This window comes from Ornithorhynchus anatinus, chromosome 6 (genome assembly GCF_004115215.2).
Source record: "Ornithorhynchus anatinus isolate Pmale09 chromosome 6, mOrnAna1.pri.v4, whole genome shotgun sequence".
Classification (NCBI taxonomy): Eukaryota; Metazoa; Chordata; class Mammalia; order Monotremata; family Ornithorhynchidae; genus Ornithorhynchus; species Ornithorhynchus anatinus.
Genome location: NC_041733.1, coordinates 44,479,815 through 44,622,153, shown reverse-complemented (window position 1 = coordinate 44,622,153; position 142,339 = coordinate 44,479,815). Strand labels below are relative to the sequence as shown.

General features: G+C 51.8%; 1 protein-coding gene across 3 annotated transcripts; it reads left to right on the top strand.

The window, feature by feature from the left end:
* The first annotated feature begins 64,111 nt into the window (after positions 1-64,111).
* ZC3H12B (zinc finger CCCH-type containing 12B) lies at positions 64,112-140,451 on the top strand. Of its 3 annotated transcripts, XM_029067837.2 has the most exons (8): positions 64,113-64,246; positions 93,606-93,778; positions 120,525-121,373; positions 133,477-133,616; positions 135,251-135,485; positions 135,583-135,689; positions 137,233-138,655; positions 138,966-140,451. In XM_029067837.2, the coding sequence occupies exons 3-8, from the start codon at positions 120,694-120,696 to the stop codon at positions 139,102-139,104; spliced, it is 2,724 nt and encodes a 907-aa protein (XP_028923670.1). In that variant the 5' UTR covers positions 64,113-64,246; positions 93,606-93,778; positions 120,525-120,693; the 3' UTR covers positions 139,105-140,451. The 3 variants fall into 3 exon arrangements, with proteins under 3 accessions (XP_028923673.1, XP_028923670.1, XP_028923672.1); XM_029067840.2 differs by lacking the exon at positions 138,966-140,451 and having other exon boundaries at positions 64,112-64,246; positions 137,233-138,744; XM_029067839.2 differs by lacking the exons at positions 64,113-64,246; positions 93,606-93,778 and adding an exon at positions 107,918-108,041.
* Positions 140,452-142,339: the final 1,888 nt, after the last annotated feature.

Genomic DNA, 142,339 nt, shown 5'->3' with positions numbered 1-142,339 from the left:
GTAGACTTCTCCCTTTCCTGCCCGATCCCGAAGCAGCGCGGCTCAGCGGAAAGAGCCCGGGCTTGGGAGTCAGAGGTCGTGGGTTCGAATCCCGGCTCTGCCGCTTGCCAGCTGTGTGACTTTGGGTAAGTCACTTCATTTGGGGATGAAATGGGGATGAAAACCGCGAGCCCCACGTGGGACAACCTGATCACCTCGTATCCCCCAGCGCTTAGAACGGTGCTTTGCTTAACAAATACCACCATTTATTTATTTTTATTTTACTGCCCCGTGTAGGTGGGCTGTTCTGTGTTAGCGACAGGGGGGATTTAGAGAAGCGGCTTGGCCCAGGGGATAGAGGAGGGGCCCGGGATTCAGAAGAACCTGGATCCGCCGCTTGTCTGCCGTGGGACCTTGGATAGGTCACTTACCTTCTCCGTGCCCCAGTTACCTCATCTGTAAAACGGGGATCGAGACCGTGAGCCCCACGTGGGACGGGGACTGTGTCCAAACTTGTATCTCCGTCATCACTTAGAACAGTGGCGCGTAAAGAAGCATTTAAGAAGTACCCCGGTTACCATTATCAAGTCCACGTTGCCTTCAGAGCCCTGTACTTCGGGCTTGGGAGAGCTGGCAGACAGGATCGCTGCTCTGGGTTCAAGATCACGACCCTTGACGCCCCAACGGCCTTCAGGGTGCGGGGGCTTTATCCCCCAAAGTAAAAAAGAAAAGTCCACTCGACACCCCGCTCTGTTTTTCCGGCGCAGAATACACGAAGACAGGGATGACGTCCCCTCGTCATCTCCTCGGAGTCCGAAGGACAGCTCTAATCGCCTCTCTGAATGGCCACTCTCACTCGGTGGCATTTATTGAGCGCTTACTGTGTGCAGAGCACCGCACTTCCCCTCGATTCTATTTATTGCTATTGTTTTTGTCCGTCTCTCTCCCCCGATTAGACTGTATGCCCGTCAATGGGCAGGGATCGTCTCTATCTGTTGCCAAATTGTACCTTCCAAACGCTTAGTACAGTGCTCTGCACATAGGAAGCGCTCAATAAATACTATTGAATGAATGAATGCTCAGGAGGGGATAAGAGAGCGGCGTGGGTAGATCCGCCCTCTGCCCCCGAGGAACTTCCACTCTACAGGGGGAGTTTGCCGTCTACGGTCTTTACCACTTAGAACCTCTTTTTTGGTCTTTCGTTCCCTCGAGGAACCGTTATTTCTCTGAATTCAGATTATCGCTGCAGCGCAGCTAGGAGCCCGATGGGTCGGATCGGTCCCATGCCGTTCCGGGTAATGAATCTATACTCCCCCGCTAACGGTTTTACGAGCCAACCCGGATCCGGATCCAGCCTTTCCGTTTCATCCGTCCGGCGCCTGGGGGTCGTTTCGCCGTGGGGAAACGAGGTCCACGCGTCGCCGTCGGCGGGGAGCCCCAGTTCGGAGCCGTTGACCCCGGAACCGGGACCGCCGGGAAACGTTTATTCTGGGCCGGGTGCAGGGGGTTGGCACCGAGCGGAGCGCCAATTTCATTTCGGCGGAACGGACAGGAATTATAGGGTGAAGCGCAGAGTCATGAAATGACTCCCAGAAATAATTTGGCTTGGAATGATGCCAGCCTCAATCGTAGGGATTCATTCGATAGTATTTATTGAGCGCTTACTTTGTGCAGAGCACTGTACTGAGCGCTTGGAATGGACAGTTCGGCAACCGATAGAGACGATCCCTGCCCGTCGACGGGCTCACGGTCTAATCGGGGGAGACAGACGGACGAAAACGATAGCAATAGATAGAATCGAGGGGATGTACATCTCTTTAACAAAATAAATAGGGGGATAGAGATGTATACAAATGAGCAGACGAGCACAATGCTGAGGGGAGGGGAAGGGAGAGGGGGAGGAGCAGGGGGCAAGGGGGCTTAGCAGAGGGGAGGTGAACGGGGGGGACGACTGTGGTATTTCTTCAGCACGAACTATGTCCCGGGTGCTGTGTTGAAACGCCGGGGTGGATGCAGTACGGTGGGACCAGGCGCAGTCGATTCTCTCACCCGACCCTGATTTTTCAAAGCGGGGAGAAGGACAGCTTTGGCCCCCTGGACTGGAAATTGGAATGACGACGCCGATGGCATTTGTTAAGGGCTTCCTACGTGCCAAGCACCGTTCCAAACTCTGGGCTAGATACGAGGCAACCGGGTTGTCCCCCGTGGGGCTCGCAGTCTCAATCCCCATTTTACAGATGAGGAAACAGGCCCGGAGAAGTCAGGTGGCTCGCCCGGCCGACGAGCGCCGGGGCGGGGATTGGAACCCACGACCCCTGACTCCCAAGCTCGCGCTCTTGCCACCGAGCCACGCTGCTTCCGACACGTTCTGCAACGTGTGATGAGGTCTGCGAGCGCGGCCCAACTGACCCACAGAGGGTTGGGGAAGCAGAGAACCGTATTCTTCTCAAATTTCCAGTTTGCCTTAGATTTTCAACTGGCTTTCCCTTCCGTCACGGGAACTCACCTAGCGCCGGTGGGATCGAGGAGTAGGCAGGATGCGGTGGCGGGGGTTTTGTGGCGGGGAGCCCCAGATGACAAGCCAGGGAACTGGCTCGCGCTGGAAAGGGAGCGGTTGCCGGCTTCCAGGCTCGTGGATGGCCGTCGGAGAGCCCCGGACCGGCCCTCCACCCCGGCATTTTGCCTCCGATTTTGCCTCCGACGGAGGAAAGAGCCCGGGCTTGGGAGTCCGAGATCGTGGGTTCTAATCCTGGCTCTGCCACTTGTCTGCTGTGGCACTGTGGGCAAGTCACTTCACTTCTCTGGGCCTCAGTTACCTCATCTGGAAAACGGGGATGAAGACTGGGAGCCTCACGTGGGACAACCTGATGACCCTGTATCTCCCCCAGCGCTTAGAACGGTGCTCTGCACACAGTAAGTGCTTAACAAACACCAACATTAAACGTCAGAGCTCATGGTTTCGAATCCCGGCTCTGCCACTTGGCAACTGGGTGACCGTGGGCAAGTCACGTCACTTCCCTTGGCCTCGGTTCCCTCATCTGGAAAATGGGGATGAAGACTGAGAGCCTCACGTGGGACAACGTTCTCCCTCCTACTTGGGCTGTGAGTCTCACGTGGGACCTGATGACCTTCTATCCACCTCAGTGCTTAGAACAACTTAAAAAATGCCATTGTTATCAATATTCATTTGTACCCTCACCGTGGGCTTCCGGGAAGATTTATGAGCTGAGAGGTCTGACACGCAACGCGACCCTCTGCCGTGCCCCACTGGAAATCCCAGGAGGGCCTTGCTGGATGTCGGAATAATTTTCAGTGTGCTTGACAAATGCTGATAGTAATAAGAATGTTGGTATTCTTCTGAGAAGTTATGACCTGCCCACAGTCACACAGCTGCCAAGTGGCCAACCCGGGATTCGAACCCATGACCTCTGACTCCCAAGCCCGGGCTCTTTCCACTGAGCCCCGCTGCTTACTCTAGCACTTGGGAGAGCAGACACATTCCTGTCCACGACGAGCCCGCGGTCTAAAGGGGAAGACAGACTTTTAAAAATACATTTACATTAAATATTAAATTATATTTTTATTTATTTACATTTATGCTTTATTTTTATTAAAATTAATAAAAAAAATAAGCCGGTCTACTGACTAAGCTCCGCGCCTCGTGACCAGAGACCACGACTGCTGGCTCTGTTGTATCGGACTCTCCCAAGCGCTTAGTACGGCGCCCTGTACAAAGCTGGCACTCAGTAAATACCACTGATGGATGGATGTGATGGCAGAGTGAACTATATTAGCAGAACGAGCTGGTAAGCGGCCGGGCCCAGTGGAAAGACACTGGGCTTGGGCGCCAGGAGACCTGGGTTCTAATCCTGCCTCCCTCCCTTGCCTGACGGGGGACCTGGGGCAAGCCACTTCACTTCTCGGCGCCTCGGTTTCCTCAGCTGCAAAATGGGGATTCGATGCCTGTTCTCCCTCCTACTTAGAAGCAGCGTGGCTCAGTGGAAAGAGCCCGGGCTTGGACGTCAGAGGTCATGGGTTCTAATCCCGGCTCCGCCGCTTGCCAGCTTTGGGCAAGTCACTTCACTTCTCTGGGCCTCAGTTCCCTCATCTGTAAAATGGGGATTTAAACTGTGAGCCCCACGTGGGACAACCTGTTCACCCTGTATTCCCCAGCGCTTCGAACAGCGCTCTGCACATAGTAAGCGCTTAACAGATACCAACAGCATTATTAATATTATTAGACGGGGAACCCCATGTGGGACCGGAGCTGTATCCAGCCGCAATCGCTTGTACCTGCCCCAGCACTGCGCGTAGCGTGGGCCACCCAGAAAGCACTTAAGAAATACCACAAAGAGCATGGCCTCCTGATAAGAACGGGAGCGTTGCCTTTCGGTTATTATTTTAGTTGTCATTGTGACCGGAAGGAAGCACCCCGTTTCCAGTGTCCCCCAGGCCCCGCTGGAGCGGAAAACTGGCGCAGGAGAAGGGTGCCTCTCCAAAGTGGAGAACACCAGGCTGATCCCGTCGGTCGGTCCTCTCGCCCGACGCCCAGAAGGGAAGGGAAGCACCACCGGGCTGCTCGAGCTGCGCCTTTAATAAATACCAACGTTATTATTTAATCGAAGCGGGAGCCGGGAGAGCAGGGCCACGGGGAGAAAATTCGGAGCGGAGAAGTAGACGCCGACGCGGCCCTGCCGAATCATCGATGCTCTCTTTTGGGTCGGCTTAGTGATCGCGCTATTTCTCTCCCCCGGGCTGTGACCTCGCTCCCGGTCGAGGGCAGTGGCGAATCCTTCCCCTCTTCCCTCTCCGTCCCCAAGCACCTGGCGTGGCATTTCCCACGTTGAAAGTGCTCAAGGAATGCTTTGAGTGGTGATGAGGGAGAGCAAGGTGCAGGTGATGGAGGCTTACGAACAAAAGCTCAAAAGCCTCCAGTTTTCCTGATCTTTTCAAAGCCGTTTTTCAAATCCGGCTTCAAGGACTCAGCTTCGGGATCCTCTCCGAAAATTCACCGCCCTGTGCTTGATCTCCTTCTTCCTCACTCGTCTCCTCTTGACGGCCGTGCAACGTTTCGTTAGCTCGCTCGATCTTTCCCGGGAGCGAATGGAAAAGTTTCTAATCTTAGGCGAAGGTCAGACCTGGGTCGCGGTGTTCTGACTTGGCAAAATCTGCCATTTGGCTTTCCCCGACGTGGTTCCAGCGGGACGCCGAGCTCAGCGATGAAGCTGGAGGTTCCCAAATGGCAGCCTTCGGCGTTAGAAGTGGGGTTTGTGGGTGTGCGAGGAGGCTGGCTTCTAAAATGAGCCAGTGCGAGCGCTCCGGAACCAAAGCAACCGAGGCAGAGCCGACTCGAATCTCCCCTGCCCCTTCTCCCTTCGCGCCCCCACCCCCCGGAGCTTCTGCCCCGTGTTCTCGCCGTTGGATCGGTGGGGAGACCCCATTCGGAGGGGTGTCTTCGAGGATGGGACGGCGTCTCTCGCGGGATCGCCGCAGGTGGAGCGGTGCCGGGAAGACCCGAGTCTCGGAAGCCGAGGGAGGGAGGAGCACCGTGGCCTAGCGGAGGGAAGCCCAGGCCGGGGCCGCAGAGGACCGGGGCTGTGATCCCGGCTCTGCCGCTTGTCCGCTGCGGGACCTTGGGCAAGTCACTTAGCTTCAGTGTGGCTGGGGAGCCAGAGGTCATGGGTTTGAATCCCCGCTCCTCCGCTTGTCAGCTGGGTGACTCTGGGCAAGTCTGGGCCCTTCTCTGGGCCTCAGTTCCCTCATCTGGAAAATGGGGATGAAGACCGGGAGCCCCACGGGGGACAACCTGATCACCTTGTATCCTCCCCAGTGCTCAGAACAGTGCTTGGCACAGAATAAGCGCTTAACAAATGCCACCATTATTATGATTATTATTCTCTGGCCTGGTGTTTCCTCATCTGTAAAATGGGGATTTGTTATCTGTTCTCCCTCCCACTTAGGCTGAGAGCCCTGGGTGGGGCAGGGAGTCTGGTTTTTAGTACCGTGCTGGGCACGGGGAAAGCACTTAGGTGCTGCTTTTTCTTATCGTGGTCATCATTAATAAAATAATAATTATAATAAAATAAACACAGATCCTACTGAATAAAATAAATGCAAATTCATTCATTCATTCAATAGTATTTATTGAGCGCTTACTATGTGCAGAGCACTGTACTAAGCGCTTGGAATGTACAAATCGCTAACAGATAGAGACAGTCCCTGCCGTTTGACGGGCTTACGGTCTAATCGGGGGAGACGGACAGACAAGAACAATAGCAATAAATAGAATCAGGGGGATGAACATCTCATTAAAACAATAGCAAATAAATCGAATCAAGGCGATGTACATTTCATTAACAAAATAAATAGGGTTCTAGTGTCAGAGTGTTACGGTCCCACGATCCTGGCCGCAGTGGCCTGGGATGCTGCCTTTAAGCTTCCTGGGGGTCCCGGGGCCTAACTTCCCCGGGCTGCAGGGTGGTCCCAGGTCCGCTCCTTTGCAATCACATCGACAGCGTAACCCCGCGAGACAGTGTATTTAGATCGATCTATTTCATAAACCTGGTCTTCCTTTTCTACAGGGATCATCAGTCAACTCGATTACGTTGTACCAAGCGCTTAGTGTAGTGCTCTGCACACGGTGAGCACTCAATGAGTATGATTGATTAATCTACCCTAGCACTTAGGACGGTGCTTGACACACAATAAGCAGTGAATGAAGAACAATGTGGCCTCGTGGCAAGAACCCGGGTCCGGGAGTCAGAACACCTGGGTCCTGGACCAGGCTCTGCCACTTGCTTGCTCTGTGACCCTGGGCAGGTCACTTCACTTCTCTGGGCCTCGGTTTCCTCACCTGTGAAATGGGGATTCAAGCCTGTTGTCCCTCTGACTTAAATGGCAACCCCATGAGGGGCAGGGACTGTGTTCGACCCGATTATCTAATAATAATAATAATAATGTTGGTATTTGTTAAGCGCTTAACACCGAGCACCGTTCTGAGCGCTGGGGTAGATACAGGGTCATCGGGTTGTCCCACGTGAGGCTCAGAATCTTAATCCCCATTTGACAGATGAGGTAACCGAGGCACCGAGAAGTTAACTGATTTGCCCAAGGTCACACAGCCGACGGGTGGCGGAGCCGGGATTCGAACCCATGACCCCTGACTCCTGAGCCTGGGTTCTTTCCACCGAGCCACGCCGCTTCTCTTACATCTGCCCCAATGTTTAGTCCAGTGCCCTGCACACAGAAAGCACTCACCAAAAGCCTCAATGATCATTATCGTTGAACCTCAACATCTCCCCGTCGGCAGAGGAAATTAGCATCGCGTTCGCGCTCAAGGTGGTTGAGATGCTTATTAGGGCGCGATGTGCTCTGAATTGCAGCTGGGCCCCAGAGGTTTCGACTTCACATTTCTTAATTTAAGCCGGCGTGTGTCATCGTAATCCCCCCGCCACCGCCCCCCACACCCACTTCCCAAGTTAAATAGCCAGGTGCACTGGCTCTTCGGTTGAGATATTTTCCCCTCTGCTCCCTCTCTGCCCCCCCTTCACCTCCCCTCAGCTAAGCCTCCTTTCCCCCCCTTTCCCTCTGCTCCTCCCCCCCTTCCTTCCCCTCAGCACTGGGTTCATTTGTCTAGATTTTTATTACCCTATTTATTTTGTTAATAAGGTGTCCATCCCCTTGATTCTATTTATCGCGATTAGGTTATCTTGTTTTTGTCCGTCCGTCTCCCCCGATTAGGCCGCGAGCCCGTCAGTGGGCGGGGATGGTCTCTATCCATTGCCGAATTGTCCATTCCAAGCGCTTAGTACAGTGCTCTGCACCTAGTCGGTCCTCAGTAAATACTGTGGAACGAATGGATATTTCTGGTGAGGCCGCGAGGCTGAAGTTCCGGCATCAGAATTCCATTTAATGGACCAGGCCAACGGGGACAACGGGACAACGTTCCCGGCAGAATCCGCTGATTCAAACCGAATCTGAGAGCCTCGGCCTCAATCACTGGTATTTACTGAGCGCTCACTGTGTGCGGCGCACTAAGTGCTTGGGAGAGGACAATCCTTTCCCCTAACGAGTTCGGTGAGGGTCTCGAGCAGCTGTTTGTCTGAGACTCTGTCTTCGTAAATGGAGTTCAGTCCGCCCAATAGATCGTCTGGAACGCTAGCTGGGTTTTGTCAAATCCTGCCTAGAGATGGAAGCGGTAGCCCCAGAGTCTTTGAGTGGCCATATTTCTGGGTGTGTGGGTTGGATTACTGCCGCTTCACTGGTTGCCATGGCACCGGGCCCACAGCCCCGGCCTTCCCTTCGGTAACGGCTTCGATTTGGCCGTGGCCGGTTTGTAAATGAATCCGGCGGAGCGGGGAGGAGAAAATGAGGCCGTGGTCGTCTAATCCCGTTCCCCTTTCTCCTTCCCCGCTTTCTCGGGTGACTTTTGAAAAAAGTTCCATTTCCTACGGGTGACACCGCATTCGGCACATGTCAGACTTTTCCCTGATTTTTTTCCAGCCCCCTTTGCGTATTATATTTGTGCTAATGTTCTGGCCAGGTAGCCAAAGGCAGATAAATCCCTTCTTGGGGAAAATAGCCTAAAGGCGAACCGCCTTCATCCTTAATTGCCGGTACAGAAAATATGGGTGGAATGGGGTCTTTTTTTTCCACATGCTGTTTTTCCAAGTGGGTTTCTCCTGGATCAGTATCGCTGGAGATATTCCCCCCGCGGGACGGGGACGGTTGGACAGAAACCAAGAACATTTGTTCAAGCTGCCATTCTGATTATGCCTTCACATCTGTCTCCCCCATTAAATTCCAGACTCCTGGAGGGCAGTCAATTTGTATCTTGCGGTTCCCTTCCAAGCATCTAGCCGGGAGGGTCCGACCTGACGATCGTATGTCTCCTTCGGCGTTTACCGCCATCGCCGTCATCGGTTCTTAGCTGACTCGGGCTCTTGGATACCTTGGATCGATCGACTGATGGTCTGAGCCTCCGGTGGTTGTCGGGGCTCTGGGGTCTGGGGCCCGGGTCCCCCCACAAGCCCTCCCCCCGACTCGGGGAGTCGTGGAAGTGGTGCTTATTTAGCTCCCACTGGGCTCAGCACGCGGAAGAAGTGCAGAACAGAGCGGCGACCCGTCCCATACCCACACAGTCACTCTAATGGGCGAGACGCACGTCGCGCCACCAGCGGCCGGGGGAATCCAGATACGTACTCATTCGTTCGTTCCGTCGTATTTATTGATCGCTCACTGCGTGCAGAGCACTGTCCTCAGTGCTTGGAAAACGGTGACATTCCCTGCCCACAACAAGCTCACAATCTAGAGTGGGGGAGACAGGCATCAGTACCCATAAATCAAATTACAGATATATCACGCGTGTGCTCTGGGGCTGGGAGCTGGGGAACGAGTGAAGGGACATAAGGACTCAGGTGGGCAACTGAGTAAACACGCCGGTCAGTCGATCTGTGGTATTTATTGAGCGCTTACTGGGGACAGGGCACTGTCCTAAGCACTTGGGAGAGTTCAATATAGCAGATTTCGCAGCTGCTCTCCTCCAGGAGGCCTTCCAAGACTAAGCCCCCCCTTTTCCTCAGTTCCCCTTCCTCCCCGCCTCGCCCCAACCCGCTCCCTTTGCTCTACCCGCCCCACGGTACATATGTACATATCCATAATTCTATTCATATTAATGCCTGTTTTACTTCTGATGTGTGTGTGTGTGTATATATATATATATATCTAGTTCTCTATATTTATACTGATGCTATTTATTGATGCCTGTTTATTTACTTTGATGTCTGTCTCCCCCGTTCTAGACTGTGAGCCGGTTGTGAGCAGGGATCGGCTCTCTTTGTTGCTGAATTGTACTTTCCAAATGCTTAGCCCAGTTCCCCTTATGCTCTGCACAGAGTAAGCGCTCAATAAATGCGATGCAATAAAGGAAGGAAGGCGCTTCCAGGCTGGAGGGACTTTACGTAAGGGACGAGGAGAGGGCCCAGATTGCAGCCGCCCCGTGATGCGTCCAGTCTGGCGGCCGAGTTCACTGGGGTTCGACACCTCGCCGCAACGTTCCAGGTGCCCTAACTTTTTTTGTTGCGGATGGAGTTTGGTAAGCACTTACTATGTGCTAGGCACTGTTCAAAGCGCTGGGGCAGATACAAACCAGTCAGGTTGAACACAGTCCCTGTCCCACATGGGGCTCACAGTCTCAATCCCCATTTTAAAGATGAGGAAACCGAGGCCCAGAGAAGCGACGAGCCCAAGTAACGCAGCGGACAAGTGGCGGAACCAGGATTACAACCTGGGTCATTCGTTCACTCAGTTGTATGTATTGAGTGCTCACTGTGTGCAGGGCACTGTATTAAGTGATTGGAAAGTACAGTTCAGCAATAAATAATAACGTTGGTATTCGTTAAGCGCTTACTATGTGCAGAGCACTGTTCCAAGCGCTGGGGGAGATACAGGGTCATCGGGTCGTCCCACGGGAGGCTCCCAGTTAATCCCCATTTTACAGATGAGGTCACGGAGGCCCAGAGAAGTTAAGGAACTTGAGTCTGTCTCCTTTATTCACCTCTCCATTAGCACCTCTGGATAGAGCCAGAACTTATAATAATTCATAAACATAACATATAATATATAATTATAGGTAATATATTATATATTACACCTATAATGTTACATATATATTATATGACTATATACTATATTATATGATTATACATATTACATATTATATGGTTTTATATAATGTATATAATTTATTATATAATAATTTATAATTCACATCCACCTCTAGACTCTGAGCAGGGAACGGATAGGTAGGGAACGGCCACCAACTCTGTCATATCGGTGATTTAGAAGAGTGCTCCGCCTGAGGTGAGCACTCAGTAAATTCCCCTCGACCGATTGATCGATCGACAGAACCGTCACCAAAAGCTGAAACCCCCCCCCCTCCTTCCCCTACCCGCCGAAAAGGCCTCTCATTTCGGCCGCTTCCCGCGGAGATCCCTGGTTGTCGTTGAACATCGCACTTAATGCTGTGATTTTATCCTCTGAGTTGCTTTAATAAAGGTTGAACGAGAAGCAGGCCGTTTTTCAGCCTAAGCAGGGCAACACTCAATCCCCTTGCCCCCTTCCTGCCTCACCTACAACAGCCCAGCCCGCACACGTCAGTCCTCCGCCCACCTTCTCACCCTCCCTCCATCTCGTCTACTGCACCGCTCACCCCTCGCCCACGTCCTCCTCGATGTGTTTGTGAAAACACGGGCCCGCGAGTCAGAAGGACTTGGATTCTAAGCCCGTCTCTTCCGCTCGTCCACCGCGTGACCCTGAGCGAGTCGCTTCACTTCTCCGTGCCTCGGTTTCCTCATCTACAAGTGAATCGGGTTGGACCCGGTCCCCGTCCCGCGTGGCGCTCACCCGCTCAATCCCCGTTTTACAGAGGAGGTAACTGAGGCACGGAGAAGCGAAGCGACTGGCTCAGGGTCACCCGGTGGACGAGTGGAAGAGTGTGAGCCCATGCGGGACGGGGACCTGATTCATTTGTTTCCACATTAGCACTTGAACCAGTGCTTGGCACATAGTAAACGCTTAATTACCATTATCAAGAGTACGTGGGGAGGAATTAGACCCGGATCCTGTCGCTCGAGGGGCTCCCCATCTCTGACCAGAGATGGTGGTGAGCTTGTTGTGGGAAAGGATTGTGTCTATTATCAGGCGGGACTCTCCCAAGCGCTTAGTACGGTGCTTTGCACACAGTAAGAGCTCAATAAATGCGGTCGGATGAATGAACGGTGGGCGAAGGGGTCGACCGGACCAATGAAGCACAGAAGCCTAGGGGAGAAAATAGAAACAACAGTCATCAGGGGCTGGGATCGGGGGAGCAGAATTCCTCCTCCCAGAGCAGGGTCCACAGCAAAAGCTATCGGAGCCACTAGCTTTCCCCAAGTTGCACGAGGCTTCGTGCCGCGGGCGCTGTCTTCACTCCGGTGCTTTGCCCACAGTAAGTGCTCGATAAATGTGATCGACTGAATGAATGGATATTCCCAACGGGGCGGCGGAAAGCAGGATGGGATGGGGTGGCCTCTGCTCGCTCATTCACTCGGTCGTACTTCTTGAGTGCTTACTGTGTGCAGAGCACTCTACTACGTGGCTCAGTGGAAAGAGCCCGGACTTGGGAGCCGGAGGTCATGGGTTCGAATGCCGGCTCTGCCACTTGGCAGCTGGGTGACCGTGGGCAAGTCGCTTCACTTCTCTGGGCCTCAGTTCCCTCACCTGTAAAATGGGGATGATGACTGGGAGCCTCACGAGGGACAACCTGATTACCCTATATCTACCCCGGCGCTCAGAACAGTGCTCGGCACATAGTACGCACTTAACAAATGCCAACATTATTATTACTAGGTGCTTGGGAGAGTACAATATCACATTCAACAGACACATTCCCTGCCCACAGTGAACTCATAGTCTCGATATTATTTATTACCCTATTTATTTTGTTAATGAGGCCTAAGTCCCCTTATTCTATTTATCATGATGATGTTGTCCTGTTTTTGTTTCGTTCTGTTTTGCTCCGCCGTCCGTGTCCCCCGATTAGACCGCGAGCCCGTCATCGGGCAGGGGTGGTCTCTATCCGTTGCCGAATTGTCCATTCGAAGCGCTTAGTCCAGTGCTCTGCACATAGTAAGCGCTCAATAAATCCTATTGAATGAATAGAAGGGAGCCCGGGCCAGCCCTTAGGGCGCAATCAGTCTATCGGCGGCGTTTATAGAGCTCAGTGTGTGAAGAGTACTGTGCTGAGTGCTTGGATGAGTCCAGGACAAGAGAATCGGTAGACACGTTCCCTGCCCACAGTGACCTCCCAGTCTGAGGGGGAAAGGGAAGGAAGGCGGCGGGCTTAGCTGTGTCCAGGAGGGCCGAGAGCGTGCGGGGAGGCGAGGCCGTGGACGCTGGATGTTTCGCTGGGCTCTGGAGGTGAGAAGCAGCGTGGGCCTGGGAGTCAGAAGGTCACGGGTTCTAATCCCGGCTCCGCCGCTTGTCTGCTGTGTGACCTTGGGGAAGTCACTTCACCTCTCTGTGCCTCAGGTACCTCATCTGTAAAATGGGGATTGAGACTTGGAGCCCCACATGGGACAGGGTGCAACCCGATTTTCTTGAATTCACCCCAGCGCTTAGTACAGCGCACTTAATACATACCGTCATTATTATTATTATTATCGAGCAGCTGAGAAGGCAGAGCAGCGGCTCTCGTCGCCTCCCCGGATCAATATGCACAGAGCGGGCCCGGGGTGGGCCGTCGATCCCTCGGCCGTGGTGGCTACGGCGGTCAGCCATTTGGCTTGAGGTGTTGGGGACTGAAAGGGAAAGTCTTGTTGGATGAGGTTGGGTTTTCGGGAGGCTTTGAAAATGTGGAGGGCTACGGTCCGACTGATTGGTGGCAGGGAACGGGGAGTGAGGGGACAGAGATGAGAGCGGGGGCGGGGCAAGGGGCATTTAGAAAGTGAGCTCAAGGAGGAGCAGGAGGTGGGTGGCTGGCTTCTGTTCCGTTTTCCCTAGACCCGGCTTGACTTCTCTGAGCCTCAGTCCCCTCATCTGAAAAATGGGGATTAATAATAATAATGTCAGTGTTTAAGCACTTACTATGGGCAGAGCACTGTTCTAAGCGCTGTGGGAGATACAGGGTCATCGGGCCGTCCCCGGTGAGGCTCACGGTCTTCATCCCCATTTTCCAGATGAGGGAACTGAGGCCCAGAGAAGTGAAGTGACTCCCCCACCGTCACCCAGCTGACAAGCGGCAGAGACGGGATTCAAACCCATGACCTCTGACTCCCAAGCCCGGGCTCTTGCCCCTGAGCCACGCTGCTTCTCTAAGTGGCAGCTTAGGAGTGTGAGCCCCAAGTGGGACGGGGACTTTGTCCAACTTATATCTACCCCGGTGCTTAGAACAGTGCTTGGCACCTAGTAAGTCCCATTATTATTATGAATAATATTATTATTATTACAGGCCCCAGCGGGAGCTCAATAAGTGGCTTAGTGGAAAGAGCCTGGGCCTCGGAGTCAGAGGACCTGGGTTCTAATCCCTGCTCCGCCACTTGCGTGCAAGTCATTTCACTTCTCCGGGCCTCAGTCTCTTCGACTGTAAAATGGGAATTCAGTACCTGTCTTCCCTCGTATTGAAACTGGGGGACGGGGGCCGTGTCCGATCTCATTAACTCGTATCTACCCCAGCCCTTAACGTGTTGCTCGTCACGTAGTCGGTGCTTAAATGCCACGATAGTAATAATAATATTAATAATTATTATTACGAACTAAGTGGTTCTCACCGCGATTGATTGATCGATGATCCGTCTCCCTCGTCGATGGATATGCGTCCAGGGGAAGGAGTCACTGAGACTCGTGTCGTCAGGAGACGCTTAAATGAGCCCCGACAGATTTGGATTGAGTCTACAGCACAAGGTGAAGTATTCGGTAACCTACTGACCTCTTTCACATTCTTGTAGTAGTGTCTAGAATTTAATAATGTTGGTATTATTATTATTAACATTATTTGTTAAGCGCTTACTATGTGAAGAGCACTGTTCTAACCGCTGGGGTAGATCCAGGGTCATCAGGTTGTCCCACGTGAGGCTCACGGTTAATCCCCATTTTACAGACGAGGTAACTGAGGCCCAGAGAAGTGAAGTGACTCACCCACAGTCACACAGCTGACAAGTGGCAGAGCTGGGATTCGAACCCATGACCTCTGACTCCCAAGCCCGGGCTCTTTCCACTGAGCCTAGAATTTGCCTGGGTACAGTCATTAGTTCCATTTCCAGAAATGGGATGTGAATTATTTCTCACTGAGGTGATTGATGAGCGTCTTTGGATCCCACAAGTGCAACAGGAATGAAGATCACAGCGTAATTACGGTGCCTTCCTTTGTGCCTGGAACGGGTATTCGGGACAACCGGAATTACTACGGGAAGAAAGTCAGCTTTGATCCCTGCTTGCCAGTGCCAAATCGCTTTCGTCCCTTCCCTGGTTTTGGCTAAGGGCGATGCGGTACGGGCCAGAGTTTTTGAAACAAAACCCTGCGAGGCCGGAGTTGAATCCGACTCCTTGAAGGAAAGCCAGAAGAAAGATCTGTCCGGGGTCCAGGTACTGCGGAAGGCGGATATCACTGGGAACAATCAGGCCGTGATTTGGGGCCTGTTCCGACTTTAGGCTCTTGGCATTGTGGTCGTGCCTACTCCCTCATCCCCCACTCTTTCTCAAACTCCAGTGAGGCGTCAGAACTGTGCGCCCCACTTCCAGCGATGATGATGAATTCTTGAGACAAAAATCCTAGTCTTTAGTTTTTGTATAATTAAGAATCATATTTACCACTTATCTCCCTATTAAAATATTTAATTTTTATTTATATTGGCTACTAAGTGGTCATGTTTTTGTCTGTCTCCCCCGATTAGACTGTAAGCCCGTCAGTGGGCAGGGATTGTCTCTATCTGTTGCCGAATTGTACATTCCAAGCGCTTAGTACAGTGCTCTGCACATAGTAAGCGCTCGATAAATACTATTGAATGAATGAATGAATGAATGAATGAATGAAAACTGGTTTGCACTGGTGGTAAAGGAGAACCAGAAAAGCTTTACTTGAAGGCATCCCACTCTCTCTCCCTCCCTCCAGACAGTCTCCCCCGTTCCGTGCCCGCACCCTGAGAGGAAACCAAATCTTTAAGATGTGGGGAAAAAAAGCCGGTTCGTCGTCTTGTAAGTTCTGCCCCGTTAAAGACCCGCATCTCGGAAGTCTCCACTGTGGAGTTTTAAGCTCGTTATTGGCAGGGAATGTACCTGTTTGTTGTGGTATTGTGCTCCCCCAAGCGCTTAGTACAGTTCTGTGCCTGCAGTAGACACTCAGTAAATATAATTGAATCAGCATCAACTAGGGTCTTACCTGGAAGAGTTGGCCTGCTAGGGAAGCACAAAAAGGTGAACATAGAATTTGATCAGAAGAAACAAGGGCGTAGAACTGTGGAACATTAGCCACAGAAATCCCCATATCAAGATGGGTCAATTAGTGGTATTTATGGAGCGCTGCCTGTGTGCGGAGCATTGCGCTAAGCACCGGGGAAAGGAAAGTGCCGTGAGTTGGGCGACGCGGTCCCTGTCCGTGAGGAATTTTTATGACATGCGGGTAGATTGACACAATGAGAGAAGCAGCGTGGCCCGGGGAGTAAAGTACGAGCCTGGGAGTCAGAAGGACCTGGGTTCTAATTCCGTCTCCACCATCTGTCTGCTGCGTGACCTTGGGCAAGTCACTTCGCTTCTCTGGGCCTCAGTTACCTCATCCGTAAAATGGGGATTAAGACTGTGAGTCCCATGTGGGACAGGGACTGTGCACAACCCGATTAGCTTGACTCTATCCCAGCGCCTAGTACGGTGCCTGAGGTAGAGTAAGCGCTTAACGACTACCATTAAAAAAAAAATACCGGGAGAGTTTGAGTTTGTGATCGGATGAATCTGGGGAAAAAAAGGTGGGTTTGAAGGAGGGAAAACCTGAGGTTGCGGTGAAGCCGGTTGCCGAGGGCATCGGAGGTGAGGGAACGTGGCCTGTGGCGGGGACGACAAGGAGGGGAGGGACACGCGGGGCAGGTTGGCTTGGGCCTGGTAGAGAACGTGAGCTGAGGGGAAACAGGAAAAGAGGGAAGGAACCAATAAGGGAAGATCCTGGAATCTCTGAGGCGGGAGCTGTCATTTCATTCCCTATAATAGTAGTAATCGGGAGCCACTTTTGAGGCTTTTGAGGACAGAAAGGACACACCACCCTCAGTAGTCCCGGGCACCTGCTGTAAGTGCTCGGGAAGAACAACTAGCGCCTGCCTTCGTGGAGTTTATAGTCAAATGGGTGATGCTGGCAGACAGTCGAAGATAATGTAATCGTCAGGGGAATAAGAGGTAAGGGCAGAAATCGCTGGTAACAAGAGTAAAATAACCTCATCAATGAGGCGTCGTGCAAAGGGCGTCCAGGGTCGGGAGTCCGGAAGCCTGGCTTCGAATCCCGGCTCTGCCACTGGCCCGTGCTGTGGGACCTTGAGCAAGTCATTTCACTCTTCTGGGCCTTAATAATAATAATAATGATGTTGGTATATGTTAAGCGCTTACTACATGCAGGGCACCGTTCTAAGCCCTGGGGGAGATACAGGGTCATCAGGTTGTCCCACGTGGGGCTCACAGTCTTCATCCCCGTTTTTCAGATGAGGGAACTGAGGCCCAGAGAAATGAAGTGACTCGCCCACAGCTGCCAATTGGCCGAGCCGGGATTCACATTCATGACCTCGGACTCCCAAGCCCGGGCTCTTTCCACTGAGCTACGCTGCTTCTCTAGTTTCCTCATTTATCAAATGAGCATTGCATTTTCTGGGCCTCAGTTCCCCCGTCTGGAAAACGGATCATTCTTCCTCCCTCGGACCGTGAGCCCCATGTGGAAGAGGGTGAGTCTGCATTGCCTCTGCCCGGCCTTAGCACGGTGGTCGACACATAGGGAGTGCTTAGGAAACACCATAATTATCACTGGTGTTATTAGTAGGATTATTAGGGAGGTTTAGACTTCGGAGAAAAGGTTGAGTATAGGAGATACTACCCAAGCACCTGCTATGAGTTTCATACAGACAGGGAGCAGGATTATGGCTCGCGGCTGTTTTTTGGGAACGCGAAAGTGATCTACTTGAAATTTCCCTCTCGATTTCCTCCGGGAGGAGATCCCATGGGGAAAATCACCAAGGAACGGCGTTCACTTTACAGAATAACGTTGGAGACTACATAGCCGGGTCCCTGTCAGAGAGCTCCCCAAAAGGCACCAGCGCCCCGTCCCCAGCATCCCAGGCCAGGTCCCCAAAGAACGAGCCTGCGGCCCCCTCAGCCCGCAGAGTGGGCTCGGGAGGTCCCGCACTGTTCCCCGAGCCCCCACTCTGCTCCCCACCACATCTCGGGCTCCTCCCCGGAGCCACCCTGGCGGTGGGTCTCTCCCATTTCTCGTCTTCTGCTGTCACGTCATCTCAGACCCGTAGCGACGCCACGGACACGTCTCTCCTGGAATGCCCCGCCTCCATCTGCAGCCGTTCCAGTAGTGGATCCGTAGAGTTTTCTTGGCCAAAATACAGAAGTGGTTTTCCACTGCCTCCTTCCGGCCCGTAAATTTGAGTCTCTGCCCTTGACTCTCTCCCCAGCCGCCGCTGCCCGGCCCAGGTGACTTTTGACTTACGGCAGATCGCCTTCCACACACTAGCCGCTGCCCAAGCTGGGGATGGAATGGATAGGCCTCTGCTTGATTCTCCCTCCCCAAGTCGAGATCGGTAAAACTCTGGCAACTCTCCAGGTGAGACCCTGAGAGGAGTTCCCCCATTTCACCCATCCCCTTCTGAGCGGCCCAGAGCATCTCCGAAGGGTGCCCAAATCCTTTGGGGTTTTCTCCGGCTGGGTTCCGATGCAGTTCTTACCCGAGTTCACCGAGAGTTGAGCGTCTGGGTCGACTGCCCGTCGCGGGAGGGGATGGGCTTTCCTTCATCCTCTTGGTGGTGGTGATTAGGATAAAAGTGATAATAATGAAAATAATGGTGCTAATCGCTAAGCGCTTCTATATGCCAAGCACTGTACTGAGCACTGGGGTAGACACAAGATCATCAGGTCGGACATGGTCCCTGTCCCATTTGGGGGCCCGCAGTCTAAGCAGGAGGGAGAACAGCTACTGAATCCTTGTTTTCCAGATGAGGAAACTGAGGCCCAGAGAATCGAAGGTCACACAGCAGGCAAGGGGCAGGGCTGGGATGAGGACCCAGGTCCTCTGACTCCCGGGCCCATCCTCTCTCCCCTAGGCCTCGTGTCTGTTCCTCACACCCCTGTCGGCTCTTTTGAGGTTGTGATCACAACCTTCTTCTTGAAGACGTTCGGATCATTTTGGCCTCATCCGGTTTGTTTGTCTGTAAAGATCACCCCCTCTTGTTTCTCTGCTGCTGCCAGCCGCCGCCATGACTCCCTCCCCCTCCTCTGCACGTTTCAGGTAATCCTCTCCCGGGAATTCCTCTGCTTGGCACGCAGTGAGCGCTCAATAAATTTGATTGATTGGGAGCCATCCCATCCCATCCTTCTGCTCCTTTCATTTCCTTGCCAACAGTCGGCATATCCCAGATCTCATCCATCAGCCACCGACATTCCCCGAACCTCATACATCAGCCGCCCCGGCGATCCGTCTCCTTTCCGACCCAATCTCCGCCGCAGGCGAGGGGACCCTCTGAAACTTGGAATTCCCCCCCAACCCCAGCGCACACAGACAACTTTGTTCACCTTGGCTCTCTAAACAACTCTGGGCTGAAAAGAACCCAAATAGGGGGGCTTCCTGGACTGCCGGCTCTCGGAAACCCGGGCCTTCCAGTTCCCCGTCCCTCCTAAAGTCCCCAACTCCTCTTCGCCCCAGCTCTCAAAGTGACAGGTTGAAATGTTGTCGATTTCGATGTGAGGCAGAGGACAAGATAGGCTTTACACCATGTTCCTCTCCGCCTAGTTAGGGGACAGATACGGAACTTTGGAAGAACAAGCAGGTTTGTGCGGGTTTTGTCAGCAGCTGAGAAGCAGCGCAGAGCACGGGCCTGGGAGTCAGAAGGACCCGGCTTCTGTTCCCGACTCTGCCGCTGGTCTGCTGGGAGATCTTGGGCAAGTCACTTAACTCTTCTGGGCCTCCGTTTCCTCAACTGCAAAATGGGGATTAATGTCGGGAGTCCCGTTAGGAATATAGATTGTATCCAGTCTGATTAGTCTGTATCGAACCCAGAGCTCAGAACGGTGCCTGGCCTGCGGTGCCTGACCAAGCCCGTATAAAACAAAACCAAAGCCAAAAAAAATCAGCCCTGAGCCCCTGCTCCGGCAGGGCACTCTGGCGGGAGGGCATTTCCAGACAGGTCCAAAAGGCAGCCTTGACCTTCAAGGTATTTACAGTCTAATCTCCAGGACACCCCAGTGTACACTCAACTCACAGCCAGTGGGATCCCATTTAACCCCCGGATAAAGCCCGGGCCTGGAGCTAGACGGCCTGGGTTCCAATCTCAGCCCCGGCCTTGCCTGCTGTGTGGCCTTGGCCAGCCACCTCACTTCTCTGTGCCTCAGCTGCAAAATGGGTGCCTCAGTTCCCTCATCTGTAAAATGGGGATGAAAACTGTGAGCCTCACGTGGGACAACCTGATGACCCTGTATCTCCCCCAGCGCGTAGAACGGTGCCCTGCACATAGTAAGCGCTTAACAAATACCAACATTATTTAGAGAAGCAGCGTGGCTCAGTGGAAAGAGCACAGGCTCGGGACTCAGAGGTCGTGGGTTCTAATCCCAGCTCTGCTGTTTATCAGCTGTGTGACTTTGGGCAAGTCACTTCACTTCTCTGTGCCTCAGTTCCCTCATCTGTAAAAGGGGGATTAAGACTGTGAGCACCATGTGGGACAACCTGATCACCTTGTATCCTCTCCAGCGCTTAGAACAGTGCTTTGCACATAGTAAGCGCTTAACAAATGCCATCATCATCATCTGTAAAATGGGGCTGAAGACTGTGAGCCCCATGTGGGACAACCTGATGACCCTGTATCTCCCCCAGCGCTTAGAACAGTGCCCTGCACATAGTAAGCGCTTAACGAATACCAACATTATTTAGAGAGGCAGTGTGGCTCAGTGGCAAGGGCCCGGGCTTGGGAGTCAGAGGTCATGGGTTCGAATCCCGGCGCTGCCACTTTCTGCTGTGGGACTGTGGGAGAGTCACTTCACTTCTCTGGGCCTCAGTTACCTCATCTGGAAAATGGGGATGAAGACTGTGAGCCTCACGTGGGACAACCCGATGACCCTGTATCTCCCCCCCGCACTTAGAACAGTGCTCTGCACACAGTAAGCACTTAACAAATGCCAACATTATCATTATTATTATTCTTGTGTCTGGCCTTATTACCTTGAATCTACCCCAGCGCTTAGAACAGTGCTTGACACATAGTGAGCGCTTTCAAATACGACTAGAAAACAAATGCGCAGAACCACAACCCGCTCCCTCCAAACCAGTGTTGGCTTTGGATTTGCTGGTTAAATTCAACAGTTTACTTCTGTTTGCATAAACAGACTCATCTCCCCTCGAGCCTTCTGTCGCAATTTATTTTGGGCTACTCTTAATACAATTATGTGTTGTGTGAAAGAAACTGTTCGCTGCACATCTGTCTGATGAACCCCATGCAGCAAGAGACCCAAGTCAAACTTAACCGTGAAGTTTGCTCTATAACCAAAGCCCGACCGTCGGCATGAAACGCTTTGTCTGAGAGATCGAAATATTTTTGTGCAGCGCACAGCGGGCCCTAAGGACTTGGGAATGTGCGAAGAAACGAGGTTGCGGAATCCCCATTTGGGTGAGTTTCTGTGCTGCAGGGTCTCATTAAGGGACACTCTTCGATTCTGCTGGTTTCTCGCTGTTTTGGATGTAAGTAATATGCTTTTGAAAGTCAGAGCTTCCATGTTGGCATTTGAGCAACGGAGAAGATTTTCTCACTCAACGGTAACTGCTTTTGGGGGGTTTCTCTTTGAGAGTGTACAGCTTTCAGTGATCTCTAACGAGGGTGGGCCTACCGGACTAATGCACCACCCAACCTTAGTCCAAACTGGACGAGCTCCGGGTTTCTTCTGTCTTGTTGGCCGTGGGAGAGACGACAAGGCGGACGCCGACCCGATAAAAAGCCGACCAACCAAACCGGCGTATTGAAATGACAGTGAGTTTGGTTCAGTTTCTACAGGAGGAAGGAAACTTCTTCCCCAGAGCCGTAACGGATCTGTGAACGTGGCCGGATATTTTGGTTTTCGTTCATCTTTGTACTGAACGAAGTCCTCCGACTTGTAGTTCTGAAACCTTGAGGGGCAAGAGCATCTCTCTTGTTTTGGGATGTGGTGCCCTCTTCTCCGGGGAATGGTGATGATTAATCTCAATGAATCTCAGTAAGTCCATTTAATAATTGTGGGATTTGTTAAGCGCTTACTGAGCACGCCCTGTACTAGACACTGCGGCATGGTTTAGTAGGTAGAGCATGGGGCCTAGGAGTTAGAAGGACCTGGGTCCTAGTTCTGGCTCCGCCACGTGTCCGCTGTGGGACCTCGGGCAAGTCACGTAACTTCTCTGGGCCTCAGTCACCTCATCTGTAAAATGGGGATCGGAGCGTGAGCCCCATTTGGGACTGGGATTGCGTCCGACTGGATTAACTGATCTGAGCACAGGGATAGATTCGAAACAGGTCCAAAAGGCAGCCTTGACCCTCAAGGAATTTACAGTCTAATCTCTAATCTGTGTACACTAAATTGACAGCCAGCCTCAGTTGGATCCCATTTAACCCCTGAATAAATTAGTATCTATCCCAGGGCTTAGAACAGTGTTTGGCACATAGTAAGTGCTTAACAAGTACCATAGTAATAATTATTATTCCAGTGTAATCAGATCAGATAAACCTTATCCCACATGGGGCTCCCAGTCTAACGGGGAGAGGAAGCAGGAGTTGAATCCCCACTTTGCAGATGAGGAAAGGGGACCCAGAAGAATCAAGCGACTTGCCCGAGGTCATACGGCAAGCAAACGGTGGAACGGGGATTAGAGGCCGGGATTTCCGGCTCCCACCTGTGCTCTTTCCACTAGGCCCCTCAGGTTCTCCCTTCGCTAGATTGTCACTTTCTTGAGGGGAAGGATCGTGTCTACTGACTCTAGTGTATTCTGTCAAGCTCACAGTTCAGCGCTCTGCACGGAGCACACGCTCAGTAAATACCGTCAATTGATTCTTAACAGGATACTGTAGTAGTTGATCCAGCAGAAGTCAAACATTTCTATGCAGCTCCGTTCCAAGATTGTCTAACAAACCGTCGCCAGAACAATTACTGTCTTCAATAATACAGTAATGGGTGGAGAACTGTCTCTTTTGCCCAGTCAGACAAGGGGCTATAACACTGCAAGGTTTTGAAATTTTTAAAATGTACTGGAAGATATGGGCGGGAGTCTTTAGTCCCAAACTGAGATGTAACTTTGGTGCATATGGGGCAGCAGCCACCTCCCTGAGAGGTCCAAGATGAGACGATGGGATTTTCCACAAGGTCAGCGAGGGGTAGAGGCCCTCTCCTACCCCCCAACCCTGCCAACTTGGCATGTCCCCAGTCCGCAGTCCCTTTAAGTGAGCCGTCCCATCAGCTGCCTTCGCCCCGCCTTCAGCGGGGGTTGGTTTTCGGGGGATTTCCCAGGGGTCCGGGTATTTGCTCCGAGTGTCTCTGCTTTGCACGCAACTCCGGTTTTAGACCCGGCAGCTTACTGACTTGGATCCCTCTGTGAGAAGGGGATGAACAAGCCAATTTTTTCCCACTGGGGTGGCGGGGAAAGAGTGCTCTCTACCGTAAACCTTCTAGAGCTGGACTCTGCACGTCTGGGACCTAGTTATGGACTTCGGGGCCAATGTCCGAGCAACGGCAGCCTTCGTTAAATCCCAGAACGGGTCTTCGGTGAGGGCTGACCTCTAGTGGCATCAGGGATCCCGTACTGACCCATCCTTTCATTTATTCATTCATTTAAATGGATTTATTGAGCACTTACTGTGCGCGAGGCACTGTACTGAGCACCTGGGAGAGCAAAGTACAACAATAAACAGGCACGTTCTCGGCCCGCAACGAGTTCCTAGTCTAGCGGGGGAGACAGACCTTAATCTACAGAAGTAAGTAAATAAATTAAAGACATGCAACCTAAGAGCCGTGGGGCTGGGAGGAGTGATTAACGAAGGGAACGAATCAGGGTGATGCGGAAGGGAGTGGGAGAAGAGGAGAGGAGGACTTAGGGAAGGCTTTTTGGAGGAGATGTGCCTTCGATAAGGCTTTGAAAGTGTCTGATATGAGGAGGGCAGGGGCCGAATGTGGGTGAGAAGTTGGCGGCGAGATACAAAAGATGGAGGTACACGGAGAAGGTTAACATTAGAGGAGCGAAGTGTGCGGGCTGGGTAGGAGAGTATCGAGATGAGGTAGGAGGGGGCAAGGCGGCGGAGTGCTTGAAAGCCAACGGCGAGAAGTTTCTGTTTGATGTGGATATGCAACCACTGGAGTTTCTTGAGGAGTGGGGTAACATGGGCTGAACATTTCTCTAGGAAAATGACCCAGGCAGCAGAGCGAAGCACGGACTGGAGTGGGGAGAGAGAGGAGGCAGGGAGGTCAGCAAAGAGGCTGATAGAATAATGAAGGCGGGATAAGTGCGTGTATTAACGTGATAGCAGTTGGGTTGGAGAGGAAGGGTGGGTGTTAGCGATGTTGTGAAGGTGGAACCGACAGGACTTAGTGACAGATTGAATCTGTGTGTTGAATGAGAGAGAGGAGTCAAGGTTAACACCAAGGTTACGGCCTTGTGAGCCGAGAAGGATGGTGGTGCCTTCTACGGTGATGGGATGGGAAAGTTAATGGAAGGACAGGGTTTGGGTGGGAAGATAAGAAGTTCAATTTTAGCCATATTAAGTTTGACTGAGCTTCCCCTTTTCCCTCTGCTTCCTCTGCTCCCTTCACCCCCCTTCACCTCCCCTCGGCTAAGTTCCCTTTCCCCCCTTTTCCTCTGCTCCTCCCCCTTCCCCTCCCCTCAGCACTGTGTTCATTTGTATAGATTTGTATTACCCTATTTATTTTGTTAATGAGGTGTCCATCCCCTTGATTCTATTTATCGTGATTAAGTTGTCTTGTTTTTGTCCGTCTGTCTCCCCCGATTAGACTGTGAGCCCGTCAGTGGGCAGGGATTGTCTCTATCTGTGGCCGAATTGTCCACTCCAAGCGCTTAGTACAGTGCTCTGCACATAGTAAGCACTCAATAAATACTATCGAATGAATGAATGAGGTGTTGGGAAGTCATCCAAGTAGAGATTTCTTGAGGGCAGGAGGAAATGCGAGACTGCGGAGGGAGAGAGATCTGGGCTGGAGATGTAGTTTTGGTGCTTCCTCATAGCCTGAGGAGAAGTTGAACTGAATGAAGCCACTGTCCCGATGCCATGGTCACCCACAGGCTTCCCCCCCCCCCCCCCCCCCCCCCCCCCCGTAGCCCCTCAGACCTCTCCAAGACCAGGTTTAGCCTGAGTGTATTAAATCCATTGTCAGGAGTAGCCAAGTGTGTCACCCGGTTTTGATCTTAATGTTCTGGAAAACCGAATTTTTTGGTTAAGTGGTACTTGTTAGGTGCTTACTGTGTGCCAAGCATTGTACCGTGCACTACACGATAATCAGGTCGGACACAGTCCCTGTCCCACTTGTAGCTCAGAATTTTCACTTTAGTTGTTCACAAAATCTCCCGGCACCAGAATCAAGAGCCGTCCCCTCCCCTCCTCTCTCCTTCCCCTCCTTCCTCTCCCTTCCCCTCCCTTCTCTCCCTTTCTCTCCTTTCCCTTTCCCTCCCACCTCCTCTCCTTCCCTTCCCTCCCTTCCTCTCCCCTTCATTCATTGTCATATTTATTGAGCGCTTATTGTGTGCACAGCACTGTACTAAGCGCTTGGAAGATACATTTTGGCCAGAGACAATCCCTACCCGTCAGCGGGCTCACAGTCTAGAAGGGAGAGACGGACGACGAAACAGAACAAGTAGACAGGCATCAAGAGCATCAGAATAGATAAATAGAATTATAGATATGTACACGTCATTAATAAAGTAAATAGAACAATAAATACCTCCAAATATACACAAGTGCTGTGGGGCAGGGAAGGGGGTAGAGCAGAGGGAGGGAGACGGGGCGACGGGGAGGGGAGGAGGAGCAGAGGGAGCTGTTTCGGTGGCTCGTGTGGGGGCCCCGACTCTCTCATCCCTTATGTTTTCTCTGGGTGTGTGTGGCCTCCCACCTCCATCCCTCCGTAGAGTGTGACTGTGACTCGCCCATCAGACTGGCCGTCTCTCTGAGGAGAGGAAGCGGGACTCCGACTCCTCCCTCCCCTGTCCCTCCCCTAGTGCCTAGTACAGAGTGTGTCTGTGTCGAGAAGCAGCGTGGCTCAGTGGAAAGTGAGCGTGTCAGCTGGGTGACTGTGGGCAAGTCACTTAACTTCTCTGTGCCTCAGTTCCCTCACCTGGAAAATGGGGATGAAGATTGTGAGCCTCACATGGAACAACCTGATTACTCTGTATCTCCCCCAGCGCTTGGAACAGTGCTCTGCACATTGTAGGCGCTTAACAAATACCAACATTATTATTATTATGTGTCGTCTTCCCCATCAGATTGGAAGGGGCTATGCCTTCTCTTCTGACTGTCCCCAGCACCCAATACGGTGGTGTCTGTGCGTGTCTGTGCGTGTGTGTGCGTGTGCCTGGAACCCACTGGCTCACTAGGGACCCCGGCTAGATGGCGGCCCGCTTTCCCTCCCCTTCCCTTTCTTTCCTTCTCAGGTGACTTGAGTTCTAAACACGGCCCCATCATTTGTCTGCTGTGTAATCTTTGGTGACTCCCCTTCTCTGTGCCTCAGTTTCCTCATCTAAAAAATGGGTACCAAATAATAATGTCGGTATTTGTTAAGCACTTACTATGTGCAGAGCACTGTTCTGAGCGCTGGGGTAGATACAGGGCCATCAGGTTGTCCCACGTGAGGCTCACAGTTAATCCCCATTTTACAGATGAGGTAACCGAGGCACAGAGAAGTTAAGTGACTTGCCCACAGTCACACAGCTGACAAGTGGCAAATACCTGCACCCCCTCCCCTTCGACTGTGAGCCTCATGGGGGACAGGAACTGTGTCGCATCTGATTGTATTGTATTTGCCCCAGTGCTTTGTACGGTGGTTGGCACATAGTAAGTGCTTGACAAATATCTTATTATTATTATTATCATCATATCCTGAAGCTACATAGCTTATATTGCAATGTGTTACTTTAGGTAGGATTAATTATGGGGTATTTATTTAGTGCTTCCTGCGTGCTAAAGTAGAAGTGAAAAGCTCCAAAGCTCCAAAGCTCCAAAGCTACATAGCTTATATTGCAATGTGTTACTTTAGGTAGGATTAATTATGGGGTATTTATTTAGTGCTTCCTGCGTGCTAAAGTAGAAGTGAAAAGCTCCAAAGCACGGGCTTTGGAGTCAGAGGTCATGGGTTCGAACCCCGGCTCTACCACTTGTCAGCTGTGTGACTTTGGGCAAGTCACTTAACTTCTCGGTGCCTCAGTTACCTCATCTGTAAAATGGGGATTAAGACTGTGAGCCCCACGTGGGACAACCTGATTCCCCTGTGTCTACCCCAGCGCTTAGAACAGTGCTCGGCACATAGTAAGCGCTTAACAAATACCAACATTATTATTATTATTAAAAGCTCACTTGGAACGAGATGTTATTTCTAGTAGTCCTCTGCTCTCTGGTTCTAAATTTCTGGGTAGAGATCGGGGAGTTTATTTAGTATTTTAGAACCTGGGTGGGAAATTGAGTCACATATTCGTGTCTGTGATCTAACTGTGATGTAGCGATTTCTTTGATCATTCAGTGAAGTGATACTCTGTGAAGGAACCTAATTTCAAAAATGACAGTTTCTGCTTTCACAGTGACAGTGTTGAAACTTCAGACTAGTGGGTCGAGGCTGACATCACGTTACCTTCAGAAATTCCACCAAATGGAATCAAAATGGTCTCATTTTGTGGTAATGTGTAGGGGTTGGAATTCCTGCTTAGGGCACAAAAACCTCCTCACAGAGACCGGTTTGGTCTGTGTGTGTGTGTCCCTGCGAGGATGCTGACAGATCGCTGGCCCTGTTTTTCTTGTCCTTTCATTTAAAACATCTGATCCTTTAGGCCTGGGAAATAAACCGTTTTCCTTCGGCGCAAACCTCTCCTTTTTCTCCAACTCATGGGTGAGAGAGAGTGGATTCCTTTCTCAAACTCACCTAAAGCAGTGCTTCATAAGGGGCCTTTTGTCTAGATCATCCAGAGATGCCCTAGAGAATTCTCACACTGTGCATCTGAGATCGGGATCCTCCTTCGGATGAATGAAGAAACTACACACTGTAAAAATCTGAAGGAAAATACGTAAAGCTTCAAGGGAAGTCAGGGGCTGAGTTGGGATTAGGATGCGGTGTTACCAAAGCCTGTGTTCAAGCCTGTAGGTCAGGCAGGCTTCTTTGAAAACACACCCCATGTGGCTTGGTTGGAACGAGCCCAGGCCTGGGAATCAGCAGACCTGGGTTCTAATTCCAGCTCCATCACTTGCCTGCCATGAGACTGTGGGCAAGGCACCGAAATTCTCTGAGTTTCGGTTTCTTCGTCTCTAAAATGGGGGTGAAATCCTCCTCCTCCCTCCTTCGAAGACTCTGAGCCCCATGTGCCGACGAGGACTGTGTCCACCCTGCTTATCGTGTGCCTATCCCGGTGCTTCGTAAGGCGCTTGGCAGACAGTAAGCACCAAAGAAATACCATAATGATGGTGACTGTTATAACCACCCAGGGAGAGGGGCGGTAGGAGAGTCTCCCACCGACTGAGGGTATTTTGGCAGTTTCCAGAGCACACCTACAGCCGGTGCTAGCCACCATCAGTTAGAAGGGAGAGAAATGGGGTCACCTAGCAGTATACCTATGGGTTTTGGGGTGCAAATGTAACTTCTGCTACATTTGGGGGGGATTTGCAGCCTGTACTCAAGAAACCCAGCCCCGTCTGGTCTCAGGCAGAAACTCGGTTGGGTCAGAAGCAGCTTAAAAGTCTCTGTTTCCCGAGTAGAAGTCACCAAACTGTGTTTTGCCGGGAAGAAACAGGTTTTTTTTTTATGGTGTGTTAGACAATTGGCCTCTCAGAGCTGCGGGAAAACTAAAACCACTTTTTTTTCCAGCTTTGTTTTCAACGGAGTCAGTTCGGTAGTGGTGGTTATTAGGGGATTCTACGTAAGAATAAAATTTGTTCAGGCCGACAAGAAATCGGACAGCTTGTTGGGGTAAGACACGGATCCTTTCTGCCGTCTCTGTAAATTTACCAAGGCATGCCAGAAGTTAGTAATTTTCGAGCAGAGGGTTCCCGAGCATTGGCTTCAAGGCGATCAGCCCTCTCCCCTTCGCTCCTCTCCCCTGCCCTCCAGCTCACTCTCTTCGCTCCTTTATTGCCCACCTCCTCCCTGCACCTTGCTCTTGTCTCTTGCCTTTGACCTTTTGCTCACCCCCTCCTTCCTGCTGGAGCGCCCACTCCCTACACATCCAGCAGACCACTGCTCTCCCCATCCTCAAAGCCCTTCTGAAATCCCAGCTCCTCTAGGAGGCCTCCCCTGATTAATTTCTCTTCTCTTCTCCCAGGCTCCCCGCAACCCGTAGCCACTGGCACTTCTCCCTTGGAGAAGTTATTTGTTCCCACAGCTTCGGCTCCGAGGGCCATTCCCAAATCTACCTCTTAAGCCCTAAATTCACTCAGTAGTATTTATTGAGCGCTTACTATGTGCAGAGCACCGTACTAAAGCGCTTGGAATGGACAGTTCGGGCTCTCAGCCCAGATCTCTCTCCTCTGCGGTCTTGCGCTCCTTCAGGATATCTCTCCTTGGATGTCCCGCCGACACCGCAGTCTTAACAGGTCCAAAACAGAATTTCTCATCTTCCCACCCAAACTCTGTCCCCACCTGGCATAGACAACACCTCCATCCCCCCATCTCAGACGCCCATAACCTTAGCATTGTCCTCGACTCATCTCTCTCCTTCAACCCACGTATTCAGTCTGTCATCAAGTCCTGTCACTACTGCCTTAGCAACTTTAGAATCTGCCCCTTCTTCTCCACCCAAAATGCCACCACGCTGATCTCAGCACTTCTCATATCCTGCCTTGTCTACTGCCTCAGCCTCTTCGCGGAGCTCCCTGCCTCCTGTCTATCCCCTCTCCAGATCATACTCCCCTCTGCTGCCGGGATCATTTTCGTCAACCGCTGCTCAGTCTCAATCCCCGCACTCCTCAAGAACTTCCGGTGGTTGCCCATCCACCTCTGCGTCAAACCAAACCTCCCCACCATCAGCTTTACAGCACTCATTCGGCTCTCCCCTCGTCATCCTCATCATCATCGAAGGCATTTATTGAGTGCTTACTGTGTGCACAGCACAGCGCTAAGCATTTGGGAGAATACAGTGTAACGGAGTTGACGGACACATTCCCTGCCCACGCCCTCCTACCTCACCTCACCAATCTCCTATGACGACCCAACCTGCACACTTCACTCCTTCTCTCTCTGTACCTCGATCTCGTCCATCCTGCCGCTCTCCCCTTGCCCGCGTTCTCCCTCTGGCTCGTAAATCGCTTCATAGCCCTTGCGTAACTGACAGACCACCCCTCTCTCCATCCTCAAAACCCTCCTATAATCACATCTCCTTCACCAGGCCTTCCCCAGCTAAGCAAAAAAAAAAAAACCCTCTAAACCCTCCCTTTTGTGTCACTTTTTGCACTTGATTCTTCAGCATTTGATCCTCTCCACAGTACATGTCCATCTGTAATTTATCTGAATCTCCATCTCCCTTTCTAGTTTCTAAGCCCCTTGTTGGGAAGGGATCTTGTCTGCCAGCTCTGATGTATTGTATTCTCCCAAGTGCTTAGTCCATGCCCTGCACGCACTCAGTATTTTTATGGTATTTGTTAAACAATTACTATGGGCCAGGCACTCTTCTACGCGCTGGGGTAGATACACGGTAATCAGGTTGGACAGAGTCCGTGTCCCACATGGGGCTCACAGTCTCAGTCCCCATTTTCCAGATGAGGTAACTGAGGCCCAGAGAAGTGAAGCGACTTGCCCAAGGTCACGCAGCAGACGAGTGGCAAAGCTGGGACTAGAACCCAGATCCTTCCGACTCCCGGGCCTGTGGTCTATCCACTGGGCCACGCCCCATTTAGACTGTGAGCCCGTCATCGGGCAGGGACGGTCTCTCTCTGTTGCCGAATTGTCCATTCCAAGCGCTTAGTACAGTGCTCCATACATAGTAAGCGCTCAATAAATACTCTTGAATGAATGAATGAGTATCAGTTGCCGAATTGTACTTTCCAAGCGCTTAGTACAGTGCTCTGCGCACAGTAAGCACTCAATAGATGCGATTGAATGGATAAATATCGTTGATTGATTCAGGACTTTGGTGTCACCTAAATACCTAAAAAAGATTCATGCCTCCCACCCCTCCAGTAGCGCTCACTTAGGTTCCCGTCAACTCTGTTGCTTCCCCTGCCCATAGTTCAGTGTAGTGTCTATCTCCCCCGGCTAGATTGCGAGCTCCTTGACGGCAGGGATCACGTCTAGTTTACTGTTCTCCCCCGGGTGCTCTACCGGGTTGTGCCGCAAGGTAATAAATACTCAATAAATACCCTTGATTGATTATTTCCGACATCAGAGACGCCAGAACTGTAGGCTGGTCATCTCGTTCGCCGCCCTTCACCCAGCCCCTCCCACACGGGCAGATCCGCCAGTGGTATTTATTGAGTGTTCACTGTGTACAGAGCACTGGACCGAGTGCTTGGCAGAGCACTCTGCCGGCCAGCTCTCCCTGCCCACAGGGAGCCCGCGTGCAAATGGTGTCTGATTCTCTGTGCCTCACCTTACCCCAGGTGGAGTGTGGACCTGCAGAGAAGAGCAGTTCCTGATCAGTGCTTCCCAGATGGTTGCTCTTTGGGGGCGTAATTCATATTTATTTGTTTATATTCATGTCTGTCTCCCCACCAAGACTGTAAACTCCTTGCGGGCAGGGATAGCGTCTGCCATATCTGTTCTGCTGCACTCTCCCAAGCGCTTAGTGATGGCAGTGACGCCCGTCTACTTGTTTTGTTGTCTGGCTCCCCCTTCTAGACCGCGAGCTAGTTGTTGGGCAGGGATTGTCTCTATCTGTTGCTGAATTGTACTCTCCAAGCGCTTAGTACAGTGCTCTGCACACAATAAGTGCTCAATAAATACGATTGAATGAATGAATGAATGAATACACTGCTCTACGCGTAGTAAGAACTCAATACATGCCATCGACCGATTGGTTGAATGGTAACCGAGTGCAACAGATTGTCATTTGTCTCCAGTTCTGTGACACACTCTGTGGGTTACGCTGGAGCAGAGAGATTTGAAGAGTTGGGATGTGGGAGCCTGCCTTTCCATTCCAAATGCGAATATGAATATAAAAATACACACATACTCATTCAGGCACACACACTAGATAGCTTTCAGGCAGCGAGGGGTGACTCATGAATGAGCAAAAACCTGCTAATAAAGTAGATGGTTTCTTTTTTTTCTAGAAAGATATCGTGGGGTTTTTTTTTCCCCTCTTTTTCCCAACAGGCGGTTAATGACGGCTGAGGACAGCGTTAGGGTAAAGCTAATGGTACATTCTGTCTCCGTCCTGGGATGGCGAAGACAGCTAATTGTTCTCAGTGCAGGTGAGTCAGCCGAAAGTCTCCCAACGAGGAGATTTCTGGGCAGTGGCAGTTTTTCATCTTGGGTTGAGCCTCTGCCGAGATCACGTAGGGGTTCAGAATTTGCTGACTGGATTTCAGCTCGTCTGGGTTTCCCCGTTTTCAGGAATATAGAGGTTCCTAAGTAACGAGCCCCACTCCCCCAGTGCCGAAGTTGGCTTCCCGGCAGGAAAAAGGATGGGTCCTCTGAAGGCATTTTGATTCCTCCAGAAGTACCCGATTTGCTCCCGGGGAGCGGCCGTTGGCCCCGAGAAAACTGGAGGGAGCTGGGAACTGTTGTTTCGTACCCTCCCAAGCGCTTAGTACAGTGCTCTACTCACAGTAAGTGCTCAATAAATATGGTTGACTGATTGACTGGGCCTAGGCAGCAGAGCCCCGGGTTGAGAGTCAACAGACTGATTCTGGTCCCCAGCTCTGCCGTGCTTCTGCTGGGTCATCCTGGGCAAGCCACTTTACCTCTCTGGGCCTCAGTCCCTCGTCTGTAAAACGGGGACCGAGCTACTTTACTCCCCCTACGTCACCGGGATGCCGTGGGGACCGAATACCGAGCCAGCCCTGTGCGAAAAACACCTGCAGTCCCAACTCAAGAGATGGCAGTCATCAGAATCTCGGAGGAGAAGGCAGGTGGAGGAACTTTATTTAATCTCCTACTTCAAGACGGGTTGAGACTGTTCAGAGAGAACTCGAGAAAAGTACCCAGCGCGTGAGCGGGTTTGAGAGTAACGGTGAGATGGTTTGGAGGACGTAGACGTGACGGAAGGTGGGCGGCACCTCGTTTGCATGACCCAGGTCCTTCCGGGGGAAGCAGCTGGTCCTCCCGCTTCAGTCAGTCAGTCAATCGTATCTGTTGAGGGCTTTCTGTATGCAGAGCACTGTACTAAGCGCTTAGGAGAGGACGGTGCAACGATAAACGGACACATTCCCCTCCTACAGCGAGCGTACAGTCAGGTTCATGTCGGGCCCGGGTCCGGCCGAGGAAGGAGCCCCTTGGTGATGGTGGGTGCTTGCGGCTGAGGTCGGGGAATGCGCCCCAGGGTCGGTGCACGCGGGCAAGCACAGCGCCCCGCACGTTACCCTCGTCACCTCACTCGTCCCTGGTCACTCGGCAGACAGACGGAGGAACCCAGGTCTTCCGACTCCCAGTCCCCAGTGACTCGATTAAGGGTTATTTATTGAGCATTGAGGGCGTGCTGTAAATACCCTTGCCGATGACTGGGGCAGAGCTCTGGACTAAGCGCTTGGGAGAGGACCGTAGAAAAGAGTAGGTATAGGTGACCTCCGCCCACAGGATCTTATAGACGGGGTGGGGAGACGGACATGAAAATAAACTCTATTGCTAATTCCGCTGCGTTGGACTCTCCCGAGTTCGTAGTGCGGTGCTCTGCGCGTAAGCGTTCAAGAAATACCGTTGATTGATCATTGATTGAAGTGCTGTGGGGCCACGGGAAGGGTGAATAGCCAAGCCGGGGGCTGGAGGTCCAGCTAAGTGTGGATCTGCACAGGCACACATCCGCTTGAATTCATCTTCCTGCACTGGTATTTCCAGGGGCGGAGCCGGGGGAAAAACACTCTCGAGGTCGAGGAGGGGGAGATGCAGACACTGCCGAGGTTTAAGAAGGTCAGGGCTGGGTATGGCGTCCGTCTGCTGGGTGCCGGGGCCAGCGGTGGGAAAGTCCTCTAATTCCACCCCCCCCCCCCCCCAGCAGTGAGCCGTGAGGCGGGCTGGCCGTGCCAAGAAAGGGTTGGTGGGGCTGGGTGGGTAGGGATCTCAGTTCCAGGAGGGTGATGGATCGATCACGCGGCCATGCTGTGTGCGGAGCGCTATGCTAAGCGCCGGGGAGAAGACGGTGCGACAGAGCTGGCGGACACGGTCCCCACCCACAAGACAGGTACAAACTAGCCGGGGAGGCAGATGGGAAGATGGGTTACGGCCGTGGCCGTCGGGGCTGCGTGGCCGAATGCGGGCTGACTGCCGAGGACTTAAAGGTCTAGATCCGCGGGCACGGGTGACTTCGGGGCCCCCGACAGGTGGGCTGTGCCGTTCTGGAGAGGCGGCGTGGCTCAGTGGAAAGAGCACGGGCTTGGGAGTCAGAGGTCGTGGGTTCAAATTGTCAGCTGAGTGACTGTGGGCAAGTCACTTCACTTCTCTGTGCCTCAATTACCTCATCTGTAAAATGGGGATTAAGACTGTGAGCCTCACGAGGGACGACCTCATTAACCTGTATCTACCCCAGCGCTAAGAACAGTGCTCTGCACATAGTATGAGCAAATACAAACAATATTATTATTATTAACAAAACAAATACCAACATTATTTTTATTATTCAATTCTTGTCTTCTGCTGGCTCTTTCTCGCCCGTAGCTTCTACTGGTGATTCCCAAATCGACGTCTCTAGCCCTCATCTCTCTCTCTGTCTCCTTCTCGGCATGTCCTCCTGCCTTCACGACAGCTCCCCGTGGATGTCCCACTGGCACCTCAACCGTCTGAAAGAAAACTCCTATCTTCCCATCCAAACCCTGCCCGCCTCCTGACTTGCCCATCACTGTAGACAGCACCACCACCCTCCCTGTCTCACAAGCTTGTAACCTTGGTGTTATCCTCGACTCCTCTAGTTAGAGGACCTGGATTCTAATCCCACCTATGCCTTCTCTGTGCCTCAGTTAACTCATCTGTAAAATGGGGATTAAGACGGTGACTGTGTGGGACGGGGGCTCTATCCAACCTGATTATCTTGTATATAGTCCTGGCCCGTAGTAAGTGCTTAACAAATATGGAATTATTGTTATCATTATCATTCAACCCACCTATTCAACCTGTCACCAAATCCTATTAATTCTCCCTTCATCCTTTGGCCCTTTCCTCGCCATCCAAAATGCTCCCACATTAATCCAAGCATTCATCCTCTTCCGCCTTGATGACTGCATCAGCCTCTGACCTCCCTGCCTCCCGTCCCTTGCCTCTCCAGTCCACACTTCCCTCTGCCCCCCGGATCTTTTTTCTGCAAAACCGCTCAGTCCGTTTTTCTCCGCTCCTCAAATGCAGAAGCAGTGTGGCCTGGTGGATAGAGCCCGGGTCTGGGAGACCTGGTCTGCTGTGGGACTTTAGGCCAGTCACTCGGGTTGTGTCCCTCAGTTACCTCGTCTGTAAAATGGGAATAAGACTGCGAGCTCCGTGGGCTGTGTTCAACCTGATTAACTCGTAGCTACCCCAGTGCTTAGTGCAGTGCCTGGCAGATTGCCATAAGACCCCACCTCCTTCCCATCAGCTTTGAAGTACTCAATGATTTTGCCCCCTCCTTGCTGCTTTCCTGCTACAACCCAGCCCACACACGTTGCTCCTCTACGCCAGCCTACTCACTCTTTCTCCATCTCGTCTGCCTCGCCCCCGATCTCTCGCCCGAATCCTTCCTCTGGCCTGGAACGTCCGCCCTCCTCATAGCCGACAGATGATCACTCTCTTCAAAGCCGTATGGAAATCACATCTCTTCCAAGAGGCCTTCCCCGGCCGAGCCCTCGTTTCCTCTTCTCCCTCTCCCTTCCGCGTCACCCTTGCCTCGGATTTGCGTCCTTCATTCACCCCTCCGGTGGCCCCGCGGCGCTGACGTGCGTATCCGTAATCTATCGATCTATAGTAATGTCTATCTCCCCCTCTAGATTGCTAAGCTCCTTGTGGGCGGGGGACGCGTCTACCAATGCTGTTATATTGTATTCTCCCAAGTGCTCAGTACGGTGCTCGGCACACAGTAAATGCTCAGTCAATGCGATTGAGGGACTGATTGACCAGTGCGCCCACTTCTCCAGATCGGTTAGCTCGCGTAGGGGGCTCGGTCCCCCCCGACCCATCCAGGGGGAGCAACTGTGAGCCGTCCGCCTTCAGGCCACCAGTCCCAGCAGCCCGGGGCATTGCCATGCGCGTACGCCCAGCAGAGCGGTCACTTAGGCCCTGGCCATGCTCCACGCACCCCTAAGCTCGCAAGTGAGCTGACCCGATGGCTTGGTTTTGGGGTGGGGATGGGAGAGGGGCACTCGTGGTCTTCTGCCTTGCCCTCTATGCAGCGCTGGGCAGGACCTGGTAAGGATGTTGTTTTTCTCTCTCTCGACTGAACGCTCGGTACGGGCAGGGAACGAGCCTGCAAATTCTCTTGTATCGTGTCCTCCCAAGCGGTTGGTAAAGTGCTCTCCACACAGTAAGCTCTCAGTAAACGCCATCTAAAGGTTTGGGCTGTGGGAGCCCCGGGCCTCTCCGGCAGGTTCCCCGCCCCTGCCCGGGGTTTAGCGGCGTGGAGGTCGAGGTGAGGAGGCAATTTCGGGGCTGTGGACACGACTCCCTCTTTTGCCCCCGGGCCGGACCGGGCCTTGGGCACGGTGCGTGAACAGAGATTTCCTAGATTAGCCCTGCCGAGGACACCATTGAGGGGCTGAGGGGGTGTGCTGGGAGGAAGGGAGCCCACGGGACTGTGTTTATGGGGGAGGAAAACTTACTTACTGCTGCCCCCTGAGCTTCATTCATTCATTCATTCAATAGTATTTATTGAGCGCTTACTATGTGCAGAGCACCGTACTGAGCACTTGGAATGGACAATTCGGCAACAGATAGAGACGGTCCCTGCCCACTGACTGCTCACAGTCTAATCGGGGGACACAGACGGACAAGAACAAGACAAATTCATCACGATAAATAGAATCAAGGGGATGGACACCTCATTAACGAAATAAATAGGGTAATAAAAATATATACAAATGAGCACAGTCCTCAGGGCCCCTTCCCTGCAGAGCCCGGTGACTTCAGGGCTCCTGCCGACGTGTCCTGTTGTCAACGAGGTTGCCGGAGGAACCTGGAGAGGCACTTCCATGGCGGAGGGGCGGCACCAGAAATCCTCAGGTCATTCCCGGTGTGGGCGCAGGGAGACGGGACAGAAGAAGTGATGCCTCTGCTCCCCTGTTACTGCTTCAGCTCCACAGCCCCTTGCCTCCGGGCCTGAGCAGCGCTGACGTAGGGTGGAGATGAGCCCTTAGGGTTCATTTTGTTTCTCTCTTTGAACTTTCAGTTTTTTATCCAGCAATGTCCTCCTGCTACATTTGCTCACCTTTTCACGAAATTGGGGTTCTCCTTCCTGCTCCCGCCATCTGCAGATCACCTGTGTCTTTTCTGTGCCAGATTATTAAGCTCCACGAGATCACGGGACTCCTCGCGAACTGTGAGCGAGGAGCGGCGTGGCCCAGTGGAAAGAAGACGGGCCCGGGAGGCGGAGGCCCTGGGTTCTCCTTCCAGCTCTGCCACTTGCCCGCTATGTGACCGTGGGCAAGTCACTTTGCTTCTCTGGACCTCAGTTTCCTCATCAGGAATATGAGCATTTAGTCCCAGATCTCCTCCTACTTAGAAGGTGAGCCCCATGCGGGGGCAAGAGAGCGTCCAGACTGATTAACTTGAATCTACCCCAGGCTTAACAAATATCATAAGTGCTTAACAGATATCATCATCATAATAATAATAGCATGTATTTGCTTCTTTTGTTCTCTCCCAACTCCCTCCCCCACCATATACGCCAGACCACCGCTCTCTCCATCTTCAAAGCATTACTAAGGTCACATCTCGTTCCCAGAGGCCTTCCCCGATTAAGCCCTCTTTTTCCCGACTTGCTCTCCCTTCTGCATTGTCTGTGTGCTTCGATCTAATTCCTTTGGATATTTGCCCAACCCACAGCACTTATGTACATATCTTTAAATTTTATTTTATGAATTATTTATCCCTAGTACTATCTGTCTCCACCACTAGGCTGTAAGCTCGTTGTGGGCAGGGAGCATGTCAGTTCTGTTGCAGTGCACTCTCCCAAGCACTTAGTACAGCGCTCCACACATAGTAAGCGCTCAATAAATGCCATTGATCGATCCCAAGACGTATGGTGCTCAGTAAGTGCTATCGACTGACTCCTGCCGGAGGTGTTTTGGGTCGTGGCAGCCCAGAAACCCAAAGTTTGTGATTGTAAAGTAAGGGCATCGCCACCCAATTGAAATCTGCCCTGGATGAATGAATTCCATCCCGTAGCTTAAGGGTGGGATGAAGTAGAATTGCTACAAGTGTCAGAGAAAGTGGCGCTCGAAAGCGTTAAAAAATAGAAATGGTTCGCCGCAATTTTCCTGTGTAATCCTGAGTGAACCGAAGATTAAAGCAGAGCTTTATTTTGGGGTTTCGAGACAACGTGAGGCAGTTTCCTAGTAACCTCATTTTACGGAGTGAAAATGCTCGGTTTTAGAAGAGCTGTGTTTATTTTCGACACTGCCTTATTCGATATTAGTTTTAGGTGGTGTAATAGTCTCGCATTGGTTCGGATCGCAGGCTGGAAGAAGTAGAAGGTCTGATGGGAGAAGTGAATCAGGGTGGATCGTCGGCTTTATCTCCACAGTTGCCCCACATTTTTGCAGAATTTCTGTAACCCTTCAGAACAGGGGAGGGGTTATTATGTAGGTTATTATGTAGGGAATAAAGTCTAGATGTAAAGGGAGGAAGCAAAGAAAGAGAAAGATAAGTGGGGATTTGAAACTGAGTCTTTCACTTCTGTTCCCCTCTCCCAAGTGCAGCCTAATAATAAGAACTTTGGTATTTGTTAAGTGCTTACTATGTGCCAGTCACTGTACTAAGTAAGCGCTGGGATAAATACAGTATATGTCGATGGGACACAGTCCCTGTTCCACGTGGGGCTCCTAGGGCCCAGGTAGGAGAGAGAACCGGTGTTTGATCCCCATTTTACAGGTGACAGATTTGCCAGTGAAGCGATTTGCCCGAGGTCACCCAGCGGGTGAATGGCGGAGCCAGGATTAGAACCCAGAGCCTCTGACTCCATGCCTGTCCTCTGTCCACTAGGCCACACTGGGCCCTCCCTTGCCCCTTGTCAGCTGTGTGACTGTGGGCAAGTCACTTCATTTCTCTGTGCCTTAGTTCCCTCATCTGGAAAATGGGGATGAAGACTGAGCCTCACGTGGGACAACCTGATGACCCTGTATCTACCCCAGCGCTTAGAACGGTGCTCTGCACACAATAAGCGCTTAACAAATACCAACATTATTATTATTATTGAGCTGGCTCTGCTGAATTCTGGGATTCCCTCTCTCCCTCCCCGTAGACTTGCGTTTCCTCCCACCTTCAAGACACCTGGATGTCCGCTGTCCTCTCAAACTTAACATATCCAAAACGGAATTCCTTATTGAGAAGCAGCGTGGCTCAGTGGAAAGAGCCCGGGCTTGGGTGTCAGAAGTCCTGGGTTCTAATCCCGGCTCTGCCGCTCCTCAGATGTGCGACTTTGGGCAAGTCACTGAACTTCTCTGGGCCTCAGTGACCTCATCTGGAAAATAGGGATTAAGACTGTGAGCCCCACGTGGGACAACTTACCTTGTATCCTCCCAGCGCTTAGAACAGTTCTTGGCACATAGTAAGTGCTTAACAAATACCAAAATTATTATTATTATTATTCTGTCCCAAACCGTGTCCTCCCCTTGATTTTCCCATCGCTGTAGGCGACGCCACCATCCTTCCTTTCTCACAAACCCATAACCTCGGTGTTATCCTTGAGGCCTCTCTCTCTTTCAACCCATATATTGACACCATCACTAATCCTTTCGGCTCCACCTTCACAACATCGCTAAAATCTGTCCTTTCCTCTCCATTCAAAGTGCTACCACGTTAGTCCAGTCACTTCTTTTATCCTACGAAGTCAGCCTCCTTGTTGACTTCCCTGCCTCCTGTCTCTCCCCCACTCCGCGGCACTACTCTGCCTGTATCATTTTTCTACAAAAATGTTCAGGCCATGTTTCCCACTCCTCAAGAACCTCCTGTGGTTGCCCACCCACCTCCGCATCAAACAGAAACTCCTCACCGTTGGCTTCGAAGCACTCAGTCCCCCTGCCCCCTCATACCTCTCCTTGCTACTTTGGGTTCTGCCCCTTGTCTACTGTGTGACCTCGGTCAAGCCACTTGACTTCTCTGTGCCTCAGTTACCTCATCTTTAAAATGAGGATTTTCCTACTGAGAACTCACCTCCTCCAAGAGGCTTTCCCAGACTGAGCCCCCCCCTTTCCCTCTGCTCCTCCTCTGCTCCCCTTCCCCGCCTCTCCCACCCTCTGCTCTTCCCCCTTCCCCTCCCCTCAAGACTGTGCTCGTTTGTTTATAGTATTTATTACCCCATTTATTTTGTTGATGAGGTGTATATTTCCATGATTCTATTTATCTTGATGATATTGTCTTGTTTTGTCCTGTTTTGCTTTGCTGTCTGTCTCCCCCATTTAGACTGTGAGCCCGTCACTGGGCAGGGATGGTCTCTATCTGTTGCCGAATTGTCCATTCCAAGCGCTTAGTACAGTGCTCTGCACATAGTAAGCGCTCAATAAATACTACTGAATGAATGAATGATTAAGATGGTGAGCCCCACATAGGACAACCTGTTGACCTCATATCCACCCCAGGGCTTAGAACAGTGCTTAGCACGTAGTAAGTGCTTAACCAATGCCATTATTATGATTATGATTAGTACAACCCAGCCTAACCTAATCCTAACCTCTAATGTTAATCTTCTCACTGTGCCTTGATCTCATCTATCTCACCAATGACCTCTTGCCCACGTCCTACCTGTGGCCTTGAACGCCCTCCCTCCTCAAATGTGACAGACAATTCCTCTCCCCACTTCAAAGCCTTATTGGAGGCACGTCTCCTCCGAGAAGCCTTCCGTGACTAAGCCCCCCCTTTCCTCTTGCGCGTCGCCCTGACTTGCTCCCTTTCTCATTCCCCCTCCCAGCCCCACGGCACTTATATACATATCTCTAATTTGTTTATATTAATGTCTCCCCCTCTAGACTGTAAGCTCACTGGGAGCAGGGAATGTGTCTGTTTCTTGTCGTGTTATACTCTCCCGAGTGTTTAGTACAGTGCTCTGTACTCATTAAGCACTCAATAAATACAGTTGAATGAATGAATGAGTACATTGCCAAGGTTACGGGTTTGTGACCTAGGGAGGATGGTGGTGCTTTCTATGGTGATGGGAAATTCATAGGGAGGAGAGGGTTTGGGTGGGAAGATGACAAGTTCTGGTTTGGGATATGTTAAGTTTGAGGTGTCAGTGGGATAGCCAAGAAGAGATATATTAAAGGCAGGAAAAAATGTGAGAGAAGGGCAGAGGTCATGGCTGGAAATGGAGATTCGGGACCCTACAAGATGATCCTTGAAGGTATTAGAGCAAATGAGTTCTCCAAGGGAGTGGGTGTATATGGAGCCTAGAAGGGGACCCAAAAACTGAGCCCTGAGGGACTCCTACAGTTATGGGGTGGGAGGTAGGGGGCCGACCTGTGAAAAAGACCGAAATTGAGAGTCCAGAGGGAGATAGGAGGAGAACCGGGAGAGGACAGTGTCAGCGAAGCCTGGGTTGAATAATGTCTCCAGGAGAAGGGGGTGGTTGGTAGTGTCAGAGGCAGTTGGGGAGTCAAGGAGGATTAAGATGGAATAAAGCCAGTTGGGTTTGTCAAGGGTGTCATTTGTTACCTTTGGGAGGGCAGTTTCGGTGGCGTTAAGGGTGTGCAAGCCAGACTGGAGGGAGTCAAGGAAACAACTGCACGAGAGGAAGTGGAAGCAGCGGGTGTAGACGACTAGTTTAAGGAGTTTGGAGAGAAATGGTGGGAGGGAGATGAGGTGCTAGGTGGAGGGAGCTGTGGAGTCAAGGAAGTTTTTGTTTTTAGATTAGGGGAGACACGGACGTGTAGGAAAGCAGTAGGGAAGAAGCCATAAGGAGGGAATAATTGAAGGGAGGGAAGGAGGGAAGTGGCATGTGGAGGGATTGGATTTTGAGAAGAGGCAGGAGATCTCTGGAGGTACTGCTGGGAAATAGGGACGCTTCAAAGAAGGGGCAGGAGGAAGGAGGGACTGAGGAGGAGCAGGGGAGATTTTAGTGGCTTCAATTTTATCAATTAATTATGTGGCCCGGATAACTGGGGCAAGAGATGGGCAGGCCGGGGAGAATGTTTGAGGAGGGAGTTAAATGTCTAAAACAACGAGGGACAGGAGGTTCGAGGAGGGAGTTAAACGGCTGCTCGGAAACTATGCTTCCCGCCTTCCCCCCCTGGTAGGTCAGGAGTTACAAGAATGTATCTATTTGTGCAATAAGAATGTATCTATTTGTGCAATTTCCCTCTGAATTTTATCCTGATGCTTGCTGAACATGGCTGAAAGTAAACTTTGAAAATGGGTACAAGGACTTAGAAGACAATCTCATGATTTCAGTTTGCACAATCCACAGTAGTGGGCTTTGTGAAGGCTTCTTTTCTTTGTTTTGTTTGTTTTATGGTATTCGGTGTTAAGCCCTTAGTTCATGTCAAACGTTGTTCTAAGCACTGAGGTAGATACGAGTTAGGTCAGGTCCCGTCCTTGTCCAGCATAGGGCACACGGTCTAAGTAGGAGGGAGAACAGGTATTTAATCCACATTTTACAGTTGATGAGAATGAGGCCCAAAGAAGTGACTTGTCCAAGGTCACACAGCGAGCAGTTGGCAGAGCAAGGATTAGAACCCAGGTCATCTGGCTCCCAAGCCCATGCTCTTTCCACTAGACCATGTCGCTTCTCATCTGCCATGGTTATTGCTTGCTTTTATCACCCTCGGGGTTCGTTGGCTTTCTCGGCCCGTGACGCTTCTAGTGCCTGTGGAAATTGGGAAGAAAAGATTATCAACAGCAACTCTGTATAGTTTTGTCTTGTCTTACGCTGTCGAGTCGTTTCCGACCCAAAGCGCCGCCATGGACGCATCCCTCCCAGAACGCACCGCTTGTCGTCTGCAATCGTTCCGGTAGTGTTTCCGTAGAGTTTTCTTGGTAAAAATATGGACGTGCTTTCCCATTGCCTCCTCTGGGCAGTAAACTCGAGTCTCCGCCCTCTACTCTGTGCCGTGCCACTGCTGCGCAGCGTGGCTGAGTTTTGACTTGTCGCAGATGACCTGCCACTCGCTAGCCACTGCCCGAGCTAGGAGTGGAATGGGTAGGCCGCTGCTTGACTCTCCCTCCCGCAGCCGAGACTGGTAGAGGACTGGAAACTCTCCAGGGGCGACCCTCAGAGGGGCATATAGTTTTGCACCCCTAAATGTTACTTCTTGGTCAGTTACCAGTTCTTTGATGTGAAGGAGGAAAAAAAGTGTGAGCAAATTTATCTTTTGTTTAATTTAAGGGGCCTCCGATGAAGTCTAAGTGCCTGTTCCAGGAAATTCCTTCGTATTTTAAGCTTTCCGTAAAATTGTATTTTGGGAAGCCTTTTGGGAGTTTTTGCTCTCTTGCATGCGGGAGGTTTTGTTTCGTGGGCGCGGGGGTGCTTTAACCCACCCCGTTTCCTGCCAGTTCTCCCCACCGGCCACACCCGCCCGGAGGTGGGGGATCAGAGGGGGCGGGGGTGTTGACGCGGTCAGCTCCCTTTCCTGTGGCTGGGGCCAAGGGCCCCGGGGAAATATCCCGCTCAGCTCTCGAACTCCGCTCTCTGGGGAGAGGGAACAAGGCCCCTGAGCCCTCAGCCGGAGGCCTCAGCTCTGCCTCCCTCCCTTCACCCCAACGCCCCCGGCCTGAGAGGTCCCCAGCTGAAGGTAGCTAGGCCATTGATGTTCTCCTGGTTGTCTAGCTCCTCTTGCGATGAACTCTTCACCACTGGCTCGAAAGTAGTCCATCACCTTGCTCCCTCCTACCTCACCTCGCTTCCCTCCTTCTACAACCCACCCCGCACACTTCTCTCCTCTGGTGCTAACCTTCTCACTGTGCCTCCATCTCACCTGTCTCACCGCCGACCCCTGGTCCACGTCCTGCCTTCTCAAATCCTCCAGACAATTACTCTCCCCCCCTTTCAAAGTCTTACTGAAGGCCCGTCTCCTCCAAGAGGCCTTCCCAGACTAAGCTCCACTTCTCCTCATCTCCCACTCCATCCTCTTGACGTGCTCCCTTTACTCTTCCCCCCTCTCCCTGCCCCACAGCCCTTACGTATATAATTTTTATTTATTTGCACTGATGTGTTTATTTGTACTGGTGTCTGTTTCCCCCTCTCGAAACTGTGAGCTCATTGTGAGCAGGGATTCTCTCTTTTGCTGTATTGTACTTTCCCAAGTGCTTAGTACAGTGCTCTGCACGCAGTAAGCACTCAGGAAATACGCGAATGAACGGATGAACTGTTCCCCCAGGGAATCGGCTTAAGGCGGGCTTGTAAATCATTTTGAAATCATTCCTGGCCGGCCTGGCTACCTCCTGAGGAGCTTTCAGGGAGTAAAAGCAAATGAAACAGGGCTTCCTGGGCAGACCTCTGGAGCTTACTTGGGCCAGCTGCCCTGAGACCATTGGGCAACTTGGGTGGAGAACCCAAAGGGACATTGCTGGGGGCAAGAAGGAGGGAGAGAAATGCAGGGAAGGGGTGATCTGGGTTCCGGGCAGCCCGCAGAGCAACTCTGGCCCTGATTGCAGAGAAGCAGCGTGGCTCAGTGGAAAGAGCCCGGGCTTGGGAGTCCGAGGTCATGGGTTCGAATCCCAGCTCTGCCACTTGTCAGCCGTATGACTGTGGGCAAGTCACTTCACTTCTCCGTGCCTCAGTTACCTCATCTGTAAAATGGGGATGAAGACTGTGAGCCTCACGTGGGACAACCTGATTACCCTGTATCTCCCCCAGCACTTAGAACAGTGCTCTGCACATAGTAAGCGCTTAACAAATACCAACATTATTATTATTGTTATTAACCTGGCGGTCCCTCCCTTGCAGCTCCTGGCGGTCTGACCCGCACCCACCCGGACCGTGACCCGCTGCTCGGGCCCAGTGCCCACGAGGTGGGGCACAGCAGGTTGGGGTCAGCAGCTCCCTCGGCCCCATCTTTGCCCACTCCGCAGGCTCTGCCCATCCCACCCTCCCCAGGTGGTGGGAGAACGCAGGGGATAAAGCTAGGCCTGGTTTGCCACTCTCATTCCTGAGCAGGAGTCCCTTAGAGGGGCTTAATTTAATTCATTCAATCATATTTATTAAGCACTTACTGTGTGCAGAGTACCGTACTAAACCCTTGGGAAAGTACAACAGCAAACGGTGACATTCCCTGCCCGCAGCGAGCTCACAGTCTAGACGGGGGGAGACAGACATCAATACAGACAAAATCACAGATAAATACGTAAGTTCCGTGGGGCTGGTCGGGGCGGGGGAGAGCAAAGGGAGCAAGTCACGGCGACACAGGAGAGGGAGATGAGGAAAAGTGGGGCTTAGTCTGGGAAGGTCTAATAATAATAATAATAATAACTATGGGCAGGGAATACATCTGTTTATTGTTGTAGTTTAGGCCTAACAATAATAATAATAACTGTGGGCAGAGAATACGTCTGTTTATTATTGTTGCTTCTGCTCATTCATTCATTCAGTCCTATTTATCGAGCACTTACTGTGGGCAGAGCACGCTTGGGAGAGTGCAGTACAACAGAAAACAGACATTTTCTGCCCACAACGAGCTTACAGTCAAGCACTTAGTAAAGTGCTCTGCACACAGTAAGCGCTCATTAAGTACGATTGACCGACTGCCCAAGCGCTGGGGGTGACACAGTCTGATCGAGTTGGACACAGTCCCCGTGTCACATGGAGCTCACAGTCTAAGTAGGAGGGAGTAGGGTTTAATCCCCATCGTGCAGGTGAGGAAACTGAGGCACAGAGAAGAGATAGTGGGTTGCCCTTTGAAAATGCTGCCAAATGCCAAGGAATTATCTGAAAAATCATTAGTGACCCGGTCCCTTGTTATGAAACAGCAGCAAAGGATATGACAGTGGGGACGAGTGTTCTCTTTTTTAATTTCTTGCAGGTAGAATGATAGTGGGAGAGGTTTCCATGGGGATGGGGTCAGTGGACCAGCAGACACGGAAGAAGGAAGGCAGGAGAAGGGGACAGAGATGGAGGGGGAGGGGAAGGAAGAGGAGGCAGAGAGAGATGGGGAGGACAAGGAGGTGGTAGAGGGGGAACTGGAGGGGGAAACGAGAGGGGAGAGCTCTGGGGAAGTGTGGAGAGAAAAGGAGGAAAGAAGGAAAGGTGGAGGTAAAGGAATGGGAGAGAGAAAGAAGGACACCTCCCTCTCTCACTCACTCACCCACTCACTCTTCCCCTCACAGAGCACCCAAAGAGAAGAGAGCCAAGTCCCAACTTTCCCCGATCCTCAGCACAGACCAACTCCCCAAATTTAGCTCCTGGCTCCCTTTACAGACTGTCGACTGGGCGCCTCCCAAGTACAGAACCCCTTCCTGGGTATTCCCTGTGATCCGAACTCTGAACTGGCTCCCTCCCTTGGGCTCAGCCACAGCATCCGTTCCACGGCGCGGCCGCTTTGGTCGGCGACGGGTTTGCGCGTCCCAGTCGTGCATGCCTTTTGCGGAAGTGCCGTACCCACCCGCTCGTTGCCATCGGTATTCCGTCAGAGGCTCGTCTGGCGTGGGCGAAGCGTGCGTCGGTCAAGGTGCAAAACACTAGCACGATAATCAATTCCTTCACCTCAGTTCTCGGTCTCGTCTCGCCTTCCCTCCTTCCCTTCCTTTGAAACCCAAATCATCCGCCTCTACCAACCACTCATTCATTCATTCAATAGTATTTATTGAACGCTTACTATGTGCAGAGCACTGTACTAAGCGCTTGGAATGGACAACTCGGCAACAGAGACAATCCAGTTACTAGTCCTGGTCTCGACCGCCCCCCAGGACCCACCTCCAACTTTCTGAACCAGGTCGCTCCCTTTCTCAGTTCCTTTTCTCCATCTCTGCATCGATCCGTGATCACCGTCCGTGATCACTCTCCATTGATAACCGTCCACGTGGATTTTCCCGACGACCCTTCCGCTGCCCATTTTGTATCACCCCTCCGTTCTCCTGACCTCCTGCTCCACCCCACCTTGCCCACTCATCAACTTGGACACACGCTAGATCGCATCATCTCTAGTCACTGAACAATCTCTACCCTCACCAACTCTGAAATCCCTTTATCCGACCACAACTTCCTCCTCTCAAATCTGTATTTTTCTCCCATGGAGACCGCTGATCTTTGGACCCCGCATTAATTTTCTCAAATCATCGTGCCCCATCTAATCTCCATCCCCCAACTACCTTCCTTTGGTGCAGTAATCGATGCCCTCAACACCCCCTTCTGTACGGAACTCAACCCCCTCACTAACCCGCAGCCTTGATCATCTTAAATTCATCCTCGTCTTCTTGAACCCTGCCCTCTCCTCCACCCAGCCACATTATTACTCCATTCTTAGCGATCTCCCCTGCTCCTCTCTAGTCCCTCCCTTCCCCTGTTCCTTTCTGGACTCTCCCATCTTTCCCAGCATTGCCTCAAGAGGAGATCTTATCTCATCATGTCTTCTGCTGTTGAGTTCTCTCCCAGAATGCCCCACTGTCCATCTGCAATCATTCTGGCAACGAGTCTTCTTGGTTAAAAAATCCGGAAGTGGTTTCCCTTTGCCTTCTTCCACGCAGTAAACTTGAGTCCCTGCCCTCGACTCTCTGCCACGCTGCTGCTCCTTCCCAGCACAGGAGAGTTTTGACTTGCAGCAGACTGCCTTCCGCTCGTTAGCCACTGCCCAGGCTAGGCGTGCAATGGCTATGCCCCAGGTTGGCTCTCCCCCCCATAGCCGAGCTCCACACCTTATCCAAACATTTGCCCCTTTCCTTCTCCCTTCTCTGGCTGCCATTTTCAACTATTTCATCTCCAATGGCTTCTCTCCCACAATTTTCAAATGTGCTCGTGTCTCCCCTGCTTGAAAAGAAGCCCTTCCCGTGACCTCCCTCCGGATATCGCCCCATCTCCCTCCTACCTTTCCCCTCCCAACTCCTTGAACGAGTTGTCTACACCCGCTTCCTCTACTTCTTCTCCTCCGCTTCTCTCCTGGATCCCCTCCAATCCAGCCCCCTGCACTCCACTGAACTATCCTTTCAAAGGTCACCAATCACCCGATGACCTCCTTCTTGCCACACCCGACAGCCTCCGCTCAATCCTCCATCCTCCTTGATTGCTCAGATGCCTTTGTTTCCGTAAATCACCCCCTTCTCCTGGAAACATCGTCTAATCGTAGGTTCACTGACACTCTCCACTATCTCTCCAGCTGCTCATTCTCAATCTCATCTGTGGGCTCCTCCTCTGCCTCTCACCCCATAACTCTGAGTCCCTCAGGGCCCAGTTCTGGGTCACCTGCTATTGTCCATCTATACCCACTCCCTTTGAGAACTCATTCTGTCTCCTGGCTTCAGCTCCCATCTCTATGTGGATGATTCCCAAATCTCCAGCCCCGCTCTTTCTCCGTCTCTGCAGTTTCACATTTCCTCTTCCCTACAGGACTTCTCTACTTGGGTGGCCCACTCGGATCTCACCTGTCCAAAACAGAACTCCTCATCTTCTCCCATCCAAACCCTGTCCTCCCCGTGAGTTTGCCGCCTCTGCAGACAAAACCGCCGTCCTCCCTGTCTCACAAACCGGTAACCTTGGCATTAACCTAGATTCATCTCTAATGCAACCCACAGATTCAGTCTGTCACCAGATCCTGTCAGTTCTACCTTCACAACGTCACTAAAATCCTCCCTTCTTCTCCATCCATACTGCGACCATTTTGATGCAAGTACTTAGCCTATCCCACCTTGATTACTGTATCACCCTTCTTGCTGACCTCCCTGCCTCCTGTCTCTCCCCGCTCCAGTCCATATCTCACTCTGCTGCCCAGATAATTTGTCTCCAAAAACATTCAGTTCAGGTTTCCCACTCTTCAGGAGCCTTCAGCAGTTGCCTATCCACCTCCACGTTAAACAGAAACTCCTCACCCTTGGCTCTAAAGCATTCAATCACTTTGCCTCCCCCCCTCTGCCATTGTATCTCCTGTTACAACCCAGCCCGCACACTTTGCTCCTCTAATTCCAATCTACTCACTCTACCTTGATCTTGCCTATCTGGCCACCGACGCCTCGCCCGCGACCCGCCTCTGGCCTGAAACTTCCTTCCCCACCTTTCAAAAAGTCTCATTAAAAAATCACGTCTCATTCATTCACTCAATAGTATTTATTGAGTGCTTACTATGTGCAGAGCACTGTACTAAGTGCTTGGAATGTACAAATTGGTAACAGAAAGTCTCCTCCAAGAGGCCTTCCCCAACCAAGCCCTCGTTTCCCCTACTCCCTCGCATTCATTCCCAATATTTATTGGGTGCTTCCTGCGTGCAGAGCACTGTACTAAGTGCTTGGAAAACACAATTCAGCAACAGATAGAGACACTCCCTACAACGGGCTCACCGTCTAGACAAGTCACTTCACTTCTCCGTGCCTCAGTTGCCTCATCTGTATAATGGGGATGGAGACTGTGAGCCCCACGGGGGACAACCTGATTACCTTGTATCTACCCCAGCGCTTAGAACAGTGCTTGGCACATAGTAAGCGCTTAACAAATACCAACGTAATTATTATTATTATTATTAGAAGAGGGGAGACAGACAACAAAACTAAAGAAAGTAGACAGGCATCAATAGCATCAGAATGAAAAGGATTATAGATATGTACACATCATTAATAAAATAAATAGAATAATAAATATGTACAAATGTATACAAGTGCTGTGGGGCAGGAAGGGGGTAGAGCAGAGGGATGGGGTAGGGGCGATGAGGGGGAGCACAGGAAAGGAGAGCACAGTCTGGGAAGGCCTCCTGGAAGAGGTGAGCCTCCAGGTAGGGCTTTGAAGGCCCTTCTGCATCATCCTTGCACTTTGGTTATGTGCCCTTTATTCTCCCACCCTCAGCCCCACACCACTTATGTACCTATCTATAATTTATTTTAATGTCTGTCTCCGCGTAATAATAATAATAATGTTGGTATCTGTTAAGCACTTACTCTGTGCAGAGCACTGCTCTAAGCGCCGGGGTAGATGCAGGGTCATCAGGTTGTCTCACGTGGAGCTCCCAGTCTTCATCCCCATTTTCCAGATGAGGTCCCTGAGGCCCAGAGAAGCTAAGTGACTTGCCCACAGTCACCCAGCTGACGAGTGGCCGGGCTGGGATTCGAACCCATGACCTCTGACTCCCAAGCCCGGGCTCATTCCACTGAGCCACATTGCTTCACATCTAAACTGTAAACCTTCTATAGGCGGGGACTATGCCTACCTAGTCTGCTATTTTGTATTCGCTCAAGTACTTATCTGTGTGTGCCTGTCGAGTGCTTAGTACGCAGGTCTGCGCACAGTAAGCGCTCAGAAAGTACATTGGATCGATTCGTGACCACTCTGAGACTTGTCCTGTCATTTACGACAGGAGTTGCCATCCCTGGGCATCTGCTGTATGCAGAGTGCTGTAAAGGGGGCCTCCTGTGTACAGGACACGGTACCGGGCATCTAGTGCCCACTGTACTGGGCACCTGCTGTGGGCAGAGCCTTGTTCTAGGCCTCTAACGGTTAACAGTTCCTAATGGTGTCGAAGACGGTGAGTTTGTTGTGGGCAGGAATGCGTCTGTTGTTATATTGTAAAAAAAAGAAATAAGTAAAAAATAAAGTGTTGGTATTTCTTAAGCGCTTACTATGTGCCAAGCACTCTTCTAAGCGCTGGGGTAGATACAAGGTAATCAGGTTGTCCCACGTAGCTCTCACCGTCTTCAGCCCCATTTTACGGAGGAGGGAACAGAGAAGTGAAGTGACTTGCCCAAGTTCACACAGCTAAGTGGCGGAGCCGGGATTCGAACCCGTGACCTCTGACTCCCTAGCCCATGCTCTTTCCACTGAGCCACGAGAAGGATTCCCTGTCTGGATCCTAAATGTTTCCCTCAGCCATGGCCGGGAGAAGGACTTCATTAGGCTGGACTCTCCCAAGCGCTTAGCGCCGTGCCGTGCCTGCAGCAGGAGGTGCCCAGTAAATACCGCTGATGGACGGATTGAGAAAGAACAGCGGTCAGGGATCGGGAGAGGGGGAGGGATTCCCATTCTCTGTCCCGAGCCCTCCGCTAACCGGTCCGGTCCCCTTTCCCACTCTCCTTTGCCCAGACCAAAGCGGTCAGAAGAAAGAGTTTAGGAGACGGCCACTAATGATAACAATAATGTCGATATTTGTTAAGCGCTTACTATGTGCCGAGCACTGTTTTAAGCGCTGGGGGAGATGCAGGGTCATCAGGTTGTCCCTTGTGGGGCTCATGGTCTTCACCCCATTTTGCAGGGGACTGAGGCATCGAGAAGTGAAGTGACTTGCCCAAGGTCCTCCAGCTGACAAGCAGCCGATCCGGGATTCGAACCCATGACCTCTGACTCCCAAGCCCGGGCTCTTTCCACTGCTCCAGGAGAATTTAGACTTTTTTTCCCTTGGTAATGGTATCTGTCAAGTCCTAACTGTGTGCCGAGGGTTGTCCTAAAGCGCCGGGGTCGGAAGCAGTCCCTGCCCCACGTGGGGATGCCGATTTTACCCCCGTTTTACAAGTGACCTCTGCGGAGCGCTCAGCTTGCGCTAACGTTCCGCTTTCCCTCGGAGCCCCGGTTCGGATGTCCAAGTCCGTCGGATCTCCGGGTCTATAAACGGCCTTCTGGCTTCCCGGTTTCCTAATCACTTCTTAGAAAACATCAGGTCGCCGCGATTTGGAAAATCAAATACCTTGCTAGTTAAATAGCTTAGAGAAGCAGCGTGAGCGCAGTGGAAAGAGGCTTGGGAGTCAGAAGGTCATGAGTTCCAATCCCGGCTCCGCCACTTGCCTGCTGTGTCGCAGTGGGAAAGTCACTTAAGTTCTGTGTGCCTCGGTTATCTCATCTGGAAAATGGGGTTTGAGGCTGTGAGTCCCAGGTGGGCCCAACCTGATTTCGTTGTATCCGCCCCAACGCTTAATACAGTGCCTGGCGTATCCTAAGTGCTTAACCGATACTGCGATTATTATCTTGTCAGCTGTGTGACTGTGGGCAAGTCACTTCACTTCTCTGTGCCTCAGTTTCCTCATCTGGAAAATGGGGATTAACTGTGAGCCTCACGTGGGACAACCTGATGACCCTGTATCTCCCCCAGCGCTTAGAATAGTGCTCTGCACCTAGTAAGCGCTTAACAAATACCAACATTATCATTATTATTATTATTATTAAACAATAAAACCAGTAGGCAGGAAACATGTTTTCCATCTCTGTTGTGTTGAAGCTGAGTGGCTTAGTGGATAGAGCATCGGTCACGGGTTCCGATCCTGGCTTTTCCACTTGTCTGCCGTGTGACCTTGGGCGAGTCTCTTAACTTCTCTGTGCCTGTTACCTCATCTGTAAAATGGTGAGCGAGACCGTAAGCCCCAAGCGGGATGGGGTCCGTGTCCAACCCGATTGGCTTGGAGCCACCCCAGCACTTAGTACAGCACCCGGCACATAGTAAGCACTTATCAAAAACCGTAATTATTATCACTCTCCCAGACGCTTAGTACAGCACACGATAAGCTTTCAGTAAAAACTGAAAGATCGGTCGATTATGCCCTCAGTTCCACTGTAGTGCGTGTTTTTCCTCCGCCTTTTGGCCAGATCGTCGTCAGGGAATTAGAACGCGAATAATGAGTTTGAGAGGGAGCCGGCCTTTCCTCTGAAGAGACCAAAAAGTGTCTGTTAAGGGCTTACTCGGTGCTAGGCACTCTACTACGCGCTGGGGTAGATGCAATACGATCTGGTCGGACATAGCCCAGGTCCCACTTGGGGCTCACAACCTTAATCCTCATTTTACAGACGAGGTAACTATGGCACAGAGAAGTGAAATGATTTGCCCAAGTCACACAGCAGACAAGTGCCAGGGTTGGGTTTAGAACCCAGGTCCTCGGACTCCCAGACCTGTGCTCCGCTAGGCCACGCTGCTTCTTTTTCCTCCTGACATCCCCGGGAAGTAGATGGGGAGCCCAGCTGGAATAACCGGAGTCCCGAGTAATTAAGGGCCATATTTAAAGTCCAACGATTCCAGTGTCCACAGCTCATTCTTCAGTAGCATTTATTGAGCGCTTACTGTGTGCAGAGCACTGTACTAAGCGCTTGGAATGTACAACCCGGCAACAGATAGAGATAATCCCTGCCCATTGATGGGCTCGCGGTCTAATCGAGGGAGACAGACGGACAAAAACAAGACAACTTAATCCCGATAAATAGAATCAAGGGGATGGACCCCTCGAGTTATGCTTTCAATAATGCAACCCAACAATTCAGTGATGTATTTTGATTTTCGCCTTCGTCAATATATTTATGCCCACCTTTCCCATTAGAGTGTAAGCTTCTTGTGGATAGGGGAGATGTCACTTCTTTGATTTGTACTTCCCAAATGCTCAGTACAGCGTTTTGGGTATTCAATAGAAGGTCATCGGATTGGACACAGTCACCCAGGGTCCACAGTTGGAGAGGGAGAGAGATGGGAGATTTTATCCCCGTTTTCCAAATGTGGAAACCGAGGCCTGGAGCAGTGAAGGCCCTACAGGGGGGAGCAGCAGAGCCAGGCCTAGAACTCGGGTCCCTGGGCTACCAGCCCCGAGTTTTTTCTGTCATAGACATAGACGTTGTCCCTACGAGCCTCGGCTTGACCTTCGCGAGGGAATGAGAGGGTGTTCGCGTGGTGACAGGTGCCCTTTTGGATGCGCCGCAGGGTTTGAAAAGAAGTCTGGAGGTTGGGAAGCATGCCCTCAGACACAGTGCCTCTTTCGGCGAGGGATTTCCTCAGTGCCGGGTTCTGCGGGAATGCCGCTATAACCCCTCTGTTATAGGAGAACCGCGTAGAGTCGGCATCATCGTCAAGCAACATCTTCAGACATAATAGACCATTTGAACATGAATCATTACCGTGACTCTTTCAAAGAAAGCAAATTTTTTTTTTTTTTGAAGTGGTATTGCTAGAAGTACGGTGTGTGAAAGAAATGAGGTCACGGCTCTTTGCTCTGCACTTGTTAGATTCCTTTTCGAGTCACGGGACGCTGTTCAGCATCGTATCTGGAGAGCATTCGGCCAAGGAAGAGTGAATAATTGTTTACAACGGATGGACCCGCACGGAGAAGGTGGCGAGAACTGGACGTGTTCTACTTAGCGAAGAGACAACAGATGGGAAAGACGTGCTTACCGAAGCCCGATGCGGGGCGGGGGGAAGGAATCAGCCATTCGCAATCAGTTTGAAGAGCATTTGGCAAGGAATGCCAGAGCTAATAAGAAAAGATTATTTAACCACCACAACGGCAGGTAGCTGGCTAGCGTGTCAGCGGGGGCTTCTTGGATGGGTCGGGGTGGAAGGTGTTCTCGGACGAAAAGCATCAGTGGGTTCTTTTCCTTTTTAACGGTATCTGTCAGGTCCTAATTGTGTGCCGGTATCTGTCGGAAACAGTCCCTGCCCCGTGTGGGGATCCCTTTCTTAACCCTCATTTTACAGGTGACTTCTGCGAAGCGCTCAGCTTGCGCTAACGTTCCGCTTTCTCTCGGAGCCCGTGTTGGATCTCCGAGTCCGTCGGATCTCCGGGTCTATAACCGGCCTTCTGGCTTCCCGGTGTTCTCATCACTTCTTAGAAAACGTCAAGTCGCCGCCATTTGGAAAGCCAAAGCCTTTGCGGCGGAAGGCTCTCCCACACCCGAATCGTTTTTTAAGAACGGATCAGAGGAGGTGAATCAGATCGCAGTGATGTTTTCAACCGAATTGATTTAGTAGGGGTGAAGAAGTTTCCAGGAAGAGTTCCGAAGGAACTCAGAAGGCGGAGTTGCAGAACTTGGGCTGAGGATGTGTTACCGACCTTGACAAATGGCCACCGGACCAGTGAATGGGTGGATCGTTTCTCCAACTCCCATTTCTGAAAATGGCTCCAAAGGTGTTCCTGGAAATTTCGGTCTCACTTCTATACCTGGAAAAGCCACACTTTTAAAATAAAAGTTGATTAAATTGTTCATTCAAAGATCAGAGAAGACCACCTGGGAGGGAGAAAGCAGCGTGGCCTAGTGGAAAGAGCACGGGCCTGGGGAGCAGAGGACCCGGTTCTAATCCCGGCTCTGCCACTTGTCTGCTCTGTGGCCTTGGGCAAGTCACTTAACTTCTCTGGATCTCAGTTTCCTCATCTGTACAATGGGGATTAAGTACTTCCCCCTCTTACTTAGACGCTGTGCCCCATGTGGGACTGTCTCCAAATTGATAATCTTGCATCAGCACTTAGAACAGTGCTTTACACCTAGTAAGCACTTAACGAAAACCACAAAAATACAAAAAAACAGACAGTACGCATTGAGGAGGAGGATTTCCTGCCTCACTGTGTGTGCTGCAGTTCTTCGAGTGGCTCAGTGGGCATGTGGATAGAGGGGCCCGAGTGGCATAATTTACTCCAAAAGATTCCACACCAAAGCCTCTTTTCAAATTAAAAAAACCCTCCAAAAGCCGAATAATCTTGGGACTGTAGAATTTTCCTTCATTGGGAAGACGATGCTAATGACAGTGAGATTACATCCGTGAGTGGAGGTGTCCTTGAGAGAGAATCTCCTATGCGCTTTCACGTTTTGTCCATAAAAATCTAGGCGTAACCCTTTCCTGACCCCTTACCGTGGGGGTGAGCTTGGCTCAATCCATCAACCAGCGGTATTTATGGAGCGTTTGCTGTGCGCAGGGCACTGGGCAAAGCGCTCAGGACAGCACGATCCAATAGCATAGGTAGATTCGATCCCTGCCCACAAGGAGCTTAAAGTCTCCAGACAGAGACACGTATCATCAAGAGGTGAACGGTATATAATGTTGGTATTTGTTAAGCGCTTACTATGTGCAGAGCACTGTTGTAAGCACTGGGGTAGATTTTCAGGGTGATCAGGTTGTCCCTCGTGAGGCTCACAGTCTTCATCCCCGTTTTACAGCTGAGGTCACTGAGGCTCAGAGAGTGAAGTGACCCGCCCACGGTCACATAGCTGACAAGTGGCAGAGCCGGGATTCAAACCCATGACCTCTGACTCCCAAACCCGGACTCTTTCCACTGAGCCGCGCTGCTTTCCAGAAGCCCTTGGATACGTGGGGAGATAGGTTCCGCAAGTCACCCCCAAGGATATTTTCAATCAATCAATCCTATTCGCGTACCGTGTGCCGAGCAATGTCCGAAACACCTGGGAGAATACGATATAACAGAGTCGGTAGACACATTTCCTGCCCACAACACGCTTACCATCAAGAGGGAGAGACAGACGTTAATATCAATAAGTAAATTATGGATCTGTTCTTAAGTGCTGAGGGAAATAAAGAGGCAAATCCAAGTGCAAGAATGACGCAGAAGGAAGTGGGGAGGAAAGGAAATGAGGGCTGAGTCAGGGAAGGCCTCTCAGAGGAGATGTGCTTTTAATAAGGTTTGGAAGGTAGGGAGAGTAATCATCTGTTGAATATGGCGAGGGAGGTTGTTCCAGGATACGGGCAAGAGGTCAGTGGCAAGGTAGATGAGGTCAAGGTGGAGTCAGTAGATTGGCGTTAGGGGAGCGAAGAGTGGGGCCTGGGTTGTAGTAGGAAAGCAGTGAGGTAAGATAGGGGACAAGGTGATTGAGCGCTTTAATGCCAACAGTGAGGAGTTTCTGTTTAATGGGAATGTGGATGGACAACCAAATATATATCTTATCAAATATGATAATAATAATAACAGAAAGGCCTGTCAGTTCCCTGCCGTGAGACCCACGGTGGATCGGAGAAGGGTCTGTTTCCTTACCCCCTGTGTCCTTTGGAGAGATTTTATATTGATCCCAAGCGTTAAATGATCCGAACCGTAATTAGCGGTAAGCCCGAACTCCATCCTGAAGACTAAGGGGAGGGGTAGGGGAGGGAAAGGCTTTGATGAGGGATTGAATTTCTCTACCCACATGAATACCTGCTGTGGGCCCGGCCTGTCCCATTGTAAGACCACTGGAGGTTCTTGAGGAGTGGGGAAAAATGGACCCAAAGTTTTAGTAGGACAATAATCCGGGCCGCAGAGTGAAATACGGACTTGAGTGGGGAGAGGCAGGAGGCAGGGAGGTCAGTAGGAGGCTGATGCAGTAATCAAAACGGGATAAGAGAATTGCTTGGATTAACATAGCAGTTTGGATAGAGAGGAAAGGTGGATTTTAAGGATGTCATGAAGGTTTAAGCTACAGGATTTGGTGCCTCTAGACTGTAAGCTCGCTGTGGGTGGGAAACGTGTCTACTACCTCCATTATATTGTACTCTCCCGAGCGTTGAGTGCAGTGCTCTGCACACAGCAAGTGCTCAATAAATACGACTGATTGAGTACGTGGGTTGAATGAGATGAATCGAGCATAATGCCGAGGTTTTGGGCTTGTGAGATAGGGAGAATGACGGTGCTGTCTTTTGTGATGGGAAACTCAGCAGGGAGGACAGCGTTTGGGTGGGAAGATAAGGAGTGCTGTTTTGGACCTGTTCCGTTTTAAGGTTAGGTGGGGCAGCCAAGTCGAAATGTCCTGAAGGCAGGAGAAAAGGTGAGGCTGCACAAAAGGACAGAAAGCGGGGCTGGAGATGTAGACTTGGGAATCATCAGCGTGGTTCAATGGCAAGAGCCCGGGCTTGGGAGTCAGAGGTGATGGGTTCGCATCCCGGCTCTGCCACTTGGCAGCTGTGTGTCTGTGGGCGAGTCACTTCGCTTCTCTGGGCCTCAGTTACCTCACCGGGAAAATGGGGATGAAAACTGCGAGCCTCACGTGGGACGACCTGATGACCCTGTATCTACTCCAGCGCTTAGAACAGTGCTCGGCACATAGTAAGCGCTTAACAAATACCAACATGATTATTGTTATCTGCATGAAGGTGGTTGTTGAAGCCATGGGAGTGAATGAGTACTTGAAGAGAATGGGGGTAGATGGAGAATAGAAGAGCACACAGAATGGCCTAATGGATAGACCATGGGCCTGGGAGTCAGAAAGGCTTGGGTTCTAATCCCGGTTCCTCCACATGTCCGCCGTGAACCTTGGGCAAGTCACTTAAATTCTCTGGGCCTCAGTTAGCTCATCTGTAAAATGGGGATTAATACAGTGAACCCCCTGTGGGACATGGACTGTATCCAATCCGATTGGCTTGTAGCTACCCTAGCGCTTAACACAATGTCTGGCTTAACAAATACACAATTATTATTATTATTATCATTATGATTACTATTATTAGAACTGAACTTGGAGGAACTCCCGCAGTTAGGGGGTGGGAGGCAGAGGAGCCCGAGAAGGAGTAGCCAGAGAGGGAGGAAGAGCATCAGGAGAGGACGCTGTTCGCGAAGCTGAGGTTGGATAATGTTCCCAGAAGAAGGGGGTGATTAGACTGTAAGCCCGTCAATGGGCAGGGATTGTCTCTGTTGCCGAATTGTCCATTCCAAGTGCTTAGTACAGTGCTCTGCACATAGTAGGCGCTCAATAAAAACTATTGAATGAATTGGCATTGTCAAAGGCAGCTGAGGGGGGCTCCCACCTCTTCAAGGTAACTGTTCCCCCTCCTACTTAAAACTGTGAGCCTCATACGGGACAGGAACTGTGCCCTATCTGCTTAACTCGTATCTACGTCATTGCTAAGAATAATGCTTGACATATAGTAAGCACTTATCAAATATAATAATAATAATAACAAGAAAAAGACCTGTCAGTTCCCTGCCGTGAGACCCAAAGTGGATTGGAAGAGGGTCTGTTTCCTTACACCCTGTGTGCTTTGGAGAGATTTTATTTTGATCCCAAGCGTTAAATGGATGAATGATCCGAACCATAATTAGCGCTAAGCCAGAACTCCATCCTGAAGACTAAGGTTTCCCGGAGGGGCAGGGTAGGGAAAGGCTTTGATGAGGGATTGAATTTCTCTACCCACATGAATGCCTACTGCAGGCCCGGCCTGTCCTATTGTAAGACTATAAGGGCTGCCCTTAATGGATCGGATCAGTGGTCCACCAGGCTTAGGGCTTTGCAACTGATGGGGGCAACGGGGTTGAGCGGGATACCTGCCCTCCTGGACTCTCCGTGCAGTGGCACCACCTGCCATCTTAGCTTTCCTCTAGAAATCCATTAGGGACCAGTCATCGGCATGGCCGAGTGGATAAAGCCCGGGTCTGGGAGTCGGAGGGACCTGGGTTCTAATCGCGGCTCCGTCACCTGTCTGCTGTGTGACCTTGAGCAGATCGCTTCACTCCTCTGGGCCTCAGTTACCTCATCTGGAAAATGGGGATTGAGACTGTGAGCCCCATATGGGACAAGGACTGTGTCCAATCTGATTAGCTCGTATTTACCCCAGGCTTAGTATCGTGCCTGGCACATAGTAAGCGATCAATAAATACCATTAAAAACAACCACCTTAAATCTTTAGTACAGACCACCCCCTTTCTTAGATCCAGACCTCCCTGAAATTCCCACTCCATCCCAACCTTTTCTCTCTGACCATTGGTCACCACACCCATTCCCTTGCATCGTATTAGCCTTCCTAGCCTCCCCTTCCTTCTCCGTCCATTTTCCAGAATCCCCCACCCCACCCCATGCCTCTCCTTTACTGTTTTCTCTTCTTTTACTCACATTGCATCTGTTCTTCATTTTGTCACCTCTCCCCCCATGCTTCTCAATCCCTGGCACAGGACTGAGATTCCTGCAAGTCACCCTGCCCGTAGAGATCTCACTTATGCCCACCCTCTTCATTAGAGTCAACCAGTCAATCAGTGGTGTTAATCGAGCACTTATGTGGGCAGAGAGAGGGAGAGAGTTCGTAGGCTCTATCCCTGCCCCACGTCATAAGTAAATGGTCCTAAGTGCTGTAGGGCTGGGGCTGGGGTGAGTATCAAAGTGCTTAAGAGGTACAGACGTAAGGGCGTAGATGACGCAAAAGGGAGAGGTGAATAAGGTGGGGAAATGAGAAGTTAGGAAGGGAAGGCCTGTAGAAGGTGATATGAAGGTGGAGAAAACGGTGGTCTGTCGGATATGAAGGATGAAAGAGTTCGAGGCCGGAGAGGGGATGTGGGTCAGGAGTCAGTGGCCAAACAGATGAGATTGAAGTACAGCAAATACCTTGCTGTATTTGTAGAGAAGCAAAGCGTATGGGCTCGGTTGTAGTAGGAGAGCGGTTTGGGGAGGTGAGCGATTAATCAGGAAAGGGTTCTTGGAGGAAATAGGATTTAATCGACCTTGGAATATGGGGAGAACAAGAGTCTGCCATCTCTGAAGCGGGGAGGAGTTCCAGCCCAGAGGGAGGGTGAGAGCAAGGGTCAACAGTGAGAAAGAGAAGATGGAGACAGAGTGAAGTGAGTAAGTTGGGGTTAGAGGAGTGGAGCGTGTAGGTGGGGCCGTAGCGGGAGAGGAGCAAGGAGGGAGAGAGAGCCGAACGAGTGCTCGAAAGCCGATGTTGAGGACTTTCTGGTTTATGTGGAGAGGGATGGGCAGCTGCTGGAGGTTTCTGAGGAGTGGGGACGATCTTTCAGAAAAGCGATCCGGACAGCTAGAGTACGGAGGCAGGGAGGTCAGCAAGGAAGCCAGTGCATTAGTCAAGGTGGGATATGACGCATTCTTGGCCCAGGGTGATGACAGGTTGGTTGGAGAGGAAGGGGCGAATTCACAAGATGTCGTGAAGGTAGAACTGACAGGATTTGGTGACTGACTGAATATGTGGGTTGAATGAGAGAGGACTTGAGGATAACGCCCAGGTTATGGGCTCGTGAGACAGGGAGGATGGTGGTGCCGTGTACGGTGGTGGGGGAAAGTCGGGGCGAAGGCAGGGTTTGGATGGGAGAATGAATCCTGTTTTAGGCATGTTAAATTTGAGGTTTCGGCAGGTGTCTGAGTAGAGATGTCCTGATGGCAGAGACTGTAGAAAAGGAGAGAGGTCAGGGCTGGAGAGAAAAATTTGGGAATTATCCAGGTAGGGATGATAGTTGTCACCGTGGGAGCAGTTGAGTTCTCCAAGAGAGTGGGTGTAGATGGAGAATAGAAGGGAGCAAAGCCGCTCTGAAGTCTCCTTCAGAAAGAGGATTATGCTTTGCGTTATTTGGGGATTTTTTTTTGTTTGTTTGTCAGTTGTCAAATTTTGCGGTAAGATACCTTGCCAATTTACACCCGAAAACATTTTAGCTCGTACGGAATCACAGGCGGAAATAGTCTCTCGTTGGGCCTCATCCATGAACGCAGACCACAAAGTCAAACGGCGAACAGGAACCTCGGCGACTTCAAGAGATTTTCATCTTCTTTCTGGTTTAAAGGGATCTTCAGCATCTGGCTGGCCGCCTGCCCGGTCCTCCAGGGACTTTGCCTTCAGCTGGTCGAATATAATCCCCACAGAGTCATCCTGGGAGGCTTCTCTGTCCTGGAAATGGCTGTTACCACACTGTGATCAACAACCGCAACCCTCCCCTCTGCAGGGCCTGTCCGTATTTCCCTGAAGGCTGAAGAGGACTGCGGCTTGAATTCTTACAAGATTTAAGAATGTAGATTGCAGATTGCAATTACAGAATGCAGATTGACCTGCATATATGTATGTGTGTGTATATATATATATATATATACGATATGATGTATAGAGAGAGAAGCAGCGTGGCTCAGTGGAAAGAGCCCGGGCTTGGGAGTCAGAGGTCATGGGTTCGAATTCTGGCTCTGCCACTTGACAGCTCTGTGACTGTGGGCAAGTCGCTTCACTTCTCCGTGCCTCGGTTACCTCATCTGTAAAATGGGGACTGACCGTGAGCCTCATGTGGGACAACCTGATGACCCTGTATCTCCCCCAGTGCTTAGAACAGTGCTCTGCACATAGTAAGGGCTTAACAAATACCAACATCATCATCATGTGTGGGTGTGTGTATGTGTGTGTATATATATGTATGTGTATATGTATACACACACACACACATACATATATATGCATATATATATGTAAATCATTACCATCATCAGTGTTTATGGAATTATCGTTATGTCCCGAGCACTTTACTGGATTTTTGAGAGCAAATGGTGAAAGTAGGAGGCCCCAGTCCTGCCCTTGGGGAATTTATAACCTAATGTGGGAGACTCCACATTCCATAGGAAGAAGAGGGAAAAGCCAAAGATGTAATTCGTACCCGGAGCAGTCAAAAAAAGGAATACGTTGTTGGAATTGCAAATGCAGGAGCCCGCTGAAGGTGGCCGGCGGGGGTGACCCTGAGCGGGTTATTGGGGGATGACTTCCAGGAGGGGAGAGGTTTTTAAGGAGACTTCCCCAAGGTGGGGAGAGTCCAAGCGCTTTGACTGGGAGCCCCTTGTGGGATAGGGAATGTGTCCAAGCTGATTAAATTGTGTCTACCCTAGCATTTAGATGAGTGCTTGGCACGTGTTAATTGCTCAACAAATACCATTTTAAAGCCTGCTTAATCTGCTGCTCTGTACACAGTAGGCGTTCAATAAGTATCATTGATTGATTGGTTGATGCGGGGTTGGGGGAATAAAGAGGAGGGAGTTCCCTGCAGCGGAAAGGGCCTGAGTGGTATCTCAGCCTAGTGGAAGGAACCAGGGCCTGGGAGTCAAAGGGCCTGGCTTCTAGTCCCAGCTCTGCCCCTGGCCTGCTGTGGGACCTTGGGTGAGTCATTTTGCATCCCCGGGCCTCAGTTTCCTCATCTGACAAATAGGGAGTCAGTACCCGTTCTTCCTACTTGAACCGCAGCCCCACGAAGGACCTGGATTTTGTCCAATCTGATTATCTTGTATCCACCCCAGGCTTGATTCAGTGCATGGCACATAGTAAGCGCTTAACAGATACCACAATGGGTTGAAGACAGGAAAGCTGGCAGGGAAGGACAGAGAGTTCAATCGTCTCCGTTTGCTTTGAGTCACTTTTGTTTAATTTCAGGAAAGAACACAGAAAGTGCCCTGTTTGGAGGGTCGATGAAAATCCATTCCTCCCTTGCGCTTGTGAGACTGGTTGAGGAGAGGAAGGAGTCTTGGGATTATTCCGGGAACAGGGCGTAGCGGGGTCCAGTGAACGTAACAGGAAGTAGGGACACAGAATCCCCAGGAAAAGATTAAGAGATTGTTATAGTCATGCCGTTTTAATTGCAACAGGTATTCCACCGATGAGGTCGGGGAAAACAGGAAGAGAAGTTAAAAAAATACAGCGCCCACGGTCTTCGGAGATAAGGAAATAAAAGGCTTTTTCACAGCTTCTGGTAAATTATTACCTTTGGAGGTAGGAGCAGTTCTTGTAAGCTTCTCTGCTTTGGGACTGTTCATGGAGCAGTGATTTAGGGTTCTTTCGGAAACTGAATCGCCGCCTGGAATACTGGTTTTGGAAGAAGGTGGGGGGTGCCGACTTGTTCATTCCAAGCGCTTAGTACAGTGCTCTGCACATAGTAAGCGCTCAATAAATACTATTGAATGAATGAATGAATGATTCATCGTGATGATGTTGTCTTGGTTTGGTCCGTCTGTCTCCCCCAATTAGACCATGAGCCCGTCACTGGGCAGGAATTGTCCCTCTCTGTTGCCAAATTGTCCATTCCAAGTGCTCAGTACAGTGCTCCGCACATAGTAAGCGCTCAATGAATACTATTGAATGAATGAATAATATTAATGAGGTGAATATTCTCATCCTGAGCCAATTGTGGGACCAAATAGTTGACAAATTGCTTTTTTTTAAATGAACCAGCCACAAGACGAAAGACTTGCAGCATGAAATACCTGAATTGAGGGGGAATTTTAGACAGGCTTGGGTCTCAGTGTAAGGTAAACTGAACTATAATTAGAAGTTCATAGCGAATGAACAGAATACAGCTACTTTCGAGCACTCGCTGGTTTCTGAATCATATTATCTGTCCCCTCATCCAGTCGTGACTCTCCTGAAAAGAGGTGTTTCAGCAGAGGGCCCAGGTTGCTAAGCAGTGAGCCGCAGAGATCGAGCCTCTTAAAGCTGCAGGGGTTGGTTTTCGTTACTGGAGTTATGATAGTGACCTGACACAGACAGGATTGAGAATGGTAAGCGAGAAGCGTTTTTTGGTGGGTGGGTGGAGGCGGGTGGGGGCTATGGTACTTTCAAACTGTAGCATCTCTGATGAAAGAAAAGATCGCTGGCCTAGAAATTAAAAGCTGCATTTAATCAAAGGCTCGGTCGGGCCGCAGTCTGGCTGCGTGAGTCTTTTTGAACCCGGCCACTGGCCGGTGGAAAGAACCCTGCTGTGGGAGTCAGGAAACCGGGGTTCTCATCGCGAATCTGCCTGTGGCCGGCGAATATAGGTGAAGGCCTCGCGTCCGCTCGATTGTCAAGCTTCTCGAGGGCAGGGATCACGTCTGCTCACTCCACTGTCCCCTCCCAGGCGCTTAGTACGGTGCTCTAGGCTGTGGCTTTGGTCCGTAAGCGCCCTGTGGGCAGGAGACGTGCCTATCATCTGTGTTGAATCACCTCTCCCAAGTACTTAGCTCAGCGTTCTGCACCCAGTAAGCGCTCGATAAATGCCGTCGGTCAACTGAGTGCTCTGAACGCAGCCGTTAGATTTCTGGTTATTCGACGCACTTTGCCAGGTTGTGCCCCCCTGCCTGCCTACTCGCCCTCTCCCGGGGATGTGACCGGCAAGGACCAGAGAGGGTGAGCAGTGCTGTGCAAGACACTAGTGCTATAATCAATTGCTCTGAGCAATAAAGATATTATATATTGTGTGGCTCAGTGGAAAGAGCCCGGGCTTGGGAGTCAGAGGTCATGGGTTCGAATCCCGGCTCTGCCACCTGGCAGCTGTGTGACTATGGGCAAGTCACTTCACTTCTCTGGGCCTCAGTGACCTCATCTGTAAAATGGGGATGAAGACTGTGACCCTCACGTGGGACAACCCGATTACCCTGTATCTCTCCCAGCACTTAGAACAGTGCTGTGCACATAGTAAGCGCTTAACAAATACCAATATTATTATTATTACTCTGTGCGGGTCTTGGTGCCTGAGGCTCAGCTCTTACTCGTCTCCGTTTTAACCAGAACCTCCTGATCACTGCCTGTAAGGCACTCCATCTGCTCTCTCTCCATCCTTCTTTAGCCACTCCCTTCTCCCACTCCACCCCAGCTCACTCTCTTCATTGCTTTTAGGCAAACTGACTCACCGTGCTTCGTTCTTGTCTTCCTCACTTCTGACCTCTCTGGCTCATGCCTTTCCCTTGGCTCAGAACTCCCTCCCACTGCAAATTCTCCTTACCCCAGCTCTCCCCTTCTTCAAAGCCCTTTGGAAATCACAGATCATCCAGAAAGCCTCCCCTGATGAGTTTTTCTCCCCCCAACCCCCCATTTAGATCCCACCAACCACCACCTCTGCACCAGCTCCGCTCTGGTGTTCTTACAAACCACCCGGAGCAGTTCTGTCCATGCAGACTAACTTAGGCTACTGTTTTAGTGCTCTTGTCACTACATGTTTCTCAGCACTGTCCCAGAACCCTCGCTCCCAGCCTCCCCCACTGGATTATAAGTTCCTTGATGACAGGGAATGTGTCTGCTAATCGGAAGTCAAACACACACACAATTTCTGACGGAAATATCCACGGCGTGGCACACGTTATACGTGACAACTCCCAGGGCTGGATTGCCGCCCCCTCCCCCCCCCCCGGCCTTGGCTTCCACTTCTTTGAGCAGGGGACAGAAAATATCCAGGGAAAATCCCTTATCCCTCCGTTGTCCCCCTCCCCTCCTCCCCCTCCCCCTCATTCATTCAGTAGTATTTATTGAGCGCTATGTGCACAGCACTGTACCAAGCACTTGGAATGTACAGTTTGGCAACAGATAGAGACAATCCCTGCCCATTGACGGGCTTACAGTCTAATCCTTCTGCTCTTGCTTATCCTCCCCTCCCCTTCCTCCTCCCGGTCCCCCTCCCCGAGGAACACCTCCCAGCTTCTGCCATCCCACTGATGGGAGGATGGAGAGAGGGAAGACTGGCGAGAGGGAGGAGGAACGAGTGAGTGGGTGGCCCTTAGTACGGTGGTCTGCACGTAACAGGTGCTTAATAAAGGCCACTACAGAGTTATTTCATTTTAGGGGTCATTCATTGACTCCCCAAGTGTCTCTGACATTTTCTTCAGCTACCACCTTCAGCCTGACTCGATAACTCACTGGACGAAGGTACTCCATAGATTTCCCCTTTAGGTAACCCCCGTAATTCATTCGGCGCACGTAGGGAGTTTAAAAGGATCGTGTCCCTTCTGCTCATCGTGTCGCCTAGAGTAACTGCGGACTTCAGAGGACAGTGGTGTCCACAGCTCTGTCTTCAAGCCCAGAATTCAGGGGTGGAAAGCAGTGTAGTCTACTGGATAGAGCCTGGTCTGGGAGTCAGCAGGACCCGGGTTCTAATCCCAGGTCCACCACTTGTCTGCAGCATGACCTCGGGCAAGTCGCTTCACTTCTCTATGCCTCAGTTACCTCATCTGCAAAATGGGGAGTGAAACGGTGAGCCCCATGGGGGACATGGACCGTATCCAACTTGATTAGACTGTATCTTCCCCAGGGCTTGGTACGGAGCTTGGCTTGCACTAAGCGCTAAACAAGTAGCATAAAAAATCCCAGACACCTGCATTTTACAAGAAGTGGCTAAATATTAGGGCTGGCAGCCCCTTCAGTGCATTTTTAAGATGTGCTTTTTGGAGCACGAGATCAATGTAACAGGGGAGAGTAGAAGCAATACTTATGAGATTGCAGCTGCTCTTTTAAAAGGAAATCTATTTTTGAGTCTTTAAAATAAGAGGCTTGAGAAGAAGTTCTTGGAAATGCTACAACAAAAGCTAAGCTGTCTCTTAGCCTTTTTTTTCCTTCAGGTTTTCCGTGTCCGGTTTAGGAAAAATGAAAAGTAAATTCAGTGATCTGGTATTCCAGGCCCAAGCTCCTAGTGAAGTCCATGGCACCCAGTAGACGCTCAAGAAGTACCACTGCTATTTTTCATATTTACATTTTGAATATTTTATACTTTAAATTTAAATTAGCTGTATTGTACTCTCACAAGCGCCTAGTTCAACGCTTGGCACACAGAAAGCACTCAGTAGATAGCACTGGTGGATGGATGGATCTCCAGTATTTTTAGAGACTGGAAAAGGCTGGGGTTGATGCTCTATAGTTGAGATTGTAATTCTAACGAGGAAAGGATTGTACAGCGTCTGTAAAGTCCCATCCAGTTCAAATGAATTTGCATAGGAGACCAATTTGGCCCTGGCATTTTCCTCTGTTTAGTCCCAGCCGGTTTCTCCCCGGCCCAATGGCTCTTCTTAATGTTGGATTTCTGAAGGAGGATCCTCTGGAAAGTGCCTGCATCCAGGCATCACCCCTCCTCTCCCATTAGCTCCTTCCCGTCCTCTCCCCGACAACCCCCCCCGCCCCACCCCGAACCTGACTGCAGGCTTGCCTCTCGGGTCTGAGCGGGAGAGGCCCATCCTGGAGTGTTGGAAAAAGTTTGGGTTTCCCTCAGAGCTGGCTTTTTCCCATGGGTGCCTCCGTGGCTCGTCCAGATGTCCAGCCAGCCCATCCGGTGGGGCCGGAATGGACTCTTCTTCGGGCCCATCGGAGATATCCCCAGTTTTATACGGGAGCGGGCCGGGGTGGTGGAGGGAGAATGTGATGGCCTTCCAGAACCAGGCATCCCCCTGCCTCCTTTCCTCGATGGCCGGGACCCAAACCACCACCACCACCACCCCCCCCCCCCCCCCCCCCCGCCCCGGCTTCTATCACCTACAGTTTTGAGAACGATTCTCCCCACCTTCTCTCTCTCCTATATAGGGAACCAAAACTTGGCTGTAAAGAAATTCATTTTCAACTGGGCTTGAAGTGAGAGGAACCTAGATGATTCAGACGCCTTTCCAGTTGGGGAAGCAAACAAGTGGGACAGTCCCTCAGGCCTTTTAATCCTTTTAAGGAAGTGGGATAGTTTTATGGTTTGGTGTTTTTTTTAAAGCTGACCCCTCTGCAGGTCAGCTTCCCAGCCCTTCCTTATGGCTCTTGCTCAGCCACCTGCATCAGGAAGGAAGCTGGTAAGACACTGGGACCAGACTAGCTCCGTGTATCATCTGGTGCCCAGAAATCAATCAAAGTGGTATTTTTTGAGCACTTTACTGCGTGTGGAGCACCGTTCTCTGGCGTTGTACTTGGGAGAGTAAAATACAGCAGAGGTGGTAGACAGGATCCCTGACCCAAAGGAGCTTACCCACCTACAACTTCTAACAGTGGTAACACTTCACGTTAGCTGAAATGGCATCTGTGATAGCTGGAGCGGTGTCCTTGTTCGCCGGAGTAGCCTCGATCATAACTTGGGTGACATTTATGATAGCTCGGAAGGGATTTGTGATGGGCGTCTGCGATAGCTGGAGTGGCATCTATGACGCTAAGGGAGTATCCGTGACCGCTGAAGCGACGGCCTTAGCAGATATAGTTTTATCTGCCGTTACCCCCACTTCTTTCTTTATGAGATCATTTGCCCCCTGGTCCTCTTATCCTCCAAGTCTGTGTCTGTCTTCCCTCCCCCTGGAAATTCCACTGGACTCACTGAAGATTTGTTTCTCTCCCTGGATTTATTGATAGGGCGGTGCAGTTTACCTTTGAATTTAGATGTGCTCTTCATTGTCATTTCTGGGCAGTCCTGTATTACTCTTCTCATGGACCTTTTCCAGCCTGCAGAAGGGTGACTCAGATCCGTGAAAGAAATGTTTTTTCTCAGCAGGGGTGATTCTAAACTGGGCAGGAAATATCACTGGGCCCTATTTCTCTCACCCAGGCAAAACTCTGTACTGTTGTCCTTTCCTCCAGTTATGTAATTAGGCTTAAGTTTCTGGCATTTACTTCCTTCTTGAGAACAAAACAAAACAAATTAAAAAGAAAAACACCCAACACTTTCGTATTGGAGTGTTTGATCTTACCTGAGAGAGAGAGTTCTTAGGAAAAATAACGGATAGTAGAATTGGCCCGTCAAGCTGAGTGCCTGCCCACCCGTCCTCTCATGCGCTCCCAGGACCACCCACGTTCGTCCCATGTACTTTCAGCTGCCCGCTCATGTCTGTCATCCCCCCGCATTAGACCGTAAGCCCCTTGGGGGCGGGGGTCCCTATCTACCGATTCTATTGTATTGTCCCAAGCGTAGTACGGGGCTTTGCAAACAGTAAGCGCTCAATAAATGGGATTGAAAAAGAAATCAGGATTCCTGGGTTACTTTTCCACATTCGGGGTTCAGCCTCAGCCTGGTCCCCGGGGCCAGTCTTTCACACCGCTAACATCCCCGAGGATGCCGCTCTTCACAGACGGGAACGGCCAGCCCCGAACCGCTTTCAGGACACTCATCGCAGCCCGATATCGGACGGTGTTTCGGTTTCAGCGATTGTGGTTGGATCTGGCGCCTCTGAATTTGTGATCTCTGGCCCCTCGGGCCACGAGTTTGTCTTCTCTTGAAAGATGAGCCAGTTCACTTCCTCGTGCAAGAAAAAGTACCCCCTTTTTTAGACTCTTTCATCCGTGGGATCTCACGGCACCTAGTATATGCCGTAGCATGTGGGCGCAAGTTCAAACCGCAGAGCTCCTTTTGATCAGAAGCTCGGGAAGAATGAAATCATTCCCACGTAATGCCAAGCACAGGTGGGGGTTCGGAAAGAACAGCCAGCTGTCCCCCAAATTAAAGCTGCTCTTCCCGCCTTGACTACGGCATCCTCCTCCTCTCTGACCTCCGTACCTCCTGCCCCGTTCCAGTCCTTACTTCACTCTGCTGCCCTGATCATTTTTCTGCAAGGCTGTTCAGTCTGCACCTCCCCACTCCTCAAAAAACTTCCAGTGGTTGCCCATCCACCTCCACATCAAACACGCACTTCTTACCGCTGGCTTAAAAGCACTCAGCTCACCCGCTCCACATCACCTAGCTGATCTCCTACTCCAAACCATCCCTCAGGCTTCGCTCCTCCGACTCTATCTCATTCACTGTACTCCAGTCCTACTTCAATCGTATTTGTTGAGCGCTCACTGTGTGCAGAACCTTGTACCAAGTGGTTGGGAGAGTACAATACAACAATAAACAGATATAGTCCCTGCCCACAACAAACGTACAGTCTAGTGGGGGGAGAGAAGCATCAAAATAAATAAATTACAGTTACGTACCTAAGTGCAGTGGGACTGGGAGAGGGGAAGAACAAAGTGAGAGAGTCGTGACTACGCGGACGGGAGTGGAAAGAGAGGAAAGGGGCTTAGTTTAGGAAGACCTCTTGATGGAGATGTGCCTTCAGTAAGGATTTGAAGCAGTGGAGAGTAATTGTTGGATTTCCACGCCAGAGACAGGATGTGGGTGAGGGGTCGGCGGAGAGACAGGTGAGACCGAGAGACGGTGACGGGGTTAGCACTAGAATGAGGTTTACGGGCCGTGTTGTAGGAGAGTAGCGAGGTGCTGTAGGAGGGGGCGAGAAGGTTGTAAAGCCAATGGTGAGGAGTTTTTCTTTGATGCGGAGGTGGATGGGCAACTGCAGGAGCTTTATCTTGCTGCCGACCTCTTGCCTACGTCCTCCCCCTGGACTGGAATTCCCTCCCCCTCTACATACTACAGACCATCGCTCTCCCCACCTTCAAAGCCGTAGTAAAATCACATCTCCTCCAAGAGGTCTTCCGTGACTAAGCCCTCATCTCCCCTACTCCCTCTCCTTTCGGCGTCACCTGTGCACTTTGATCTCTGTACCCTTCAGGCACTTGATGTCCACCCCACCCTCAGCCCCACAGCACTTGTGTCCAAAGCTGTAATTTATTTTAATGTCTGTCTCCCCGTCTGGACCATGAGCTCCAATTGGGGAGGGAACGTGTCTACCAACTGCTGTTGTAGTGTACTCTTCCAAGTGCTTGTAAAGTGCTCAGCACACGTCAGGTGCTCCGTAAATGTCACTGAGCAATTGATTGTTTGAGGGGAAGGTTGAGTTCTGCCATTCAGACTATTTCCTTGGCTCCCCGGGAAGTGTGGTCGCCACTGGGAAGCAGCGTGGCTCAGTGAAAAGAGCATGGGCTTGGGAGTCAGGGATCATAGGTTCGAATCCTGGCTCTGCCACTTGGCAGCTGTGTGACTGTGGGCAAGTCGCTTCACTTCTCTGGGCCTCAGTGACCTCATCTGTAAAATGGGGATGAAGACTGTGAGCCTCATGTGGGGCAACCTGATGACTCTGTATCTACCTCAGCGCTTAGAACAGTGCTCTTCACAGAGTAAGCACTTAACAAATACCAACATTATTATTGTTATTATACTTGAGACATCGACCCCTTGAATGAAGGACCCAAAATTAGATTTCGTTGAAGAAGAATGAAATGAGGTGGTTGTTGAGGGAAGTTGGAGATGTGGAGTCAGTTTATTGACTGTAGTGACAGAATAGTAATAATAATTAATAGTAATAATTATGCTGCTTGTTAAGCCCCTACTGTGTGCCAGGCACTGTTTTCGGGTAGATACAAGTTAATCAGATTGGAAACATTCCCTGTCCCACATGGAGCTCCCACTCTTAATCCCTATTTTACAGATGGGGTAGCTTAGGCCCCGAGAAGTTAAATGACTAGCCCAAGGTCGCACAGCAGACACAAAGCGGAGCCGGGGTTAGAACCCGGGTCCTTCCGACTCCCAGGCTCGTGCTCTATTCACTAAGCTTAAAGTCAAAGGGAATCTCTAAAACAGAGAAGGGCCTCATTTGAAAGAAGAACTGATTCCAGCCTCCTGAGTGCATAGCGAAACTTCTGGAATTCCTCAGGGTTTTGAAACCCACGTTGGATCAAAAACCCACTTTCACCCTGGAGATTTGTTAAACTCTGGTGCTGGTTGACTGTCTTCCCAGTTCAGCAAGCGGGAGCTTGAGAATGAGCCAAGTGATTGATTCAGAGGGGCGACAAGAGTAACCTGGTAGCCAAACTCGCACCTACGCCAGGTGCTTCCAGTTTGTGGCTGAGCGGGAGGAAATAGGTCACAACTTCCGAGGTCCTGACGTAGGAAACTCGGTGCCCTCCCTCCTCCTCGTACCCCAGACTCCACCAGGGACCGTGGCCTGGGTGAATCGGTCACCCACGGTCTGGTTTGGAGTCCAGTTTCAGGGGCTCGCTTTATTTTGGACGGTCTAAAAGAACGTAGTTGGTCCATTCAACTCGCTGGCCCTGGGGCTCAGTTGTACGCCGATCATCAGTAGGGGTGAAGGTGGAAAGGATAGACTCGGGGCCTTGACTCGGAGCCTCGCAGTGGAATGATTTGTGGATATCAGGGTCAGTGTTTCTCCTGGTGCAGAAAGTTACCCATTAGTCCATCTGTAATATTTATCGAACTCTTACTTTGGTCAGAGCCCTGTGTGAAGTGTAAACCAAATCTGTTGGGTAGTCATCTCCCAGGCACTTAGTACAGTGCTCTGCACACAATAAGCACTCCATAAATATCATTGATAGATTAATCCCTGCCACCCACTCCCTAGGAGAACTCGTTTGCTGTCGTGGCTTCAAATACCCTCTCTGTGCAAATGATTCCCAAATCTACATTTCCAGCCCTGACCTTTCTCCTCCTCTACAATCTCGCATTTCCTCCTGTCTTCGGGTCATCTGATGATGATAAGGGTATGTGTTAAGTGTTTACTCTATGCCAAGCACTGTTGGAAGCACTGGAGTAGATACAGGGAAATTAGGTTGTCCCACATGGGGCTCACAGTCTTAATCCCCATTTTACAGATGAGGGAACTGAGGCACAGAGAAGTTAAGCGACCTGCCCAAAGTCACACAGCTGACAAGTGGCGGAGCCGGGATTAGGACCCATTACCTCTAATTCCAGCACCTCAAACTAAACATGTCCGAAGCACAGCTCCTTCTCTTCCTACCCAAACATTGTCTTCGCGCTATCTTTTCCATCACCGGAGACAGTATCATTATCCTTTCCGTCTCACAAGGCCATAACCTTGGCATCATCCTCAATTCATCTCTCTCGTTCAACCCATATATTCATTATCACTAAATCCTCTAGGTTCAGCCTTAACAAAAGTGCTAAGATATGCTCTTTCCTCTCCATCCAAACTGCTATGACAATCCAAGAACTCATCCTAGCCCACCTTGACTTCTGCATCGGCCTCCTTGCCGCCCTCCTCACCTCCCATCTCTCCCTACTCCAGTCCATACTTAACTCTGCTGCACAGGTCATTTTTCTAAAAAAAAGTTCAGTCTAGGTTTCTCCTCTCCTCAAGCACCTCCAGGGGTTGCTCATCAACTGCTGGATAATAATAATAATCATAATAATAGTGGTATGTTTGAAGCGCTTACTAGATGCCAGGCACCGTTCTAAGCGCTGGGGTGAATATGAGCAAATTGGGTTGGACGCAATCCTTGTCCCGTATGGGGCTCACAGCCTCAATCCCCATTTTACAGATGAGGTTACTGAGGCCCAGAGAAGTGAAGCCACTTGCCCAGGGTCTCACAGCTGACAAGGGATTCAGGATTAGAACCCATGACCTTCTGATTCCCAGGCACATGCCGGATCCACTTCCCCAAGCTGCATCAAACAGGAACTCCTTAACTGTCGGCTTTAAAACACTCAGTCAGCTCACCCCCTCTTACCTCATGATCTCCTGCTATGAACCAGCCCACACACTTCGCTCTTCTAGTTCCAGCTTACTTTCTGTGCCCTGGTCTCATCTATCTCACTGCTGACCCTTTCCCTATGTCCTCCCCTTATCCTGGAACTCCCTCTCCCTTCATATACGCCAGACCACCACTCTCCCCTCGCTTCAAAGCCTTATTAAGGTCACTTCTCCTCTCAGAGGCCTTCACTGATTCAATCTTCCTTTCCCCAGCTCCCTCTCCCATCTGCCTCATCTGTGCACTTGGATCTGTGAGCTTCGGGCATTTGATATGTGCCCCGCCCTCAACCCCACAGCACTCATGTTCATATTTATAAAATAGATTATAAATTATTTATATTCACATCTGTTTCTCCCTCTAGATTGTAAGCTTATTACAGGCAGGGAACCTTTCTGCCGACTCTGTTACATTGTACTCTCCCGAGCCCTCAGTACAGTGCCCTGCAGAGAGTAAGCGTTCAATAAATATCATCGATGACGATGACGAGCTTCCACTAGCATTTGATGGTCCTTCCCTCATCACTGTTCGGAGAGTCTGGCCCACTATCAAGTAAAGCGTCGATGGGCCCATCCTGAACCTTCTCCCGAGAGGCGCATTCAGTTCCTGGGCCCCGACTTTATTGTGTGTTTTGGGTATGTCTGCTTGGGCAGGCTTCTCGTTTAATTCTGTCATGATTTCCTTACGTCCGGTCCTTCCCTGTTCGCATCTTCCTCCCTCACTAAGCAGAACTGATCTCGAGCTCCTGGCGGAGAAGGGTTGCCCACCTAGAGCCAAGAAATGGTGAAGGCCACCAGAAAACTTGCCAGGCCACTGATGGTCCTTGGGCCACAGGATGGAAAAGAGCCTTGTGGTTTACATATAAGCCTGAAGCCATGTCTTTGTTATGCAGGCTACATTTTCTTGTGACCTTTCTGTCCTTTTTGTTCCTTTATGTTTCCCAGCCAATTTCTTAGGCAGCTAATGTTTTAAGGGGTCCAGTCTGCTCCCTTAGGGGAAATTAATACTAATAATAATATTCACTCAATCATAAGTGCTTTCTGTGTACAGTATTTATTAAGCACTTACTATGTGCCAAACACGGTACTACTAGCTTGGATGAACACAAGATGATCAGGGCCCACCTGGGGCTTGCAGTCTTAAGTAGAAGGGAGAACAGGTATTGAAAGTCCATTTTACAGTTGAGGGAACTGAGGTCCAGAGAAACGAAGGACAGGGAATGTGTCTGCTTATTGTCATATTGCATTGTCCCAAGCGCTTAGGAGAGTGCTCTGCATACAGTAGCACTTAGTAAATACGATTGAATGAACTTGCCCATAGAGCAGACAAGTGGCAGAGTCGGGATTAGAACCCAGGCCCTCTGACTCCCAGGCCCGGGCTCTTTCCAATAGGCCACACTGCTCCTCACTGTGAGCTAGTGGATGGGGGTAAGGGGAAAGAGAAAGGGAAGCAGCTGGAGGGAAAGGGAAAGGGAATTGAAAGGACAAGGAGAAGGGCAGTGGGGAAGGTGGCTGTGAAGGAGAAACGTTTTGGGGGGAAGGAGAGCAAAAGAAGGGAGAAGGAGCCAGTGGTGACAGGGCCTCTTCCCTCAGCCAGAGCATCTCGAGAACATTAGGAAAGTATGTGAAAGCCATCTGAAAATTTTGCCGACTGCTTAAAAAGGTTTGTGGCTCTTAGGCACGTGACAGGCAACCCGCTCCGACACTATTTCCTGCTCTGGATCTCAAGTTGGTTACGAAATGCTTCGGTGTTGGATGTTACTCAAATGATCAGTTACACCCCACGTAAGGACTCTGCATTTCCCAGAAGCACATGATACCGGGCATGTGGAAAACTTTAGGGTGTTTACTTTTAGTTTTACTATAAATGCTGCCCAGCTGTTAAACTGCACTCACACACTTAGGGCAATTAAGAGGAAATTCGGTAGCGAAAGCTCTCCGCGGGAAATGATAATGAAAGGTGATTTTATTAGTGGGGGTTTCCCCCCAGCTTTGTATTTCTAACTAGCACAGTGAAGGAGAGAAAGGGACGAAAGGGCATTTTGCTAGAAAATTCCACATGGAGAAAGAAGTACGTAAGGGAAAATTGACCCAGATGCCGAAGTTGGATCCCACTCCCGATTTTCAAGGGAATCTAAAGAGCCAACGGGCTTCTCAGTTACCCTCACTATTAGCGTGTCCTGGGTCGGCACAGAGCAGGCTGATTTTTTCCTGTCTTCTCCTATAGTGATTTTCTTATTTTACACTTCTGCTTGTGGTGGTTTTGTGAGTTGGCTGACCCTTGACTTCCCTCGACTTTCAGAGAGAAACTCCTTAGTACCCCCTGTGAGTAGAGTCGTTGGCTTGAAAGATGAGGTGGGGAGAGAAGGTTAAAGAAGGTTCATTGGCCATTGATCCAGTCAGGTGTCAGACCCTGCCTCGACGACTTCCCCAGCCTCCTCGCTGACCTCCCCGCCTCCTGTCTCTCCCCTCTCCAGTCCATATTTCACTCCGCCGCCCCCATCATTTTTCTACAAAAACGTTCAGGCCACATTTCCCTCAAAACCCCCCAGGAGCTCAGCCACATCCACATAAAAGCAGAAACTCCTCACCCGTGGCTTTGAGGTTCTCTACGAGCCCGGCTCAGCCACCGCCATGTAAAAACAGAAACTCCTTACCTTTGGCTTTGAGGTTCTCTAATAATAATAATAATGATGGTACTTGTTAAGGGCTTACTACGTGCAGAGCACTGTTCTGAGCTCTGGGGGAGATACAGGGTCATCAGGTTGTCCCACGTGAAGCTCACAGTCTTCATCCCCATTTTACAGATGAGGTCACCGAGGCACAGAGAAGCTAAGTGACTCGACCACAGTCACACAGCTGACAAGTGGCAGAGCCGGGATTCGATCTCCCAAGCTCAGGCTCTTTCCATTGAGGCATGCTGCTTCTCTACGAGCCCGTTCCCTCTTATCTTACCTCACTGATCCAACTACAACCCAGCCCTTACATTTCACTCCTCTAACACCGATTTACTTACCCAGCTCTCAATCTCCTCTCTCAGGCCTGGAACACCCTCCACCTTTGAAGCCAATAGACCACCACTCTCCCTTCCTTCAACTAAAATTGTATCTCCTTCAAGGGGCCGTGGATGACTACCTCCTCATCTCCTTATGTGTGGCTCCCTTAATCCAACAGCCTCTGCTCTATCGTAATCCTCCTGGACCTCTCAGCTGCCTTCCACCTTGTCAACCACCCCGGAAACATCCGACCTTGGCTTCACCGGTGCTGTTCTCTCCTCATTCTCCTCTCATTTCTCTGGCTGTTCCTTCTCAGTCTCTTTCACGGGCTCCTCCTCTGCCTCCCACCCGCTAAGTGTGGAAGAGAAGCAGCGTGGCTTAATGGAAAGAGCCCGGGCTTGGGAGTCAGAGGTTGTGGGTTCTAATCCCGGCTCCGCCACCTGTCAGCTGTGTGACTTTGGGCAGGTCTCTCAACTTCTCGGTGCCTTGGTTACCTCATCTGGAAAATGGGGATTAAGACTGTGCGCCCCCACGTGGGACAGCCTGATAACCTTGTATCTATCTCAGTGCTTAGAACAGTGCTTGGCACATAGTAAGCGCTTAACAAATACCATCATCATCATCAAGGCCCTCCAGGCTCGGGTCAGAGTCCCTTCTATTTTCCATCTACACCCTCTCCCTTGGAGAGCCCATCCACCCCCATGGCTTCACCTACCATCGCTCTGCAGATGATTCCCAAATCTACATCTCCAGCCCTCTTTACTGTCCTTTCATTCCGGTTCACATTCCCTACTGCCTTCAGGACAGTTTGACTTGGATGTCCCACCTAAACCTCAAACTGAACATATCCGAAACAGAACTCCTTGTCTTCCCACCCGAACCCTGCCCACCCCGACTTTCCCTTAACTCTAGACGACACCACGATCCTCCCTATCTCACAAGCCCTTAATCGTGGCGTTATCTTTGACCCATCTTTGTCATTCAACCCGCGTGTTCAATCTGTCGAGAGATCACGCCGCTTCAACCTTCACAACATCGCTAACATCTTCCCTCTCCTTTCCTTCCACTTTGCCACGACGTTAATTCAAGCGTTTATCCTATCGCACACTGATTATTACATCAGCCCCCTCTCTGACCTCCCTCCCTCCAGTCTCTCCCCACTCCGGCCATACTTCACGCTGTTGCCCGAATCATTTTTCTATAAAAATGTCTCACGTGTGTTTCTACAGTAGTTGCCCATCTTCCTCCACTTCAAACAGACACTCCTCGACATTGGCTTCAAAACATTCAATCACCTTTCCCCCGCCTATGTTGGTATTTGTTAAGCGCTTACTATGTGCAGAGCACTGTTCTAAGCGCTGGGGTAGACATAGGGGAATCAGGTTGACCCACGTGGGGCTCACAGTCTTAATCCCCATTTTTCAGATGAGGTAACTGAGGCACAGAGAAGTTAAGTGACTTGCCCACAGTCACACAGCTGACAAGTGGCAGAGCTGGGATTCGAACTCATGACCTCTGACTCCAAAGCCTGTGCTCTTTCCACTGAGCCACGCTGCTTCTCGCCTAGCTTACCTTCCAGATTTCTCACTATGATCCAGCCAGCATACTCCACTCCTTTATTGTCAACCTATTGACTGTGCCTCAGTCTTCTCTGTCTTGCCTCCAACTTCTCACCCAAGTCCCGACTCTGGGCTGGAATATCCCACAGACATTCTTTCGCCCCACCATCAAAGACATATTTAAGGCACGTCTCCTCCAAGAGGCGTCCCCCGACTAAGCCCTCATTTCTTCTTCTCTCCCTCCGTCCTGCATCACTCTTGCACTTCAATTTTCACTCTCATGTGTACATATCTGAGAAGCAGCGTGGCTCAGTGGAAAGAGCCCGGGCTTGGGAATCAGAGGTTGTGGTTTCGAATCCCAGCTCTGCCACCTCTCAGCCGTGTGACTTTGGGCAAGTCACTTCACTTCTCTGGGCCTCAGTTACCTCATCTGGAAAATGGGGATTAAGACTGTGAGCCCCACGTGGGACAACCTAATTACCTTGTATCTACCCAGTGCTTAGAACAGTGCTTGGCACATAGCAAGCATTTAACAAATACCAAAATTATTATTATTATATCCATAATTTATTTATATGAATATCTCTCTCCCCCTCTAGATAGGGAACGTGTCTGCCAACTGTTATATGGTACTCTCCCAAGTTCTTAGTACAGTGCTCTGCATACAGTAAGTGCTCAGTAATTACCATTGATTGATTGATTGGTTGATACTCTCTCTCCCCACCACCACCTCCACAGCACTTTCGTGTATATCCTTATATTCTGTCATTTCCCCTGTCATTAATTTTAATGCCTGTCTCCCCCTCTAGACTACAAACTTGTGGGCAAGATCACATTTACCAACTATATTGAATTGTACTCTCCTGAGTATCCAGTATTCGCTCAATAAATACCAATGATTGATTGCTCTTCATCCTCAGAAGGTGTGCCCACTCTTGATTATTTGCACGTGGTTTACCCCAGCATACTTCGAAATCTCACCGACTGAAAGTTTGGCTTTTCTCTGAACCTTTCCACCAGCCACAGAGGTCAGGGAGAGGGTTAAATGCAAATTCTTCACATCCAACCTTTCCAGACTTTGTGTTCTGTTGGTAACGATGAAGATGATGGAGAATAAGGTCGGTTTTTTGTCTGTTTTTTAAGGGTAATTGTTAAGCGCTTAATATGTGCCAAGCACTGTTCTAAGCACTGTACAGGTTGGACACAGACCCTGTCCCACGTGGGCCTCACAGTCTTAATCCCCATTTTACAGATGAGAGAAGTGAGGCACAGAGAAGCGAAGTGACTTGCCCAAAATCACCCAGCAGACAGCTGGCAGAGCTGGGATTAGAACCCAGGCCCTCTGACTCCCAGGCCCGTGCTCTCTCCACTAGGCCATGCTGCTTCAGTAATTGTGGTACTGGTTAAGCCCTTATTCTGTGCTAAAAATGATATTAAGCTCTGTGGTAGATAGAATATCAGTTTGAACATATTCCCTGTCCCACATGGGGCTCACAGTCTAAGTAGGAGGGAGAGCAGACAGTGAACCTTCATTTTATAGTTGAGGAAACTGAGGCACAGAGAAGTGAACTGATTTGCCCAAGGTCTCACAGCAGGCCAGTGGCAGACCTGGAATTAGAACCCAGGCCCTCTGACTCCCAGGCCCGGGCCCTTTCCACTGGGCCATGCTGCTTCTCACAGGTCACTGTGGGTGGAAACCAATTCTGCTGCTGTTTTGTACTCGCCTGAGTGCTTAGGACAGTGCTCTGTACAAAATAAGTACTCAGTACATGCCACTGATTGTGAGGAGAAAAAGATGTTGGTTGGGGAGGGTCGCCGTTGACCACAAACACTAGAAGAGTCAGCAGTGGTCTGTTATTATAAAAGAGCCAACCATCTCAAGGGACAAGGGAGGGAGGGGCTCTGGACATAGGAGATGTGGGGAAATGGGGACAAGGCTTAATGAGGGCTGGGGGGATGGGAACATTAGGGTCCGGCAGGCAAAATCATCAGGTTCAGTCAACACCGTTTTATTTTGGATGAAGTAAAAGGTGACTATCGTGGAACCTCTCTGACTCAAGATAAATATATTCACGTTAAGGCAGGGATCATTTCTTGAGGGCAGGGATCATTTCTACCAACTGTCATGCACTCTCCAAAACGCTTAGTACGGTGCTCCGCACACAGGTGCTCATCAGATATCATGGATTGAGCGATTGATGGGTGAAGCTTTTATTCCTCTGTAGTTGATTGAGTACACAATTCAGACTGATTCCGATGAAAATAGGATATCCGAACTTGAGTCAGAAACCAACTTCCTATTTATAAACATTGATCCTATGAAAAATTGGTTCCTACTTAGAAAGTTTCAACTTGAGATGGAGATTTGGGGGAATCCGGTGGTGGCGAAAGTCCGAGGACTGCCCAAACTACACTTATTAGATTATCGTGACGGGTTCTGATCACCCCACTTAAGGATCTGGAAAAATGGGAATGGGCCCCGGGTTGAATGACCAAAATGATGAAAGAAATGGAAAGTCGACTGTAGGAGGAAATGTGAAAGGACTTGTTGGTGTTTAGCCTCGAGAAGGGGCAGCTTCATCCTTGACCTGTTTCTGACCCAATCACTGCTCCTCCTTGCCATCACTGAAACCTGGCTCTCCCCGGATGGCACGGTCTCCCCTGCTGCTCTCTCTAGAGTGGGACACATCCCCTCTCACTCCCCCACACTCACTGGGAAAGGGAGAGGAGTCGACTTTATCGTTCCACAGTGCAGTCTTCGCACCATTCCACTTCCTCTATCCCTCTCTTTCCTGCCCTTCAAAGCACACAGTATCCACCTCTGCCTCCCACTCCGGATTCCAGTAAAAATAATAATAATGATGCTGATGGTATTTGGTAAGTGCTTACCATGTGCCAGGCACTCCTCTAAGCGCTGGGGAGATACAGGATAATCAGATTATCCCATGTGGGGCTCACAGTCTTAATCCCCATTTTTACAGATGAGGTAACTGAGGCCCAGAGAAGTTAAGTGCCTCAGTGATAAGTAGAGGAGCCAGGATTGGAACCCATGACCTCTGACTCCCAAGCCCGTGCTCTTTCCACTAAGCCCCAGCTGCTTCTTCATAGCATCCTCCAGGCCCCTCCTACAACTTTCTGAACCATTTTAATTCCTTTCTCATATTCCTTCTCTCTTTGTCCATCCCTACATTGATCTTTGGAGAGTATATTATCCAAATAGATGTTCCTGCTGACCCTTCTGCTGTCCATTTTCTATCACTCCTCAACTTCACTGACCTCCTGTTCCACCCAAGTTCTTGACACATAGGAAGCATTTAACAAATACCATCATCATTAATTAATTCAGTTGTATTAATTGAGCACTTACTATATGGAGACCAGTGTACTAAGCACTTGGGAGAGTACAAAACAACAAGAAACAGACAAATTCAATGAGCTTACAATCTAGTCGCGGGGAGACAGACATTGATACAGATAAATTACAGATATGTACATAAGTGCTGTGGGGCTGGGAGGGGAGTAAAACGAAGGGAGCAAGTCAGAGTGACACAAACACAGACGGCATAAGAGGAAGGAGGGGGGCTTAGTCAGGGAAGGCCTCCTGGAGGAGATGTGCCTTCATTCATTCAGTAGTATTTATTGAGCGCTTACTATGTGCAGAGCACTGTACTGAGCTCTTGGACTGTACAGTTCAGCCACAGATAGAGACAATCCCTGTCCATTGATGGTCTCACAGTCTAATCGGGGGAGAGTAATTGTCTGTTGAATTTGAGGAGGTAGGGTGTTCCAGGCCAGAGGCTGAACTTGGACGAGGGGTTAGCTGCGAGTTGGGCAAGATCGAGGCACATTGAGAAGGTTAATGTTTGAGGAGTGAAGTGTGCGGTCTGGACTGTAGTAGAACAGTGAGGTGAGGTAGGAGGGGGCAAGGTGATGGAGTGCTTTAAAGCCAGTGGTGATGAGTTGTTATTTGATGCAGAGGTGAATGGGTGAATTGGAGTTTTTGGAGGAGTGGGGAATTTTGAGGAATGTCCTGAACATTTTTTTAGAAAAATGATCTGGGCAGCAGAGTGAAGTATGTATGGACTGGAGTGGGGAGAGACAGGAGGTTGGGAGGTCAGCAAGGAGGCTGATGCAGGATGAGTGATTGTAGTAAGGCGGTAACAGTTGGATGGAAAAGAAAGGGCAGATTTTAGCGATGTTGTGAATTTGGGACCAACAGGATTTAGTGATGGATTGAATATGTGGATTAAATGAGAGAGAGGAGGCAGGGATAACACATAGGTTGTGGGCTTATGAGACAGGAAGGATGGTGGTGCCGTCTACAGTGATGGGAAAATCAGGAAGAGGGCAGGGTTTGGGTGAGAAGATAAGGAATTCTGTTTTGGACATGTTAAGCTTGAGGTGACAGAAGGACATCCAAGTAGAGATATCTCAAAGGGCAAGGGGAAATGCGAGACTGCGGAGAGGGAGAGAGATCGGGGCTGGAGATGGAGATTTGGGTATCGTCCGCATAGAGATGGTAGTTCAAGTCATGGGAGTGAGTGAATTCTCCAACGGAGTGGTTGTAGATGGAGAATAGAAGGGGACCCAGAAGTGAGCCTTGAGGGACCCCCATAGGTAGGGGGTGGGAGGCAGAGGAGGGGAGATTGAGGATGAATGGCCAGAGACATAAGAGGAGAAACAGGAGAGGACAGATTCAGAGAAGCAGCGTGGCTCACTGGAAAAAGCACGGGCTTTGGAGTCAGAGGTCATGGGTTCGAACCCCGGCTCTGCCACTTGCCAGCTGGGTGACTTTGGGCAAGTCACTTAACTTCTCGGTGCCTCAGTTCCCTCATCTGTAAAATGGGGATTAAGACTGTGAGCCCCACGTGGGACAACCTGATTCCCCTGTGTCTACCCCAGTGCCTAGAACAGTGCTCGGCACATAGTAAGTGCTTAACAAATACCAACATTATTATTCAGAGAAGCCAAGTTTGGATAACATTTCCAGAAGAAGGGGGTGGTCCCCAGTGTCCAAGGCATCTGAGAGATTGAGGAGGATTAGGATGGAGTCGAGGCCATTGGATTTGCCAAGAAGGAGATCATCGGTGACCTTTGAGAGGGCGGTTTCTGTGGCGCGATGGGGACAGAAGCCAGATTGGAGGGGGACAGGGAAAGAATTGGAAGAGAGGATTTTGAGACAGTGGGTGTACTTAACTCGCTCAAGGAGTTTGTAGAGGAATGGTAGGAGGGAGATGTAGTGATAACTGGAGGGAGCCGGGGGTCATGGGAGGATTTTGTTTTTGGACAGGGGAGATGTGGGCATGTTTGAAAGGAGTCGAGAAGGAGCCATTGGCGAGCAAACAATTGAAAATGGCGGTTGGGGCGGGAAGAAGGGAGGGGGCAAGAGTTTTGATAAGGTGTGAAGGAATGGGGTCAGATGCACAGGTGGAGGGGGAGGCTTTTGAGAGGAGGCAGGAGAAGGGTGTTGGAGAGTATGGAAGAGTTGAAGAGTGGGCTGGAAGCGGAAGGGACTGAGGAAGGGTGGGGGCGATTTTCGGGACCTCACGCCTTGTAATGCCAATTTTCTTAATAAAGTAGGTGGCCAAGTCATTAGGGGCTGGGGCTGGGGGTGGTGGGAAAGCAGGGGGCCTGAGGAGGGAGTTAAATGTCTGGAACAACTGGTTAGGGCAGTGGGAATGTGTGGCAGTAAGGATAGAGAAATCATTTTTGGGGGGCAGAGGAGAGGGCGGAGTTAAAGCTTATAAGGATAAACTTTAAGTGGACAAAGCCGGCCTGATATTTAGTTTTCCACCAGCAGTGCTGTGCGACTCGAGCACGGGAGTGAAGGAGGCAGGTGATCCAGGACTGAGGTTTAGTGGCATGAGATTGATGAAGGGCTAGGGGACCGAGTGAGTTGAGTTCAGTACAGAGGATGGTGTTGAGAGCATGGATTTGGTCATAAGAGGAGGGTAGTGTGAGTATGGGAGGCTAGTGTGGGTATAGTGTGGGAGCCTAAATTGGGCATAATGAGTTGAGAAAATTGGAGAGGTTCCAAAGATCGGGAATTCTCTGGGGGAACAGCACAGATTTATGGGGTGTATGGGAGAAGAGGCAGGTCAGATAGAGGAATTTCAGGGATCACCAACTTGGCCCAGACTCTATCTCATCATCTCTAGCCACTGTTCATTCTCTACCTGGCCCACTCAAATCCCTCTGACCAAACCTTCCTCACTTGCCGCCTTCTCCCACACACTTCCTCCCAACAAATCTGTCTTGTTCCCCCAAGGAGAGTTCCGACCTCTTGACCCTATCCAATTTTCTCAGGTCATCATGCCCCATTTACTCTCCGTGCAACTGCCTTCCCTTGATGACCAAATTGATGCCCTCTACACCACCCTCTCTACTGAACCTGAACTCAACCGAAGCAGCATGGCACAGTGGATAGAGCATGGACCTGGGAGTCAGAAGGTCATGGGTTCTAATCCCGGCTTCACCACTTCTCTGCTGTGTGACCTTGGGCAAGTCACTTCACTTCTCTGGGCCTTGGTTACCGCATCTGTAAGATGGGGATTGAGACTGTGAGCCCCACGTGGAACAGGAACCGTATCCAACCCGATTTGCTTGTATCCACCCCAGGGCTTAATCCAGTGCCTGGCACATAGTAAGTGCTTAACAGATACCATCATCATCATCATCACTCGCTCCTCTTTCCCTTCGTTCATCTCGTACCACTAACACAGCCCTGGATCACCTCTACAGTCTGCTTCCTTCACTCCTGTGCACTAGCCATAGCACTCTGCTGATGGAAATCTAGATACCAGGCTCGTCCACCTCAGGTTCATCCTTGGATGTGTGTGGTTGGACTCTGCCCTCTCTCCACTCTGCTCAGGAAGATTATTTCCCCATCCTTATTGACACCCATGCCCATTGCCCTTGTCAGTTGTTCTAGATGTTTAACTCCCTCTGGCCCCCGGCCTCCCCGATTTCTTGCCCCAGTGACCTGGCCACCTACCTTATTGAAAAATTTGAAGCTATCAGGTGATCTCCCTAAACCTCCCCCTGCTCTTTTCCAGTCCTTCTTTTCTCCAGGCCCTCCCTTCTCCTGCCCCATCTCCAACTCTGTCTTTCCCAGCAGTATCTCAAGAGGAGATCCCCTGCGTTCTCTCAAAATCCATCCCCTCCACCTGCACATCCAACCCCATCCCTTTGCACCTTATCAAAGCAAGTGCCCCCTCCCTTCATCCCTCCCGGACCATTATCTTCGACTGTTTGTTCTCCAATGGCTTCTTCTCCACCACTTTCAAACATGCTCATGTCATCTCCTCTTATCCTAAAAGAACCTCCCTTGACTCCATGGCTCCCTCCAGTTATCGCCCCCTCTCCCTCGTACTATACCTCTCCAAACTCCTCGAGTGAGCTGTCTACACCCACGGTTTCCTGGTCCTCTCTTCCATTTTCTCTTTGACCCCCTCCAGTCCGACTTCCGTTCCCTTCCCACCACAGAAACCGCCCTCTCCAACATCACAAATGATTTCCTTCTAGCCAAATCTAATGGCCCCTACTCCATCCTAAACCTCCTCGACCTCTCAGCTGCCTTCGACACTGTCCACCACCCCCTTTTCCTGGAAACATTGTCCAACCCTGGCTTCACTGACATTGTCCTCTCCCGGATCTCTCTGGCTGCTGTTTCTCAGTCTCTTTCATGGGATCCTCCTCTGTCTCCTCTCCCCATCCCCCAAACTCTGGGAGACCCTCAAGATTCAGTTCTGGGTTCCCTTCTATTCTCTCTCTACACCCACTGCCTTAGATAACTCATTCACTCCCAAGGCTTCAGATACCACCTTTATATGGATGATTCCCAAATCTGCATCTCCAGCCCTGATCTCGCTTCCTCCCTGCAGCCTCACATTTCCTCCTGCCTTCAAGACATCTCTACTTGGATGTCCTGCTGTCACCTCAAACTTAACATGTCCAAAACAAATCTCCTTGTCTTCCCACCCCAACCCTGATTTTCCCATCTCTGTAGCCTTTAACCTTGACATTACGCTTGACTCATCTCTCTCATTCAACCCACATATTCAGTCTGTCTCTCACTCTATCTCACTCTATCTCACTCTATCACTCTCGGTTCAACTTTCACAATATCACTAAAGTCCACCCTTTCCTCTCCATCCAAACTTGTCTTATGGCGTCGAATTGTTTCCGACCCAGAGCGACGCTGCGGACACATCTCTCCCAGAATGCCCTGCTCTCCATCTGGAATTGTTCTGGTCGTGGATCCATAGAGTTTTCTTGGTTAAAATACTGAAGTGGTTCACCATCGCCTCCTTCTGCACAGTTAACTTGAGTCTCCACCCTCGACACTCTCCCATGCCTTTGCTGCTCAACACGGGTGAGTTTTGACCTGTAGCAGATTGCCTTCCACTCACTAGCCACTGCCCAAGCTAGGAGTGGAATGTGTAGGCCTCTGCTTGACTCTCCCTTCCATAGTCGCGACGGGTAGAGGACTGGAAACTCTCCAGGTGCAACCTTGAGAGGGGGCCATCCAAATGGCTACCACGTTAATCTAAGCACTTATCCTCTTCTGCCTGAATACTGTATCAGCCTCCTTGCCGACATCCCAGCGTCTTGTCGCATACTTCACTCTGCTGCCCAAGTCATTTTTCTACAAAAACGTTCAAGGCCGGGTTTTCCACTCCTCAGGAACCGCCAGGGGTTGCCCATCCGCAAACAGAAATTCCTTACCGTCAGCTTTAAATCACTGAATCACCTTTCCTTTTCTATCTCACCTCACTGCTGTCCTTCTACAACCCCGCCCTCTCACTTCGCTCCTCTAATGCCAACCTACTTGGCGTACCTTGATCTCGACTGTCTCGCCGCTGACCTCTCGCTCACATCCTGCCTCTGGCCTGAAATGCCTTCTCTTTTCATATCTGGCAATCACTCTCCCCACCTTCAAAGCCTTATTGAAGGCACATCTCTTCCAAGAGGCCTTCTCTGACTAAGCCCTCATTTCCTCTTCTCCCACGCCCTTCTGCGTCACCCTGATTTGCTCCCTGTATTCACCCCTCTGTCTGCCCCACAGCAGTTTTGTACATATCCATAATTCATATATTTATATTCTTTTCTGTCTCCTCCTCTGGACGGTAAACTCACTGTGGGCAGGGAATTTGTCTACCTTACTCCGTTATATTGCTATCTGTACTCTCTCAAACACGTAATACAGTGTTCAGCGCACAGTAAGAACTCAATAAATATGAATGATTGACCGACTGAGCTAAGGTCTTCAAGAAGTCTAGCTGCAAGGCCTGGTCCAGTGGTGACCAAGGGTGTTTATTGAGCACTTACTGCGTGCAGAGCACCGGACTAAGCGCTTGGGCGAGAGCAATACGAAAGAGTTGGTAGAAATGTCCCTGTCTGTAAATTATTTATTTATAATAATATCTCACTACCCTTCTAGCCTGGAACCTGCAATAAGTCATTCTTCAGATCCGTAATACGTCACTCCCCACCCCTCCTCTACTCTTTAACCTTTATCCGCATTTGCATAACTTTCCCCCTTGTACTTTACAGCTGTGAAAGGCTGTGGTTGAAAACCATTCCACATTCATAGTAACTGATGGGTGTCTTGTCATGGTTTCACTTTCTCCAGCAGTTTGGTGTTTTGGTGATTTTTAGCAATTTGTCATAGCCAATTTAAAGCCCCGGTTGAGTTGGTTAGGCTGTGGTTTTCGCTCTATCTTGGTAGAAATCGGATGTTTCTTCAACTCCCCTGTTTTACTTTTTCTCAAAGAGCTGCTTTCAGACCTCAGCCGCAACCAAAGTAAAACCCTGATTTCTTCGTCCAGCAATGCTGGTTAGCAAAACAAAATCTTATAAAGTATGTAGCATTTTTATGCCATATACGTGTGTATTCATTTCTTTTCCCCCCGTACTTGGAAGTAAGCACCGAGAACCTCAGCAAAGCCCGCTGTATGTCATCCGGGCCTCGCCTAAAATAGAAACTATGCTGTCGTAAATGAGCAGAGCAATTGGAGCAAAGTACAAGTGTGGTGCCGAGCTTGGCTTCTTGAGATTTAGGGGAGGTCTTTGGGTAGACTGAAAATGTTCCAAGTCAGTGAAATGCATTTGTTCTGTTAATGAAGCACTCCCCTCACTTTCAAGAGGATCAAATCTCTATTTTTAAGAGACCCTCTGTTTGGCATTGAAATAGATGCCACATCAACCAAAAGGTCATCTCACCGCGTTAGTAACCACTTTGAATGATCACGGATACCTCTCGCAGGGTTGGAACTTGAACCAGTTACTTGGGTACTTCTGTCTCCCGTTGTTGGAGATCCTTGCATTTTTAAAAAGGTCTGCATGGTGACCAGCACACAGAGGATACCAGTTATTGGTGTCGCTGGGTCACCCCTGCCGGACCAAGTCGGTGAGTCAAGACCGAGGAGGAAGGTGTGACTCCCACCAAGGGCCAATGTGTAATTTCTTGGCGGTCGAGACTTGGGAGGGGCTGCCATCTTACTGAAGATGCTGCCTTTGGAAAGTGACGTTAAGTGAAGACCTTCCCATTCCACTCCGAAAGATTTGACGGCCAGAAATGAAACCCCGTGGCACTTTTCAGGAAGAATTTGGACTCAACTCCAGTTTTCCCACCTTAGATGCCCACTCCGTAAAGCTGGTTCAATGTGTTTATGACTCGTGACTCATCAGTAGCAGTGAAAATAATGAGTAGTTGCTACACACTTTTTAATGGTATTTGTTAGGCACTTACTATGTGCCAGGCACTGCTCTAAGCGCTGGGGTAGATACAAGTTATTCAGGTTGGACACAGCCCCTGTCCCACAGGGGGCTCACAGTCTTAGTCCCCATTTTAGAGATAATGTTGGTATTTGTTAAGCGCTTACTTTGTGCAGAGCACTGTTCTAAGCGCTGGGGTAGATACAGGGTAATCAGGTTGCCCCACATGAGGCTCATGGTTAAACCCCATTTTACAGATGAGGGAACTGAGGCTCAGAGAAGTGAAGTGACTTGGCCAAAGTCACACAGCAGATGAGTGGCAGAACCGGGATCAGAACCCAGGTCCTTCCTACACCCAGGGCTGTGCTGTGTCCACTAGGCCGTGCTGCTTCTCTGTGTGCCAAGCCCTGTACTAAGCGCTGGGAGAGATACAAGACAATCTGATAGGACACGGTTCCTGTCTCACTGGGGCTCAAAGTCTGCAGTAGTTTCCCAATCAATCAGTCAGCTATATTTATTGAGCACTTACTGTATGCAGACCATGGCAGTAAGTGCTTGGGAGAGGATTGCCTGCTTCCTGTTCATTCTTTCACAAAGAAATTAAAGGATAAAAGCGGCTCGGCACCCCCTTTTTTGTGGTCTGTGAAAAGAATGCGGTTTGGGGGTCTCATAATAAGCAGTTCTTAGCAGATTGGAAGGCTGACAGCTACCTTGCTGCTTTTTCCCATGCAAAGCCTGTTATTTCTAGAAGTTAGGGAACCAACCGAAGTTCCGTTCTTGTTTATTTTATTCTGGTCCTTTGATTTTTTTTGCCATAATTGCCCAGCTTTAGTGATTGGAATGTATGCGCTTTTACCATTTTGTTTAAGGTAAAAATGTGCTAATGTTTCTTCTGAACAATTACACAGCACTTGGAGCAGATGCGCTCATTAGATGTGAAAACACCGCACCTGATCAGGGCGAGAGTGATTTGTTCGGAAAAATCTTTGTGGTTCCTAAATGGGACTCAATGGGGCTGATGCTTCAAGTTCTAATATGACTTGATTGGGCTACACTGGCCTTAGATGTCTTGATGTCTTCCTGAATAGGAGGAATCTGTAGGCACTATCCAAGACCTCTATTTAAAAAGTCCCCGATTTTCCTGCTGCCATTTCTGGCCTTGGCTTTGCTCTCTGTTCCCCCTGCCTTCCCCTACGCCCCCGAATCTCATCCACTTCTTCCTTTTCTTCCTTCGTCCACCCCTTGAGTCCTCATAGCCAAGCGCGGGGGGTATCGGGGCAGAGCTCAGGCCACCAGTGACCAGGGAAAGTCTTCTTCAAATTTCAGGAAGTGCCCCGTCAGCCCACCAACTCACCGGTGAGGTGATGATGGGGAAGCAATGTGGCCTAGTGGTTAGAGCCCAGGCCTGGGAGTCAGAAGGACCTGGTTCTAATCCCGGCTCCGCCCCTTGTCTGCTCTGCCACCTTGGGCAAGTCACTTCACTTCTCGGGGCCTCGGTTACCTCATTTGTAAAATGGGGTTTAAGACTGCGAGCCCCGTGTGGGGCAGGGACCGTGTCCAACCAGAGAGCTTTGCGTCCACTCCATCCCGTAGAACAGTGCCTGGCACATAGTAAAGTGCTTAAAAAAGCTGGGAGTCATTTCTGCGATTGGAGCGGGGGCTACCTAGCCTATCCCATAGTGTGGATTTCTGCCTGACCCTTGGCTGCTTTCAGTCCATCGGTCATGTTTACTAAGCGCTTAGTGTGTACAGAGCACTGTGCTGAGTGCTTGGGAGAACCCAGTACAACAGATTTGGAAGACACGTTCCCTGCCCCTAAAGAGCTTACAGTCTACAGGGACCCTCCAGTCCCTAACCTGAAGAACCTTCCCATCGTAAACCTGGAACTCATCTGTGTCGGAACCCCGAGAAAGTGGAATTGTGCAAAACCTCCTCACCAAATAAGGGCAAAAATATGGCTGCCAGAGATAACTCTTTCTTTCCAGTTCATTAGCACTATTTGTGCTCAGCTGTTAGCTCTGGGAGTCAGCCTCTCGCCCCCTCCTGCCTGGCTCCTGATGGCTGATGAGAGATTATTTTGGCCTCTCACAATATTCCGTTCATCCAGGCCATGGCCCGGAATGCCTAGCCCACGAGCTTTAGCTTTGGCGTGTGCCTTTGTTACTGAGAAAAGGCGCAGGTAAGATCCGTGCAATTTGGAGACAAGGACTGCCCGCGTCGTCCGCTGGGTACATCCTACAGCAGTTGGCACGCAAGGCCGGCTGGCCAATCATCCGAAATGGAGCCTTCCAAGGAGCGGTGGAGCAGGCGGACCACCTGGACCCTTGGGTGACCCGTTTGGCCGGGCCACGCGTGGTCTCCAGATTGAGCGGCTTCGGGCTGAGGGGTCGGAGCTGTATTAGTGGAGGAGAGTAGAACTGTGAGACCAGGAGGGGGCAGGGCGATGGGGGGGGGGTATTTTCTCTACAGAAAAATGTCACCTCTAGTTGGGGAACGGCTGAGGAAAGGGGACGGCTCTTCTCTCCGGTTGGACGATGCGGGAAACAGATCTGTCAGGCCAACTTCCTGTTCTCCGGGAAGCCTGCCGTTCTCCCAGTCCTGTTCGCCAGCGGGTGTTGTTCTTTCTCCGTTTCCAAGTTGGCCTCTCCTCGGGTGTCTGTTGTGTGTTTGTCTCGCGCTGTACTCGTTGGCATGCCTCGTTGTTGACTTTACCCTGGCTTCTTCTTTTCTTTCCCTGGAAGATTAGGTCTCTGAAAGGCTAAGTGCGCTCTGGTCCCTTCTGGTTTTCTCTCTCCCTCCCATGACCCACCGTCTCCCAGCGAGAGTTCCCTGTTGGGGGTGCGGGGTTAGAGGTCAGCAAATCTTCCTTGACCTCCTCCCCCACCCCCACTCTTCTGCCCTCTCAACAAGGAGTAGCCTAGGCCCGCCAGGTGGCAAGCTGGCAGTTCCTCTACCTCTTAGGATCCCGACTTTCCCCGGGGACACTCGGAAGGAGAGGCAACTTGACACCCAAGGAGGAGGGTGAGTAGCAGCTCTCCCAGTGCCCGTCTCCCTGGCGGCCCCGGCCCCTGGGGTCTTCACCTCCTCACCGCCTGCCGCCGCTGGCTTGCCCGGTAGCCCAGGAGAAAACGGTGGTCTGTTGTGAAAGGTAGCCGCTAGCCAGTGGCAGCCTGCAGGCTGGTCTTTCAGGATGCTCTGCGCCCCACCTGCCGGGGAGTGCCCTCAGGGGAGGGGACCGAAGCGTCCCTTCCTGCTGAGCTCCGCCTCGCAGGTGCAGCCGAGGCCAGGGCCCCCATCCGTTCTGTTTCTTGCCAGTGGGAAACGGATCTCCACCTCCCACGGCGGCCCGACGGGGTCGTTTTCCACCCCAGGTCTGGCAGGGGGTCAGCCGGGGGCGATCCCCGAGCCAGGGTGAGAGAGCCAAAGGGCCCGGCGCCTTCCCTCTCTTTCGTTCATTCACTCAGTAGTATTTATTTAGCGCTCACTTTGTGCAGAGCACTGTACTAAGCGCTTAGAATGGACAGTTCGGCAACAGATACAGTCCCTGCCACCCCTGCAATCTCTCTTTCCTTCTTAGGTTCCAGAGCCCCACGAGGTCCCAAGGATGGGCCCCCTCACCCTCCTTATCTTCCCAGCGGTGCCCAACGGTGTGACCCGGGAAATGAGTCATAAGAACGGAGTCCCGTTTGGGTGGGAAGAGAGAGATCTTGAATTCTACTGTCAGGCTGGCAGTAGTGGAATTTTCCCGGCTTTTGATTTTCCTCTGTTTCTCCTCACCCACCCACTGTCCCGGAAGCAGATCGCCTACGTCAAAGGAGAGGGTCGAGAGTGCGGGAATGCCCGTGTCTGGGGGAGGGGACAGAAGAAGCCCAGTTCAGAGAATTCTTGACTCACCGGAATGGCCACCTCCCGGGATTGAAACCCACGCTGTCGCCCCGAAGGAATTCTCAGCCCCGATTGGGTAGAATCCCGGGAGAAGCACCCTCATGATGCAAGCTTGCAACATCTCGAGTGGATTGGAATTGTGTCTGTCTAAGCTGAAGTAGTCTAGGATTTATAGTTTTGTGTTTCCAGAAAATCCCCAAGGGGAAATGGACCCCACGACCCCATAACCAGGAGTCATTCTAGCAGCGTGCAAGGCCACTGGCTAGCTGCACATCTGGATCGACCCGCTGCCGTTCCACTCACGGTTCACGTCCATCAAAAACTCCGGGTTTTCCTCATGTAGCTCCCCCAGCCCTGGCCTTCCAGGTTCCCCCTCAGAGGCCCGGGATGACAAACTACCTCACGGCAAGAGGTTTCCCTGCCCGCGGAGGGAGAGGGGTGGCGGGCTGTCCCATCAGATCAGCCCGGCTTGGAGGGAGCAGGCCCGACTCTCAGTCGGCTCAGGCCAGGGCCCTGGGCTCGGGGCGGGCGGGGGGGCTTGGGTGAAGCATTTTCCCAAACGACCGCCCCTCCCTAGCAGCCGATAAAGTTGACTCTGACGGGCTTGTGTCCTCTCAGGTTAGCAGTGACGGACTTCTGACGGCCCCGCCTCGGCGTTGGAGGATTGAAACCATGTTGGGACCAAGAAGCCTCTTGCTTTAAAGGACGCCGCGGCCCCCCCGGGGGCCTCCGGAGGAGTCGTGGAGCTCTGGGAAAGTTGGCATCCACGGGGAGGTCTGAGCCAACGAGAGGTCAGTAGTCTCTTGGCAGGGAAGCGGGGGACGGCATGAGGGTGATGGGGAGCTGCGTGTACCAGTCTGCAGATATATTTTATGGCACAAGATAACGTGACTCGGAACAGCGTGGCCTAGGGGCAAGAGCGTGGGCCTTGGTGGAAAGAGGTCAGGCCTGGGAGTCATAACACCTGGGTTTGAATCCCAGCCTTGCCACTCGCCTGCTGCGTGACCTTGGGTAAGTCCCCTCACTTCTCTGGACCTCATCTGTAAAATGGGGATTAAATCCTACTCCATCCCCACTTAGACTGGGTGCCCCAGGCGGGACAGGGACGGTGTCCAACCCAAATGTCTGCCCCAGGTCTGAGTAGATTGGCTGGCGCGTAGTATAGAGGAGCAGCATGGCTCAGTGGCAAGAGCCCAGTCATGGGTTCTAATCCCGGCGCCGCCGCTTGTCATCTGTGTGACTTAGGGCAAGTCACTTCACTTCTCTGGGCCTCAGTGACCTCATCTGTCAAACGGGGATGAAGACTGTGAGCCCCACGTGGGACAACCTGACCACCTTGTATCCCCCCCACCCCCAGCGCTTAGAACAGTGCTTGGCACGTAGTAAGCACCTAACATACCAACATTATTATTAAGTGCTCAACAATTACCATTTTTAAAAATGTCAGAGGACCTGGGTTCTAATCTTGGCTCTACCCCTTGCCTACTGTGTGAGCTTGAGCGAGTCACTTCACTTCTTCGGCTTCAGTTACCTCATCTGTTAAATGGAGCTAAAATCCCAGTTTTCCCCCCCCCTTTTAGACCATAAGCCCCTTTGGGTCTGATCTGCCTGTGTAGCATCTACCCCAGTTCTTATTACAGTGGTTGGCACGTAGTCTGCACTTGGTAAATACCATCATCATTAATATCACAAAGATGCCTGGGATTATATTGGAGGTTGAGACCACTTCCGAGGGGAAGTTAGATCAGACTCGATGGCCGATTTTAACTCTCTACAAGGTTACAGAGGGCCCAGTCAGAAATCCGTGCCAAAAATATGGAAAAGTTCATCCCTAAGCTCTCACTCTTAGAGTGAGGAAAAATGCAAGCTACGTGTTCATCTGGAAGTCCAACCGAGGAGGACTCAATTCCAGAGGGCGGGCAGGTAGGTGTATGTGGTTCAGCGTTTTACCTCACAAGGGAAGATATTCCTCTTTCACTTTAGTTTTCCACGAAAGATTATTCACACAGCCGTTCATATCTTCACCAAATACGTGAGCGGCTCTGGTATCTGAAGCTAAGAACGAGAGTCTTGGAGAGAGAAGTATTCCTCACCAGAAGGTAGCTGGGATTCTCTTTCCTTTCTCCTTTCCTCTCTCTGCATTTTCCATAGATTACAGAAGCAGAAACCCATTTTTTTCCAGATGAGGACTGTTCCCTGTAGCTACAGAGGGGAAGCCTGCCAATTTAAGGTAGAATAATGAAAATAACTGTGATATGTGTTTATCACTCTACTGAGTGCTGAGTTGGATGGAAGATCATCAGGTTGGACAAGGTCTCTGTCCCACCTGGGACTCAGAATCCAAGCAGGAGGGAATCTCATCCCTATTATTCAGAGGAGGACACTGAAGCAACGAGAAGTGAAGTGATTAGCCCAAGGTCATACAGCCGGCAGGTGGTAGAGTTGGGATTAGAACTCGCATCCTCTGATGCCCAGGCCTGTGCTCTTTCCACCGGACCCCGCTGCTCCATTTGTTTAGCTGGGCCACAATAAGAAGATCATCTTGACCAAAGGTTCTTGTCCTCTGGGTTTTTTTTTTGTTTTCTGGGGGGCTAAAGACTGGTCGCCCTTGCCCAGTGACCTTGTGAGTATTAAAGAAAGAATGAGTTTCATGTGAAGTTTCTAGAACTGTGTCCAGGTGAGCACAGCCCCAGAATAGATGGCATTCCTTTTAGACCTACTCAGCTCAGGGTGAGTAATAATAATAATAATAATGATAATAATTTGGTATTTGTTAGCACTTACTATGTGCCAAGCACTGTTCTAAGTGCTGGGTAGATACAAGGTAATTAGATTGTCCCTCGTGGGGCTCACAGTCTTAATCCCCGTTTTCCAGATGAGGTACTGAGGCCCAGAGAAGTGAAGTGACTTGCCCAAAGTCACACAGCTGATAAGTGGCAGAGCCGGAATTAGAACCCACGACCTCTGACTCCCAAACCCGGGCTCTTTCCATTGAGTACACCCGGTGTTCATTAGAGAAGCAGCTTGGCTTAATGGAAAGACCCCGGGCTTGGGAGTCAGAGGTCATGGGTTCTAATCCCTGCTCCGCCACTGGTCATCTGTGTGACTTTGGGCAAGTCACTTAACTTCTCTGTGCCTCAGTGACCTCATCTGGAAAATGGGGCTTAAGACTGCGAGCCCCACGTGGGACAAACTGATCACCTTGTATCCCCCCCCAGTGCTTAGAATAGTGCTTCGCTTAAGCGCTTAACAAATGCCATCATCATCATCGTAGTAAGGGCTTAACAAACACTATATTATTATTGTACACCCGTTATTTGCAGAGCCTGCTGCAGGCAGGATGTTTTGCTAGGCTCTGGAAATAAAAGGATGTTGAATTTGCCCCAGGGAGTTTACATTCTGATGTAAGGGTTTGTCTGCCCATCCCCTATCCGTGTTTTATAGGCCTTGTGCGGAGGGCAAATGGGCCGGTATAGGTATTTGCAGTTGGGAATACCTGATTTCCCTAAACAAAAGTCTAGGATGAAAAGGGGTAAGGTAGATTGAAAACATAAAGAATGTGCAACTCTGTTCTTTCCCCAAATTTTGCCCATCTAGAATATACCAAAATTTAGTGATTTTCCTTGCTGTTATTATTATTATTGCTATTTTATTTGTTAATGCTTACTACGCGTTTTAAACTCCAGGGTAGATGCAAGTTAATACTAACCCCCCCCCATGATCCCAGACCGGCTGGTGGTTTGAGAAATCGTCACCTCGGATTCTCTTCTGAAAATTCCCACTCTGTGCCGGTAACCAGGGGCTGCACGGAACCGTAGCGATGGTCAGCCGATTCCAGAAAAGTATCCTACGGGGCATTCATTTGAGGGGAAAGTCTCAAATCACAAGGATGAAAGAGAAAATAGAAACAACCGGTTTGGTTTTCTGTCGTTTCAACAGTCATTTCTGGCCCAGGCTAGAAGAAAGAAAAAGCATGGGCTTGGGAGTCAGAGGTCATGGGATCGAATCCCCGCTCTGCCACTTGTCAGCTGTGTGACTGTGGGCAAGTGACTTAACTTCTCTGCGCCTCAGTTACCTCATCTGTAAAATGGAGATGAAGACCGTGAGCCTCACGTGGGACAACCTGATTACCCTGTATCTCCCCCAGCGCTTAGAACAGTGCTCTGCACATAGTAAGCACTTAACAAATACCAACATTATTGTTATTTTTATTCTGAAAGAAAAGTAATAGGTGTAATAGCGGGGGGTAAAGAGTAAAGTGGAAACAGCATGGCAGAGTGCACAGAGCACAGGCCTGGGAGTCAGAAGGTTGTGGGTTCTCATTCCGGCTCTGCCTCTTCTCTGCTGTGTGATCTTGGCAAGTCACTTCTCTGGGGCTCAGTTACCTCATCTCTAAAATGGGAATTAAGACTGTGAGCCCCATGTGGGACAGGGACCGTGTCCAACCCCATTTGCTTGTATCCACCCTCAACGCTTAGTACGGTGCCTGGCACTGTAAGCACTTAACAAATACCACACTTCTTAGTATTGAGCACCCATGGGGTGCCCCGCAGTGTACCGAGTGCTTGGGAGAGTTCAACAGAAGCAGGAGACAAGCTCCCTGTTGCGCTCGGTAAAGACCATTCCTTGACTGATCGATGGATGGATGAAGAAATGAATGAGTAAGTGCAGGAGGCAACCGATAGGGTGACGTGACTTGAGATTGGGGAGTTTATCGGGGAAGGCTGGTCGGAGGAGAGGGGATTTCAGGAGGGCTTTGAAGGGGAGAAGAGCCGTGGTACCTCCGATCAGTGAGGTGTGGGAATTCAAGGCTGGCAGAAAGAGCGGGAACGAGGAAAGTCGGGTCCGCGGCCCAGCTGGAAGGTCGGGTTGTGGGGAGGGGAGAGAGTGAGCTGGAGAGTTTCAGGTGAAGAGGGCTGCTGTATAAGATGAGGAGAGGCGGAGGAGAGCCCCGAAGCCGATCGAGGGGAGATTCCGCTTGATGCAGAGGACAACGGAAGAGTCACCGCGGGGATTTGAGGGGAGGGGGAACTTGAGATGAGTGACGCTTCTGGAAGACGATCTGTGCAGCAGCCTTCCGTTATATTATTATAATGGAATACTATTATAATTATTATAGTAATAATAATGATCGCTCTGGTATTTGCCAAGCGCTTACGATGTGCCAAGCACTGTAATAATAATAATGATGATGGTATTTAAGTGCTTACGATGTGCCAAGCCCTGTTCCAAGCGCTGGGATAGATGCAAGTTAATCAGGTTGTCCCATGAGGGGCTCACAGTCTTAAAACCCCTTTTACAAGTGAGGTAACTGATGCACAGAGAAGTGAAGTGACTTGCCCAAAGTCACACAGCTGATAAATGGCGGAGCAGGATTAGAACCCCCGACCTCTGACTCCCAAGCCCGTGCTCTTTCCACAGAGCCACGCTGCTTCTCCAACGATGGGTAAAGAGATGAGTCACAGTCACCGTGGTGCTATAAATGCGCTGCATCGTATCAACTGTGACTCTAGGCCGCCTGGAGTAATCGGAGTGGAGAGAGGCTAGAGGCAGGGAGGACCGTGCGGAGACTGATAGAGTCCAGGCGCAGGTGATAGCAATCTAGGCAGAGGCGGGAAAGGATGGGCAAATCCAAACCGGCAGGAGGTAGCCATAGCTCGAATGGGAAGGCTGCAGGTTAAAGTGAGGACACCACGGTTCCAGGCTATAGGACGTGGAAGGACGGTGGTGTCGACGACAGGGAGGGGAACGTTGGAAGGAAGAGAGGAGTGAAGGTGAATCGCTCGGTCTTGGAGCTGGGAAGAGTGAGGTGCCGGGGGAATGTCCGGGGGCAGGAGAAAACGGAGGGTTGTTGGTTCGCTGAAGAAGGGGGCCGGGGAGGTAGGTCAGTCAGTCAGTCCTGTTTATTGAACAGTGTACAGAGCACTGTAGAAAGTGCTTGGGAGAGTACAATATAACAATTTTGTGTGGGAGTCACCGCGTAGAGTTGGGGACTCCAAACGGAGCCTCTTGAGACACCCGTGGTTAGGGGCCACGAGGCAGAAGAGCAGCAGGCGGTTGACACCCAGCGGGGCTGAGTGGATAGATCATGGGCCTGGGAGTCAGAAGGATCTGCCACTTGTCTGCTGCGTGACCTTGGGGAAATCACTTCACTTCTCTGTTCCTCGGTTCCCTCATCTTTCAAATGGGGGTAAAGATTGCGTGCCTCACGTGGGCCCAGACTTTTCGACCCGATGTGCTTGAATCCACCCCGGCGCCTGGTCCCACCGTCTGAAATCGCTGAGAAATCTGCGGGGATTGGAACAGGGCAGAGCCCGTGGTACTTGGCTCTCAGTACAAGGCAGAGTTACTGCTTTTAACCCCTGGATTTGAAGTCATAAGCGAGTAGAGTTTTTTTGACCGTGCATTTCTGACTTTGCCAGTCCTGCCAAAGGCCGCAAGTGCGGTTAATAATAATAATAATTGTGGGACTTGTTAAGCGCTTCCTCTGTTCCAGGCACTGTACTAAACACTGGGAGGGATACAAGCAAATTGGGTTGGACACAGTCCCTGTCCCACATTAGGCTCACCGTCTCAATCCCCATTTTAGAGATGAGGAAACAGCCCAGAGAAGTGAAGTGACTTGCCCAAGGTCACCCAGCAGACAAGTGGCAGAGCTGGGATTAGAACCCATGACCTCACTCCCAGAACATGCCCTATCCACTAGGCCACCCTCCTTCTCTGTGCAGCTCCTCCCACCTCCTTGTCCACCACGACCGGCAGGGAGCCAAGGGTGTGACCGGTCCCGCATGATAGATTCCTCCGGGCGGGGTCTTCCCCGATTCCTGATGGGGGGGGGGGGGCGCCTCTTTCGCATTCTTCTTTCCCCCGAGGATTTGGTGCCCAGCCTCCGTTGCCGATGAGCTACAGCTCTCTGCCTCCCAGGGTAACCGTAGGTTAATGGGACGGGATGCAAAGCAGCCGGTTTGGAAGCCAGCCGTTGCCAGTGAGAGTTGGGGGCAGAAGCATGTGGAAAAAAGGACGCGTCCTCTAGCCAGAGAAAAGAGATCATGTCCCAGTTGGATGGATGGGGAAATTGCTCCTCCGTTCCCTCACCCCCCGACCCAGTGCCGGATCCTTTCTTCTATAAGGACAGTTGGGGCTGGACCGTTAATAATTGTGGCCTTTTTTGGTTTTTTTAAGCGCTTGCTAGATGTCACACGTCGGGGGCGGAGGTGAGCAATGGGAAGCAGCAAGGCATAGTAGATAGAGCACGGCTCTGGGAGTCAGAAGGTCATGGGTTCTAATCCTGACTCCGCCACTTCCCTGCTTGTCTCCTTTGTGGCCTTGGGCAAGTCACGTCATTTCTCTGTCCCTCAGTTACCTCGTCTGTACAATGGGGATTAAGACTGTGAGCCTCAGGCGGGACAGGGAACGTGCCTAACCCCATTTGCTTCTATCCACCCCAGTGCTGGCTACAGTGCCTGATGCATAGTAAGCCATTAGCAAATACCAGAATTATTATTATTATTATTCAGGTCGAACCCAGTCCTGCCCCACAAGACCCCACCGTCTAAGTAGGTTGGAGAACGAGCATTGGCTCCACATTTTACAGATGAGGAAACTGAGGCCCAGGCAAGCAAGACAGCCTGTCTGAAGTCACACAACGAGCAAGTGACGGAGCCAGGATTATGACCCCGGCTCCCGGGTCTGGGCTTCTTCCACCTAGGCCCCGCTGCTTTGGGTAGTGGCTGGAGCTCAGGATTTCAGGAAGCAGACTCCTGTTGCCTGGGCACCAAATTCACATCAGCGGTTCATTTCCTGCAGGCCACTGAAGAGTGATAGGATGTATGTCTCTGGGAACCTTCAAGGCAAATGAGCCTGAAAAACCCATTTAAGCCCAGTGGGTGTCCCAGAGAGACTCAAGGGCCTTGAGCGGAGATATTCACGGGACACACTGTACCCAGTTGGAGAACGCTTTCCTCTCTTTGGTGGGAAGAGACCCAGTTTCTGCACACGGCTGATCGGCCCCGTGGAGATGACTGCAAGGGACAACATAAAAGAGTGCGGGGGAAGTTTCCGAAGCCATTTGGTGTCTCGCTTTCTGGGAAGAGGTTGGAGAGGGGAGAAATCACAGTGAAGCAGTGCGGTCTAGTGGAAAGAACACAGGCCTAGGAGGCAGAAGACCTAGGTTCTCATCCCTGCTTTGCCACCCGTCTGCTGTGCGTCCTTGGGCCTCAGTTACCTCATCTGCAAAATGGGATTAAATCTTCCTCCCTCTGACTTAATAATAATAATAATAATGTTGCTATTTGTTAAGTGCTTACTATGAGCAGAGCCCTGTTCTAAGCGCTGAGGGAGATACAGGGTCATCAGGTTGTCCCACGTGAGACTCATAGTCCTCATCCCCATTTTACAGATGAGGTAACCGAGGCACGGAGAAGTGACTTGCCCACAGTCACCCAGCTGACAAGTGGCAGAGCCGGGATTCAAACCCATGACCGCTGACTCCCCAGCCTGGGCGCTTTCCACTGAGCCATGCTGCTTCCCATGGCTTAGTCCAAGTCCCATGACTTAGACTGTGAGCCCCGTATGGGACAGGGACTATGTCTGACTTGATTATTCTTCTGTCTACCCGAGCGCTTAGAACGGTGTTCAATGCTTAGGAACTGCTAAACATGTACCATTTTTTAAAAAAAGCCATGGGATTAACTACATCCGTGCCAGAACGAGTAAGTGCATATCGTTTGGGGTAAACAGCGGTTCTAACCTCGTACAGTGGCATGGTTATGTGGGATCTCTTTGTCGACCAAGCCTTTTGCCAAAGCCTCTTTAAGAGTACTTTTCGCTGGCCGATAGCTGGTATTGCTTCATTTTGAATATTCAGAAGAAAGACCTCTTTGCAACTTAGGCAGCGTTAGTTGGCCTTCCTGTTCGTGTCACCAACTTCTGGAAAAAGAGGATTAGGGGCTGTAGCCAACTGTTTGATTAATAGAATGAAGTGGGATAAATTTCCGGAACACACTCCACTTCATTCTTCCGGGCTCGTATCCTCGGCACGCTAAATTTCCCAGTTTGTAAGTGATGTGGTACAGGAAAAGAGACCCGGGATTCATTAGGCAAGTAGGGGTGTACTAATTGTCAAACCAATGCAAACCTCTTCCCCTTTCTGGGCCCTTGAAGAGAAAACTGTAAGAATTTGTATATATTATTCATTACTCTATTTATTTTATTAATGATGGGTGTTTATCTATGATTCTATATATCTTGATGGTATTGACGCCTGACTGCTTGTTTTGTTTTGTTGCCTGTCTCCCCCGTTTAGACTGTGCGCCCGTTGTTGGGCAGGGATTGTCTCTATCTGTTGCCCAACTGTACATTCCAAGCGCTTAGTACAGTGCCCAGCACGTAGTAAGCGCTCAGTAAACACGATTGGATGAATGAATGAAAGAATTTCTAAAGAACAAGCCGGTTTGCCCTTGTCAACCTTCTGCTGCAGGAGAAGATGTTCATCTCCCGGGGAGAGTTTTTCTCTTTTAGGAGTCTGTAAAGGTCTGTCCCCCGACCTCTCAGGAAAGTTAAATTCTGGAGGGAGAGGAAAGGCCGAACCAGGGTGCAGCCGGTTGTGAAAAGTTTCCTTTCCTGGTATTTGTGGGGCCGTTTGTCAACTTTGCATACACTTTGCATATACTAGTTCATGGCAGAGCAAGGTGAGATAAGAGAAGGAAAATATGCAGGCCAGAGAGAGGGCTGGTCAGTTTTCTTCCTTAGGTCTTTATTCAGCGGGACCTAGGGAGAAGGGATGAGGCCTAGCGGAAAGAACCTGAGAGTCAGAGGACCTAGGTTCTTATTTCTGCCTCCACTACTTGCCAGCTGTGACCTGGGGGACTCAACTTCTCTGCCCTCTGTTTCCTCAGCTGGAAAATCGGGGTGAAATCCTGCCTCCGTAGACTGTGAGCCCAAGGTGGGACGGGTACTGAGTCTGATCTGCCTGTACTGTATCCACCTTAGTGCTCAGTGTACAGAGTTTGGTGAATAGTAACCGTTTAACGAATATCACGATTCATTCATTGATTCAATAGTATTTACTGAGCGCTTACTATGTGCAGAGCACTGTACTAGGCTCTTGGAATGGACAGTTCGGCAACAGATAGAGACAATCCCTGCCCATCGACGGGCTCACAGTCTGATCGGGGGAGACGGACAAAAACCAGACAACTTAATCACAATAAATAGAATCAAGGGGATGTACACCTCATTAATAAAATAAATAAGGCCTTTGACACTTTGGTCATTTTGACACGATGGTCATTATCATTATCATCATCATTATTATTTACTTACCCAGTATTTATGTCTTAAATTAAAAAAAGAGTGGTCACTCTGGGTCCTGAGTTTGTTCTGGGACCCGTGTCTGTTTGAACCCCTTGAGATGGGCTTGCTTCTTTTTAATCTCAGCTCTTTCACTCTAGGGCCAGCATGGCCCAGTGGGTAGAGTACGGACCCAAGAGTCAGAAGGACCTGGGGTTCTAATCCCGGCGCTTCGCCACTTGTCTGCTCTGTGACCTTGGGTAAGTCACTTCACTTCTCTGGGCCTCAGTTACCTCGTCTCTAAAATGGGGTAAAATTCAATCATTCATATTTATTGGGTGCTTATTGTGTGCAGAGCACCGTACTAAGCGCTTGGAATGTACAGTTCGGCTACAGATAGAGACAATCCCTGCCCAACAACGGGCTCACAGTCTAAAAGGGGGAGACAGATAGTAAAACCAAACAAGGAGACAGGCATCAATACCATCAAAATAGATAAATAGAATCATAGATATATACACATCATTAATAGAGTAATAAATAATATACACGAATATCCACCAGTGCTGTGGGGAGGGTAGAGAAGAGGGAGGGAGGAGGGGGAATAGGGAGGGGAAGAGGGGAAGAGGGAAAGGGAGGGCTCAGGCTGGGAAGGCCTCCTGGAGGAGGTGAGCTCTCAGTAGGGCTTTGAAGAGGGGAAGAGAGTTAGTTTGGCGATGTGAGGAGGGAGGGCATTCCAGACCAGAGGTAGGACGTGGGCCCGGGGTCGATGGCGGGACAGGCGAGAACGAGGCACAGTGAGGAGGTGTGCGGCTGGGGAGCGGAGTGTATGGGATGGGCTGGAGAAGGAGAGAAGGGAGGTGAGGTAGGAGGGGAGCAAGGTGATGGACAGCTTTGAAGCCAAGAGTGAGGAGTTTTTGCTTCATGCTAACGTTGATAGGCAACCACTGGAGGTTTTTGAGGAGGGGAGTGACACGCCCACAGTGTTTCTGTAGAAAGAGAATCCGGGCAGCACAGTAAGGTATAGACTGAAGTGGGGAGAGACAGGAGGATGGGAGATCAGAGAGGAGGTTGATGCAGTAATCCAGTCGGGATATTATAAGAGATTGTACCAGCAAGGAAGCAGTTTGGATGGAGAGGGAAGGGCGGATCTTGGCGATGTTGTGAAGGTGAGACCGGCAGGTTTTGGTGACGGATTGGATGTGTGGGGTGAATGAGAGAGCAGAGGCAAGGATGATCCCGAGGTTGCGGGCTTGTGAGACGGGAAGGATGGTCGTGCCGTCCACAGTGACGGGGAAGTCAGGGAGAGGACAGGGTTTGGGAGGGACATGTCTCCAGCCTTGGTGATTAAGACCATGAGCCCTATGTGGGCCAGGAATTGCTTTCAACCTGATGATCTTTTATCTACCCCAGTGCTTAGAACAGTGCTTGACATTTACCAAGTACCATTATCATTATTATTGTTATCATTAGGGCCAAGATCTGGAGCATCCGTCAAACTGGATCTTGATGCTTCTGTTTGAGGGGCCGGGGACCCTTCCCCCAGTTAGAGGACATGTGCAGTTAATGGGACTGGTCGGGGTTCTCAGGGTGGGGCACCAAGAAGGTCTCCTTTCCCCTTCAGGCTCGAAAATTCATCCAGATAAAGAACACGAGAGGTCCCCTCAGGAGATCGAATCCTGAACCCCAGCAGCGTTACTTGAGTTCACTGTCATTTTTAAGAAGTTTGGAGAGAAAGCAAAACAGTTAGATGGAGACACCTGAATGAGAAGATATGGGGCACATACCTTTTCAAAGTTGGAGACTCAGCTTTTTGGCTGGCACGCTCGCCTGTCATCTTAAGGCAACCTAACTCCTTGTGGGCAGGGATCACGCCAACCAACTCTCCCAATCAATCAATCAAATTGAGCTCTTACTCTGTGCAGAACACTGAACTAAGCACTGGGGAGAGTACACTGTAATGGAGTTGGTAGACGTCTTCCCTGCCCGCATTAAGCTTGCAGTCTAGTGGAGGAAAGAAAACAAAGAAAGGGAAAGTCAAGACAGCCGACCAAGCTCTTGAGCACGGGCTTTGGAGTCAGGGCTCATGAGTTCGAATCCCAGCTCTGCCACTTGTCAGCTGTGTGACTGTGGGCAAGTCACTTAACTTCTCTGTGCCTCAGTTCCCTCATCTGTAAAATGGGGATTAAGACTGTGAGCCCCACGTGGGACAACCTGATTCCCCTGTGTTTACCCCAGCGCTTAGAACAGTGCTCTGCACATAGTAAGCGCTTAACAAATACCAACATTATTAAGCTCTTAGAACAGTGCTCTCTGCCCACAGTAAGCGTTCAATTAATGCCACCGATGGATTGATGTAATTCCCCGTTGGGAGGAGGGGCTCACGGTCTTTCCGAACACCTTTTGAAAGAGAAGTCTGAGGGCTCTCGAGGAAACGCTTTCCTTTGGCGAGGAGCATTCCCCTCTAAGCATCTCAGGCACCCCAGAGATCTCTTGCCCAGACTGGGAAAGCGGACATTCAATATTCGTGATCAGAACAAAGCTCGTAGAGCCCCCACCCCCGTCCTTTTAGTTGAAGAGTCAGCTCTGAATTTGGCCAGGAATGGGTTAAGATTGCCCAGAACAGACTGTCGAACTCGGCTCCTGGAGCCCGGCCAGTGGAGTGCTGGGTCAGTCCATGGGTCCTGAGGCGGCCTGACTGTGGAACGCGGAGGAAGTCATTGAGAGTTTGGTCCGAGAGTGCTGAGAGCTGGGTCAAGAGCCATTTTGATCAGCTGGTTAGGTCAAACCAAACATCCTGGAGAGCAAGGTTTGGCGCGGGGGAAAAAAAAAACATTGGTCATCATTTTCCCCAACCTCTCACCTCACGGCTGTCATCGCAGATGTGGGCAGCTACTCTTCTGGTCAAAAACGCGTGAGCCCCTTAAATTGCTCGCGGGTACCTCACCGACGTGCAAAATGTAAGCTAAATCTCCCCGAGCCATCGCTCGCCAAGCTCGCCATTGTAGATACTTGGTTTCAGAGCGGTTTGAGATGTTAGCTGCCTATTTTGCAGAAAAGCCTTTCCAGGAAAAGAATGGATTCATTATCATGTGAGCCTCAGCTCGTAGCAAGAAGGGACGAATGCTGTAACTTGTCTAGAACCGGGGGACTATCAAAAGATTTCCATGGTATGAAAATTAATTCCGCGGTCGCCTGGGTATTTGGGGGAAATTAGAGCTCGGAAGACTTTGTTTGGCCCTTTTCCGGAGTCACTCTTGTGGGAAAAAATATGCTAGAGCAAACTGAAAGCTAGCGTCGCTCCCAACTTCAAAAAACTTACGGGCAAACTCCTCCAAAGCCACTCCTGTGAGGCGAGTGACTCATCCCGGCCGCTCTGGGGATCCGGGCCAAGGATGCCACACCTGACCTGACCTAGAGCAAGCCGTGCAATGTTGACCAAAGTGATTGCTGGCATGGCTGTGGGCCAGATGCCCTGGTTGCCGCAGCAGCCGGCAGCACTGAGCCGCGGGGCACTTGGCATCCGAGATACCTGTCGTCCATCCGTCAATTCCTTAGTCACCACCCGGTGCTTCCCCCCTCCTTCGGTTCCCCCTTCCTGCTTCTGCCCCGCTTCCTTCTCCGTCCCCTCCTCTCCCTGGAGCCTCCCTCCGTAGCCGGGTAGAGTGGGTGGAGGCGGGAGGTGGGTGGAGATGGGAGAAGGTGGGAGGTCCCTGGGGCCAGCCAGACCCCCCGGGGGCCCGGGAACAGCCCCAACCCTCGGACCCCCTCCCCGCCCCCTGCAATCAGGATCAATCTCTCCAAGCGACCCTGGGAGACGAGGGCTCTTCTTTCGGCCCGGACTCCCCCGCTCTTCACTGGGACACCCCTCCCGTGCCCCAGCATCCCAGAGGATTCCGGAGCGGTTCCCGACCTACCCCTCCCAGACCGTTTCCCATTTACCACTGAAGAGTTTCTGCCCCTGGGGCACCTTGGAGCCTCAGCTGTGGTTGGAAAGAGTGTAGTAACAAGCACCCGACAGCTTCGAGGAAGGAAGTCAAACTAAATGCTGGATTTTGTTGCTGCTGGAGGGAAAGTATTTAAATTCAGAGGCGGCTGATCCCACTCCTTTAACTCTCCCTCCATGCCACGCGCCCGCTTCCTGGGACCTCTTTGGTTTCCCGGGCGCTTTGGGGACGACCAGCGTCCGGCAGGGTCATCCCCGAATCCTCCCTTAACGGGAGGCGGCGGAGAAAGCAGACGTCGCCTGCACCGCTCTCCCTCTGCCTCGCTCCGCTCCGTTGCACCTGCCGTGGAACCGCGAACTGGATGCGTTCCGCTTCCATTCGGCTTGCCGGGCGTTGGGCCTGAGGGTCCCGGGACAGAAGTCCCAGCTCACCCCGAGCGCAGCAGTTTTTAGAAGCCCGAGGAGCCAAAGATGGGCTGGCCGATATCAAGTCACACCACAGTCACTGCCTCTTCCGCTGTCCTGTGAGAGTGGAATGACACAGCCAAATTTCCCTACCGCTCTGGGGCAGATCATTGACTGTGGTTCAGAAAAAAAGGAAAGCGAGAAACTCCTGCGGTGAGTCACAGAAGTGGGCGGGCTCTCCAGAGCCGAGCTTTCATAACAGCTCCCCCCGGCCGTCTCCGGTGGCCAGAGCGCACAATTTCAGCCCAGTTACTCGAGCAGAAAGCCGCTTCTGTAGTGATCGGTGCGGCTTCCCCACCCTGGATTACAATTGACCTCTCTCCAGATCCTCTTGACGGACCTAGGAAAACGAGGTGAGTCTGCCCTCAGCGATTCCGTTCGCCGTTGGTCTAGCGGGTACGGGAGAGGCAGCCGGCAGAGACGGGGCTGGAGTCGATAGAAATGAAACCTGCCATGCGGTGAGTGGGCCTTGGTCAGAAGCGGGTCCGGCGGTGGGGTGGGGTGGACGGCGTCGGGGCCGAGGCAGCGATTTCCATGCGCCCGGTGTCCAGGAAGTGGGCACTTAAAATCCGAGCACCGGGCATGGATCGGGAGAGCGGAGAGCATGCGAAGAATGTGGTTGCCCTGTCAATAGTATCGCCACCAGGGTAAACAGATTAAGAAGAGTACAGCGCGAGATGAGAATTGAGCAAGTCCAGTTGGGAAAGTGTGGGAAGGACATTTTAGACGAGCCCCAGACCTTCGAGCGAAGCCACCGTGGACTTGTCTCGGTTCTCCCTGGGACGGTTCGGGACGGGCCCCGCGTCCGGGATGACAGAAGTCCCGGAATCTATTAGATGGAGTCGGAGACCGTGGGCTCCTGGGACGGGTCGGCTCCCTTCACGGGGTAGGGGTGGAAGAGCCGAGCGCCTGGCCGGCGACGGGGGCGGTCGAGCCCAGACTTGGTTTCGGGGAATTTCGTCGGCCCCAGCGTCCGCTGGGATGATTTCATTTTTTTTTCCCAAGATGGGAATCTGCAGAGAAATTTCCCCACTGTAGAAGCCCCTGACTATTAAATGGGATGGTAGGTGGGGCCGCGGGTAGAGGGCCGGGAAGAGGGGAAAATGGCGTGAGGTGATGGAGGCTTGACCTCCAATTAGAGAGAAATGGTTGTAGATGAGGGATTTCTCATGAAGAGCAGTAGTGAACACCTCCGATTCACGTCTCAACCAGATGTCCTGCTTTTAATTAGCTCTCCCTTCCGATAAGATCTGTTCACCACCTTATCTCCCAACCACCTCAGACACCCCTCCGACACACACACTCTAGAATCAATACTAATGTATATATCCATGATTTACTTATCTACATTAACGTCTGTAGACCGTTAGATCATTGCGGGCAGGGAAACCTGATGTCCGAACATTTACTCACCTAGGCGGAGTCCGTCCATAAGCCCTCGTGGGCATGTTCCGAATCACCATTGGCTCGGAGTGATACCCCATCCTCCGCTCTTGCCCCAGTGACTGTTCATTGAACAGTATCCTCTGATCCTCTGCCAACTGGGAATCCCAAATCTGTTCTCAGGCCCGTCGTCTCGTGCACTCCCTTCTCCTCCCTGTAGACCCTAAGCTCCCTGTGGGCGAGGACCGTGCCTACCAACTCTGTTGTAAATATATTCTCACAAGTGCTTAGTACAGAGCTCTGCACACCATAAGCGCTCAATAAACCCCACTGATTGATAGCTTGCCCTCCGTTTGGAAATTGACTCCCGGGGGGGAGACTGATGGAGCCAGATCTCTCCCTAGAGCAGTCACCATGACGGCAGCAGCCTACTACATCACAAAGTGTGCAGTGCAGGTAGGATGGAAGGGACTGCCTCCTTAGTTTCCCGTGACCGCCGGCCCCAGCTCGCCTTCTCAAGTCTCCCATAGAGAACCACGGATGAGCCTCAGTTCAGAGACCTCAGGCCTAAGGGTCTGCACGCAGGGATGGATTGTAGTAATAAGGGGGTCCCCACAATCTCTCCCCCCTCCCTGCCGCTGACACACAATGCGAGTGTCCAGAAGCAGTGTGGCTTAGTGGAAAGAGCATGGGTGACTTAGTGGAAAGAGCATGGGCTTGAGAGTCAGAGGTTCTAATCCCAGCTCCGCCACTTACCAACTCCATGACTTTGGGTGAGACAGTTAACTTCGCTGTGCCTCAATGTCCCCATCTGTAAAGTGGGGATTAAGACTGCGAGCCCCATGTAGGACAGCCTGCTCACCTGGTATCTACCACAGCGCTTAGAACGGTGCTTGGCACATAGTTAAGTGTTTAACAAATGCCATCATTATTGGTGAAAATGATGGGGTTTATTAAACCGGGGGCACAGCACCATGGGAGGTGGGACCAAATATGGTCCCTGCCCCAAATGGGGCTCACGGTCTAGGAGGGAATAGCCCCATTTTACTGATGGGGCACCAAGAAGTGAAGAGACTTGCCCACAGTAACCCAGTAGGAGAGTGGCAGAGCCGGGACTTGATCTCATGTCTTGTGGCTGCAGGCCCCATCTCCCTCCTACTGGCCCCTCTGCCTCCCGCATGAAAAAATCCAATATTTTCACCAGCGGTGATAGCTTCGGTAACTGCTGCGGGCCTTGCCTCCCGCAGCGGCCCACGATTTTTCTGGATCCCTGAGGAACGCCTAAGGTGGTTCTCCAGTTAGCGGCCTTTGCCACTAATGGCGCCGCCCCAGGGCAGACGCTACCCTGCTAGCAGAGCTGGGACTAGAACTCAGAGCTCTGCTCTTGCTACTGGATAATCTATGCAAGATACAAGAAAATAGTCGAGAGGACCTCAATCGAGCCCTCTGCTTCCCGATGGGAACTTGGATCAGACAACATTTGGTTGGTGTAAATCTTCTATGTCCGTTCAGGTGCACTTCTCTTGGGATTTTTGAGGCTGTAAGCAGTAGACTTCTCGAGAGCAGGGATCCTGTCTGCCAGCTGTATTAGACTGGACTTTTGCAAGCGCTTACTTAGTACAGCTCTCCACACACAGTAGACTTCTTGAGGGCAGGAATCATGCCTACCAACTCTGCTGTATTAGACTCTCCCAAACACTCAGTAGAGTGCTCCACGTACGGTAAACTCTCAGTAAACATGGTAAGCGCTCAGTAAATACCATTGATAGATTATAGAAGAGTCCTGTAGAAATCATAGATGGTCCTTTGTGGTCCTTCCAAATAGCCCAAGAGACAGAGTTGAAAACTAAAGTATAAGGTAAAGTCAATTACCTGAACTAAATGGGACTGAGTCTTTCAGCATAATTGGGCCTGCAGGTACCCGAGAAAAGTGGGATTTTTCCGGTATTGCACAGGTTCCGACCCAATTGTGACGTTAACCAAACTTCAAAAAAAATAAAATAGCTTAAACCAACATCAATTTAGATTTTTAGGTGGTTGGCTAAATAGTGACTTTCGACTGAATGTTCAGCTTTAGTACCTAAAGAGATCCTTGGGTTGATTAGTTTGAAACCCTCAACTCTGTAGCCACAGGCGGCAGAGTCATTCAGGTCCCTTGGGCCCCGTGGTTTAGGCATTTGGCTCCAAGGCCCAGTTTTTTACGACCCGAATAAAAACGACAACATCCCTCCCCCAAGAGTTTTTCTTTTTTTTTTCAGGAGATTAAAAAGTAATTGGCTCTTTAGGTTTGGGTGAATTGCTCAATTAAGGTGACCAGATTTGGGGGTGCTCAAGGAGGGTCAAGGAGTTGCCCTTTATGCCCCCATTGGGGTGGGTGAGTAAAGGGCAGGGGCAAACAGAGAGAGGGAAATAAAAAAAGAGGCAGAGGAAAAGAGGTGGGTGGGAGGACAGAAAGGAGGAGACGACCGGGTGGCAAAACAACAGACACAAACACACGGAGAGACACACGTACCGACTGGCAACAGAAGCAGTGATCGCAATAATTGTGCTCTTCCGCCTTAAGCGGCCAACACCACCGTAATTGCTTCAGCCTCCTCACTGACCTCCCTGCCTTCAGACTCTCCCCTCCAGTCCTAGTCTACTCCACCACCTGGGTCGTTTTTCCCAAAGGTTGTCCCGCCTGGGTCGCCCCGCTCACCCGGAAAGCTCCAGCCGGTGCCCGCTCTTGTCTTCATCCGGCAGGAATTTCTGATCAGCTACGTGAAGGCCCTCTGTCGGCTCTCGTTCCCATTTAGCCGCTCTCTTCTTCCACCCCAGCCTGCTCCCTAGGTTCCTCTCAAGCCAGCCTACTCGCTGTCCCTAATTCTCATCTCTCTCTCTCTCCACCACCCTCTTGTTCGTGTCTTCCCTCTGGCCTGGAACTCCCTCCTCCTTCATATCCAGCGGAGCTCCACTCTCTCCACCTTCGAAGCCCTTGTGAAATCTCATCTCCTCCAAGAGACTTTCCCTGGTTCATTTCTGCCCACCCGGTATGTCCCCAACTGCCACTTCAGGAGTTCCGCACCCCCTAAGCACTTGGGCACCCACACCCCTGTTTACAACTTGTGTTCCTATTTCTAGACTCGATATCTTAGCGTCCATCTCCCCCGCTAGATTGGTGGGATAGCAAACGGCCCTGCTCACCCTGTTGTACTCTCCCAAAGGCTCGTTACGGTGCTCTGCCCAGATAGTAGGTATTCGTATGCTGTTGGTCAGTCGGTTGATTGATTGATAATAATAATAATAATAATGTTGGTATTTATTAAGCGCTTACTATGTGCAGAGCACTTTCTAAGGGCTGGGGTAGATACAGGGTAATCAGGTTGTCCCACGTGGGGCTCACAGTCTAAATCCCCATTTTACAGATGAGGGAACTGAGGCCTAGAGAAGTTAAGTGACTTGCCCACAGTCCCAAAGCTTACAAGTGGCAGAGCCAGGATTCGAACCCATGACTTCTGACTCCCAAGTCCGGGTTCTTTCCACTGAGCCACACTGCTAGCTTAGGGATTTTGTCATGACACCCAGGCCAATCAGTCAGTGGTATTTATTGAGTGCTTACCGTGTGCAGAGCAGTCATATTTATTATTTACCGAGCGCTTCCTGTGTTCAGAGCACTGTACTAAGTGCTTGGGAGAGTACAGCACAACAGCGTAACAGATACATGCCCTGCCCACAAAGAGCTTACAGTATAGAGGCGGAGATAGACATTAAATAAATAAATTATGGATGTGGACATAAGTGCTGTAGGGCTGTGCGGGGGTGGGTGGTGAATAAAGGGAGTAAGTCAAGGCAACGCAGAAGGGAGTGGGAAAAGAGGAAATGAGGGTTTAGTCATGGAAGGCCTCTTGGAGTCGGTGTGCCTTCAGTACGGCTTTGAAGGTGGGGAGAGTGATTGTCAGATATGGAAAGGGAGGGCGTTCCAGGCAGGAGACGGGACATGAGCGAGAGGTCTGCGCTGAGATAGATGAGATCAAGGTACAGTGAGAAGGTTGGCATGTGAAGAGTGAAGTGTGCGGGCTGGATTGTAGTAGGAGATTAGTGAGGTGACGTACTGATTGCTTGAGAGAGGAAAAATAGATCAGAGTTGGTAGACACCTTCCCTGCCCACCACGAGGAAGCAAATTGGCTTAGAGGACACGGCACGGTCTTGGGAGTCAGAGGACCTGGGTTCTAATCCCGACCCCGCCACTTGTCTGCTATGTGACTTTGGGCAAATCACTTAACTTCTCTGTGCCTCAGGTACCTCGTCTGTAAAACGGAGATTAATAATAATAATAATAATAATGTTGGTATTTGTTAAGCGCTTCCTATGTGCAGAGTGCTGTTCTAAGCGCTCGGGGAGGTTGTCCCACCTGAGGCTCAGAGTCTTCATCCCCATTTTACAGATTGGGTCACTGAGGCACAGAGAAGTGAAGTCACACAGCTGACAAGTGGCAGAACCAGGATTAAGACCCATGACCTCTGACTCCCAAGACCGTGCTCTTTCCACTGAGCCACGCTGCTTCTCTAATAATAAAGATGGCATTTGTTAAGCGCTTACTATGTTCCAAGCACCGTTCTAAGTGCTGGGGTAGATAGAAGCTGATCGGGTTGTCCCATGCGGGGCTCACAGTCTTCATCCCCATTTTACAGATGAGGGAACTGAGAAGTTAAGTGACTTGCCCAAAGTCACACAGCTGACAAGCAGAGCGGGGATTAGAACCCATGACTCTGACTCCCAAGCCCAGGCTCTTTCCATTGAGCCACACTGCTTCCCCTAAGACTGTGAGCCCCACGTGAGATGACCTGATTAACTTGTAGCTACTCCAGCATTTAGAAACAATGCTTGGCACATAGTAAGCGCTTAGCAAGTACCATCATCATCGTCATTATTATAATTATTATCATTATTAACGAAGAGCTCCAGATCTAAATAATGAGACACACATTCAAATATGTGGGACCCCGGACCAGCCCCCAAAGTTGTGGAGTCCCTGCCTAAAACGGGACTTCAGTTCATCTTAGCAGAAAGTCGAGTAAAACTCCGTTCCGCTCTACAGGGCAGAACCAAGGAATGAAGCGCTGTGGTTCAGCAGCCTGCATGGGCGAAGGAAATGCCCTTTTTTTCTTATTGAAAAAACGTGTGCCCTTTCCTCTGTGATATTTGCATTTATGTCATCATCTGGCTGTACTTAGACCCATTCAGCTGCCCCCTTGGAACTTTTTGCTTAGTTTCTCTGACTGTGGGCAAACTGCGTTCTCCGAGCACCACACCGTTTGTTCCTTTCCAGAAACTAATAAACCACATCCAGCCCCATCGTTGAATAAGGATGGCATTCGCCTCCCGGTGAGAGTCGGTCATTTTATTGGCTCATCTGGGCACCGGGGCCCAGTGGAATGAATGTGCATAGGTCTGGGGGTCAGAAGACCGGGGTTCTCATCCTGGGTCTGCCAGCGACCTACCTAGCGTGTGATCTCGGGCAAGTCATTTCACCTCACGGTGTCCGGGCTCCTCCTCTGTCAAGCGGGGAGAGGGAATCGGCCTCCCTAATCAGGCCTGTGCAGATGTGATTGTCCTGTTCCTACTCCAGGGCTCAGCACAGTCCTTGCTGCACAGAAAGCAATTAACAGACACCATCTTAGGGTATCTTATGGTATCAATACCATCGTATCTTTTTTTAAAAAAAAAGAGAAAGGTTTTTGGGTCTGGCTTTTCAGAGCTCCGCTTAGATGAGAGACACTCCCAAGACGCAAGATGAACCAAAATCCTCCTGCTCCTTCTGGTCTTCTACCCATATCTTATCACCTGATTGATCACTGAAGACGTTACACTGGAGACCCAGCCTGGGCATTATCCAGAATTAATGCTGCCGCATGCAAACCTTCCAGCCTGGAAGGTTCTTGAGTGCAGAGATTGTCCCTGCTCACTCTCATGCAATCTCCCAACCGCTAAATACAGTGCTCCGCTCTCAGAAGGTGCTCAATAGGGGCAGCTGATGGATTGAAAAACATGGTCCCTGCCGTGTAGTATTTATTGAGCACTTATTATGTGGACGGTACCGTACTAAGCGCTCTGGAGAGAACAATAAAACAATAAGTAGATGTATTCCCAGCCCACAACGAGCTTAGAGTCTAGAGTGTATGACCTATGACAGACAATATACATTATGGACACCCCCAGAGTCTAGTGCAAAAGGACAAACAATGCCCTTAAATTTATAGTGGAGATAACCTTAAGGTCCTCACCCACTGGGTTTTCTGGCTCACCTCCCATTTATAGCGCCTCAGTGACAAATGCTCACAATTAGCAGCTGGTAGAGTCAAAGGACAGTCCAGCTTTCCTTCTGGTGGGGTTTTCCCTGAGCTCGAATTCATTCTTGCGGCTAACGCGTTCTCCACACGAACAGTTACTAGCGTACATAATTGAGGGCCGGGGAGCGAAGGAGATTGGGGCCATTGAGGATCGAGCTAAGGGGCCATTATGAGCAGATCCGTCGTTTAGAGGGGCCGAGCCCGGTTCGGGCTTTCCTGCGGGGAACGTGCCTCTAATTCCGGGAGCAAACGAGCGATGAACAAGGCCAGCCGTTGCCTCCGGTTCACTGGCCAACCGGTGTGCGGGAGGAAACCCTTCTGTAAATTGGTCCGGCGGAGGAATCACCTGCAAACGATCTGAGTTGTGAGCAAAATGAAAAACGAAAAAGGAAACGGGCTTCAGAATTTGCATAAGGTAACACGGGACTAGGAAGTGAAAGCAAAAATGGTCAGTTAATTCCTTATTGGAAACTTCCTAAAAAGTACATGTGCCACTGCGTGTAATGGTTTCAACAGGAATTATCAGGCAACAGAAACGTCACTTCTATATTTGATGCTAAAATCTCCGTGGTCTTTTTATATATTAGCGCACTCGTGCAATGTTTCTGACGACTACTTTCCGAAAATAAATACATCACCGAATAAATATAATAGTCAAAAGACTTGCTGAGACTTAATGAAGTAGTCACAAGGATTTCACGCTTATTTTCACTCCTCGCTGGCTTCTCAAACGAAGGCTGGCGGTGGGGCCGTGGTAAGCATCGGGGCAGGTTCCAGATAAACGGATCAGACCCTGATTCCCAGGCCCGTGGGGGACAGGGACTAAGAAGGGAGAGTGGGTGTTTTATTCCCATTTTACCAATGAGAAAATTGAGGCCCAGAAAAGTTAAGGTCACGTATCAGGGAAGTGGCCCAGACGGGACTAAAACCTGATTCTCAGTCCCGTGCTCTTTCCTCTAGGCCACACTGCCTCTCCCTCTCGCTTCTCCTCATGATGGGAAGGCAGAAGAGGAAGAGAATCAATCAGTGAGTCGTATTTATCGAGCGCTTACCGTGTGCAGAGCACTGTATTGAATGCTTGGGAGAGGGCAATACAACATTGTAGAGAACAGAGAAGCACCGTGGCTCAGTAGAAAGAGCCCAGGCTTGGGAGTCAGAGGTCATGGGTTCGAATTCCGGATCTGCCACTTGTCAGCTGTGTGACTTTGGGCAAGTCACTTACCTTCTCTGTGCCTCAGTTACCTCATCTGTAAAATGGGGATTAACTGTGAGCCTCACGTGGGACAATCTGATTATCCTGTATTTACCCCAGCACTTAGAACAGTGCTCTGCACACAGTAAGCGCTAAGCAAATGCCAACATTATTAATATTATTATTATAATTATTATTAGAGAGAGACAAGGGAGTGGAAAGGGGGAAAACAGAGTTAGGAAGATTGGCTAGAGATTGTAGGATCTTCAAGGGTGGGGGCTTCCACTTCCAGTTTTATCGTAGTCTTCACCTCATACTGCCAGCTCCTTGTGGAATGAAAGTCTGTCTACCAACTCGGTTTTATTGGACTCTTCCAAGTGCTTGGTTCAGTGCTCTGCACATAGTAAAGGCTCAATAAATACAGTCGATTAATTAATTGATAGTTGTGCTCCCATGAATCCAGTAAGGGGCTCTGCCCACAGTAGGCAGGAAAGAACCAGTTGGGTTGTGATCGCCAGCAGTGGTGATAACTGCCGTCCCTGTCACACTAGTGAGCCAGTCTTCCTCTCCTTCCTCTCCTCTCCTTCCTGTTCCTCCTCCTTGCAGCTAAGGGGTTCTCTCCCACCACCTCAGCTGGCAGCAGGCTCCTAAATAATCAAATAATAATCATTATTATGGTATTTTTTAAGACCTTACTATATGCCAAACACTGTTCTGGCCGCTGGGGTAAGGTAAATGCAAGGTAATCATGTGGGGCTCAGTCTTCATCCCCATTTTACAGATGAGGGAAATGAGGCACAGAAAAGTTAAGTGGCTTGCCCAAGGTCACACAGCAGAAGAGTGGCAGAGCCAGAATTAGAAGCCACATCCTCTGACTCCCACTAAGCCACACTGCTTCCTAAAGGATGCTACTTTGTGGTTTCAGGTGACGGGCAGAATCCAGAGCTGGCTCGAGGGATTCACCTCCACAAACGTTCCAAATGAGTCTCTCAATGAGACATCGGAGCAGGTGGAGCAAAGGGCCTGGGAGGGGACCTCGGCCATCTTCCCTGACATCCCATCCCGGTGCGTCAACACACAGTATTTACTGAGCGCGTATCATGTGCTGGGACTGTACCGAGTGTTTGGGAGACTACAATAGAGGGAATCGACGCGATCCCTGCCCTCAAGGAACTTACAGTCTAACTGGGGAGACCGACACTAAAATCAGTTACAGATGGGGGAAGAATTGAATTTAAAGATTTGTACGGAAGTAGTCTTGGTGGGTTAGAAATGGGAAAAGTACCTTAGCGGCTGAGGACCCAAGTGACCCCATAGCAGGAAGATGAGAGATAAAGCAGGAGAGGCCTCCTGGAGGAGATGGGAGCTCAGAAAGGCTTTGATGATGGGGAGAGCAGTGGTCTGCCCACTGTGAAGGGGAAGGGAGTTCTAGACAGGAGGAAAGGAGGGAGCAAGGGGCAGTGGTGAAAGAAATGTGGGTTGGCGTGATGGTAGACTGTAAGTGCGTTGTAGGCCGGGAATGTGTCTGTTGCTGTGTTGTACTCTCCGAAGCACTTAATACAGTGGTCTGCATACAATAAGTGCTCAATAAATATAATTGAATGAATGAATGAGTGAAAGAGAGGAGCCAAGTATGTGAGCTGGGGGATAGTGGGAAAGGAGCGAGGATAAGTGTGGGGAGAGAGCTGTTGAGTGCCTTAAAGCACACGGTGAGAATTGTTCACCTGATGCAGAGATGGACAGGCAACGCTTGGAGGTTTTTGAGGGGTGAAGGGATTTGGGTGGGGCAGATTTTTTTAAAAAAAGCTGCTCCGCTGACACCCATCCAGTGAAACCTCAAGACGAGAAACGGGTCGGAAAGAGAAGAGGCGTCCTAGCCGGCAGGCACCCTGGGCTCCTGGCCAGCCTGCCAGGATGGTAGTGTCAGTCTGGCAGAACCCCCAAATGCTGAATATCTGGGAGACTTTAAATTTCCCGCTGCCATTTTGGGACTTTGGAGTCCATCTCTTTCCTCACCAGGGCTGGGGTCTATTGTTCAGTTTAAAAAGTGTTTAATCTCCACCTTAGCACTCCCTAAATGGTTTATAAAGAAGAGGAGAGAGGCTCTTTTGGGGTTTAAAAGTCCTTAAAGTACATGGACCATGACAATCTGGGCCACCTGATGTTTGGTTTCCAGCCCAGACTTGAAAATGGCAGTGGGGACGGGATATAGTTTTTCTAGGCAGGTTTTCTCCTTCTCACTAAGCAAAGAGGGGAGAGGCTATTAGCAACCCGACCCATTGTTTTTAAGATAAACGGTCACAGCCTGAAAAGCTCCTTGGTGGACTCTTCAAGGATCTAACGAAGGCAGTCTCTGAAGGAGAGCAGAAGCCCATGATTTCAAGTTTCCTTTGCTGGCCTCCTCGGTCCCTCCTCCAGACATTCTTAAATATGGTTTGATTACTTGGCTTCCTCGGCAGAAACCGTGTTTGCTCCTTTCAACTCCCCGTCCAAATAACAAGAGAGAGGCTGGGGCTGGGCCCAGAGATCTCGCCCAGGCCCAGGAAACAGCTGGTTGTGCCCCGCATCGGCCCTCCTCTTGCTGCTGCTGCTGCTGCTGTGTTCGCCGGGTTCTGACTTGGAGCAGTTCCCGGGGCCCAGAACCCCCCGGCTCGTCGAGTCTGGCGGCTTTGGCAGAGTCCGCGGTGGCCCCTCCCAAGGCTGCCATCCTCAGAAGCGGGGCGGCCGTCTGTCAAGTTTGGGACGGGACAGTCCAGGTTTCAGCTGTCCTCTGTCTGGTGCCGATGGGCAACAGGCCCAGGACGGCCCTTATTTTTTTTTTTTAAACTTTAGGCCTCCCACCTCACTCCTCTGCAGATCCGGTGTCCGGGTTCCACAGCTCGGATGCCAAGCCTGGGTTCAGAGGGAGCTGGAAGGGGGAAGCGCTCTGGCTGGGGAGCGGGGTTGGGGGACGGCGTCCCCGCCAGGAACGCGGTCTGCCTTCGGTGGATGGCGGTAAAAGTCTCCGGGGGCATCGGGGAGTTGTGGTTTGTGATCTTAGCGTCTCTTCCTGGGTGACAGGGGCGCTTCCGGTCCCTGAGAATGCAGTCGGGGCGTCCGTGGGCAGCCCGGGGGCGGGCTTAGTGCTGCCCTGGGCTGGCGGGCGGTTTCTCTGAGAAATACTTTTTGTGTGCCGGGTCAAGTTTGTGTGTGGGGGTGTGCATGCGTGTGTGGTGGTTGGGGGTGGGGGGTGAAGGAATGGGTGCGCGTGTGCACGTGTGAATAATAATAATAATAATAATGTTGGTATTTGTTAAGCACTTACTATGTGCCGAGTGCTGTTGTAAGCGCTGGGGTAGATAGAGGGTCATCGGGTTGTCCCACGTGAGACTCACGGTCTTCATCCCCATTTTCTAGATGAGGTAACTGAGGCACTGAGAAGTTAAGTGACTTGCCCAAAGTCACACAGCTGCCAGGTGGCGGAGCCGGGATTCGAACCAATGACCTCTGAGTCCCAAGCCCGGGCTCTTTCCACTGAGCCACGGGATGTGAATGGGGATGTACGTCTTTGTGCGCCTTGGTCTGAAAACGTGTGTGAGTGAGTGAGCGCTTGTGAGGTTTGGCCTCTGCCCGTGTGTGTGTGGGTGTGTCCCCCTCCTGCCTTTTTCTCCTTGCAGTCTCAGCCCTCTGGGCTCATCCGAGCAAAGCCTCATCCCCTCCAAGTCCCACCTCCAGTCTCTCAGTCTGGAAAGTAGAGTCACCTTAGCATCGCCTCTCCCAAAGAGGCCATCCAGATGGCCTTGGGTCTTCTTGGGCGGCGTGGGAGGGCCCAGAGGGCCCGCTGCGCAGCTCAGGCCCTCCCCTCCTCTCCTCCCGCCCCCTCCCCCCCACAGAGCGTCACCTTTTTTCCAAGCGCGACCAGATTCATTCTGTACCCGTACTTGGTTTTCAGGAACACCCCAGGAGCCCGTGGGCACCGGCGACGTCCCCCAGCCCTGCGCCCCGGGCGGAGTGAACCGGGCTCGGAGATGCTCTGGGGCTAAAGCGGCCCCCGGAAGCCGGACGGGGCGGGCGGCGCAAGAGGGCGAGGCTCGGCAGTCTCCGGCCGGTAGCCCAACGGGATGACGGCCTGGTCCATGGTGCAGAAGCTGAAAATGGAGAAGAGATCCTCCCGAGAAGAGAGGACCAGGGAGCGGGACGCTGGGGACTGCAGCGCCGAGTCGGAGGACTGGACGAGCTCCGAGAGCGAGCCCGAGCAGCCCTGCTTCAGGACCAGCGGCAGCAGCAGTGGAGACAGCAGCGGCAGCGGCGGCGTCGACGGCGGCGGAGGCGGCGGCGGCCACCCTCGCTGGAGGGAGCGAGAGGTGCCCCATAAGCCTCACCGGCAGCTCTGCCGCTCTCCCTGCCTGGACCGGCCCAGCTTCTCCCAGAGCAGCACCCTGCAGGAGCTGCAGCTCGACGCGGGGAAGACCCCCCCGGACAAGGAATACCAGGCCAAAATGGACTTCGCGCTCAAGCTGGGGTACGCCGGGGAACAGATCCAGGCCGTGCTCAACAAACTGGGCCCCGACGCGCTGATCAACGATATCCTGGCCGAGCTGGTCAGGCTGGGTAACAAAGGCGAGACGGAGGGGCACGGCGGCGGGGGCGGCGGGGGCGGGACTGCCTCCGGCATGCTGGTGCCCCGAGGCCCCTGCCCCCGGGAGGTCGCCAGCCCCGAGCTGTCGCTAGAAGAAGAGGTGGTGGACAACACGGACAATCTGAGGCCAGTCGTCATCGATGGCAGCAACGTGGCGATGAGGTAAGGAGAGTAATAACAACTGTGGTGTTCGTTAAGCATTAACTACTTGCCGGGCACTGTACTGAGTCCTGGGGTGAATACAGCCCCTCTCTTGCGTGGGGCTCCCTTTTTCAATCCCCATTTTGCAGATGAGGTAAGTGAGGCACAGAGAAGCTATTTGCCCAAGCTCATGCATCGGAGGAGATGAGAACCCATGACCCCCTGAGACCCAGGCCCGTGCCCTGGCCGCCACGCTGTGCTGCTGCGCGCCACTACCCTAAGCTGCCCCCAGAAACTCCTCACCTCCGCTGGCCCAAACCCACCGCCCGGCAGCGTCGATGGCCGGCGTTCACCCGGGCAACTGGCCAGGCTCGCGAGAGACCCCGGCTCTCGGGAAGCGCTGTCCGAGGAGGACCTGGGCTCTCCGCTTGGAAGTCGCTTCCGATTTCCAGCCCGTTGCTCCCCTAGCAGCAGAGGCCCTGGGAGAAAGCGAATCCCCCCCGAGGGCACGTTCGATCATGTCTGAAGGAGAGGGCACCCGCTTCCGTCTACTGGAGAGAGGGCTCTTGGCTCCTACAAACCTCAGGGCTTCCCGTGTCTTCATTTGAAGTTAGGAGACAACGTTAATTTCCTCTTAATCCATTGGGGGTATTGCTGGCTGTGAAGAAGAAGAAGGTTTGGGGTATTTGTTAAGCGCTTACGAAGTCCATTCATTCATTCAATAGTATTCATTGAGCGCTCGGAATGGACAGTTCGGTAACAGAGACAATCCCTGCCCATCGACGGGCTCACAGTCTAATCGGGGGAGACAGACGGACAAAAACAAGAAACTTAATCGCGATAAATAGAATCAAGGGGATGGACACCTCATTAACAAAATAAATAGGATAATAAAAATATATACAAATGAGCACAGTGCTGAGGGGAGGGGAAAGGAGAGGGGGAGGAGCAGAGGGAAAGTTCCAAGCATTCTAATAAAAATAACAGCAATAATGATAATAGCGGTATTTGTTAAGCACTTTCTGTGTGCCGGGCACTATACTAATGTGCTGGGGTAGATGCGAGATAATTGGGTTGGACCCAATCCCTGTGCCACACCCTTAAGACTCCATTTTACAGGTGAGGTAACTGAGGCACAGTGAAGTGAGGTGTCTTGCCCAAGGTCACAGAGCCAACCAAGTGGCAGATCCTCTGACTCGCTCTTTCCGGGAGGCCACGCTGCTTCTCAAGCACTAGGGTATCAGATTGCCCTGGTCCCTGACCCACGTGGCACTCACAGACTGAGGGAGAGGGAAGACAGGGATCAAATATCCATTTTGCAGATGAGGAAACCGAGGCCCAGATAAGCAGAGTGACTTGCTCAAGGTCACCCAGCAGGCAAAGAGCAGAGCCGGGATTAGAACCCCGATCCTCTGACTCACGGGCCCACGTCCTTTCCGCTGGGCCACGCGGCCTCCCCCGAAGAGAAAGAAGATCTTTGTATTGTGATGCTGCCTCTCCATTCTGTACATAGAGCCACTCTCTGAGGGAGAAAAAGTTTAACCATCTTTTTCGTTGTAACTAGTTAATCTTGTCAGTGTCGCTGAGGATGAGGAGGGAGGCAGGGATTACTCTCCGCATTTTGCATTCATTCATTCAATAGTATTTATTGAGTGCTTACTATGTGCAGAGCACTGGACTAAGTGCTTGGAATGGACAATCCGACAATGGATAGGGACAATCCCTGCCCGATGACGGGCTCACAGTCTAATCGGGGGAGACAGACGGACGAAAACAAGACAACATCATTACGATGAATAGAATCAAGGGGATAGACACCTCATTAACAAAATAAATAGGGCAATAAAAAATATATACAAATGAGCACAGTGCTGAGGGGAGGGGAAGGGGGAGGAGCAGAGGGCGGAGGGGGAGCAGAGGGAACAGAGGGAAAAGGGGAAGCTCAGTCTGGGAAGACCGCTTGGAGGAGGTGAGCTCTCAGTAGGGCAGTAGGGCAAGTCCTAGAAGGATGCACACTACCATGGCTTTATAGAGCTTCTGTTTGGATTGAAGCTTGATGTCACTGTCTCTCTATTTGGCCTAGTTTAGGGGCCTAGCTTTCCCTTGGCAGATAAACAGTTGGAAGACCGAGGTCACCCAACTGGCAGGGGGCAGAGCTGGGATGGGAACCCCAACCGTCTGACTCCCAGCCGTCCATCCTTTCCACCGAGCCATAAAACCCCCCGGAGGTTCTCTCTGCTCTGCTGCCTTCTCCCCTCCCCGCCCCTTCGCCTCCCACAAGGCAGGATTGATTCCAGTAGGGTTTGGCTCTGCCCCGGAATAGTTGCCGGCGGCTTATCCACGAAGCAGAACCCGAGGTTTCCGACCCCTGGACTAGACCGGGGTCAGGTCTGAACCTCGGCAGACTCCTGGGGTTCCTCCAGACTGAGGCTAACACCAAACCGGGACTCATCCCCAGGCTGACCCTCCTGCGTCAGTCAAAGGCCTGCATTGCGCGCTTTCTGTGTACGGAACACTGAAGTGAGTGCTGGGGAGAGTTTGCTACAAAAGAGCTGGTAGACACGTTCCCTGCGCACAAAGACCTGACAGTCTGTACGATCTTTCCAAGGTAATCCGTAGAATGTCCTGCAGCCAACGGAATAACTGAGGACGGAGTTTCCTCCTTTAGCCTAAATTCGAGAGCAGGAGGTTGCTCTGGGGCTTCCAGGGACAGTCCCAGAGCAGCCAAACTTCTATGCTTAACTGGGAGCTGCTTGCCAACTTGAAACCGTGTCCCGGGGCTCTCGGTCAAGCTACGCGTCAGCCCTGCCCTCCCTGTCCCTGTGAGCAGGCGAGAAGGGGGCAGCTTGGACCCCACCTCTCATATAAGGATGGCAGGGCCCTTGGAATGAGGTGAGTTTCTAGACCGGAGCTATCAGTCAATCAATGGCATTTATTTATTAATGGTATTTGTTAAGCACTTTGTATCAAACCTAAGTGCTGGGGTAGGTACAAGTTAATTAGGTTGGACACTGTCCCTGTCCTGCTTGGGGCTCACAGTCTAAATAGGTGGGAGAACAAGAGACCTGAGGCAGAGAACTGAGGCACAGAGCAGTGACATGACTTGTCCAAGAGGTCACTCAGCAAACATTTGGCAGAGCTGGGATTAGAACCCAGATCCCCTGACTCTCTGGCCCCTGCCCTTTTCACTAGGCCGTGCTGCTTCTCATTGGGTTCTTATTAAGCACTCACTGTGTGCAAAGCACTGTACTAAGCTCTTGTCAGAGTCCGGTAGCAGAGTTGGTAAACGTGTTCCCTGCCCGCAGTGAGTTTACAGTTTAGAGGGGGAGACAGACATTAATAAAATGAATAAATTACAAATATGTACAGAAGTGCTGTGGGGCTGAGAGGGGAGATGAATGAAGGGAGCAAGTCAGAAGGGAGTTGAAGAAAAAGAAAAGAGGGCTTAGTACGGGAAGAGGTCTCGTGGAGATGCGTCTTCATTCAGGCTTTGAAGCAGGGGAGAGTAATTGTCAGATATAAGGGGGGAGGGCATTCCAAGCCAGAGACAGGATGTGAACGAGAGGTCAGTGGTGAGGTATTCATTCATTTATTTATTAAATCGTATTTATTGAGCGCTTACTGTGTGCAGAGCACTGTACTAGGTGCTTGGAATGTACAATTCGACAACAGATAAAGACAATCCTTACTCAACAACGGGCTCACAGTCTAGAAGTGGGGAGACCAACAACAAAACAAAACAAGTAGACAAGCATGAGTAGCATAAGTAGAAATAAGTAGAATTATAGATATACACACATTAATGAGCAATAAATCTGTACATACGTACACAAGTGCTGTGGCGTGGGGAGGGGGCGATGGGGAAGGGAGGAAGAGCAGAGGAAAAGGGAGGGATCAGTCTGGGAAGGCCTCCTGGAGGAGGTGAGCTCTCAGTAGGGCTTTGAAAGGGGGAAGAGAGCTAGTTTGGGGGCTGTGAGGAGTGAGGTAGATGAAATCAAGGTACCGTGAGAAGTATTAGAGGAACCTAGTGTGCAGACTGGGTTGTATAGGAGAGTAGAGAGGTGAGGTAGGAAGGAGCAAGGTGATTGAGTGCTTTAAAGTCGATGGTGAGGAGTTTCTGTTGGATCTGGAGGTGGATGGGCAACCCCTGGAGGTTCTTGGGGAAAGGGGAAACATGGCCTGAAAGAAACATGGCCTGAAAGTTTTTGTAGGAAAATGACCTGTGCAACAGAATGAAGTATGGACTGGAGTGGGGAGAGGCAGGAGGAAGGGAGGTCAGCAACGAGGCTGATACAGTAATCAAGGCAGGAGAGGCTACCGGATTGACAGGGGTAGCAGTTTGGATGGAGAGGAAAGGACCGATCTTTAGCCACGTTGTGAAGGTTGAACTGACAGTTTGAATTTGTGGGTTGAATGAGAGAGAAGAGTCAAGGAAAACGCCAAGATACGGGTTTGTGAGCCGGAAGGATGGTGGTGACGTCTATAGTGATGGGAAAATCAGGGGAGGACAGACTTTGGATGGGAAGATAAGGAGTTCCGTTTTCGACATGTTAAGTTTGAGGTGACAGGAGGACATCCAAGTAGAGAGGTCTTGAAGGCGGGAAGAAATGGGAGACTGCAGAGAGGGAGAGAAGTCAGGGCTGGAGATGTCGATTTGGGCATCACCTGCGTAGAGTTGGTAGTTGAAGCTGTTGGGAGCGAATGAGTTCTCCAAGTGAAGCGAGAGGGTGTGGATTGAGAATAGAAAGGGACCCCCCGAACTGATCCTTGAGAGACACCCATGGTTAAGGAGTGGGACGCAGAGGAGGAGCCCGCGAAATGACTGGCCAGAAAGAAAGGAGGAGAACTGGGAGAGGACAGGGAAGCTGAGGTTGGATAATGTTTCCGGGAGGAGGGGGTGGTCAACGGCGTTGAAGGCAGCCGAAAGTTCGAGGAGGATAGGATGGAGTAGAGGCCGTTGAATTTGGCCAGAAGGAGGTCACTGATGACCTTTGAGAGGACAGTTTCTGAGACAGAGAGAGGGGAGACCAGGCAGACTGTAAAAATTGTCTAGTCTGTGGGCAGTGGATGTGGGCAGGGAATGTGACTTTTATATTGTTTTATCGTACTCTCTCAAGCGCATAGTACAGTCCTCTGCACACACTAAGCGCTCTATAAATTCCGTTGATTGATTGGTTGAGCAGTAGATCAGTCAGGTGCCAACCCTAGTCCCCATTCACCAGGGGGCTGCAAGTCTCAAGAGGGGAGAAGGGGAAACTGGGGGCCAGACACGAGGAAAGGTCAAGCTGACAAGTTCAGCAGAAATAGTCAATCAGCAGCGACGTCCGTGGCAAGAATCGTGAGAGCTGCGATCCATCACCGCTGAAGAACGGCCTACAGACTCGGTGCCAGCCCGCCAACCCGCCCTAGCCGTCTCCGATCCAGCAGCCTCACTGTCTGCCCAATGCATTCTGTGTTACTGCACCGTTTCTGCGTGTCCCCATCTAAGGGTCACAGTTCAGAGCCCTACAACAGCAAAGGGGTAGGTTGCCGAGCCAGTTCCGGGCTCTGGTGGGTAACTAACTCTGATATATTGGACTCTCCCAAGCACTGCACGCAGTAAACTCAATATATGCCCTCACTGATTAGTGCCAGTGGTCTTCCCCCTGAAACCAGGAGCCCGGGGCAGGGACTGGGTCCGGACTGATGATCTTGTGTCTACCCCGGTGCTTAGGACAGTGCTCAGCGCACAGGAGATACTCAACACAAACTGCCTCCATTTATTATTCTACCCGTTCGCTGGGCAGGATCACCAGGCCGAGTCGACGTGGGCATCCAGTGCCGTAAAGCTGCAGCGGTGTTCACTTAGAAACGCCGCAAGGAGTGATCAGAATGCAAAAAGGTCCAAAGTCAAGGACTGCGTGCATCTCCTTGTGGCTGTGCTGGACTCCACCCTGGCCTCAGCCAGGCTACAGTAGCGTGTATTAGCCCAAGTTGGGTCTCCGCCAAGTTTTTTTGCTACGCGTGGTATCAATGGATCGTTGGCAGAGGGAGTGGGAGTGTGACTTACCCTAACCCTAAGATTCAGAAGTCCTCGATTCCCCGGTGGGCTGTCTTATCAACAGTAGTATTTACCTAGTGCTCAGTGGGGGCAGAGCACTGTGCGTTTGAGAGTACTCTCGGGGTCGATCGATTGATCAATCAGTCCTATTTATTGAGCACTTACTGTACGAAGAGCACTGTACTAAGGTCTTGGGAGAGTGGAATATAAGAATCTAACAGAGTTGGTAGACACGTTCACAACAAGCTCACAGTCTAGAGGGGGAAACAGGCATTACTCTAAATACATATGCATGTGTATAAGTGCTGTGGGGCTGAGGGAGGGGCGAATAGAGGGAGCAAATCGGGGAGACACAGAAGTGAGTGGGAGAAGAGGAAATGAGGACTTAGGGAAGGCCTCTTGAAGGAGATGTGCCTTCAGTAAGGCTTTGAAGGTGGGGAGTGTGATCCTCTATTGGATATGAAGAGGGAGGGCATTCTAGGCCAATGGCAGGATGTGGGTGAGAGGTTGGTGGCGAGATAGATGAGACTGAGGTACGGTGAATAGCTTGGCATTAGAGGAGCCGAGCGGGCGGACTGGGTTGTGGTAGGAAATCAGAGATCGGAAAAGAAAGGTAGGAGGGGACAAGGTGACTGAGTGCTTTAAAGCCGAGGGTGAGGAGTTTTTGTGGGACGCGGAGGGAGATGGGCAACCACCGGAGGTTTTTGAGGAGTGGGGAAACCTGGACTTAGCGTTTTGGAGAAAAATGATCCAGGCAGCAGAGTGAAGTATGGGCTGGAGTTGGGAGAAGGCAAGGAGGTCAGCAAGGAGGCCAATAAAGTCAACAAGACAGGAGAGGAAAAGTGCTTCGATTAATCTGGTAGCAGTTTGGATGAAGGGGAAACAGTGAATTTAAGCCATGCTGTGAAGGTTGAACCAACAGGATTGTGTAGGTAGAATGAGAGAGAGGAGTCAAGATAACGGCCAAGGTTACGGGCCTGTGGTAGTGCCGCCTACAGTGATGGGAAAGTAAGGGGAGGGCGGGGTTTGAGAGAGAAGATGAGGAGTTCTGTTTTGGACGTGTTAAGTTTGAGGTGACAGCAGGACATCCTAGGAGAGGTGTCTTGATGGCGGGAGGAAATGCGAGCCTATGGGGAGGGAGAGAGATCAGGGCTGGAGATGTAGATTTGGGAATCATCCACATAGAGGTGGTAGTTGAAGCCAGGGGAGCGAATGAGTTCTCCAAGGGGAGTGGGTGTAGAGGTTCGGACCTTGAGGGGCTCCCACATTTAGGGGTGGGAGGCGGAGGAGGAGCCTGCGAAAGAGACTGAGAAGGAGACGCCGGGGAGAGATTTTGGAGGAAAAGCAGGAGAGGCCAGTGTCGGTGAAGCCAACGTTGGGTAAAGTTTCCAGGGGAAGGGGGTGGTCGACAATGTCAAAGGCAGCTGAGAGGTCGAGTTTGTAGAGGGAGAATGGGTGATAACCGGAGGGAGCTGTGGATTCAAGGAAGGGTTTTTCAAGGATAGGGGGGAAATTAGCGTATTTGAAAGCAGTGGAGATGAAGCCACTGGAGAGTGAACGGTCAAAGATGGCGGTCAGGGAGGGGGCAAGTGCTAAGGTACGAAGGAATGGGGTCAGATGCACAGGTGGAAGGGATGGATTTTGAGAAAAAGCAGGGGATCGCTTGAGATACTGTTGGGAAAGATGGGGGAGCCAAAAAAGGGGGAGGAGGAGGAGGGAGGGACTGGAGAAGAGCAGGGGAGGTTTTAAGGAGATCACACTTGATAGTGTCAATTTTTTCAGTAAAGTAGGTGGCCAGGTCATTAGAGGGGAGAAAAAATGGGGGAGATGGGTTTGGGGAGAGAGTTAAACATCTAGAACAATGGTGAGGCAAAGGGCGTGGGTGTCAATAAGGATGATGAAATAATTTTGCCGGGAATAGAAGAGGGCAGAATTAAACCACACAAGGATGAACTTTAGGTAGACAAGGTAGGCCTGATATTTGGATTTCCGCCAGCAGCACCCTGCAGCTCACGCACAGGAGCGAAGGAAGCAGATTGAGGAGGTGATCCAGGCCTGTGGTTTAGTGGTACGAGATCGGCCGAGGGATAGGGGAGCGAGTGGGTTGAGTTCAGTAGAGAGGGTTGTGTAGAGGGCATCAATTTGTTCATCAAGGGAGGGTAATTTGGGTATGGAGGCTAAATGGGGTACGATGACTTGAGTAAAACGGATTGTAGGTATCTGTGGGGGACTAGGACAGATTTGAGAGGCGGTGGTGTGTCGGGCGGAATAATAAAAATAATGTTGGTATTTGTTAAGCGTTTACTATGTGCAGAGCACTTTTCTAAGCGCTGGGGGAGATGCAGGGTAAGCAGGTTATCTCACGTGAGGCTCACAGTCTTAATCCCCATTTTCCAGATGAGGCAACTGAGGCCCAGAGAAGTGAAGTGACTTGCCCACAGGCACACAGCTGACAAGTGGCAGAGCTGGGATTCGAACCCATGTCCTCTGACTCCCAAGCCCAGGCTCTTTCCACTGAGCCATGCGAGATGGAGGAATTTCAGAGTTAGTGACAATAGAGATTTTACTGAAGATATTGAGATAGAGTATGTGTCCAAGTTGGTGGCTGGGAGAGCCGGTGTGGAGCAGGGGGTCATTGGAGTTGAGGAGCGACAGAAAGCGGGCAGCAAATGGTCATCAAGAACATCTCCATGGATATTGAAATCCCGAAGGACCAACGTAGGGATGGAGAAAGAGAGAAAGAATGTGAGAAAGGGATCGGAATAGTTCAAAAAGTTGGAGGCGGGGCTTTGGGGATGGTAGATGATCATGCCTAGTGTCTGGAGTGCGATAGAGGCGTGTGATTTGGATTTCAGGGGAAAGGAATGAAAGGGATGGGGGGGTAGGTGAAATGGTGCCAAAGAGAGTAAAATACAACAGAGTTGTGAGACACCATCCCCGTCAACAGAGGCCTTGCATTCTGGAGTCAGGAGAGGTCTTCTGTCCAAAGAAAAACTTCCTTAAAATGAGCAAATATTGCAGCCTTTCCACCCAGCTCATCAGAAGACTGAGCCTGGCCAGGCATGGCCAGGCTCGCTGAGATCCCTTGCTGTCCCCGCTGTTCTGTCCAACAGTGGGGCCCTCCAAGGATAGATGGGATCACCAGGACCACTGGATTTCAGGGGCCAGTGAACTGCTTCTTTGGAAAATCCAACCACTTGAAGCGTTGGGAAATGAGCATCCAGAAATGGGAAGCCACGAGCGGCCATGAGGAGACCTTACCTGTGGGCCCGCCTGATTGCATGTGTGAAATTAGGCCAGTTTAAGTGGTTAATTCAGTGCTCTGTACAGAGTAGGTCCCCGGTAAATGCCATCTATTGCTTGCGATTCCTGCAGAAGAGATTTTACCCAACCAGAAGTTGTGGAGAGAGGGCTTGCAAGGTCTAGCCCCCCCCCCCCCCCCCCCAACCCCCTTTCTTGTCCCCTTTGCTTCTTAGCGTGAACAACATCCCCAAGTCAGACAATAAACAGAAAGAATAGTGTATTGAGGGAGCGGCACCCGAGCTTGCCGTGCGGGCCTGCTCCGTAGGCCCTGGCCTTGATGATCTGCCCAAAGGCAAGTCCTCTTTGTCGTAATAGTAATTGCAGTGTTTGTTAAGCACTTTCTTTATGCAAGCACTGGGGCAGGTACAAGACAGGTCAGATGCAGTCCCTGTCTCACAAAGAGCTCACAGTCTAAGTGAGGGGGGAACTGGTATCCTGTTCCCATTTTACGGATGAGAAAACTGAGGTCCAGAGGAGAGAAGTGACTTGCCCAAGGTCACCCAGAGGCAAGTGGCAGAGCTGGGTTTTCTTTTTTAAAGTTGGGACTTGTAAAATGATGGAGTGGTGCTTACTGGCCCACTCGAAGACATAGATGAATTCACTCAATGGGAACAACACTGTGACCGTAACTATTAGGCAGCATGGCCTAGTGGAAAGAGCCCAGCCCCGGGGGCCAGAGGATCTGGGTTCTAATTCCGGCCCCTCCACTTGCCTGCTGGGTGGCCATGGGCAAGCCACCGAACTTCTCTGTGCCTGTTTCCTCGACTGTAAAATGGGGAGCCAACCCCCGTTCTCCCTCCCACTTAGGCCGTGAGCCCCATGTGGGACAGAGACTGCATCTGACCCGCTGATCTTGCAACCTGCCCCAGCGCTCAGTACAGTGCTCAACGCCAAGCCAGCGCTGAACAGGTACTACGGCTACTGGGGAGAGTGGGGAATCCTCAGGAAAACAGGGTCCGCAGTGCAGGTTTTCTCTCTGTTCTTCGGCTAGAACCCAACATTAGGGAAGGAAGGTTGGACCCACTGGGCACAGTGTGCCACGAAGTTGGAGGAACTGGTCTGGGCGTACACGCGCCATGTCGGACATGGTGAGAATTCCGGCCCAGGTCTTCCTTAAGCGTGGGGTTCTGGTAGAGGGGCCCACCCCATCCTTCCGAGACCCCGGGTAGCTTCTCTTCCTGAGGAAATCGGTTTCCGGGGTGTAAAACGGCAAGGACCCAAAGGGGATTGCTGGTACGTCCTCAGAATTCATCGGGCACCCAGCCTCAAGTGCAGTTTGTTAGGATGCCAAGGCACCGACCCGTGCCGGGCGGCTCCATTCATCCCATCCGGGGCTCAACTGGCCAGTGATGTCCCCGTTCCCATTCATTCCTCGTCTCTGCCTGTTCCTTTTCGGGTTTGTAAAATTCCACCTTCAAAGGCATAGTCATTGCACCAGTTCGCACTTATTGTGTGCCAAGCGTTATCGTATTCCCGGCCGGGAAAGATGTGAGGATATTGATTGGGCCCAGGTGCCCTCCCACTGGGGGCTCCTGATCTTAATGACTGTTTTCTCTTTTACCAAGCAGAGCACTACGGTGCAATATGAAACGGTGCACAGCATCCCCCAGCGCAGTGAGCATTTTTAATTGGCAAGCCCCCGGCACCATCATCTTAGGCAATTAATAGGTTCCGGTCCCCCCACTGAGTGCTGTGCTTTCATCCTGTGCGCTTCTATCCCCGTTGACTGGTGGGAACTGCCAGGCCCCACGGCTCTGCCCCTGCCCTTCGTCCAGGTCCTCGACCCTCCTCTGTGGACGCAATAGCACCGGAATCTTCCGGGGAGGGACGTAAAGGTGGTCCAGCCACGATTTGCCCTCTGGTGACCCATTTCCTTATTTTGGGCCACCCCCAAAATAATCTTGGGGAGCCCCGCTCCTCTTCCATACTGACGTCGACTAGCGTATTCAGCTGATAAGTCTTTAAGTTCATTCATTCAGTTGTATTTATTGAGTGCTTACTGTGTGCAGAGCACTGTTCTAAGGACTTGGGAGAGTACAAAACAGCAATAAATAGTCACGTTTCCCATCCACAACAGACTTATAGTCTAGAGCATAAGGGAGTCTAGAAACTCACAGTTGCGGAGAATTCCCCCTTCCAAAAGTCATCGGTATAGATTCGTTCCTCGGCCAGCAAAGTGTGAAGTTGTCAAGGAGCCCATAAAAACGGCCCGTGGCTTTCCATCCCAGTGTCTGCAGTGTTCGCTTCCGGGTTGCCGTTTTGTAAAGAACGCAGGCCCGCCTTGAATCCCCTCCACCAACTCGCTGTGGTCCCCGGCCCGTAAGGAATCCCCACGGGCCGGCCCTAGGACCCGGTAGATTGAAGTTGGCGGCGGCAGCTAGAGGCGAGGAGGGCCGGGGGAAGGAGTCAGAAGTCGCGAGTAGCTCCTCGAACCCAGGGCGTCCAGCCACCAACCTCGTGGGGATGGCTCGATGATGGAGAAGGGAGTGGAGAGGGGTCACCCCTCCCCACATCATCCCTTGTCCTTTAGGTTTGAAAAGGCTCCCGGGGCACCGGTGACCTCCGGGCACCCTTCTGATCTCTGGGGAAGAAGTTTAGCTTCTTAGGATAGTTGCCCTGGGTGGTCGGATTTCCAGGTTCTGTTTTCATTATCCATGTGCAATCCCAGGGAGGAAAATTCCTCTCCAGCCAATCACGCCCCCTCGGTGACGGTAGAGTCTATCCTAAAGCATCGTGAGTTTTTCTTGACCTCCGTGCTTGATTCCCCCTCATCTCTTCCAGCCACGGAAATAAAGAAAGCTTCTCCTGCCGAGGGATTCAGTTAGCTGTGGACTGGTTTCTGGAAAAGGGGCACAAAGACATTACTGTGTTCGTGCCCGCTTGGAGAAAGGAACAGTCTCGCCCAGACGCACCCATCACAGGTAACGCCGCAGGGCGGGAACTGAGCACGATTCCTTTGCCTCCTCCTCCCCGGCCAGTCCCCTCCCCCATCGGTGTCCGGTTCCCGTTTTCCAAACACAACGCTTTCCCACGCCTCCCCTCCTGGATTCGGAAAGCAACGCCGGATCCAGGGACCGGGTCCAGCCACCAGCTGGAAGGAGCCCGGGTTTTCCCTAGAGGGTCAAATAAACACTGAAAAAAGGTAAACGTTGCCTTTCCCATGTGACACTTGTTTTCCACTGGGCGGGAAATGTGGAACTGGTAGAGTTTTCCAGGAGTTGAGGAACGGGGTTGGGGTCCGGCCAGCCAAGAGCGAGGTCTCTTCCCTGCAGATCGTAGCCTGGCTTGTTAGAGCAGGGTTGTTTTGGAGTGGATGGGTGTTTTTTTCCTGGAAAATTATTGGTTTTGGTCCCCATCAGCCCCAAGTAAACGCGGGCAAGGACGTCCCTTGTAGGTGAGGGAAGTGGTTTGGCGGCTCCGAGGCCCGGTTCCAGAGAGAGGCCTGGGACCAGGGGATCGGCCAGGACCCCTGAATCGAAAGAGAGCATTCAGGGTGTTTTCGGCTCCTCTCATTCCCCACTGGCAGCATCGAAGCAATCCGCAGCCCTCGGAGTCCAAACGGACTGGGGGGGGGGGGGGTAGGAGGGGTCGGAAGAAATTTGCGGCCAACAAAGAGGCAGCGGAAGGATGCCCCGTCTAGTTCAGAAACACCATCCACCCGAGCTCAGTAGCCGGGAGACCAGCCGGTCCTTAAAAATGGCAACACTGAGCTCAGAGAGGCTACCGTCCCTCATGTATTAAATGCTCTACTCAGAAACATGTGGCTTGGGTTGCTGACTGTGAATTTAGATTTTCCTCAAAAGGGCCTTTTGAGGAACTGACATTTGGTCTTCAGGAAAGGTTTTTTTGCCTTCTCAACAGCAGGGACTTTAGAGATAGCACCCGGGCCTGGTCTTTGCGGCCGGTACAGTCTCCCTGGGCCTGGTATCCCAGTTGCAGCCCGGGCCACTTCCCTGGGGCTCAGAAGAAAGGCCCGACAGAGCCCTGAATCACTGACTGGTTATTTCATCCAGCAGCCTAAGTGGCAACTGGTGACAGACTTGCAGATTATAATTATTCGTTAGGGTATTCGTTAAGCGCTTACTGTGTGTCTCACACTGTTCTAAGCGCTGGGGAAGATACAGGTTAATCAGGTCGGGCCCAGTCCCTGTCCCACATGGAGCTCACGGACTAAGTAGGAGGGAGAAGAAGTGTTGAATCCCCATTTTCCGGATGAGGAAACTGAGGCGCAGAAGCAAAATGACTTTCCCAAAGCTCTCACCACAGGCAAGTGGAAGAGCCAGGATTAGAGACTCTGGCTCTCGGGCCCAGGCTCTTCCTCACTAGGCCGGGCTGTTTCTTTGATTGCACTCCCTTATCTGTGGAGCGACACGGTACTTGGGAACCCTAGAGCTCGGGTCCCGAAGGGGTCACCTCCCAAGCGGGCTGTGTAGCCTAGGCCTGAGCACAGCGTCCCCTGTTTCGGCACCTTCCAACTGGGATAAATACTACTTTGCTGGCAGCTTTAGCTGGGGGCTTGGACCTGGGGACTCAAAGAACCTCATCCCTTTGACAGATCAAGAAATCTTGCGAAAACTGGAGAAAGAGAAAATTCTGGTCTTCACCCCGTCCCGGAGGGTCCAGGGGAGGAGAGTGGTCTGCTACGACGACCGGTTTATCGTCAAGTTGGCTTTTGATTCCGACGGCATCATCGTGTCCAACGACAACTACCGGGACCTGCAAAATGAAAAGCCCGAGTGGAAGAAGTTCATAGAAGAGAGGCTGCTGATGTATTCCTTTGTCAATGACAAGTACGGTTACACGCGGGGTCGAGCTTAAATACGATGTGCTCGCTTTCGTGCTCTCTCTCTATCCCTCTCTCACTCTCCCTCTTTCTCTCTCTCCTAGATTTATGCCACCCGATGACCCTCTAGGACGCCACGGCCCGAGCCTTGAAAACTTCCTGAGAAAGAGGCCAGTCATTCCGGAACATAAGAAACAACCGTGCCCCTACGGTGAGTAGTGGGTTGGAGGGCAGACACTGTGAGTGGAGGAACCCTCGTCTTTAGATCCCTCTCCCCTGGTCCCCTGCTGCGGAGCCAAGCTGGACCGTTGTGTGGATTTTTCTGCGGGTGTGCTCAGACAGAGCCACAGGAGTGGCCGATGGGGCCTCGGGGCACGGAGAATTACAAGAAAAGGCGATGAAAGAAAAGCAGCCAGGAAAAGAGTGGGCCTGTAATAGTAATAATGTTGGTATTTGTTAAGCGCTTACTACGTGCAGAGCACTGTTCTAAGCGCTGGGGGAGATACAGGGTCATCAGGTTGTCCCACGTGAGGCTCGCAGTCTTCATCCCCATTTTCCAGATGAGGTAACTGAGGCCCAGAGAAGTGAAGTGACTGGCCCACAGTCCCGCAGCTGACAGGTGGTAGAGCCGGGAATCGAACCCATGACCTCTGACTCCCAAGTTTGGGCTGTTTCCACTGAGCCACACTGCTTCTCTAGGAAGGGGGCATGGCTGCCAATTCTGTGGGATGGAGTTGGGGGTGGGGAGGGTTTTAAATGATGCTTCCTCATTTTGCGTGCACCACCCCTAGCCTCCCCCTACCCCTAGCTCCCCCACTTCATGCTGCGGTCCAGATGTTCTCTCCCCTACAACTTCTGGGCTTTTCACGAGGCCTGGAAAGTCCCCAGATCCGATCCTCCTGACCTGTCGCTCCCCAAAGCCCGACTGCCCCCGTGCCCCGGCCCCAGCCCCGGCCCCCTGTCTCCCTCAAACCCCTGCTGTGAATGAGCAGATCCCCCCTACGGCAGCGGCTCCTGGGGGTTCCCAGTTGCTTGAGGAGACCCCTGGGTGTGGGGGAGGCTAAGGCCGACACCTCCTGAGAAAGGCAGCCCCGTCCCCCACCCCCTCTGGTTCACCGAGGGCCTTCATCTCGCCTGGCCGGGCGGTCGCCGTCCCGATCAGTCGGTTGTGCGCCCTCCACGTGAAGAGACGGTAGCTTGCCCTCGTCATTCAGGCCCGGTCCTCGTTTGCGGTCCCCTGGGCGGGCGCGGGTCTCCGCGCGCGTGTTAACGCGCATGCGTATCCGTGTCCGCTCACGCGGACACGGTCGTCCGGGGGTGGGGGGCGGTCCCCTGCGCGTGAGCCTTCCCCCGAACCACCCCCGAGGTTTCCGAGCAGGCGCGTGCCGCTGACCCGCCAAACTAACTCTCTTCCCCTCTTCGAAGCCCTACTGAGAGCTCACCTCCTCCAAGAGGCCTTCCCAGACCGAGCCCCCCTTTCCATCCCCCCTTCCCTCCCCTCAGCACTGTGCTCATTAATATATATTCTTTATTATCCTATTTATTTTCTTAACGAGGTGTCCCTGCCCTTGATTCTATTGATCTTGATGATGTTGTCTTGTTCCGTTTCGCTCCTCTGTCCGTCTCCCCCGTTTAGACGGTGAGCCCGTCACTGTCTAAATTGGCCATTGCAAGCGCTCAGCACAGTGCTCCGCGCAGAGCGAGCGCTCAGTCAGTACGATCGAATGAATAACCCGGGGGCCTCTCTTCCCCAGGCAAGAAGTGCACGTACGGCCACAAGTGCAAGTACTATCACCCGGAGCGGGCCCACCAGCCGCAGCGGGCCGTGGCCGACGAGCTCCGCATCAGCGCCAAGCTGTCGGCCGTCAAGACCCTGAGCGAGGGCGCCCTGGCCAAGGCCGCCGGCGGCTCGGCCGGCCCCAAGGGCGAGGCGGGGCCGGAGGGCAAGCGCGTCGCCCCCAAGCGCCAGTCGGACCCCAGCATCCGGTCGGTGGCGGCGGCGGAGCCCGAGGAGAGGCTGTCGGCCGCCCGCAAGGCCGAGGCCGGCTCGGTCCCCTCGCTGGTGTCGGCCCTGAGCGTGCCGACGCTGCCCCCGCCCAAGAGCCACGCGGCCGGGGCCCTGAACACCCGCTCGGCCAGCAGCCCCGTGCCGGGCTCGTCGCCGTTCGCCCACCCGCAGGTCAGTCTGGACCACGGGGGTGGCCGGCGCTATCCCCCCATCCTGGTCACCAACACCCACGGCGCCCCGGTGGACTACAGCGAGCCGTACCCCAAGTACGACTCCCTGGCCGACCCCGGCTACTACTCCATGCTGAGCGACTTCTCCGGAAGCCTGAGCCTCGGCAGCGGGGACTACTACGGGCCCGGCGCCGAGCCGGACCCCGGCCTCTTCTCCCGCAACCCCAGCCCCGGGCCCGACCCCCGCCTGAGCCAGGCGGGAGGAGCCGGCTACGCCGCCTTCGGCGAGCTCTACCTGGGGGTGGCGGACGGCGGGCCGGAGGAGACCCTGAAGATGCGCCGGTCGCCGGCCCGGCACCGCCCACAGCCCTTTGCCCCCGGCGCTCTCCACGAGGCCCTGGCCCGGGTCCAGAGCTACGGGCCCGAGGAGCCCTGTCCCGGCCCGCGCAAGCCGCCGCTCTCCCGCCTGGCCCTTCACGTCCAGCACCCGGCGGCCGGGACCCGGGCCAGCTGCCCCGGGGACTACCCGGGGCCCCCGGGCGCCCAGGGGGCGGCGGCCCCCGGCGCCCAGCCGGGCCGGGCCCTGGTCATGACCCGCATGGACAGCGTCTCGGACTCCCGGCTCTACGAGAGCCACCCGACCAGGCAGCGGAGGCCCCCGCTCTGCCGGGAGCAGCACGCCAGCTGGGACCCGCTGCCCGGCCCCGCCGACTCCTACGGTTACCACTCCTACCCGCTGAGCGGCAGCCTGATGCAGCCGTGCTACGAGCCCGTCATGGTGCGCAGCATGCCCGAGAAGATGGAGCAGCTTTGGCGGCACCCGTGGGCCGGGGCCTGCGGCGAGCCCCGCGAGCCGCCCGCCGTCCCGGAGTGCCACTACCAGACCTACCGGAACCTGTGCAACATCTTCCCGGCCGGCGTCGTCCTGGCCGTCATGGAAAAGAACCCGCACCTGACGGACGCGCAGCAGTTGGCCGCCGTGATCGTGACCAAACTCAGGTCGGGGCGCTGACCCGCGGCGCCCGGGCGCTCCTCCGGCTCTCCGGGCCGCGGGGCTGGGCGGCGCCGGGCTGGGCCGGGGCCCCTCTCCCCTCCCTCCCCCAGCCCCACGCCCCGCCCGGGCCCCGCCGCCTCCCCTCCGGCGGGACGCCATCCCGCTCGGCCAGGCGGGGGAGGTCGGCTCGGGGAGCACTGGGACCGGCTTTACGTCTGGAGCGGGACGAGCCCCGTGGGGCAAGCTGGGGGCTGGGCCGGGGGGTGGGGGCGGATTTTTTCGCGATGGGCTTTTTTTTTTTTTTTATAACAAAAGCAAAAATCAAAGGAATCGCTCCCCGACACCCAGGAAGAGAACGCCCACCTCGCCGCGTGGATCTCCGGTGCCCTGCCCTCCCTCCACCGCCGACTCCCGGGTCCCGTCCTGGCCCCTGAGCCGGAGGACCCAACCCTAGCGTGAGCAGTTGTATCGCATGTACGAGTGTCGATTATTTCCCATCCGGGACGCGCGCGTCTGTGGATCCGCCGTCACCTTTCGGGAGGTGCGGAGGCGCGTGTCTCCGGGTCCCCGTCTACCCGCGCTCGACCTTTCTCGAGGTAGGTAGGTGAGGAGCTCCAGATGGCCTCCCCCGCGGAGGCCGCCCGCCCGCTGAAGCCGATTTCGGAATCGAGAGCCCGCCGGCGGTCGGGAGGGGGTGGGGGGCAGAGGCAGGGAGAGAGAGGTGCTCGACGGCGGAAGCAGCAAGCCGGCCCTGTTCCCTTTGCACTTGGAAAACGTCAGCGGTCGCGTCGGTCCAGCCGGCGGCCTCGGCAGCGTGCCTCTTCGGAGGGACCAATCCGTGGGGGAGGCGCGTGCCCCCCGGCGCCCCGGACCCTCCCGTCGGTCCCCGACTTCCGGGCGCCCGCGGCGTAAATCGGGGCCCGTTGCCGGGAGGGGGCGGGCGCGCCCCCCGCCCTCCCCCGGGGTCGCCGGGACGTCAAGTTCCCGAGACGCCGCGGCCCTGGACGGATGAACGCCGCACCCCCGGGTGGGGGCGAGACCGGGGATCGGCCCACCGGGGACAAGGGGCGGGGGCGCCCCACCGTCGGCTCCCGGCGGCCGGGCCGCCCCGGCCCCGATCCGCGCCGGAGGGGCGTCTGGCCGCCGTCCGGCGCGGGGTCGGGGTCCCTGAGGAGGCCGGAGGCCCCGGACCTCCAGGCGGGGCATCGTTTGCGCGACTCGTCTTTTCCTCAGGGTGGAAACCTTTGTAGCTAAAATGCCTCCAGAAGAGGCGTTGGTCGTTTCTTTTTTAAGCTGCACTGAATGGACGCCCTTTTTGAATCCAATGTACAGTTCCACATTTTGAACCATGACCGGCTTGGTATAGTTCTCAAGCTGGAAATGGCCGACTTCTACTGTAGTTTTTTCATGCAAGTTGAGAAGGCCTGGTCCGGGCCTTTTGTTTCTTCATGAGAAGGTGTGACACTTGCCTAAATGTTTCTTACTGTGAAACGCACAGAATGTGAGGCTGCCGTCAGGGTTGTTTCTGGCGTTTTGATCATGGCTTGCAAGGCCGCGTTCCGGACCCTTCCTCTTTCTCCGGCCCCGCTGAGCGCCCCCCACCCCCCCGCCATTTTGACGTTTCCTTTCCCCCTCCGCAGTTGAAGACGGAGGGGCGGCGGGGGGGGAAAGGAATCGTCCCCCACCTTGAGCCCCCCATCCGCCGTTGGTCCCGGACGGGCCGGGGCCCCCGCCCGGCGGCGCGATCGGTAGTCCCCGGGGGACGGCCCCGGGGCGCCTTCCTGGAGGGCGCCCCCGCCGGGGGCCGGGGCCCCCACCCCTGGGCCGCAGCCTCCCGGCTCGGCCCCCTAAAGCCGCGGGCCCGCACCGGCCCGGCGGGCCCCCGCCGACCCTGTCGGCCGTAGATTCGCCGTGAAGAGATTCGGCTCCGGAGCCTCCCGGCTCCCGCCCCTCCCCGAGCCTCTTCTTCACCGACCTTTTGTCTTTCAGACCCCCCCCCCCCCCCCCCCCCATCACCCCGATCGAAACCCTCTCGCGCACAGCTGGTCCGATTCTGCGGCTGGGAGCAAAGCCTCAAATAACCAGAAACGACCTTTTGTTTGTTGATACAAATTGTATCTCTTTTTTTCTTGATTGTATAAAGCAAACCTGTACAAACTCATCTCTAGACTAGTTTCAGTATTGCGTTGTCACCACGATGTCTGTGACACCGTGTGTCACGGGGAGTTAGCCCGGGGGCTGGGGGGGTGGGGGGGACCGAAGCGGCTATTTATTTCCAAAGGGCACTTGTCGTTTCTGGACAGAGGCGACTTTTCACGTCCACTTTGACTAGTCCGCGCACAGCTTACGTGTGTACATTTCAGAGTGTATTCTGGAGCATAAGTCAGCTTTCGTCTCAGGTCGACGGAGGGTCCCGCCTCTGCCCCCGCCGAGGGGGTTTCCGGAAGTCCACGTCGACGAGCCTCCTCCGAGCGTTGGTCGGGGGTCGGGGGAGGTTGGTGGGGGGGGGCGGTCCTGGCGGCCTCGGGGGCCCCGTCCGGTCGGAGGCCCGAGGCTCATCCCGCTCGGCATCCTTCCGTCCCGGACGGCGTCGGGAACGGCAGCCGCCTGGCAGACGACGGTTCCGGTGGGGAGGGAGGGCGGAACCGGGCCCGGGCCCTCCGATCCCCGGGCCCGGGGCCGGCCCCGGAGCGGGTGGAACTCGGAGCTTCGGGTCGCGGCCGGTTTTCAGAAGCGTGGCGTGGGGTAGGAATCGCTTCCGTCCCCGACCTCGTGGGCCGCCGGGCCGTCCGGGCCGTCCGGGCCCCCGCCCGAGGCCGCGGGGCCCCGGCTTTCTCCGTGGGGGAGGATCCGGCCCGCTGGCCGGATCGGGGCGCGCTCTTCCCGGCTCAGCCCGGCATCCACCCCGGCCCCCGCCCGACGTGACCCTCCGGCCGGAGGAGGCCGGGGCCTCGGGGCCTGCCCGGGGCGGGTTCCTCAGCCCTCGCGCGCGTTTCGGTCGTGGAGAACCGTGTGGCCCTCCCGCCCCGCTCACCGTAGCACAGTCCCCGGAGGCTGGCGCGGCCATCCATTCTCCACCCGGGGCCGCGTCTCCTCGGTCACGGTCCCATCCAGACGCCGCCACCCGTCATCCCCCCCGGCCCCGTGTAGCCCCGGGGTCTCTTCTCCCGGAAGAGAGCTCATTTTGAGAACCACCGTCGCTATCCATCTCGAGCTGTAAATAGTGGGACTTTGTACAGACGCTCTTTTTGAGAGCCCGAGGTTTAAATAGATTTCGTTTATTCGAGTGCGGGGGACCGTTCCGGAATAGGAGTCGCCTGGGGGGCGGGCCCCGGTGTCTCCCGACTCGGACCCGTCCCCCGACCGGCGCTCCCCGCCCGCCTTTCCGTTTACGGGCCGACCCCGGAGAACGATCCCTCTCCCCCCTCCCCGAGGGACGGCTGAACCCTCAGGACCCCCCGCTCCCAAGCCAGGCGTATTTCTGGAACCCCTTCCAAGTCAGTTCGCCTTTTTGTAAATACCTCACGTCTGACTGTGGTCTTTTCGGAAGCTCGGCATCTATCGATCGTTTGACTACTCTTAGCCCTTCCTGGTCGTCGTATTTTATTGAGCTCGAGTAGGTCGTTTTGGGGGGGGTTCGGTTTTCATTGGTAGAATTAAACGTTACTGTTTAATTGTCGTAAGATTTT

Coding starts and splice junctions, on each gene's coding strand:
- ZC3H12B (XM_029067837.2), top strand. CDS start 120,694: ATGACGGCCTGGTCCATGGTGCAGAAGCTGAAAATGGAGAAGAGATCC. Junction 133,617..135,250: donor CCCAGACGCACCCATCACAG/GTAACGCCGCAG, acceptor TCCCTTTGACAG/ATCAAGAAATCTTGCGAAAA. Junction 135,690..137,232: donor GAAACAACCGTGCCCCTACG/GTGAGTAGTGGG, acceptor TCTCTTCCCCAG/GCAAGAAGTGCACGTACGGC.